The 144,179-nt window shown below is 47.4% G+C and overlaps 1 protein-coding gene across 1 annotated transcript; it reads right to left on the bottom strand.

Annotated features, from left to right (window-relative positions):
• Nucleotides 1-53,411: 53,411 nt before the first annotated feature.
• LOC147677733 (uncharacterized) lies at nucleotides 53,412-114,050 on the bottom strand. The gene is made up of 3 exons (XM_086945580.1): nucleotides 113,905-114,050; nucleotides 65,762-65,844; nucleotides 53,412-55,666 (listed from the first exon to the last, which is right to left on the bottom strand). Exons 1-3 carry the CDS (start codon nucleotides 114,048-114,050, stop codon nucleotides 53,412-53,414), a joined length of 2,484 nt encoding a protein of 827 aa, XP_086801706.1.
• Nucleotides 114,051-144,179: the final 30,129 nt, after the last annotated feature.

Genomic DNA, 144,179 nt, shown 5'->3' with positions numbered 1-144,179 from the left:
AAAGAACGATTCCATAGCTGTTAGACCCATATTATGAGTTATGGAAGTGTATAAAGACACTACATCAATAGTGGCTAGTTGATATCCTTCCACCCAGGCAATGTTCATCAAATTCCGTAAAAAGTCTCCTGTGTCCTTGATATATGACGTTAGAGTAGGGACTATCGGTGCCAAAAAGGAGTCCACATAGATTGAAAGATTCTCATATATTGAGCCACAACTGGCAATGATGGGTCTTCCGGGGGGTTTCTTTAGTGTCTTATGTACATTTGGCAGGAAGTACATGGTTGGCATAATAGGATCATCATTGGTTAAAAATTGTACTTCTTGATCTGTGAGTAATCCTTGATTATGCCATTTGGTGAGCTTGATATTCAGTTCAGCAATCAATTCATTGATCGGATTCTTTTTGAGTTTCTCATAATTTTTTGTGTCACCTAGTTGGCGCATAGCTTCCTGCATATAGTCGGTTTTCTCCATAATGACTATGTTCCCGCCTTTGTCAGCAGGCTTGATTTCTAATAAGTCATTTTTCATCAGAGCCTTTAGTGCTTTGCGTTCCGAGATTGACATATTTTCTCTTTTTCCTTTTTGTACATTTTTTTTCATTTTTTCAAGATCTCCATTCACTAGATAGATAGATAGATAGATAGAGTGAGTCCGATAGATAGATAATGTGAGGGTGACAGATAGATAGAGTGAGGGCGATAGAGTGAGGGCGATAGATACATAGAGTGAGGGCGATAGATAGATAATGTGAGGGTGACAGATAGAGGGCGATAGATAGATAGAGTGAGGGCGATAGATAGAGTGAGGGCGATAGATAGAGTGAGGGCAATAGATAGATAGAGTGAGGGAGCTAGATAGATAGATAGATAGATAGATAGATAGATAGATAGATAGATAGATAGATAGATAGATAGATAGATAGATAGATAGATAGAAAGATAGATAGATAGATAGATAGATAGATAGATAGATAGATAGATAGATAGATAGATAGAGAGAGAGAGAGAGAGAGAGAAAGATAGATAGATAGATAGATAGATAGATAGATAGATAGATAGATAGATAGATAGATAGATAGATAGATAGATAGAGTGAGTGAGGGTGATAGATAGATAGAGTGAGGGCGATAGATAGATAGAGTGAGGGCGATAGATAGAGTGAGGGCGATAGATAGGACATGGATAGGGATGCAAAACAGAAGGAGGGAGGGCATGTGGGAGGCAACACAGAGGGAGGGTGGATGGTATGCAACATAGTGTGAGGGAGGGCGGTCAGTAGGCACCTCGGAAGGAAGGCGAAGGCAGCACGGAGGGAGGGTAGACAGGATGCAATACAGAGGGAGGGCAGTCGAACGGCAACATGGATGTAGGAAGGGCGGTTGGGACGAAACACGTTTTGGCAACAGGGAAGGAGCGAGGGTGGATGGGAGGCAATAGGGAGGGATGGTGGGTGGGAGCCAACAGAGAGAGATAGGCATCAGTGATGGAGGGTGGGTGGTTAGACAACAGGGAGGCAACACAGAAGGTTGGAGGGTGGGTGAGTGGGATGCAACACAAAGGGTGGGTGGGTGTAATGCTACACAGAGGGTGGGTATGGCAACACGGCGGGTAGGCAACACGGAGGGTTAGGCAACACAGAGGGTTAGGCAACACAGAGGGTTAGGCAACACGGAGGGTTAGGCAACACGGAGGATGGGTAGGCCAGCGGTGAGCCCCACGGAGAGTGGGTGGTCGGTCTGCAACACTAAGGGTGGGAGGTAACACAGAGAATGGGTGGGCAGGCGGCAGGCAACACAGATGGTGGGTGTGGGTTTGGCAGGCAACACGGAGGGTGGGTGGGTGGTAGGTAACACAGAGGGTGGGTGGGTGGAAGGCAACACAGAGGGTGTGTGAGCGAGAGGCAACACAGAGTGGGTGGGTGGGCAATAGGCAACACATTGAGCGAGAGGTAACACATTGGGCAAGAGGCAACACAGTGGTTGGGCGAGAGGCAGCAGGGAGGGTGGGCGGGTGGCCGAGAGGCAGCATAGAGGGTGGGTGGGCGAGAGACAGCATGGAGGGTGGTTGGGCAGGCGAGAGGCAGCACGGAGGGTGGGTGGGTATCAGGGCGGGCGTGATGCAACACGGTTTAGGAGGGAGGCAGCACGTAGGGAGGGTGGGCGGGAGGCAGCACGTCTGGCAACACGGAAGGAGGGCAGTCGGGAGGCAACACAGAGAGGAAGGGGTGGGCAGTTTGAGGCAACACAGAGAGGGAGGGGGCAGGCAGTTCAGAAAGCAACACAGAGAGGCAGGAGACAGGCAGTTTAGAGACAGTAAGCAGGGAGTGCAGGAGAAAACATGGAGGGAGAGTTGAAGGCAACACAGAGGGTGGACGGAAAGCAACAGGGAGGAAGGGAGGGTGAACAGCAGGCAAAAAGGAGAGCGGGTGTGAGGCACCATGGATCGGGATGCAACACAGAAGGAGGGAGGGCATGTGGGAGGCAACACAGAGGGAGGGTGGATGGTAGGCAACACAGAGGGAGGGAGGGCAGTCAGTAGGCAACTCAGTAGGAGGGCGGAGGCAGCACGGAGAGAGTATAGACAGGATGCAATACAGAAGGAGGGCAGTCGAATGGCAACACGGATGTAGGAAGCGTGGTTGGGACGAAACACGTTTCGGCAACAGGGAAGGAGCGAGGGTGGATGGGAGGCAACAGGGAGGGATGGTGGGTGGGCGCCAAAAGTGAGATAGGCATCAGTGATGGAGGGTGAGTGGTTAGACAACAGGGGGGCAACACAGAAGGTTGGTAGGCGGGATGCAACACGGATTGTAACACAGTGCTGCAACACAGAGAGTGGGTGGCCAGGATGCCAACACGGAGGGTGGGCTGCAACACAGAGGGTGGGTGGGTGTAATGCTACACAGAGGGTGGGTATGGCAACACGGCGGGTAGGCAACACGGAGGGTTAGGCAACACGGAGGGTTAGGCAACACAAAGGGTTAGGCAACACAGAGGGTTAGGCAACACAGAGGGTTAGGCAACACGGAGGGTTAGGCAACACAGAGGGTTAGGAAACACAGAGGGTTAGGCAATACGGAGTGTTAGGCAACACGGAGGGTTAGGCAACACGGAGGATGGGTGGGCCGGCGGTGAGCCCCACGGAGGGTGGGTGGGCAGTCGGCAACACTAAGGGTGGGAGGTAACACGGAGAATGGGTGTGTGGGCCGTGGGCAGGCAACACAGACGTTGGGTGGGGGTTCAGAAGGCAACACGGAGGGTGTGGGTGGTAGGCAACACAGAGGATATGTGGGCGAGACGCAACACAGAGTGGGTGGGTGGGCAATAGGCAACACATTGAGCGAGAGGCAACACATTGGGCAAGAGGCAACCCGGAGGGTGGCTGAGCAAGAGGCAGCACAGAGGGTGGGTGGGCGAGGGGCAGCATGGTGGGTGGGTGGGTGAGAGGCAGCACGGGCGGTGGGTGGGCGAGAGGCAGCATGGAGGATGGGTGGGTGGCAAGAGGCAGCACGGAGGGTGGGTGGGTGAGAGGCAGTACAGAGGGTGGGTGGGCAGGCGAGAGGCAGCACGGAGGGTGGGTGGGTGTCAGGGCGGGCGTAAGGCAACACGGTTTAGGCGGGAGGCAACGCGGAGGGAGGGTGGGCGGTAGGCAACACAGAGGGAGGGAGGCAACACGGTTTAGGCAGGAGGCAAAACAGAGGGAGGGTGTGCGGGTGGGAGGCAACAAGGACAGCCAACGTGGAGGGAGGGTGGACATTCGGAATGTAACATGGAAGGATAGCAACACAGTTTGGGATGCAACACGGAGGGCGGGCGTGATGCAACACGGATATGCAACACAGAGGAAGGATGGGTGGGCAAAAGGCAACACGGATGGAGGGTGGGACGCACCATGGATCGCAGGAGACAAAGATGTGAGTTGTGGAGAGTTAGGCAACAGAGGGTTTGTGGGAGTGGCTGGGGGCAAGCAGACGGACAATGGAGGTTGGGACGGAGGGGCTGGGATATTCACATGGGCAACTGGGGTGAGAGGGGCTGGTGTAAGCCAACGGGCAAAAGTAAGTGGTTGGGAGGGGGCAGGGGATACCACACAGACAACTAAGGGTCAGTGGCAAGTACAAAATGATCGGCCTCCCAGCAGAATCTAATGAAGGGCACATGAGTCTCCCATATCTCAGATATTCATTGCCCTGGGGCTGAATGAGGCCCCCTGGAAAGGTTACGTTACACCCGTGCAGAGGGTGAGAGTAAGGGGGGGTCAAGCACACGGACAACAGAGTGTGGTCATTATGATCTGGGTGTCAGCAGATGGTCAACAGATGTTTGGGTGCGAGGGAGTGGGGCGGAACATAGAGACGGGAGAAGTACACAAGAGAGAAAGCTGTAAAATACGCTCTTTTGTGGAGTGGTCAAACAAAAGTAACAAGCGACGAGCAGAAGCACCAATGCAGGAAAGGTTTTTTTTTTAACTTTAACACTGACCGGGGTTTCCTTGAAGCGGGCGCTGCGCTCAGTGTTTAAGTTAAACAAGGGAAACAAGGACTGGGAGAGAAGGGAGGGGGGAATGCCAGCAGGGAAAGGGATCACTTTCGCGGCCGCTTTGATGTTCTCAGTGGCCCCCCGGTTCACTGAGAACATCAAAGCGCCCGCGAAAGTGATCACGCAGGTGGACAAATGGTGCGCGCGCCCGGCGCACATGCACTGTACCTGATCCACACTTTGGGAGCACTTTTGAAAGCCCCTACTTAATATCTTGCCAAAGCATCGCTAACGCGATGGCTTAGGCGAGACCTAAAAAGAAGGGGGGACAGGGGGCAACCCTGCCGCATCCCGCGGGTAAGAGGGAATGCCCTAGTCTGCGTGCCATTGAGGCGGATGCAGGCCGTCGGCTGGGTGTACAACAGTCTAATCACGAGTAAAAACCGTTCAGGGATCCCCAGGCTGCGCATGGTGGTATATAGGAACAGCCATTCCAGTGAATCGAATGCATTTTCGGCATCCAACCACACCGCTGCAGCCGGTAAAGTCGGTTCAAGCCTATTAAGAGTGGTGAACAGTGTGCATGTATTCAGGGCCGTGGATTTGTGTGGAATAAAACCCGACTGCGTCGGGGAGATGTGTTGCTCAATAATCAATGCAAGCCTAATGGCAATTGCTTTAGCAAAGATCTTATTGTCAAAGTTTAGTAGTGACAAGGGCCTGTATGAGGAGCATTTCAGATGGTGTTTACCGGGTTTGGGTAGTAAAATTATGACTGCTTCCCTAAGAATAGGTGGAAGTATCCTTTATCTACTGCCTCCTGGAAAACATCAATAAGATGAGGGACTAACAGATCTTTATACTTTTTAGAGAAACAGCCCGTAAAACCGTCCAACCCAGGCGCCTTAGCGCCATCCAGCGCGTCAATGGCGTCCGAAATCTCTACCTCCGTAAAGGGTGTAGCCAGGAACGCCTGATGCACCTTGCCCAACCAGGAGCAGGAAATCTCGTCCAGGTACTCCTGGCAGTCCTCCAGGGGCGAATCTGTCCTAGAGGTGTATAGTTCCATATAATATTTCAGCACCTTGCGCAACACTCCCACATTCTCTGTTATCCGCTCCCCGGAGTCCCCAATCAATGCAGCTATGTACGTAGGTTTACGAGCGTATCGCATCAGCCGTGCCAGTGTCCTGCCGGGCCGTTCTCCTTCCCCGTACCTACAAGCTACGTGCTAGAGTGAATGGCTGACCAACAGAAAGCAGGAAGCAAACAGACCGACAGGTGTAAGATCTTCAGGACTGAAACAGACGCTCCATTCTGAAAAAGTGGCATCATTGTCTGGATGTCTTGAAACCTCTGTGGAGGCGGGTAGGCACGACTTACAGTGTGTCCAGTACTGCCCCTATGAACAGATTGAGCTGAGAGGGCACCAGTTGATGCTTGGGTACATTTATAGAAAACCCCAAGCTGAACAACAGCTGTGTTGTTACCTACAAATGATGCAAAACTATCTCTGGTGATCTTGCTTTGAGCAGTCAGTTATCCAGATAGGGAAAGACAGGAACCCCCAACTTTTTGAGACGTGCTGCCACCACTGCCATTTCCTTTGTGAAGACTCGAGGTACGGATGTAAGGCCGAATGGAAGGACCGCAAATTGGTAATGTTGAGACCCCACTGTAAAACGAGGATACTTCCAATGTGGCTTCAGAATGGGAATGGGAAAATACAAGCGTTTTAACAAAAGCACAGTTTAACATATAAAAGTTGCACAATTATGGATGAGGCCGGGGGGCCACGCAAACCATATATTAAAAAAGTGGTATAAGAGATACCAATCGAACAGTGGTTAGGCCTAGGGCCTAGGGAACCGCTGGGAGCAGTTGGGACTAGCAATGCTGAAGTCGGGAAAAGCCCGCGGGATTCGGATGCAGCGCTTAAAGCACACACATGCACCAATGCAATGTCAATGGTGCGTAAAAGTTATAAAGTTACTGTTAAAGGAGACTTCCGCTTAACCTAGAAGGACGAAACTTTAGACACATACACTAGAGGTGTGTACCAGTGTAGGAACACCGGCGTTGCTGAGTTACCTCACCCACAGGAAGCGGGTGCACAGGTGCCAAGTAGTGTCGGGTTTCGTCACGCAGGTTGATGGTGCCTGAAGATGAAGATGCTGCCGGCGTCGTGAAGAGAAGTGTCCGGTGTGATCCAAGGGTGGATCGAAGATAAAGATGATCTGAAAGCAGAGGGGACAGAGTCTGGGTCACTCAGCAGTGACCAGGGTGGAACCAGGAAGGAACCAGGCAATATCGGGCGCTTTCAGGTCGATGTCGAGAAGCTTCTCTCCGCTGCCACGTGGACTCTGGGGCACAGAGGATGTCCAGGAGTGGATCACGAGCTGTCCCACAAAGGCTCTCGCTGTCGGCGGTGTCGGCTTCCGGATTGGAGCAAACAACCCTTGGCAAGCGCAACCCACGCAGGATTCGAAGATGGCTTAATACTCGGACCAGGAGGGTCAGAGCGGATGCTCCTTTTCAGGGAAGCGAGGGCAAGTCTGGAGCAACCAGACTCACAAGTTAGATTTCGAGGTTCGTCGGTACAGGGGCCACAAGCCAACGGGCAAGCGACCGGACCAACGCGTTGAGCCAAAAGATGCAGAAGGGCCCCACGCAGCACTCGGTGAGTGTAGAGGGGTGAGCTTCGGTGCAAGAGAGGCTCAGGGCTGGGGCTTCTCAAACCCCAATGCACAGCTTCAAAGGGGGCCTCGGATGCTGCACGGTCAGCGCCTCGTGGTCTTTCCAAGATGGCGGGCCCCACTCTTCAGGTAGCCTCCATGGGTCTCAGCTCTGCAGGGACTGTGGATCGGGCTGTTAGAAGGCAGGCACGCTGGGTCTTGTCGAACTCTGTCGCTCGAGTTCCGGCAGGAACTGCAACAAAGCAAACGTCGAGGTGCTGGATGGTGCTTGTTTGCACAGGGTGGTCACTCCTTGACCACAAGGGAGATTCTTCAGTCTTCTACGTCGAGTAGCATGTCGAAGGGTCCAGAGTTTCATTTCATAAGTTTCAGTCAGGATAATCTGAGTGCGTTGGCACTGCTACCATTCTTATACCAATCTAGGGGGCTGGATTACCTGCTAGGTCCCTCCTATGGGTGGGACCCAGGAAGGGGGTGGTTACAACCCTTTCCCTTTGTCCAGGGTCGCGCTGGGACTGGGGCTGGTGTGCCCAGAACCGGTTTGACCGGATTACGCAAGGGGAAGCCTTGTGCACCCCAGGCACTGTCTAGTTTCTTTCAGCCCTCCCTGCCCCAATACACTATCTCCTGTCTGGGGTGGTATAGCACCTCCCCGCGACAGGAAACCCTTTGTCCAGGCCTCCTCTGCCAGGTTTCGGTCAGCAGCAGGAGGTCAGACTTGTGTCGGTGGCAGCAGCATCCATTTTGTGATGCTGAGGCTCTGGTTAGGATTAACCGCGTTTCAGTAAAGTAACATGTCTTCTCCCTCTAGAAGGGTGGAATGCTATCCCCATTGACAGGACTGTCGAGGGGATAGTATTCCAAATCGTATGACACCTTACACGACATGTTTTGATAAAGCCAAACCAAAGTTAGCACTTAACCGCAATGGATTATAATGCACTTAAGAGTATATGGTATGGCATTATCCCGGAACAGCTTAGGGAGTTGTTCCCGACAGCTGCAGACAGGCTCAGCTCATGCTCGAGCACCATCTCACGTTAAACCAAGCACTCTGCCTCCAGGATTGATATGGCCTGCCATAGGAGTGACTTATAGGTGTATATGTGTCTAGATATAGGTTTAGATATAGGTATACTATATCTAAGCAAGAGGTGATTACACCAACTTGCGCCAGCTGAGTGATCAGCCAGTTGTTTCAATTTAAGAACCAGCCAGGGGTGCCAAAAGCTATGCTGCAGCCCCTGGTAGGCCTTGGATGCACCTATGCCCTTGGCACCTATGGTACACTGTATAGGGGCTGACAAGGGGTCCAGTACCAATTTGGTTATGCACCTAGGGTGCATGGAGTCCATTTTAAGGAGAGAGCAGATAGCCTGGGGCCCTGATTAGCAGGGAGCCAGGCCAACTAAGTCGAAAACCAGCTCAACACAAGGCAAAAAATCTGGGGTAACCATAGTCAGGAGTCCACCTTCCTACAACCCCCCCCCCCCCCCCCAAACGAAAGGAGATAAGGCTATCCTTGACCAGGTAAGACTATATTGCCTGAGTGGCCATATAAGGAAGTACCTGCACTAGCATGGTTACCCCCTGTCTCATGGTCCACTAAGCAATCCCTCACCCTTGGGGTATTAGAGGGTCTCCATCATAGGGAATCACTACCTTGGGTGTGTTTTGCAAAGTAAAAGGCTGGTGTTGATATGGAGTACTGAAGTGAGGCTCCACTAATTTAGGGCTCAGCTTCCTCCAATTATCTTCCACCATGTGTGCCTTTCTTTCATCAACTTATTTGCACTGTGCTCTCAGGGTCAATCTCTGGCTACCTAAAGCTGGGGGCTGGGTCCCTTTGGTTGGCTTACTGGAGGGACAGTTCAGGTTTGGGCCCTTTGGGTCCCAGGTTTGGCTGTGCCCAACAGAATCCATCTGTGGGAGGTCCCTAACTGCTTTTAAGGGGGATCCCTCAGGAGTTTTTACAGTTTTCACCTGGCTAGGGCTGCTAGCTTCGGTGCCCCTAATCTGTTGATGGGGGTGCTTTATTTGACAGGGGGCCCTCTGGGGCTCACTGTCCTTCTTGTCCTCTGCAGCCCTGGGCTGAGTAAGGCAAGGTAGAGAGGGGCAGGTTACCTGCTCCAGACTGCGTCCCACCTGAGAAGGGTCCACTGCCATCAGGGGCTCTGTCAGGCCAGGCCTAACAACCTCTGGGGCAGTTCCTTCATCAGGGGTAAGATCAGTTCCCTGAGGAGGCTGATCCTGTCCTAATGTCTGGTGGGAGGGAGATTTCTCTTCCTCCTCAATTCTCTCTATTTGTGTGGAGTGATCCATCATTTCAGGCTTCACAACACAGAAATCAGTTTGAGTTTGGGCTGTGGCCATCACAGCCCCACCAACCTTTTCAGGAGGAGACTCAGTATGGGTTTGGGCTGTTATCATAACAGCTCTGCTAACTTGTTCAGGAAGGGCTTCTTCTGAAGATGGGGCTGAGGTTTGCTCAGCCCTACCGACCTTTTCAGGGAGGACATCTTGGACTGGGGCTGTAGCCATCACAGCCCCACTAACCTTTCCATGGACATTTACCATTCTAGAATGGATTTCCTGTTCAACCTCAGCCCAGGCTGAGATTGCCAAATCATTACCAAGTAGGCAATCTACAGGCAAGTTTGCTGACACTGCCACTCTCTTTGGGCCAGTGACAGCTCCCCAGCTAAGATTGACTACTGCCATGGGATGATTGGTTTCTATTCCATCAATGTTTGCCACCTGGTATGTGGCACCAGGTAAAAGTTGCCTTGAGCGGACTAGACATTCAGCCACCATGGTGATGCTAGCCCCTGTGTCTCTAAAGGCCTCAACTTTCAAACCATTGATGAGGGGCTCCTGTCTGTACTTGCTCAAAATGTTTGGGCAAGCAGTGAAATTGCCAAACCCCATGCCATTCTCATAGACAAGATATTCTGCGGTAGGGGACCTGGATAGGCAAGAGTCCACCTGGGCTCCAAAAGTAAACCCACCCAAATTCTTGTGGGTGCTCCCACCACCTGGGGGACCACTGCTGACAGTGACATGAGGCGTTGGAGCTGTTTTTGGAGGAATATTTTCTTTATTGCCATTCTTTGGACAACAGCTATCTGATTTGGAATTGACCAGTCTGTTTACAGGCATGGCAGTATGGCTTTTTCTGAGTAGATGAAGTGTCTTGGGACCCACCCCCATCCTTGGAGTTTTTGGGCCCTGGGGAAGTCTTCTCTTTAGATTTATCCCTTACCCTTATCTTGAGGTATGGTAGACTCCTTCTTCTGGTCATTTCTCTGATTCTTAGGCCTAATCCTAGTTCTGACCCATTTATCTGCCCTCTTTCCCAATTCTTGGGGAGAGGTCAAATCTGAGTCCACCAGGTGCTGGTGTAAATGCTGGTTCTGACAATTACTGAGGATCTGCTCCCTCATAATCAAATTATACAATCCTGTAAAGTCATGTACTTTTCTGCCATGTAGCCAACCTTCCAGAGCCTTAGTAGCACAATCTACAAAATCAGTCCAGTCCTGTGTCTGTGTCTTCTGGGTATCTCTGAACTTCAACTGTATTGTTCAGTGGTTAGGCCAAACCCATCTATCAGAGCACTCTTCAGGGCATTGTAATTTTTAGCATCCATAGGTCTAACTGTGAGGAGCTTATCTCTCCCTTTCTCAGAAAAGGAGTACCATAAGATAGCTGCCCACTGTTCTTGAGGAACCTGCTGTACCATGCAGGCTCTATCCAGAGCAGTCATCCATTTGTGGATGTCATCCCCTTCCTTGTAGGGGGGTACAATCTTTGTCAGGTTTCTAGTATCATATGACCTGTCTTTCTCTCTAGGAATTATATTGCTGCCACCAGTGGCATCTAAGCCACTCAATTTCTGTTCCCTTGCCAAAGCAAGTTTAGCTTGGGCCAGGGCTACCTCTTCCCTCTCTATCTGGAGTTGGACAGCCCTCATTCTGGCCTTATGCTCTCTTCTCTGGGGGGAAGTCATTCCCCTTTGAGATTCCCTTGAGGCACTAGAAATGTGAGAGTCCCTGGAAGGTGATCTCAATCTTCTATTGCCTGGAACAATTCTGCTTTGTACTCTGGGGAGGTGCTGGCCCTCTCCATTTCCAAGTAGGTCCAAGTTGGTTTGGCTAAGCCTCCCCAAATGTACCTGGTTACTCCTCTGATCCTGATCAGACTCTTCCTCTTCTGATTCTTGGTCTACCTCCTCATCTTCTAAGTCTGGGGAGGTGTTCTCATTCTCTGGGGAGTTCACTCCAGCTCCTGACCCTAAGGGAGCTGTACTAGCTTTCTCAAGATCATCCTTCTCCAGGATGGCTATCAGGATGGGAATTGTAGGGTTGTGACCCTTTTCAGCCCCCTTGAAGTGCACAAGGCACTCAAGTCTCTGTGGCGGAGGTTGTCATAGCTGGAAGGTGCCTTGGTAAGGTCAACCTTCACAGGTAGAGAGCTAGAAGCTTCACCTGTGCCAGACATGACTGCTAGTGAGGTTGAAGTGGTGCACTTACCTACACTAAGTGTTTTCCTACTGTACCTTGCTAGTGAGTTGTAGGCAGGGTGTGCTAAGCCCTTTGATCTACAACTACTAAGTTCAGTAGAACTTAAATATGCTAAGCTTTGTTTATATGTACCTAAGGTACTTGATGTGATCTTTCAATTTGATAAAAGATTGCAATGGTAAAAACAACAGCAAGCTCAAATCCGCACCGCTGCTCACCAATGTGAGAAGTTGGCCTGATATATGATGTCTCCAATTCTGGGGGCACCTTGTATCAGTCCAAACAATCCCTTATGGTGATGGTTGTAAGTCAACCTTATAGACAAGCTATCATAAGGGTAGCATGGACTAAGCAGCCTTAAAGGCTTAACTCAAGAGGTCGTGTTAAGCAAGCTGTTTTACCAATCACAATCCTGTAATATCAAATGAAAGGACACCACACAAGTTATATATTATAAAAATATATATATTTATTACTAAAAAAAATCCTCTGTACTCTTTATGAGTGCAGAGGCACAAGCGTTTAAACAAAAGCACAGTTAAACATATAAAAGTTGCACAATTATGGATGAGGCCGGGGGGCCACGCAAACCATATATTAAAAAAGTGGTATAAGAGATACCAATCGAACAGTGGCTAGGCCTAGGGCCTAGGGAATCGCTTGGAGCAGTCGGGACTAGCAATGCTGAAGTCGGGAAAAGCCCGCGGGATTCAGGTGCAGCGCTTAAAGCACACACATGCACCAATGCAATGTCAATGGTGCGTAAAAGTTATAAAGTTACTGTTTAAGGAGACTTCCGCTTAACCTAGAAGGACGAAACTTTAGACACATACACTAGAGGTGTGTACCAGTGTAGGAACACCGGCGTTGCTGAGTTACCTCACCCACAGGAAGCGGGTGCACAGGTGCCAAGTAGTGTCGGGTTTCGTCACACAGGTTGATGGTGCCTGAAGATGAAGATGCTGCAGGCGTCGTGAAGAGAAGTGTCCTGTGTGATCCAAGGGTGGATCGAAGATAAAGATGATCTGAAAGCAGAGGGGACAGAGTCTGGGTCACTCAGCAGTGACCAGGGTGGAACCAGGAAGGAACCAGGCAATGTCGGGCGCTTTCAGGTCGATGTTGAGAATCTTCTCTCCGCTGCCACGTGGACTCTGGGGCACAGAGGATGTCCAGGAGTGGATCACGAGCTGTCCCACAAAGGCTCTCGCTGTCGGCGGTGTCGGCTTCCGGATTGGAGCAAACAACCCTTGGCAAGCACAACCCACGCAGGATTCGAAGATGGCTTAATACTCGGACCAGGAGGGTCAGAGCGGGTGTTCCTTTTCAGGGGAGCGAGGGCAAGTCTGGAGCAACCAGACTCACAAGTTAGATTTCGAGGTTCGTCGGTACAGGGGCCACAAGCCAACGGGCAAGCGACCGGACCAACGCGTTGAGCCAAAAGATGCAGAAGAGCCCCAAGCAGCACTCGGTGAGTGTAGAGGGGTGAGCTTCGGTGAAAGAGAGGCTCAGGGCTGGGGCTTCTCACACCCCAATGCACAGCTTCGAGGGGGCCTCGGATGCTGCACGGTCAGCGCCTCTTGGTCTTTCCAAGATGGCGGGTCCCACTCTTCAGGTAGCCTCCACGGGTCTCAGCTCTGTAGGGACTGTGGATCGGGCTGTTAGAAGGCAGGCACGCTGGGTCTTGTCGAACTCTGTTGCTCGAGTTCCGGCAGGAACTGCAACAAAGCAAACGTCGAGGTGCTGGATGGTGCTTGTTTGCACAGGGTGGTCACTCCTTGACCACAAGGGAGATTCTTCAGTCTTCTACGTCGAGTAGGATGTCGAAGGGTCCAGAGTTTCATTTCATAAATTTCAGTCAGGATAATCTGAGTGCGTTGGCACTGCTCCCATTCTTATACCAATCTAGGGGGCTGGAATACCTGCTAGGTCCCTCCTATGGGTGGGACCAAGGAAGGGGGTGGTTACACCCCTTTCCCTTTGTCCAGGGTCGCGCTGGGACTGGGGCTGGTGTGCCCCAGAACCGGTTTGACCGGATTACGCAAGGGGAAGCCTTGTGCGCCCCAGGCACTGTCTAGTTTCTTTCAGCCCTCCCTGCACCAATACACTATCTCCTGTCTGGGGTGGTGTAGCACCTCCCCGCGACAGGAAACCCTTTGTCCAGGCCTCCTCTGCCAAGTTTCGGTCAGCAGCAGGAGGTCAGAGTTGTGTCGGTGGCAGCAGCATCCATTTTGTGATGCTGAGGCTCTGGTTAGGATTAACCGCGTTTCAGTAAAGTAACATGTCTTCTCCCTCTAAAAGGGTGGAATGCTATCCCCATCGACAGGACTGTCGAGGGGATAGTATTCCAAATTGTATGACACCTTACACGACATGTTTTGATAAAGCCAAACCAAAGTTAGCACATAACCGCGATGGATTATAATGCACTTAAGAGTATATGGTATGGCATTATCCCGGAACAGCTTAGGGAGTTTTTCCCGACAGTTGCAGACAGGCTCAGCTCATGCTCGAGCACCATCTCACGTTAAACCAAGCACTCTGCCTCCAGGATTGATAAGGCCTGCCATAGGAGTGACTTATAGGTGTATATGTGTCTAGATATAGGTTTAGATATAGGTATACTATATCTAAGCAAGAGGTGATTACACCAACTTGCGCCAGCTGAGTGATCAGCCAGTTGTTTCAATTTAAGAACCAGCCAGGAGTGCCAAAAGCTATGCTGCAGCCCCTGGTAGGCCTTGGATGCACCTATGCCCTTGGCACCTATGGTACACTGTATAGGGGCTGACAAGGTGTCCAGTACCAATTTGGTTATGCACCTAGGGTGCATGGAGTCCATTTTAAGGAGAGAGCAGATAGCCTGGGGCCCTGATTAGCAGGGAGCCAGGCCAACTAAGTCGAAAACCAGCTCAACACAAGGCAAACAATCTGGGGTAACCATAGTCAGGAGTCCACCTTCCTTCACAACCCCCCCCCCCCGACCCCAAACAAAAAGGAGATAAGGCTATCCTTGACCAGGTAAGCCTATATTGCCTGAGTGGCCATATAAGGAAGTACCTGCACTAGCATGGTTACCCCCTGTCTCATGGTCCACTAAGCAATCCCTCACCCTTGGGGTATTAGAGGGTCTCCATCATAGGGAATCACTACCTTGGGTGTGTTTTTGCAAAGTAAAAGGCTGGTGTTGATATGGAGTACTGAAATGAGGCTCCACTAATTTAGGGCTCAGCTTCCTCCAATTATCTTCCACCATGTGTGCCTTTCTTTCATCAACTGAGTTGCACTGTGCTCTCAGGATCAATCTCTGGCTACCTAAAGCTGGAGGCTGGGTCCCTTTGGTTGGCTTACTGGAGGGACAGTTCAGGTTTGGGCCCTTTGGGTCTCAGGTTTGGCTGTGCCCAACAGAATCCATCTGTGGGAGGTCCCTAACTGCTTTTAAGGGGGATCCCTCAGGAGTTTTTACAGTTTTCACCTGGCTAGGGCTGCTAGCTTCGGTGCCCCTAATCTGTTGATGGGGGTGCTTTATTTGACAGGGGGCCCTCTGGGGCTCAATGTCCTTCTTGTCCTCTGCAGCCCTGGGCTGAGTAAGGCAAGGTAGAGAGGGGCAGGTTACCTGCTCCAGACTGCGTCCCACCTGAGAAGGGTCCACTGCCATCAGGGGCTCTGTCAGGCCAGGCCTAACAACCTCTGGGGCAGTTCCTTCATCAGGGGTAAGATCAGTTCCCTGAGGAGGCTGATCCTGTCCTAATGTCTGGTGGGAGGGAGATTTCTCTTCCTCCTCAATTCTCTCTGTTTGTGTGGAGTGATCCATCATTTCAGGCTTCACAACACAGGAATCAGTTTGAGTTTGGGCTGTGGCCATCACAGCCCCACCAACCTTTTCAGGAGGAGACTCAGTTTGGGTATGGGCTGTTATCATAACAGCTCTGCTAACTTGTTCAGGAAGGGCTTCTTCTGAAGATGGGGCTGAGGTTTGCTCAGCCCTACCAACCTTTTCAGGGAGGACATCTTGGATTGGGGCTGTAGCCATCACAGCCCCACTAACCTTTCCATGGACATTTACCATTCTAGAATGGATTTCCTGTTCAACCTCAGCCCAGGCTGAGATTGCCAAATCATTACCAAGTAGGCAATCTACAGGCAAGTTTGCTGACACTGCCACTCTCTTTGGGCCAGTGACACCTCCCCAGCTAAGATTGACTACTGCCATGGGATGATTGGTTTCCAATCTATCAATGTTTGCCACCTGGTATGTGGCACCAGGTAAAAGTTGCCTTGAGGGGACTAGACATTCAGCCACCATGGTGATGCTAGCCCCTGTGTCTCTAAAGGCCTCAACTTTCAAACCATTGATGAGGGGCTCCTGTCTGTACTTGCTCAAAATGTTTGGGCAAGCAGTGAAATTGGCAAACCCCATGCCATTCTCATAGACAAGATATTCTGCAGTAGGGGACCTGGATAGGCAAGAGTCCACCTGGGCCCCAAAAGTAAACCCACCCAAATTCTTGGGGGTGCTCCCACCACCTGGGGGACCACTACTGACAGTGACATGAGGTGTTGGAGCTGTTTTTGGAGGAATATTTTCTTTATTGCCATTCTTTGGACAACAGCTATCTGATTTCCAATGGCCATTCTGTTTATAGGCATGGCAGTATGGCTTTTTCTGAGTAAATGAAGTGTCTTGGGACCCACCCCCATCCTTGGAGTTTTTGGGCCCTGGGGAAGTCTTCTCTTTAGATGTATCCCTTACCCTTATCTTGAGGTATGGCAGACTCCTTCTTCTGGTCATTTCCCTGATTCTTAGGCCTAATCCTAGTTCTGACCCATTTATCTGCCCTCTTTCCCAATTCTTGGGGAGAGGTCAAATCTGAGTCCACCGGGTGCTGGTGTAAAAGCTGGTTCTGACAATTACTGAGGATCTGCTCCCTCATAATCAAATTATACAATCCTGTAAAGTCATGTACTTTTCTGCCATGTAGCCAACCTTCCAGAGCCTTAGTAGCACAATCTACAAAATCAGTCCAGTCCTATGTCTGTGTCTTCTGGGTATCTCTGAACTTCAACTGTATTGTTCAGTGGTTAGGCCAAACCAATCTATCAGAGCACTCCTCAGGACATTGTAATTTTTAGCATCCATAGGTCTAACTGTGAGGAGCTTATCTCTCCCTTTCTCAGAAAAGGAGTACAATAAGATAGCTGCCCACTGTTCTTGAGGAACCTGCTGTACCATGCAGGCTCTCTCCAGAGCAGTCATCCATTTGTGGATGTCATCCCCTTCCTTGTAGGGGGGCACAATCTTTGTCAGGTTTCTAGTATCATATGACCTGTCTTTCTCTCTAGGAATTATATTGCTGCCACCAGTGGCATCTAAGCCACTCAATTTCTGTTCCCTTGCCAAAGCAAGTTTAGCTTGGGCCAAGGCTACCTCTTCCTTCTCTATCTGGAGTTGGACAGCCCTCATTCTGGCCTTATGCTCTCTTCTCTGGGGGGAAGTCATTCCCCTTTGAGATTCCCTTGAGGCACTAGAAATGTGAGAGTCCCTGGAAGGTGATCTCAATCTTCTATTGCCTGGAACAATTCTGCTTTGTACTCTGGGGAGGTGCTGGCCCTCTCCATTTCCAAGTAGGTCCAAGTTGGTTTGGCTAAGCCTCCCCAAATGTACCTGGTTACTCCTCTGATCCTGATCAGACTCTTCCTCTTCTGATTCTTGGTCTACCTCCTCATCTTCTAAGTCCAGGGAGGTGTTTTCATTCTCTGGGGAGTTCACTCCATCTCCTGACCCTAAGGGAGCTGTACTAGCTTTCTCAAGATCATCCTTCTCCAGGATGGCTATCAGGATGGGAATTGTAGGGTTGTGACCCTTTTTCAGCCCCCCTGAAGTGCACAAGGCACTCAAGTCTCTGTGGCTGAGGTTGTCATAGCTGGAAGGTGCCTTGGTAAGGTCAACCTTCACAGGTAGAGAGCTGGAAGCTTCACCTGTGCCAGACATGACTGCTAATGAGGTTGAAGTGGTGCACTTACCTACACTAAGGCGTCGATTCCGATCCGGTAAAATGCGCTCCGAATCGTCGTACGGAGCAATTTTCCCCGTACGAATCGTACCCGTACACGTCCCCGTACGTACGACGAAGTACGATCCGTACCAGGAGCCAAAGACCGTACGAGTCGTACAGGACTCCGTACGACTAAAATATCCGTACGAGTCTCACTTGGAACCCGCTGTACGTGACATCGCTACGGTTCGCGGCTGGTTTTTACGACCCAGCAAGTACGATTCGTGTCGGGTACGCAACGTACGTCCCTTTTTTTTACGGGAGCTGGAAACAGCCGTAAACGCATGGTTCGCGCCGAAACAAGTACAGAACGCCCCCCCCCCCCGGGGATGCCGTGTACCCCCCATGATCGCCGGGGTACGCGGCGTACGGTGTGTATGTGATTGAGCGCTTTTCCGTACGAATCGCCCTTACCTGACGCGGACCGTACGAATAGCGTCCTGATCACCCGGTCCGGATCGTACTCGCCGGGTCGTACGGTGTGTTTACGAGACGTACGGAAACGGCTCCGGATACGAATCGTACGGACGGGGATTTTACCAGATCGGAATCGACGCCTAAGTGTTTTCCTACTGTACCTTGCTAGTGAGTTGTAGGCAGGGTGTGCTAAGCCCTTTGATCTACAACTACTAAGTTCAGTAGAACTTAAATATGCTAAGCTTTGTTTATATGTACCTAAAGTACTTGATGTGATCTTTCAATTTGATAAAAGATTGCAATGGTAAAAACAACAGCAAGCTCAAATCCGCACCGCTGCTCACCAATGTGAGAAGTTGGCCTGATATATGATGTCTCCAATTCTGGGGGCACCTTGTATCAGTCCAAACAATACCTTATGGTGATGGTTGTAAGTCAACCTTATAGACAAGCTATCATAAGGGTAGCATGGACTAAGCAGTCTTAAAGGCTTAACTCAAGAGGTCGTGTTAAGCAAGCTGTTTTACCAATCACAATCCTGTAATATCAAATGAAAGGACACCACACAAGTTATATATTATAAAAATATATATATTTATTACTAGAAAAATCCTCTGTACTCTTTATGAGTGCAGAGGCACAAGCGTTTAAACAAAAGCACAGTTAAACATATAAAAGTTGCACAATTATGGATGAGGCCGGGGGGCCACGCAAACCATATATTAAAAAAGTGGTATAAGAGATACCAATCGAACAGTGGTTAGGCCTAGGGCCTAGGGAATCGCTGGGAGCAGTCGGGACTAGCAATGCTGAAGTCGGGAAAAGCCAGCGGGATTCGGGTGCAGCGCTTAAAGCACACACATGCACCAATGCAATGTCAATGGTGCGTAAAAGTTATAAAGTTACTGTTAAAGGAGACTTCCGCTTAACCAAGAAGGACGAAACTTTAGACACATACACTAGAGGTGTGTACCAGTGTAGGAACACCGGCGTTGCTGAGTTACCTCACCCACAGGAAGCGGGTGCACAGGTGCTAAGTAGTGTCGGGTTTCGTCACACAGGTTGATGGTGCCTGAAGAAGAAGATGCTGCAGGCGTCGTGAAGAGAAGTGTGCGGTGTGATCCAAGGGTGGATCGAAGATAAAGATGATCTGAAAGCAGAGGGGACAGAGTCTGGGTCACTCAGCAGTGACCAGGGTGGAACCAGGAAGGAACCAGGCAATGTCGGGCGCTTTCAGGTCGATGTCGCGAAGCTTCTCTCCGCTGCCACGTGGATTCTGGGGCACCGAGGATGTCCAGGAGTGGATCACGAGCTGTCCCACGAAGGCTCTCGCTGTCGGCGGTGTCGGCTTCCGGATTGGAGCAAACAACCCTTGGCAAGCGCAACCCACGCAGGATTCGAAGATGGCTTAATACTCGGACCAGGAGGGTCAGAGCGGGTGCTCCTTTTCAGGGGAGCGAGGACAAGTCTGGAGCAACCAGACTCACAAGTTAGATTTCAATTTCGTTGGTACAGGGGCCACAAGCCAACGGGCAAGCGACTGGACCAACGTGTTGAGCCAAAAGATGCAGAAGGGCCCCACGCAGCACTCGGTGAGTGTAGAGGGATGAGCTTCGGTGCAAGAGAGGCTCAGGGCTGGGGCTTCTCAAACCCCAATGCACAGCTTCGAGGGGGCCTCAGATGCTGCACGGTCAGCGCCTCGTGGTGTTTCCAAGATGGCGGGCCCCACGCTTCAGGTCTCCTCCACGGGTCTCAGCTCTGCAGGGACTGTGGATCAGGCTGTTAGAAGGCAGGCACGCTGGGTCTTGTCGAACTCTGTCGCTCGAGTTCCGGCGGGAACTGCAACAAAGCAAACGTCGAGGTGCTGGATGGTGCATGTTTGCACAGGTTGGTCACTCCTTGACCACAAGGGAGATTCTTCAGTCTTCTACGTCGAGAAGGATGTCGAAGGGTCCAGAGTTTTGTTTCATAAGTTTCAGTCAGGATAATCTGAGTGCGTTGGCACTGCTCCCATTCTTATACCAATCTAGGGGGCTGGATTACCTGCTAGGTCCCTCCTATGGGTGGGACCTATGAATGGGGTGGTTACACCCCTTTCCCTTTGTCCAGGGTCGCGCTGGGACTGGGGCTGGTGTGCCCCAGAACCGGTTTGACCGGATTATACAAGGGGAAGCCTTGTGCGCCCCAGGCACTGTCTAGTTTCTTTCAGCCCTCCCTGCCCCAATACACTATCTCCTGTCTGGGGTGGTGTAGCACCTCCCCGCGACAGGAAACCCTTTGTCCAGGCCTCCTCTGCCAAGGTTCGGTCAGCAGCAGGAGGTCAGACTTGTGTCGGTGGCAGCAGCATCCATTTTGTGATGCTGAGGCTCTGGTTAGGATTAACCGCGTTTCAGTAAAGTAACATGTCTTCTCCCTCTAGAAGGGTGGAATACTATCCCCGTCGACAGGACTGTCGAGGGGATAGTTTTCCAAATCGTATGACACCTTACACGACATGTTTTGATAAAGCCAAACCAAAGTTAGCACATAACCGCGATGGATTATAATGCACTTAAGAGTATATGGTATGGCATTATTCCGGAACAGCTTAGGGAGTTGTTCCCGACAGCTGCAGACAGGCTCAGCTCATGCTCGAGCACCATCTCACGTTAAACCAAGATACTCTGACTCCAGGATTGATAAGGCCTGCCATAGGAGTGACTTATAGGTGTATATGTGTCCAGATATAGGTTTAGATATATGTATACTATATCTAAGCAAGAGGTGACTACACCAACTTGCCCCAGCTGAGTGATCAGCCAGTTGTGTCAATTTAAGAACCAGCCAGGGGTGGCAAAAGCTATGCTGCAGCCCCTGGTAGGCCTTGGATGCACCTATGCCCTTGGCACCTTTGGTACACTGTATAGGGGCTGACAAGGTGTCCAGTACCAATTTGGTTATGCACCTAGGGTGCATGGAGTCCATTTTAAGGAGAGAGCAGATAGCCTGGGGCCATGATTAGCAGGGAGCCAGGCCAACTAAATCGAAAACCAGCTCAACACAAGGCAATAAATCTGGGGTAACCATAGTCAGGAGTCCACCTTCCTACAATGGGCACCATCCAGTCTTCCTTATCCAGCATGAGAAAAACCTGTGCTAGGGTCAACAATTTGAACTTCTCCGGTTTGAGGTAAACATTCCAAATCCTGAGGTCGAGATTCGGTCATAAGTGACCATCATTTTTGGCAAACAGGAAGTACCAGGAGTAGCACCCCTGAACCCTTCCCTGCTCTGGATCTCAATTGCACCCTTTTGAAGCAATGACAGTACTTCCTGCTGGAGAAGCAGAAGATACTCTTCCAAGCAAAGGCCCTGATGGGGAGGGAAAGGAGGAGGAACCTCCCGGAAGGGTAGGGCACACCCATTTTCTATGATGTTTAAAACCCACCGATCTGTAGTGAAAGACCGCCAATGAGGTTAAAGCGTGGCAGCGCAGAGTAAGCTTTAGCACCAAATAAGCAGAACCATCAAAGAGCAAGTCTAGCAACGTAGCCTAACATCGGGTGAAAAGCCTGAACCCCTTAAACAGACATGCCTTCTCGTTGCCACAGGAGACCCAATTGCTCTGGCCAGAGTTTTCTGTGTCCAGTCCAGATTGAATCACTTGATGGGCAGCAGCCTGAGCATCCGTCAGTAGTTCAGAATAATGCCCGTGGACTTTTGTAGGAAATTTTGGATCAACCTCCTTAGCTGTATCCATGAGGGTGTGAATGTAACGTCCCAAAAGACATGTGTCATTCGTAGATTTAAACGCCATACTCCTCGACAAAAAAACCCTTTTTGGCCAACTGCTCCATTTGTTTTGAATCCCTATCAGCAGATGTGGATGGAAAAGACCCTGCTGATAACTTAGTACTGCAAGAAGCTTGGAACACTAGGCTTTCTGGTGAGGGATGGGAAGACAGAAAAGCATGATCCCCAGGAGCTACCTTGTACCTTCTAGCCACTATCCTGGAAACTACAGGGTATGACTTTGGCTTTTACCAGACATCTAAAATAGGCTCAGTTAAAGCCTCATTGAAGGGCAGCAATGGTTCTGATGTCGAAGTCAAAGAATGGAGAACCTCTGTGAGGATATTTGATTTCCGTTCAGCTGTAGGAAGCGGTAACTTCAAAAGGTCCGCACCTTTACAAATAACAGCATGATATGAAGTCACCTTTGGAGGTGGTAAATCCTTAAGTGACAACCACTCTCACTCAGGGGAGGTATCCAGACCACTTGCCTCTTGTAAACCATCAAACATGGGGTCAAGGTCCCCGATTTCTCCTTCTTTAGCCCCTTCATGCTCCTCTTGATATTCGATTTTCTCCAAAAGCCTTTGAGCCTCTCTCCAAGATCTCATTTTCAGTATCGGCGGAACTGGCGCCGTGGGAGCATCCAAAGGAACAGGGTTCGAAGTTGATTGAGGTCAAAATGGCGCCGGTTCAGATCCAGATAGCACCGGATAAAAGTCATTCAAAGGGGTAACGGAGTCGGCAACCTAGCCCCTGGTGGAGGCCAACTTCTGGAGTCACAGGCATAAAGGGCATTAACTACGTCTGTGGAAAATGAGGGGGGAACCCTCCAAGAAAGTATGTTAGTGGACCCATAGGTCCAGCAGGTGCACCAGATGGATTTGCAGCCCTTGCAAAAATGCTAAACATAGTATTTAAAAAATGTGACGGATCAGACCCCGAAGTCAGGAATGCAGGATATGATGGATCTGGAACTAAGGGCTCTGGAGCTGTATGTGGAAGCGCCAAATTTGGCTCTGGCTGTGGAGTCGGTGTTCTCAGTGGAGTAGCAGACCTTGGCATCAGAGGAGGAGTAACATTCCTCGGAGTTGGAGGAGTAACAGCCCTTGATGCCAAAGAAGGAGTAGGAGACACCCCTGGTGATGGAGAAATCTCAACTTTGTGATGACGCCTAGTACTCAGAGACACAGACTTGAGAGTCTTGTCCCTGGAAGAACGACACTGAGAACCATGGTGCCGCTTCTTCTTATGCTTTTTGGAGGATCTTGAATTATGAGGCAACGGAAACTTTGACCGGGTCCGAGATCTCCTGCGACCCTTCTTCTGTCTTTTGACTTTGGCCATGAACAACTTGGCCTCCCTCTCCTCAGGGCCTTTGAATTCATCCGCTTACATGAAGTGCACCACAAACAATCCTCATGCGGGTCAGTGATGGACATCTGGCCCCACATTCCTTGAATCGCTTGATTCCTGACTTAACAGTATCAAAGAAAACTCCCAGAAATAGAGGGCCTGGGAAGAAACCGTTACGCGTCAATGGCGAGGAAAAAGGGAACCGACGTCAGCATGCCGACAACGTCTTCTTATGGCTCTGATGACGTCACGCAGAGTCGCATGCAGAGCCGTTCCATTGTGACATCCTCATAGACGTGGGAGAATGGAGGAGTAACGTTTCAGTGGAATGCTGCGCACTGAGGTAATTCAAAAGGTGAGGAATCCACAGGCAGATGTATCCATCAGAAACATCGGTATCATAACCTGAACATCCTGGACTCGTTGCTTGGGAGGAAAAGCCAGAAACTGCACTCTGTCCAGAACAGCTTTGATGAAAGAGAGCATCTGGGAAGGAGTCAGGTGTGACTTTGGCATGTTTATAGAGAACCCCAGCGAATGCAGGAGGTCCGCCATAGTCTGGAGATGGATGACAACAGCCTGGGACGATGACGCCTTCAACAGACAGTCGTCGAGGTAGGGAAATACTGAAATCCCTAACCTGCGCAGGTGAGCTGCAATCACTGCCATCACCTTGGTAAGGCCAAAAGGTAGCACGTAGAACTGAAAGTGCTTGTGGCCTACCTAGTACTGCAGGTAACGTCTATGGCCCGGCCGGATGGGGATGTGAAAATTTGCATCCTGCAACAATGCTACCAGCCAGTCCCTTGGTCTAGGGAAGACAACACTTGAGTCAACGTGAGCATCTTGAACTTCTCCTATTTGAGGAAGAGATTGACGGTCCGAAGAACTAAAATGGGCCCTAACTCTTTGTTCTTCTTCAGAATCTGACAGTAGTGGGAATAGCATTCCCTGCCTATTTCTGAAACAGGTGCAAAAACAACAGTTGATGGACAGAATGCAGAACAATGTCATACATTCACCCCAGTACAGAGATTTGGGCCTAAATCCATCGTTTGTTTGCTCACCATGCCATTCCAGTTTGAACCCAGCTATATTCAAATCAGTCTTGACCCTGTGCCCCATGGGAACAGTCCAGCCCGAACTGCCAAGCAGGTCCTCCCTGGACTGGAAACAAGCATTTGGTCCGGGTTTGGGTTTTCAGCCCTCATCAGTCAGGATAGCCTGATTCCAGTGCCATGGAGAGCACGAAACCGGGACCCTCTCTATAGCCCCCTTTGCAAGGAGAGCTGTAAGTTCATCTTGGAGTAAAGAAAAATGATCCTCTGCCAGCCATTTTTGAAGTGATGGAATAGGAGGAAGACAAGAAATGAAAGACAGAGAATAGCCCTCCTGAATTATCTGCAAGACCCACTTGTCCTATGTTATTGACTGCCAATGGGGGACATGATGATGGATTCCCCCTCCAACTGGAGTAGTGTGATCTTGCAGTCAGACTAGGAGTGCTTGGAGGCTGTGGCTGTCGAGAGCTGGGAAGCCAATGACTCCAGGCTTCCGGTCCGAGGTCGGAATGAACCACACCCACATCCTCACACAACTTGGGCAGTCTGCACAGGACTGTGGTGTGGCTGGAAACCAATTCTGCTGCCATGAAAGGGGTGAAAGCTAGACTGACCACATGGTGTTACTGAGAGGCCCAAGGATATGACAAAAGCACGAGAATCAAGGGAGTGTTCCAAGGCCGAATCCACCTTCTCTCCAAAGAGATGAGATCCATCAAAAGGAATGTCCATCAAATTAGCCTGGACATCTCCCGAGAAGCCAAACGTTCTCAACCAGGTGTGGTCCCCTAAGGCCACTGTCAATGAAACTGCCCAGCCTAGCGAGTCATTTGTGTCAATGCCACACCTAATTGTGGATTTTGCTGCATTTCTCCTGTTTGTCACTGTCTTGGAGAGTACGGCCCAGGCCTCCTCTGGGAACTGTGGGAACACTTGCACAACCATCTCCAAAGAGAGACCTAATAAGCATGTAGTATTCACGTACCGCAATGCCAGACTGGTGGAAGAAAACATTTTCTTCCCAAGTGTTTCCAGTCTCTTGGATTCCCTGTCCGGAGGGGCGGAAGGGATATTCCAAGTGAAGTAGAAGCCTGCACTACCAAGCTTTCAGAGGTGAATGTTAGCTGAGGAACTTTGGGTCACCCAGAGTCGGGCAATGGTGGTAAGCAATTGTCCTATTCATAGGAGCTCTTGTGCTAGGCTTGACATGTGGCTACTAGGACATCAGTAAGTGCCTCATTGAAGGGTAATTGGGGTTTAGAGGTGGAAGCCCCAGGTTGAAACACTTCGGTCAGGAGATTAATCCTGACCTGTACAGAGGGTATCTCCAGTCCAAGGACCTCAGCTGCCCTCCTTACTGTAAGACTGAAAATGCGTCCAGTCGACTCCTTCCAGCATTGTGCGAGTTCGGTTAGCATTTGCGGCACCATTTTGTATTCAGCCACCATATTGTACCATGATCAAAATCAAGCTTGTTTCATACTGCCTACCTCAGCAGAAAACAGCCTAGATTGTTTCTCTTTATTATTCAAGGTTGAGCTTCGCTGCACTAATGAATAGTGAGACGGGCACGGGTAGAGTAACCTTGAACCTAAGATAGCATGTATCCGGTCTCAGGATGGTAGCTCGTCCTTCTGTACCTCCTTTGTTCATCAGCTCCCAGACTGGAAAATTCCAGTCTGGGTGGGTCTTTAGGGGTGCTGGAATTATATATCTTGTAGTACCAGGTTGCCGGGGGGTCAGTCCCTCTGCGGCAATCCAAGAAGGCTGGTCATACTGGACTCCGCTGGAGTGTGTGACTAATAAATAACTTTGGTTTGTATTGTCTACTGTCTGACCGACTCTTCATTTGTATGGAAGGCTGAGAGGTGGTTGCGAGTGACCCGGTGGCCTTCCTTCAGCTGGCGCCTGAACAGGAACCCCATTGGGTGAGTGACCCTTCCTTGCCTGCGGACAGGTGCGTTGTAAGGGGCCACGTCGGGTCGGATGGGAGGGCTGGGGATCTCGCAGCTGCCCCGTATGTCTGACCGGGCGGTGCCTCAGCCAGTGGTCATCATGGCTGGGGTCCTGAACGGCAAAACCCTTGGATTTGACTGTTTCGTCCGAAGAGTCGGCAGTGGAGAATACATACGTTTCACCTGTGTGCACCAGGTGGGTTTGCTTTAGTTTTGTTTTTGTGACTAAGGCACCATTTTGGTTTGTGTTTGGTACGGTCTGAAGATCGTTTTTGGACAAGCCTTGAATTTGTATGAGTTCTTTGTGAACATGGTACCACTTTGGTTTGGATTTGGTGAGGTCTGAGGTCCAACTTTGGTAAGATATTTGCAAATACCTGCTCAGCATAAATAGTAAACATGTTTTCATTTGAAAAATGCCCTGTTTTACTAAGTTCTGCTGTGTGAGTTATCGTTGTTGTTTTACTGATGCTCGATTGGAAGAGAGTCAGCCTGCGCCTCCGGAAGGCACTCCAAATTTTGAAATGTATGTCAAGCCTGGCCTTGGCCCTATTATGTTTAGTACATTATGACACAAATATACGAGGGACAATGCCGAGTTGCAGTGGTCATTGACAGGCACTTTTGATTAGCAAAAGCATAAATTTCAGCAGGATAAATTGTTAGCGAAAAGAAGTAGGCAGTCAATGTTTGTTTCCCTTAGAACATGACAGAAGAAAGCTAAACAGAGACGAATGAAAGCAGAAAAGGAGGCCCGAAAGGGAAGGAGGCAGGCAGTGACTCAGAAAGCTGTTTCCTATGATAAAGAGAAGACCTAGAAGGGGATAGAGTTTGTTAATATGAATGTTTCGATTGCAATGTGAAAAGTCTTATGTGGTTCGAGAAGAAAATGAATAATTTGTGGAGGAATTGTTAGACACCCAACCTCCACCTCCATAAGCCCCGCAGAGAATATATGCTGCCATCCCGCAGCCTCAGACATCTGTCTGTTGTGCCCCTGCTGTCTCTGTTTCTTCTGTTGTTGATCCAGCTTCTTTGGCCACCACACCTCCTGTCATGTCTGTGGCTTCACCTTCTGCACCTGCGATAACTGCTAGTCTCCCTGCAACGCCTATTGTGTCGACGACTCTCCTCTCACCAGCCCTAACACCCACAACTCAGCTATTAACGACATTGGTGCCTTCTCATTCTAGTATTACTCTTTCCCTTTTACTTCATTCCTCAACAGTACTGAGTAGCGGAATGCCTGTAAGTGGATCAGGGGACGGGGACTGGTCATCTGCTAGGGAGCGACTGGTGCGGATATTGATACGATCTGATGTGGGAGAGGAAGAGAAAAGGGTATTAGCTAATCAGGACACTCAGTGGGCTCGTCATCCCATCTATGTGCGGAAGATGTGTGGAGTGTGATGAAAGATTATGAGCCATTTGTGCAGCAGCATACCCTTAAGCATGTTGGCTATACTCATTGGATTGTGGGAACAGTGCTTCAACGATGTAGCACCCCAGATTATTTATATCAGGGACAATGTATATGCTGCTGGTATGGCGCCTGGGGTGGTTTTCGGTAATGTTGCAACGTTGGTAGTGTATCGAAGTAGGCTGTTTGAGAAGACCCGAAGACAGTATCCCAGTTTGCGATGAGGGAAGTCCATCCCATATATCGTCCTGAATTACCGGAGCTCAGAGAGCAGCATAATGCTGTTGCTAGACCTAGGGTAGAGGCCCGTTTTCAAGAACAGTGGGTCTATACCCCATGGAAGAGGAGTGAGGTATTGTCCCTTAAGACTCAGTTGTCGACCCTAGGAAAAATCGTACTGCATATTATAAGGAATTGACCGCAGATATTGAAATGTTCTTTGGTTTACTGGTACATTTGGAAGCAGGTACACACACAGGACAACGGTGCTGAATTGGGTGGTACCTGGCATCAAATTAGAGCATGGGATTAAGAGGGGAACCCAGGTGACAAGGCTAGGGCCAAAATACTAGCTTTGCCTGGCCAAATTATCTCTTATATGCACTCTCTTATTCCACTTTGAAGGGTAGATTGGAACAAGTTAACGGCATATCGTCAGAAGAAAGATCTTTTTATTCGGTTTGAAGAAGTGTCCTTGGATTTTAGCGGACAGGATTTGTCACTGGAAGGGGGTGTCCGATTATTCGTTAATAGATTAGTTACGAATCTTCTCCCAGAGATTGCGGCTCGCTTGCAGGCTTCGGAGAGTACGTGGACGACATCCTCCCCTTCTGTTATACTGAGTATGGCACAGTATTATGAACATAGGGAGAATGAGGAGAAGGTGTTGAAGGTCTTGGGGAAATGAAAGGGGGCGTGGAGCTGGTCCGGCCAGGCAGCTTTCCCGTACTAGCAGGAGCACTGCACCTGTAGGGCCGAATCAGTGTGCATACTGCAAGGAGGAGGGGCACTGGCAAAGCGAGTGTCTGGTGTTATTACAGAAACTTGCAACCCCTAGAGGACAGGGTTCTCGTGGCAGGGTCGTGAAGCAGTAGCGGCTGGTGACATTTGAAAGCAGTGGGACGTACATTTTTTTGCCGTACTGCACTATGGCAAGGGAAGGTTTTTAGGTACTAAGCTAGAGCTGAAAGTGTACATGCCAGTAGCATCATTTTACCATGGGCTTTAGGATGGTGAGTTCTGACCTATTTTTATCAAAATATTATATCCAGTGTTGGGCAGACCACACTTCTGTTTTTTCAAGCAGTGTCAGTAAGAGGGGTTAGGGTCTCTCCATTGAAATCCGCCCAATCCATAAACCTCAGAAGAGCCGAAGCCCTAGCCATATCTTGATGGGATGTGAAAGAGTGCCTCGGCGATCACAACAGCTGTCTGTGGCTTCCATTTAACCCCCTAAATCTTTAGCCAGATTTAAAGGCGAGCAGCCACATATTGTTTGAGCATGAGTAAGATGGAGTATGTGTGAGTACGGCTGTGTGTGTACATAACATGCAGAACACAAAGCATGTGTACAATAAGCACATGGAGGGTCAAAGAGTAGAAAACATGGGCATGCTCAGGGAAAGGTCAAAGAAGCGGACAAGAAAATACATGGCAGATACAGTTCTCATCCACAAAGGAACTACCTGTGTCTGCCCTGTAAGAATGAGTCCAGTTTTCACAGGATATGTGCGTTAGATTGATTTAACTATGTGAAATGATGCATTCAAACGCTTAACTTCACAATAGTCCTAAACTTTTTTATGCTTTAAGGGCATATTTTCGCACATGCCACGCGACACGTCAACCATACATTTAAAGGCCCCGATCATGGCACACTCGTGCTTATTAACTAAAAGGGAATGCTTGTGAAAAAACAATACATAGTAAATTACACACGTGTAAGTGTAACACATACAAAGCTATTGCCTCAGCTAATCTGCCGCGTGTCAGCTTTCCCCACCTGCCCTTCATGCACCGTTCGATCACCTTTGCCCCCACCCCCATTGCAAGAATTCTGTTATTGTATTGCTGTCTTCCATTGCTTCTTGCTGCCATTGCCAAGTTCATGGCGACCCGCTACTCAAGCAAATCGTCAATTGTATTAGTTTGTACTTTAGTCATAATATCTCCACCCTCTATGTTGGGCCCCTCCACTTAGTGCCTAGTCAGTGATTGAGCATTTGAGGACGTCTTTTTCAGGGCACTCAGTCAAGACTACTTTCTGAGACACCAGCAGGATACAAAATACCATTGAATATTTTTTCTATAACGTTGCAATGATCTGCAAACTTAACTTACCTTCCTTCCCGCCTTCAAGTTCAACTTCCGACTCCCCGACTCCCGTCGTCCTGTTCTTGAATTGATTCCCATGGTGCTCGTCATCGTCACGCTCACGCAGGAAGGCTGCAGGCAGCCTCCCTCCCCTCCCACAGCACAGCGCTGTGATTGGTTCGGCCGGCTGCCCGAACACCACGTAATTTCTGTGTATGCTGCAGCATACAGAAAACAGGGAGAGTGGGAGGGGTTACTCGAGGGCAGGGGGGAGCGGCTTGCCCGCTGTTATTAATACAGTTAATACTGTCTGTTTGGACAACCTCTCCGGCTGCCCAAACAGACAGTATTAACAACAGTGGGAAAGCCACTCTCCACTGCCCTCGAGTAACGCCGCCCACTCTTTCAACCAGGAACTTCTGCTTTCTCGCCGTGCGAGAAGGCAGAAACAAATGGTAGTTATTCTACTATTTGCTTCTGCCTTCTCGCACGGCGAGAAAGCAGTGGGGCGGTGCCCTAATGCCCCCATGGAGGATCCGCCACTGTCGTGAAGCAAGTGATCAAGATAGTGGTTGGGAAGATAGGACATTGCAGAGACACTCAGACCAGAACTATTTTGATGACCCTTGAGGGAGACAGTATTATCACGATGATTATGATCTGGACGAGGTGACAGGGATGTCACTCAGCTAGGATAGCCAGGGGCAGGTTGAGGGACCAGTCCAGATACCTGTAGATCAGTGCGGTCCTTATGTCACAGCAGATTTCCAAGGCTCAGTTAAGAAATTCTTAGTGGATACAGGTGCAATGAATAGCTCTGTCTCTCGTTCGCTGGTCCCCGGGGCAGCTCTGTCTGGCCAAAATAATGTTTTGGTAGGCTTTTCTGGTGTGCCGGTTGTGAGCCCCATTTCCAAACCTCTTGACTTGACTGTCGCTCCTTTTACTGTGGATTCGCCATTTATGTTGACGTCTAATTGTGGAGAAAATTTGATGGGATCGGATTTATTAAAGAAGCTACATGCTACAATATTTTGTTCACCGGAAGGTGTTTACATGACAATGGGCCCGAACGTAGGTAGCACTAAGCAATGTCTGTCAAAAGATGCACCCCTCTCTGCTGAATTTAAAGATGTGCCGCACACTTTATAGGCCACTGGTGATACAGACGTGGGACTCTTGCAAATTCTCCCAATTAAAGTTAAAGACAATGCCATTTTGCCTCGTATTCTCCAGTACAAAATTCCACAAGCGGGGGAGCAAGCTTTGTTGCGAATTATACAAGATCTGATTGAGTCGGTAGTGGTTGAAGAGATAGCGGCAAATGTGTGTAATAGCCCTATTCTTCCTATTCTAAAGAAAGTATCTTCAGATTCCCCTGATGACTATCCAGATGTTTATCATTTTGTGATTGATTTGCACGCAGTTAATGAAATAGTGGTCTCTAAGTTACAGTGGTCCCTGACATTACTGCTCTTCTGACAATGATTCCTTCCTTTGCTAAATTCTTCTTGAAAAATGCGTTCTTTAGTATCCCGATCCATCCTGACAGCCGACATTTGTTCGGTTTTACCCTAGCTGGCAGAAGCTTTAGATTCTGTCTCCCTCAGGGCTATACTGAGAGCCCTAGTGTCATATAGCTAATTATTTTCTATATACTGTGTTAAGTTAGCATGAGCTTATTAAATGTTTAAACGCCATTTTTCCTTTTTGCTTCATTTTGCACACAACACATAATTGTTGTTTTAGCTTTCAACCCAGAAGAGCTTTGTGATTTACTTGAGAAATAATATGTTATTGCTCTGATATCAGTTTTGCTCGGTACACTGTCTGCACAGTGAGTGCTGAAGGCTCCAAGGATAACTCGACACAGTGTTGTGAGGTCTGATCTTCGCACCTCCATAGACATAACACACATGCTGCTGCCAAAATCTGGCTCTGGGGGGTTTTATATTGTTGTGCTGAACACACACGTAACACACTTGATGGTGCTTCGCATGCAGAGAGCTGGTGGAAGATGATGTGATCCTCTGCCACTGAGATTTTGAGGTATGGGTCCGCCCTGCTAAAACCCAAATGAGACCTTCATAGATATAAAATATTATGCTAAATAGGGAGGGTGAGAATTAGGTGTTGTTAATTCCTATTCATTTCAGCATCTTAGTATGCTGTCACCATTCGCCTTTTATGGACTAGTAACTATGCTGATAACTTTGTTGCTTATAATATGTTTGCTAGTATTGTATAAGATACTGCGTTTGAGAACCCTGCAATAGTAAATAAATATTTCAAATATGCACGTGACCTCATTTACTCCACGTTCTGGTTTGAAATGATTATATAGCGAAAGAGTGTTCATGTGTTCCACGATACCTGAGGTAATCTAAGTTCATGTTCTGGTTTGTCTAAACATTAGGAGTTTGTTATGACCAATGAGACACTGTAGCTAGCTCGGTAAGGGGATTTTGGGTACTGAGGTGAGTTTTGGGCCATCCTAATTCACTGAGGTTCCGGGTCTCTATGCACAGTTCTGTAGGAGAACGGAATTCCCGCTACATGGCGTCCATACGTTGTTGGCTTTATATCATGACACTCGAGTAGTATATCATTCAATCCTTAACCCCTTAACTGTCATTTCCGGAAATCGGTGGTGTCGGAACAAACCTACCTATTTTTGAAATAGGTCTTTTCAAGCTTGAATCTTACCTAAAACGTTTCCTTGAATTACTACCCAGTTGTGCTACAAAGTTTCCTTTGTTTTTCAACATTCCTGTGCTGTCATGGCCCAAGCCGTGGACATACCGCAGCATAGTCGCATTGCGGTGCGAGATCATTTGCGGAATTACAATGTCCCTTTGGAAGGCTTGGCTGTGATAATGGTGGTGAGTGCGGATGCTGCTTACCCTTACGAACTGTTTTATTCGTGGTGACATTTCCGGAGGTGGACGCTAATACTCGTGTGTTCCACACATACACTCCCACAGCTGTACCTAATGAGTATACTCCGTACAGGGCACAGGAAGTTCCTATTGACGTTTGGCAGCATCGAGTTTGGTTTGGTGGCGCCCTACCCCATACTTTGAACGCTCCGAGGTTAGGTCCTTTGTCCATTCCAGGTGCTAGTTGGCCAGTTTTGGCTGGATTTATTCCTCATCCTCTACACGGCAATTGTAACGTGGCTGAACTTCGACGACTACATGTAGTCGCAATTGCTGTGATTAGAGCCTTAGTGCATCACATGGGCCGTAATCTTCCGGGTGGAGCCCCGGGGGGTGCGGCGCTTCCGGCCGGACAGGGTGGTTTGAAACTCAGTCCCGTCATGGTCAATGCCGTAATGGGCAAGAAGCCCCAGGATAAGAATGATTTTTCTTTCTGGCTTGCCGAGAAATTTGACTAGCTGGAAGCGGTATTTCCTAATACGACTCCTGGAGAAAAACACCGGATTCTTACGCTTAGTTTGCCGAAAGATTTGGCCCCTGAGCTCGTTGACTGTGAGACCTGGGGTAAGACTTTTGCAGCGGTATATGCAAGGTGCTACGGTACCCCGTCTATGTCAGTGCTGTCTACGGTCCTCAATTGTGTTCAGGATGATCCCGGACCGGAGTTTGCGGTTGAGTTGGGCATGCGCCTGTGTGGCACCTTTGATGTGGTTTGCGATCTCATCCTTGCTAGTGTCAAGGGGGATGCAGTGAACTTTCAGGTTGCTAACGCTTTGGCGGGGCTTCCCGATGCCGAGAAACCCCGTCAGTTAGCGAAAATTATTGTGGCGGCTTATAAAACTGTAGGTCGCAATAGTAAGGGTCTTAAGCCTTTTTCTGTTAAGGAGAAAAAGCAGCCCCAGGGACAAGCTTCGGACACGGAAGTTCAGCCCAAGTCCAAAAAATAAAATTGGCCTAAAAAACAGAAACAGGGAAAGCAACAGCAACAACAACAAACACAGGTTTCTCGTCCTGCATCTCCGTTGCCTGCGCAGTCGGAACGTGTTTATGACTTGCGCGATCGCGCAATGATTAAATCTCCTGATCGATTTCAGGCTTCTGACCAACGCTCTCCTCGTTCCTTTCAGGACTCATCGGCCCGACTACCGGTGGTGGAGGGGGCTGCAGGGGTCGGGGTGGCCAGCAAGGACGTGACCAGCCCCGCCCAAAAAACGGTGCAGAAAGGCAGGAAGGCTCGACACCGAAGAGACCGCAGTTTGCCAAGAAGAAAGTCACAGCCTTAACAGCGCATTGATATGCCACAGATTGTGAGAACACGGCTTCGGAATCTGACGTGGGCTCTGACCTTGCTGGACAGCGCGGCGGAGATTACCATAGTGAGAGAGGCCCTGCGTCCACTACTGAAGGTGACAGCGACTGATACTTATGTTGTGATCGAAACAGCTGATACAAGAGTTGCTCCCCTTGATAGACATTTTGAAATTGTCCTGTTAATCGAGGGTGACATACAGCGAACCATTAAAGGGGTATTTTGGTAAAATCTTTCGTCTACATATGACATTTTGCTTTCGGAGGCTGACTGCCCCCACCTTTTGTTCTCGCAGCTCCACGAGGGGAGGAGGTAATACTCCCCAGTTTCGCGAACACAGTCTCGAAAGAGGATGCACTGCATTTTGCAGAAGAGTGGGCTCTGGCTCTAGCGCTGGCTGTGTACCGCAATCAATGTGGCTGGGATAAATTGTCCCCATGCCACGAGATTCCTTTACGGTATCAGTCACAACCTCAACCTCAATACCCTATACGGCGTGAAGCAAAGGCTTCCGTCGCGGCTATCCTTGAACAATTGGAATATCAAGGTGTAATTGAAACATGTGTGTCACCAATGAATAACCCTCTTTTTACTGTGAACAAGCCAGGCGGTTCATATCGTTTGGTATTGGATTACCGGCATTTAAACTTGCATTGCCGTAACTGTGCAGTACAGAATACTCACGGCTCTGCCCTAGTGAATAGTCTTGTGTGTAAGCGGTTTAAAACCACGCTTGACATTTCCAATGGTTTTTATGCCCATCGATTGGATGGTCTAAGTTCCCAATGGACCTCCTTTACTTGCGGCAGTGTCAAAAAACAATTTCGGCGTTTGCCTATGGGCTATAAGAATAGTCCTGGGATTTTTACTGCCCGCATAGTCTCTCTTTTGGAGAGAATCGACCCGGATGCTTGTTCGCTGTGGATGACATATATCTCACAGACGACGAACTTTGGGAGCATCTGTGTCGAGTAAACGGGATTATTTGTACCTTTGCAAACTTGGGGTACAAATTCAACGTTGCAAAATCGCACATTGCAGAGTACACAGTGTTGTTTCTGGGCTACGAGCTCAACAATGAGGGAAAAGGATTGGCTCCTCACTTCCTGGAGAAATGCGCACAACTGCGCGCTCCAACAACACTGAAAAAATTACAATCTTTACTGGGCTTCTTGAATTTTGGGAGAACATACATTCCGGAATATGCCCAGAGTATCAAGCCTTTGTATGCTTTGATACAACCATCTTTTTCCAAATCATGCTGGCTGCCTGAGCATTCAGCTATTCTGCAATCCTTGCAAGCTGATCTGCTCGCTTCTAATTTCTTACTGACTCGTGATAACCAGACCAACCTGGTGATAAGAATTATCCCTGGGACGGCGGGTTTCATGTACCTGACTTTTAATGAAGGAGACACAGTACCTATTGCTTACAAGTCACACTTGTACACTTCGGCTGAATTGCGCTTTTCCACTGTCGAGAAAGTTTTGACGGCTGTGCAGATGGCAATTCTTAAGGAACGTGCCCTGTCACAGGGAAAGCGCATGTTGGTTGTTACCCCTGTCCTGCCTTGGAGGCAGTCACGAAAGCCAGTGTACCAAATTCCAAAGCTTTGCACCCTCGGTGGATACAATGGGCTGCATCCTTGACATCCCAGGATGTCACGTTTATTTTTGACGCCTCATTACGGTCGCAGGAGTACTTACAGTATGAATTCGTTCATCCGGCTCCTTTAGCAATGCGCCCTTGGAGGATTTCGATTGCATCATTTACACTGATGGTTCGGCGCAGGTTGCGCATGGCTCTAAACATGCCTGCGTTTCCGCTTGCGCCATTGTGGTCGGTGCCATGGTGAACGATGAATTCAAGTCCAGTGTCGTGCACACCCATTAGCATGGGCGAATTTTGCGAATCTGGCGTTCGCGAATTTTGCGAATTTGCGAACTCGCAATCCGCAAAATCCGCGAATTCTCGCGAATTTGCTGATTTTTTTTGTGTTCGCAAGGATTTCTGCCAGTTCGCAAGGATTTCTGACAGTTCGCGAGGGTTTTGTACCAGTTCGCAATTGCGAACTTACATGTCGGCTCGCAACGGTCACAATTATGTTGTTTCTACGTCTGGTTCATCATCACAGGTTCCCAGCACCCTCTGTTTCACCCCTGCCACCCTCTGTTTCACCCATGCCACCCTCTGGTACATCAATGCCACCCTCTGGTTTATCATCACTGTAGATTATGGGGGGAAAAAGCAAGCACACCTGCCTGCTTCAACTGACATGAATTAATTTGGGGTTGATTTATTAATGTGCCACTGTTTTAAAATTCCAGTCTGGCACCTGCTTCCTTATCTGTAATTTGCTTTCTGTTGCAGTGCAATTTTTTTTCCAGGACCTTTGTGGCCTACTTGTAGCTATTCTATGAGCCTGCTGTGAGGGTCAGAGCAGGGTCATACAATTGTTGCAACTAGCAACTGAACTCTGGAGGGGCCCTTGTCAGGAAGCACTACAGGGAATGGTTACTAATGATGAGTTTGAACTTTTGAACCTGCTTTCACTTTTGCAAAACTCGTTTTTCTGCAGAACAGCATTACAACAACTGTAATGCCCCAAACAAGCTTATATGAGAAAGTTGATTTCTAATCCAAAAGTTATCCAAAGAAAATCAAAAGGCCTCAAATCCAAAAAAGTGCAGGCAAATATCAACCTGAGGAGTTATTCTGATAAAAATCATCATTTTCAGAAGGTCTATGCTGCTTGCTAGTAGATTTCTTGTGCAGAATTGCAATTTTTGTAATTTTGCGAGTGCGAGATTGTTGCACCTACATGTTCGCAATTGCGAACTTACACCGCACGCCGCAAAATTGTATCACCAAGAAAAAAAAATCCGCTGCTTGCGAATTTGCGGATTTTCGGTAAATTCGCGAGCGTTCGCGGATTGCGAATTTACCGAAAATCCACAAAATCCGCGAGCGGAACGGATTTTCCGCCCATGCTTAACCCAGACATTAGGAGACTGCACCGCAAAATTAGCAGAACTTCATGCTCTGATGCTTGCATTGGAGTAAGCTGATCCTAGTGTGACGACTCTGATCGTAAGTGATTCTTACTACTGTGTCCAGTCTTACAATGAGAACTTATTCTTTTGGATTTAGAATGACTTTCGTGATTCCAAGGGTAGCACAATAAAACATAAAATGATCTGGGTCCGAGTGGCTGAGCTTAAAGAGCTTTTGCCACTTGTGTTTGTGATTCATACTCTCGGCCATCAGCGTGTTGGAGTTTACGCTGTCGGTAACTCGCTTGCTGATGAAGCGGTGAAATCTACAGTATCAAAATATTTAGTTGCAGCAGTTACATGGTCCAAAAGTAAAATAGATGATGACATCTTAGGGGCTGTAGCTGCCACTGAGAAGGGAGGTAAATATCCTGCGGGGTTCCCTTCGAAGTACACATACCACTTAAGTCCCGATAAGGTTCCTTATGTGAAAATTCCTGATGTTGGAGAACGATTGATTCCCAACTTGGATCGCAGGGCTACATTAATTACAGCGGCGCATGAAGGTGTGGCGTCTGCGCATGCGGGCGTCTCAGCCACTGTAACTCAGCTACAACAACAGTTCTGGTGGCGGGGACTGTAGAAACAGACGCGCGATTATGTCCTTCAATGTGACATTTGCCAGCAGATTAAGCCTTCATCTGCTGCGCGTCCGCCACAGACACAGTTGTACATATCTAATAAACCACTGGGTTGCGTTTATTTAGATTACTGCGGTCCTTTTTCTTCTGATACTGCGTATAAGTACATCTTAGTAGCAGTTGATTCATGCACACGCTTTGTGTGGGTATGGCCCCATTGCAGCGCTGATTCACGGACTGTCATAAGAGATTTGCGTGTCTTTGTAGGGATTTTTGCCTGTGGTACCTTCCATTCGGATCAGGGTCCGGCTTTCGCCTCTAAGGCATATAAGGATGCTATGATTTCGTTGGGGGTCCAAGTCAAGTTTTCGTCTCCGTACAGACCTGAGGGTAATAGTGTAGTGGAGCGAATGAATCGTGACTTAAATCAATATTTGACAGCACGAGTTATAGGCACTGGCAGAAACTGGTTGGCCCATCTCAATGGCGTGCAGCGTGCTCTAAATAATCTCCCTAGAAGGTCTCTGGGTGGGCGGACCCCTTACAAAATGCTCTTTGGTATCAAGATGTATGTCCCTGACCTCGACGGTCTAGACTGCGTGGCCCAAGCCACGGCCTTTGACGTAGATGAACATTGCAATGTTTTACAGGATCTACAAAAGACCAGAGACAGTCTTGCAAAGGAACATTTGCCTTCCACATCGGATGATGCGTTGCAGATCCCGGTAGTTGGCTGGCTACCCAAAGTTGGAGAACTGGTTCGAGAGAAGATCGATAACAAGAAAGAATTTGGTCTTTCCTATCGAGCACCGGTTCCCGTTCTTGGAGTGAAGGGCACAAGAACAGTCATTTTACCACCACTTCCAGGTCGTTAGGAAAACAGGTTTATCTCTATTGACAACGTCAAGATACACAGGGTGGCCGATTCTTCATAGTATAACACCGGCAGTCTCCTGTCCTTCGATTGTGAGAAATTCTGTTTTGGTCACTACTTCTAATGCTGAGCCAGGAGTGGCCCTCGAGATGCCTGCTGTTTCCAATCCTTTATTGAATACTTATCCCGTTAAAAACATTGATGACCTAGATTATGCCTATCCTGCTGATTTGTCGATGCCTGATTTACAAACACGTTTGGCCACAGAATCCAGATTCTCCTTTGACTCTGTTTCAGTGACTTCGGAAAAACCCTTACGTTGTGCAATTTATGCCTCTTTATTTAAAAAACATTTTTTGATTCCCCCTTGGACATATATTTGGCTGGTACTTTTTCAATTTACCTTTTTATGTCAATTGGTTTTGTGTTTTATTTTTTCCGTCTCATCGATGGACACTGTGTCGAGGAGAGAACATGCATTCGACATCTTAATGGAACTTTGGCCCCCTTTTCCTCATCACATTCAGCACACAGACTGAAAAGAGACTTGAATTTTGTTAACATCACTGCTTGGCCGGTTCTTGATGGGATTGTGTGGGATGCAGTTAAATTTCAAATCCATGGCCCTACTGAAGTGGTTAATGTCCCTAATGTACTCAGAGTAAACATGGGGGATGTGGTGAAACAAAACATACGTTTTGATGATTGGGACGTTCAGGCCGTAGAATCATTATTCTCTGATTTGAAATATTATGCTGCCTTTGATGCTGAAGATTTGTATTTAGAATCTGCTAATTATGGTGATTTATTTTGCTTTCAACATTTTGGTAACCATTTTCTGCATAAAACGAGTTCCAGAAGGGGTACTGTTAATTACACACAGTGGGAACATTGCACAGCACCATTACAAGGCAGCTTCAGTACATTTCTGAAAAAGTACACTTATTTTACCGACTTTAATCAATCAAGTCCTAAGTCCTTTTATTTTAAAATGACACAGAAGTCCATGTCCAAAGTTAGACTTACCGATACTAAATGTTGTATTCTAAGTCCTTTCTAGACAAATTAGCTGTTGAGGGCTACGAGCTATGGGAGGAAACCATTGACCTTAAATCGGTTTGGGGTTCTAAAAGTTGGCAGGTACAAGGCACTGAGGCTTTGTATCGTGCATGTCTCATCCCAAATCATATGTTGTTTTTAAATTCTACTATTTTCCAGACAACATGCTTTGGATTGGCTACTTCAAAAAAATTGAATACCCCTACTATTCCTGATTTGGAAGAATTCTCCGGTTGGAATAATTTCACACCGTTTTCCATTCGAGAATTGCAAACATTATTGCACAATTCATCCTTTATGTATCCGGCTTGGATCCGAAGGGTTGGCTGATGTGGCACAGAAGTTCTGATTCTTGCCAACGTCGCTTTTTGGGTTTAACTGAAGGTTTTACACAAGTCAGGCCTGATCCCCGTTTTGATACTGATCATACTGTCACCACTTACTCAGTGGGCAAATTATGTCAGAATTGGCTACAACATTCTACATTAACTGCAGTTAAACTACATCTATCCCAGTTAAATGATAATGTCGATTTAAATGATTTCATAAAGGGCCCGGCTAGTGGTAGATCTAAACGGTGGATTTATGCAGTTTACAATGAAATCTGGAAACTTTCACAAATTGAGGCTGCTAAGCGCCTAAGAGCTATTGATCAAGCTAATTTGGAATAGGTGCTTGCAGTTGTCGATAACAGTATTAACATGCTTTCTTCCCGCATCTACACGTTGAATAATGTTGTATCCTCCGTGGTTGATATTGTAAATGATGAAGTGTCTGTGTTATACCATGGTCAAAATCAATTGCGTTCTGTAATGCAATTTGCGTGGACCCTGCAGACACTTAAAGCAGGTAGAGTGCCCTGGAATTACATGGACGTGTCCTCCCTCTTTGCCCCATTTAATTTGACTGACAAACAGCGCATGCTTTCTATGCGTGACGCATCCTTTTCCATGTTACACATTGAGAGGTTGGAATCTTTACCGTTCTCTGTAGCTGAGGCCACTGCTGCTGCGTGGCTTATCCACGGATTAATAACATTACCATTTGCCTTATACAAGTTTACTAATTGTATGCGATATATTGCGATAGGGAGATATGAACCATTAGGGAGCTCATTCCTCCACGAGGCTTGGTCTCTTCCGTTCACATATAGGTGCCTGAAAGATGAGAAAGAAGTGTATCTTAATGGGGAAGAATGCACAGTCTCCTGACCATTCATTGATATGCAGGCACATCCAGTTACATGGTTCCTGTAATCAGGACAGGCCTAATTTAGCATGTGTTTTGAAAGGCACTCCGGTTCCCGCTATCGTTCCCACTTTAACATTACTGGCGAACTGAAGTTATTTACTGTTGAATAACGAAGAGTGTTGTGGGTTAATTAAAGGTATCGCTTATGTGAGTAACTGTATCAGAGCGTGTTGTCTGTTGCAAAAATGTTCTGTATCCCCCTACGCATGGGAATTCAGATGTTTCCATCTGGCCGCGCATCCCAACCTTGAAAGCAGAGTTCAATGGTATGAGTAGAATAAGAGCCCTTTTGTCTCAAACAGAGGTGGCCCTGAGTTCGGCCCGAGAAATATTCGTCCTTCACATAGCGAACACACGCACAGAGGTGCAGGCGCTTTTAAATACTGATTTGCTGTTACATTTCAGCGAGCTGGTTCATCAAATCTTTAATGCCTCCTCCACTTCTGGCCTTGCTCACTTTTTAAAAATAGTTAGCAGTGGTCTCGTGACTTAATTCGAGAAAATATTTGGAGTCATCCCTGCCTTCTTTCATTCTATATATTCAAGTTTGTTTGGTGGCTTCCCTGTTTTGCGAGCATTAGCTGCGGGCGTTTTGGTGATATTTTGTTTTATTAAACATGGATGCCCGTCCTGCGTTAGAAGCCACAGAGCCCCTCCTGCCACTGTTTCGCAACCGGATGCTTGATTACTATGGCACCCTGCCGCTGGCGACTTTAAGCACGGCGTTTGGATTATCGTTTCGATTTTCCTATTTCACGTGTGTCCAGCCTGTGTTTCATTGCCTGAGCTGCGATTTCGACTGGGCCCTTGATTTGTGTCTCTGCTTGACTGTGTCTCCTGACGTCGATTTTAATCATCTGATGAGCCCCGTAGTTGCTCACGAGTTGGTTTGTACTGGCGAAAGGATTATGTCCTTGGCAGCGATGCATGGACTAATGGGTCATTGGGACATACTCGCAGCGGCGCATGAGTTCTTGGCACAGAGCTTTCTTGAGAACCCACCGAGTTGTCCTCTGATGATGCTAGAGGATCCAGTGCTGGAGGAGCACGTATGTTCTTTGCCACTACTTAATTGGATGGCTGAACTGTTTTCGGATGATGACAGTGATTTCATTTTGGAGGCTGTTGCTGCATATTTTGCATATTCAGTCCTATCCTGAGATGCCTTGGAGACTTTTATTATTTAGGCACGTACCTGTTTGTATTTTTGGAAGGTGCCTTTTTCTTACAAACAATTCTTTTTATACGCCCCAGGCCTATTGACTTAAACAAAAGGGGCCTTGTATTGAAAAGTTTAGAGCATTTCATTTGGCCACTGTAGGCCATCATATATGCTTTTGAAAATTAGCTTAGCTCATTATTATTGAACTCTGCTTTCATGTTATGCCCCTGTTCTTGTCTTACCTTACCTTGATTTTTGACCGTGCTCGGATCATTGGGGGGGGTGTCATATAGCTAATTCTTTTCTATATACTGCGTTAAGTTAGCATGAGCTTATTAAATGTTTAAACGCCATTTTTCCTTTTTGCTTCATTTTGCACACGACACATAATTGTTGTTTTAGCTTTCAACCCAGAAGAGCTTCGTGATTTACTTGAGAAATAATATGTTATTGCTCTGATATCAGTTTTGCTCGGTACACTGTCTGCACAGTGAGTGCTGAAGGCTCCAAGGATAACTCGACACAGTGTTGTTGTGAGGTCTGATCTTCGCACCTCCATAGACATAACACACATGCTGCTGCCAAAATCTGGCTCTAGGCGGGTTTTATATTGTTGTGCTGACCACACACGTAACACACTTGATGGTGCTTCGCATGCAGAGAGCTGGTGGAAGATGATGTGATCCTCTGCCACTGAGATTTTGAGGTATGGGCCCGCCCTGCTAAAACCCAAATGAGACCTTCATAGATATAACATTTTATGCTAAATAGGGAGGGTGAGAATTAGGTGTTGTTAATTTCTATTCATTTCAGCATCTTAGTATGCTGTCACCATTCGCCTTTTTTGAACTAGTAACTATGTTGATAACTTTGTTGCTTATAATATGCTTGCTAGTATTGTATAAGATACTGCGTTTGAGAACCCTGCATTAGTAAATAAATATTTCAAATATGCATGTGTCCTCATTTACTCCACGTTCTGGTTTTAAATGATTATATAGCGAAAGAGTGTTCATGTGATCCACGATACCTGAGGTAATCTAAGTTCTTGTTCTGGCTTGTCTAAACATTGGGAGTTTGTTATGACCAATGAGACACTGTAGCTAGCTCGGTAAGGGGATTTTGGGTACTGAGGTGAGTTTTGGGCCATCCTAATTCACCAAGGTTCCAGGTCTCTATGCACAGTTCTGTAGGAGAACGGAATTCCCACTACACTAGTATATGTAGTCAAGCCTTGAAAGTCCAATTGGACTCCCTCTCGCTTTACCCAGGTAATGTATTGCTTCAATATGTGGATGACATACTAATAGCTTCTGACACTGGACAGGGATGCTAAAACAGTACGGTTAAGTTGTTGCTAAATTTGGCTCACCATGGACATAAAGTGTCCCTTTCTAAATGTCAATACTGTTGATAGGAGGTCACCTATTTAGTTCACCTACTGTCAAAGGAGGGTAGGAGATTGACCTCTGAGCGCATCAGCGCCATTGTTAAAATGGCTATCCCTAAAACTCAGAGGGATGTGCGCGCTTTTATTGGCATCACTTCCTACTGTCGCCTTTGGATCCCTAATTATTCATTACTAATAAAACCCTTGCTTGCGCTAACCACTAAAGATGTGCATGAACCCTTGCCTTGGATGTTTCAATGTCAGCAGTCTTTTAAGCAATTAAAAGCTGCGCTTTGCTCTGCACCTGTGCTTGGTACACCTGATTACCTTTAGCCGTATGCACATGAGACGTCAGCTGTGCGCTCTTTGTCTTAACACAGGCTTTGGAGGTAAGCAATGGCAGTGTGCTTATTTTTCTGATTTGCTTGATCCAGTCACCAGAGCCCTCCCGATCTGTATAAGAGCGGTTGCAGCTGTGGCCGTCTCCATAAGGCAATCGGGCTCGTACTTGATACTGACCTCCCAGTCATGGTCCCCCATGTTGTGGACACCCTTTTGAATAAACCAAGACGCAGCACCTAACTATTGCAATGTCTGACTGGTTATGAGCTAACTCTCTTTGCCCTGCATATCACGATAAAAAGATGTGCCACTTTGAACCCAGCCACATTACTACCCCTCCCTTCTGAGAGTGAGGGAATTTACATACATGATTGTATTTTTCGGACAGATGAAGAGACAAAGGAATGGGTAGACCTGCCTGATGTTCCTTTATCTGACACCCAAGGGGAGCTATATATCGATGGCTCTTGTTTCAAATTACCGGATGGCACCACCACTGCAGCCTATGCACTTACTACACTGCATTCAGTAGTTGAGAAATCACAAGTTCCCTATCAGTCCGCTCAGGCAGCTGAACTAGTCACCCTTATTAGAGCTTGGGAATTGAGCAAGGGACAGGCTGTTACGGATGTATGACGGTACGATGCGGGCTATTACCACGAATACCGTTACAACGCGTGTTTTACAACGCAAGTCGTTACCACGACTTGCGCTGTAGGGTGCGGACTTAGGAATAGTTTAATTTACTATTCCAACACCAGTCCCCGTGGATAGTAGGGAAGGTATTGGAATAGTAAATTAACTATTCCTTGTCCTTGAGCGCCCTCCAGCGTAAGTCGTGGTTACGAATTGCGTTGTAAGAGACGCGTCGTAATGGTAGCGCGGGGTAACATCCGCGTCGTAAAGGATGTTCCCCGGCTGTTACTATTTATACTGACAGCCAGTACGCCTTCGGGGTCACCCATAATTTTGGGTGGCACTTGGCGGAGAGAGGGTTCTTTACTTCCCATGGGACATGCATCCAGCATGGCCCTCTTATACATAGGCTTCTGTCCGCAAAGACACTTCCTAAGAAACTGGCTATAGTAAAGTGCAGCACCCACAAGGCAATTACTGATGATGTGGGAAGGGGGAATGCATTTGTAGACCAAACAGCTAAGGAGACAGCTCAAACAAAGATGAAAAAGAGGTTTGTAGCAGGTCCCGCTAGGTGGGTGCCCGAGGTCACTAAGTTTGAGGATACGCTGGACAATGTGAAGGAGATCCAAAGTGAGGCATCGATTGAGGAGTTAGCAGTATGGCCGGAAAGCACAGCACGCTTAGATGAGGATGGGTGTTGGACGGATAAGTCAGGAAAATAGAGATGGATGTTACCAGATGCGTATGTCCTCCCTGTGGTCACTATGGTGCACGGGCCAGTCCACATCAGTGCAAGGGATATTTGTAGACTGTTAGAACCTATATGGCAGAAATACAACATTCCCAACGTTGCTGCTCATCTGGTTAAATACTGTATGGTATGAATGATGTATAATCCTGGAAAAGGCACCCCTGACCCCCTGGTAATTTTGCACCCATTCCTTCCCGTTTGAGGTCCTTCAGATAGATTTTATCGAAATGGACCGAGTCAACAATCTGAAATATGAGTTAGTGGTTGTTTGTGCATTCAGTAAATGGGTTGAGGCTTACCCCACTAAAGAGAACACAGCCATGGCGAAGGCACTCCTAAAGGAGTTCTTACCTCGATTTGATTTGCCCCGTTTGATTTGGAGTGACAACAGAAGCCACTTAAATTCAAAGGTTATCCAGTTGGTGTGTGATGGTCTGCACATCAAAAAAATGTCATGCTGCAAACCACCCCCAGTTAGCAGGTCTGGTTGAGAAGTACAATGGTACTCTCAAACAGAAAGTGGCAAAGATTAAGGAGAGCACAGGATTGCAGTGGTGAGATGCTTTACCATTAGCTATTTTGTCTACAAGAGCTATGGCTCACACTAGAACAGGGTTGTCACCGTAGAAGGTCGTGTTCAGATGTTCGACAAATGTATGGGCCCTCCTGCGACCTCGACGGTTTTCGGAAATTGAATACCCTTTGCTAGTGGATTATCTGTATGAGTTGACTGAAAGCATGTGTTCTATTCACCAACAGATCCACAAAGCCTTACCACCAGCACCCGAGGAGCCAGGACACGATATTTGGCAGGGAGATTTCGTATTGACCAGACACTTCCAGAGGAAAGGCAGTTTGTAGCTGCGGTGGAAGGGGCAGGCGCAGGTGCTCCACGCCACCCGCACCGCCATGAAGGTGGCCGGCCGGAAGAACTGGATACATTGCCAACACTGCTGCAAGGTGCTCCTCCCTTTACCCTACGACCAATGGGTGCTTGATGGAGTTGGTGACTCTGAAATTGAGCAGGTGCCCCGCTTCGTTCCTTTCTCAGATGCCCGGCTGACGTGGGCACAAATGGAGGAAGTAAAGGATGCAGTGTTGAACGAGGCAGTGCCTCCTAAGATCAGGGCAATCCAATAGCCCCAGTCCATTGGCCCCTCTGTGTCTGAGCCCCTTTTTGCTGACCCCTCTGTCTCTGGAATAGCTAGGTATAATCTGTGCCCCCGACGGTGGAACAGTGCACCAAAGGAAAAGTCAATTTAGCAGGGATGGACTTGATAAGTCAGGCAACAGTAGCATAGGGAGGGATGAGATTGGTGCATTGTTCAGACATTGGACAGGATTGATTGAACGTGCTCCCCTGGAAAGGCGGGTGCCTTATCCTGAGTGACGTGGGATTCTTCAAGAGCTGGTCCGACAGTTCCACCGCCAGTGCTCAACAGTGCCAAAATTGATGAACAATACGAGTCTACCAGTGAAGCTCTGAAGGACACTGGGAACATTTGACCCTTGTCTTCTTGTCATTGGCTCCCTTGCATGTCCTTTCCTCTGGTTAAAATGTATCCATTTGGTCGCCCCATTATGGAGGAGGAACAGCCCTTTGCAGCCCCACGTTTCGGGCAGAATGAGTCTGGTTGGTCCAGTTGGTCTACAAAGAGTAAAATAGTTTTCATAGTAATTGTTCTGATTTCCCTGATAACAGTACTTGGAATAGTATGATCCCTTGAGGAGAAATATCCTGTGCACTCTTTGAGTGGTACAAGGCATGTTCCCCCTGAACACGTGTTTGTACTTTGGCCCCCCATAAAGGTGAACACCGAAAAATATACGTAGATAATGTGTTTTTGCAAACGCTGCACAAACCCATGATACATCTAATGTCACAAACTGTTGGATATGTGGAGTGCTCCCTTTGGTTACCCATAAGAATGATAGCCTGTTATCGCTGCCTATGTCTTACTTAGGCAGTTCCGAAGGATGGTTTGAATTGTTTTCTATGGTATACATTCATTATCATTCATGTACTATGAATATGACATCTGCTGATTATCACACAGTTAGAATATATACGTGTCCACCAATAATTTACCCCGGGAGAACAAGGGACCCCTGAATCATTATCCCCAACAGCCTGTATGAATGTATTTGAAAGAGAAAAATGTAACATGGCTTCAAACTGAAATGTTGGATTTCCAAGGATTTAATGTCACTGAATACTTCTTTCATTCCAGATGCGCAATATAACTCAGGATGACAATACCGGTGCCAGTAGTCAACACAAAAGCTGGATTTTGTGTTTGAGGGTTTGGGAAGGTGAAAGTGGGTGAGAGTAATTGCAACTATACATATACATTAAGCACAAGTAATAGCCCACCTTTGCTCCCACCCTATAATATCTACTTTGTTTGTGGATCTCAAGCTTATGTTTGGCTTCCTAGGGGTTGGTCAGGTGTATGTTACCTCTCTTTCCACCTTCCCCCAGTGTATATAGCACCATCCAATTATCATAAGGACCATCAATTGCAGCGTAGGAGTTCCCATCTGTCCCAAATTAGAAGGGTTATTAACACAGAAGACATAGGCCAGACAGACACCACTCAGCAGTTCACAGATGCTATGAAGTGTATTTTACCCTTTTGGGGCCCTATGTCCAATAGTCTTAACATTCGTTGATTCACCAGAGTTGTGGAAGGGGTCAATAATACCACAGCAGGGATTTTGACAAATATTACAGCTGAGCTCCAGGCTACGAGGCTTGTTGCTCCTCAGAACAGGATGGTGTTAGACGTCCTCCTTGCTGATCTGGGAGGGGCCTGTCGCATCATTGGCAGCAGTTGTTGTGTGTGCATACCGGACCAGGCCCCTAATATATACGCTGCTATACAGAAGTTACATAGGCTCGCACCTGACATCCACCAAGAAAATGGTACCTGGACTGTTTCTGGTTGGTTCGGTATTTTAATAGCATCCTGGGGGTGAAAGATTCTTATCCTTCTGATAGTAATTGCAGGTGTAATTTCCGCATGTTGCATATGCATACATTGCCTTCCTGCTTGTTTGCACTAACTGTGTTGGAAAATTGACACCCACACCGAAGGCCCCAATACGTGATGTCTGTGGCCATGATGATACAGGCTGTCCACGACCTCATGTCAATAGACAAAGGTATTTTTTAATTTTGATAATAAGTATATTACCATGTAATAGTGTTCTTCTAAATTTGCGTGCAGTTATTGGTTTCCTAGCACTAAAATTGTTAGCAAATGCTAAAAGGAGGGCCTGTTAGACTGAAAATGCGTCCAGTCGATTCCTTCTAGCATTGTGCGAGTTAAGTTAGCATTTGCGGCACCATTTTGTACCATGATCGAAATTAAGCTTCTGTTTCATGCTGCCTGCCTCAACAGAAAACAGCCTCAATTGTTTCTCTTTATTATTTAATGTGGAGCTTTGCTGCACTAATAAATAGATCCTTCTGTCACAGCATGCCTTTCCCTGTAGGTAGGCCTGCACCCACTCTCAGAGAGACAGCAGGGGCATAGTAACCTTGAAAATAAGATAGCATGTACCCGGTCTCAGGATGGTAGCTCGTCCTTCTGTACCTCTTTTGTTCATCAGCTCCCAGACTGGAAAATTCCAGTCTGGGCGGATCTTTAGAGGAGCTGGAAATGTATATCTTGCATTACCATGTTGGCGGGAGTCAGTCCCTCTGCAGCAATCCAAGCAGGCTGGTCAGACTGGACTTAGCTCCAGTGTATGACTAATAAATAACTTTGGTTTGTATTCTCTACTGTCTGACCAACTCTTCATTTGTATGGAAGGCTGAGGGGTGATCGCGAGTGACCCGGGTGGCCCTAATCGGGTAACTTCCTTCATTAAGCCCATGGTATAAGAAGACCCCTCTGCCATAGCCAAAGTAGGAGAATAAAGCATGTCAGTATCTGGGGATGTGTCCAGTCCACTCCCCAAGTTCCTCATACCGGTCCATCTGTTCCACAGACACATCATGGTGTCGCAAAGAGTCCATAGAATGATCCAAATCCTCCTTCATGCCAGAAGTCTTGAAAATGACTAGGTGATAACATAGAACCTCTGGGTTCTACCAGCGCCGGAGTCGGCGTCGAGTGACGCCGATCCAAATCATCTGGGATAAGAGTGTGGCTGGCAGTGGTTGCTGGCAGCACAGACTTCATGTCCCTTGCCACTGAAAGTCACGTTGGCACAACTGGCGTTGTCTCAGATCCAGAATCAGAACCCTAAGGTCCCAGCAGTGCAGTGGCTGGAGCCGACGGCATTGAACTTCATAGGGTCCCCTCTAACCCGCAGGGCCCAAAGGCTCACCAGATGTGTCAACCTGCTCAAATACATGGCGCATGGCCTTGTAAAACTCTTTGATTTTAGCGGGTGTCACTCTGTCTCCTGGAAACAGGGGGAGGCACAAAGTCGACTCTGGTTCCGGCTCCGCAAAACCGTACCTACAGCGTTGGTGCTCCTTACCTCGTTCGTCGATGGACAACAGTTGAGGCACAGATGAAGTCCGCTCTTCCCAGAGTGTCCTGAAGATCTAGAGTGGGACGAAGAGGACTTGGGACTCCAGGAGCGGTCCCGCAACCACCTCTTCTTAAATCGGTACCGGGATCTCCATGGAGTCTCTGTGGCTGGAATCGACTGATGGGCCACAAAGAGCTTCATAGCACACTCCTGCAAGGCCTTCGGAGCCTGGCCCAACAGTCCAAGCACAACTTTGAGTCGTGGTCATGCTTGAGAAACCAGAGGCAGATGAGGTGGAGGTCGATGACCGACATAGTGCGGTGACAAGCGCCACGTGGTTTCTAGAATACATACTCAACACAATTCAAGAAAAAAGAAGTCAACAAAAACCTGTCATAAAGCAAAAGAGGGGGAGATCTTCCCAAATCGTCACTTAACTGGAGCAGTAGGAAAAGAACTGACGTTGGCACACCTGGGTGGCGCATATATAGGTGACTGTGAGGTCATAACCACTGCTAAAACCGCTACCGACGTCATGCAGACCCAAAGGGAGCCACCTGAGGGTGCGAGCGAGGGACACTACTCATGCAAAAATTTCTGGAACCAGCCTGCGGAATTCAAAGGTAACAAATCTGCAGCTAGAATTCTCTACCAGATATGGTGGGTTTCTGAGGACAAATAAGGTTTAAGACTTGTGGTGGTATGTGTAAAACTAGAAAAAAAAATTTGGAGTGTGGGTTAATGCCTCTTCAGAACTGGAAGAGCAGCTCCGGTCTCCAAACAGAAGTGTGGGATTACAGCAGTTGGTGCAAGACAAGCTGGATCAGAAAATGATCCAGGTCAGATTCAAGTCATAACATATTTGCTGGTGGAGCATCATTACTAGGCTGTAGCTTAGAGGAAGAATTCCTGCTGGAGATTCTGGAAGGAACCGTCAAACATTCTGGAGGTTTTTGTCTAGAAACTCACATCACTGAAGGGAATGCATTGGTTTCTATATTAGGGACAGATGATGTATGGATAACCCATTTAGTTATTAGCGTACTTCCACCCAAATGGGTCCTGTATACTGCAGTTCAGTATATTCTGCAGGTGAAGCCTACCCTTCAAAAGGCATTGAACTAGGTCAAAGAAATCCCAAATCTTTTGCTTAAGTGCAGGTGGTGTTTTTAAACGCAAATAAGCAGTGGGACATTTTGAAATTCTTGCATGTGAACCCCTAAATTTGGATTTGAAATGAAAGCCTTTCCAAGTTTCCATGAGACGCATTAGAATGGCATGTAACTAAATCTGGATCTCCCATTATCAAAAAAACAAGCCATGACGCCAGTTCTCACACGCCTCAGTTTTTCATCAACTATTGAAAAAGCACGGTTTCAGATAAAAACAGGTTTCGGGATTGAATCATGTTCTTGTGAACAGAGATCAGTTGGGGTATATGTCGTATCATTAAACCTTGCAGTATGCTGTTCTTCACTTATTTGTCTCTTTGTATAGTGTTAACGCTGTCTCAGATGCTTTAGGACAATACATATTCTTGCAAACAATGACATTAGAGTTAAAGTGAACAGATGGTAGTTCAATCTTGTATGCTTATTCTAGTTATGATTATCATAGTTTCTGGAGTTTGGGGGATAGGAAGCTCTTTGTGCCATTCTGCAGCACACATTGAACGAGGAAATCATTTGAATTGATAGATTTTGTGCAGGAAGGTATCCCATCCTCCACAAAATCAATCAGCCCTGCAATGCAGGCACCCTTGCACCATGCATGGTGCAAGGGTGCCTGCATTGGCGCATGGCAGACCATTGTGGGCTGGGGAAAAGGACAGGAAGGTATTGTATCACATTCCTGCCCTTTTGTTTTGATGTACGGCAGCTCTGCAAGATTCCTTGCGGCGCTGCCCTATGCCAAAACATCATAAATGAGGCCCAACGTTGGCTGGTAAGGGTCTTGGTTTAAGGTTAAGTTGAAACGTCAATATGTATCAGATACTGAGGATGTTTTCTTGTCAGTAAGGTGCACGTGTCAGTGTATATCCTGAAAAAGGGTTGTGTGAATGGATTTGGGTAGTTGATAGTCCTGGTTTGAAAGCAGTAACCTTCACATTGTGCAGACTTTGTCATCTCCAGATCCGAGCCCTTACTTATAACTGCTTTCGGTACTGTGCAAAGAAGTCAGCTGAAGTCTGTGGTACCAGTCCTATACATTATTATTATTATTATTATTATTATGTTCTTATATAGCGCCTGATTCGACCCCCGAAGGGGTATCTCCGCTCTTGCCTTGGGAACCCGTCCTGGCTTTTCCCTGTGAGATAGTCCCTACAGGGCATCCCCAAGGTGAAAGCCAGGCATCCCGCCGTGGGAGGGCGTTGTGGAGATTAAGCAAGCTTAATGCCCAGAGTTGCAGAGTGTGAACCCATGATTAGGTCAGGCACCGAAGCGAGAATTATCGAGTCCATGGACATTTGAGCTCAAGACCCTGCCGCGTCGGGAATTGAACCCTGGTCCCGGGTCTGACCTCTGCTTCAGGGTCTGCCTGCTCTAACCAGTGAGCCACACTTCTCCACATTTACCTTGAAGCGGGTATATTTAAGGGTCCTCAATGTAACTGCACCACAGAATGGGAAGAAAGCAGGTGAATGGGTTTCCCCCAGCAAGTGGTGCAGGCTACATGAATCACAATATTTGACGCAAAGTTTAGAGAAGGCACTAACAAAGTAGATGGGAGCGAAAAATGGGTCTTAAGAGTTCTGAAGCTAAGTAGTTGGCAGGAGAGGTAGATTCAAAACTGTAAAAAAAAAGAAATATCACTAAAATGCCGCTGACAAAAGGTGTCGGTGAAAGATAGAACTGAGGAGATAGTATGCACCATCTCACTGAAATTTCAGAGCAACACCATTTTCTAAATAGGACTGTCAAATCGACATTCTGTGCATTAGAATACTGTAACCAGTGGTAAAGGAGAAAGCATGGACAACAGGGTTTCATTCACTTTATTAGCAGACCTATGGTGCAGGTATAAAAGGACCAATGTGTCAATGTTCACCACTTAGCCGGAGACAAACAGTCTTTAAAGGTACATAAAATCATTGAAAACTGAGAATATGCATAATTATTCAAATATTTCGATGTATAAACAATTATCCTAAGACTGCCACTTTAGTGCAACAAATGTATGACCTTCACTGATATATGCTGCACGTGGAATGAATGAATTGCCATGAACAGAACACTGAAACAGGTAATCCCAAAACACCATATACAAAAAACATGGAAGTAAAACATTGTCAGATTAATTTTTAATGTCTGAATGCAGAATATTGCAACATTACTTTCCAATCAGAAAAAAGTAGATACCCTGGTGCATTTATATTTTGAAGTGTTTTCAACAAATACAATAGTTGAGTATGTTTGATCGGTTATAAGGTTTACCCCTTCTATAATTCACTGAGGCAAGCAGGGGGGAGGGATCAGTAATGGTATGCTTCTTTCTAGTTTGGTGACTTCAGCTGTGGTATTTTCATAAATCTCTATTTTTCGATTCACTCACTTCTGTTCTGAATGTTTTATTAATTGTTGAGTCAATGTGCGTCACTGTATCAAAATCGGATGTAGGTATGAGGGTGGGCAGACTTCCAACGTTACTGGAAGAATTGGTTTCTTGACTATGAGTATCTGTTGGTAAGTCTGTGATCTTCATCACAAGGTCAATTATTAGATCATGCAGAAGAAGTGGCTGTACATCATCTTGCTTGTTTTCAGATGTGTTTGTGAAAGAGCTGTGCAGCACTTTAGAGAATGTTCTTAACTCAAGATTGTCCACTCTTGTCAATGTTGGCTCAAGGGAAGTCTGGTTAAAAACAACATTCTCACTGTTGATCGATATATTTGTGTGTTGATCTGAGAAGGTCACTTGTGTTTCTGAATAGTTAGTCATGGAATTATCAAATTTTGTTGGTGATATCAAAGGAATTCTTACCTCTGATAGAGCATCAATAATTGTTCCTGTCGTCTTCTCTGTAGAATTTGTTGTCTGCTCTTTTTGAGTATTTGGGAAAGTGTCCAATGATCTGGTCATCGATACTGGGGTGAATGTTACCCCTGTAGTTGTTACTAATGGTATTTCAGTTGTTTCTACTGCATTATTCATGTATTCCTCATTTTTAAATGGGTTGGTCTCCTTGACAGTAATGGGTAAATGATCTTTCCGTAAGAATACTGGTAGCTTTCTGATCTTTGAGAAAGTTCGTAATTGCTTTTTATTTCTTCTGACTTTAAGTCCCCCTCTATTCTTTTTTATTTCAATAGTTTCAATTCCATTTTTAACCAGCTCTTCTTGCTTATGTGAGTCATTGCTTTTGAAGCCTCTGGATAAATTAAAGTTCTCTAATGATATTGATGCTCTTCCACCAAACAAAAAATTTAACAGATTTGTTCTTCCTCCGATCGTACTTCTCATGTCGTTATTTATCAGTTGTTTTCTTTCTTTCTTTAGAGAGGTGCTAACTGCTTTACTAAATCCATAATGTTTTTTCACTGATATTGGTGGCAGTGTTCTGCTCAATGAAAAAGTATTCAATTGCTTTTTTCTTCTTCTGGACAGATTTTCCCTTCCATTATTCTTTATCTGTTCTTCTTGTTTATTTTGATGGATGTCTGTGACTCCAAGTGAGAAGTTATAGTTACGTGGAGAAACCAACATGTGTCTTCCACTTGATACAAAAGCCATTATTCGCTTCGTTGATTCAGCTTGTTTTTTTAGAAATGGCACCGTTTTGTCGGAGATTACGTAATGAGTCACCACCGGTACCGTTGAAATTGTGATTTCGGAGAAAGACGTTGTTTGTTTTATTATTGGTGCAAACATTTCAATGGCATTCATCCACTGTACCTGTTCCTCGTCTTTGCTTTGCTCGGTCCTTCTGGCATCTACAATAAAATCATTCCTTTTTAATGACTGCTCGGGACTGCCATCCTCTAGAAAATTAACCATTTCGAATTCTATTTTCTCTTTGAAACGTTTTATTGGATGTTTTACTTTGCCATCTGAGACAGTAATTCTCGACTCAGTTTTAATGAAAGAGTTCCGGTCTAGGATGATCTTTGCTTTCACATTCTCACTGTAACCATCACTCAACATCACCTTGAAATTTGGGACCGGTAGCAATGGCACATTCATTTTTGACTTTTCGACTGTACTCTTTGAATGCGTTTGAGAGGTTTCACTAGATACTATCAGCTGTCCAAGTATTTCTGTGGATGAACTCACAGTGCTGAAGGTCAGTTTCACAGATGTTGAACTTCTCAGAATTTCCTTGATTTTTATATTGATCACAGCAACTTCTCCAAAAAATCCACGTGAGGCATGTTTTTTATTCTTTAATAAGCCTTTTAAAAACTCAGTATTTAAATTTGCATATCCCTGTTTTCTATTTATACTTGTTAGTAACTTTCTGGTTTCATTCCGACGTCCTTTCTTTGGTAATAAAGCCAAATCATTTTGATCTGAAGTTTCTGAAGAAACCAATGAGAGCATCCTTGTTGCATTCTGGCCATGCACAAAGTATAAATATTTGCCAGTAGGCTCTGCATTAAGTAGCTCATCTGCAGGAAGCATCCTTTTTTTCACTGGTTTCCTTGATGAGAAGGTACAATGACTTGTTTGATTTTTGTTTTCTTTCCAAACTATGCTTACTTTATCATATTTTTCTTGGAGTCCCTCAGACAAACCTGATTCAAAGCCTGGTATTCCACGAACTAAACTTCTTGTAGATTCTAAAGTTGACACAAAAAGTAATGATAAAATTTTTTTCACATAGTGTATATTTATTGAAGGATATATCATCTGCACATTTGTTTTATTGCAAACTTATTTTATTGCACTATTAATAAGTAATAGATTAAACAATCTCGTGGTATGCATGTTTAAATGTCATGGCGTAACAGACTTCCTAAAGTGCTGTAACCAGCGGCATTAAAGCTCTAGTTCTAATGTAGATTTCCGTTTTATCAACATGTACTTATGCCTTTATATTGCAGAAGGCTACAATTTTGATGTCAGATCAGGTACAGAACTAAAACCTTTAATCGTTTGTCCTTAGGACTATTTAAAAAACAAATCAGCAAGAAGATTTGTTTGTATATTAAACTATCATTTTTAAATTCAGGAACAAATAAGGAAATTACAGTAGCTTCAGGTTTCCATCATTGGATACTTGATCATCATCAGGCTCGGAATCGCCAAACATAGCCATAAACAATATTAACATACTCACAGGCAAAAACAGTGTGTACTTAGTGGCACATATTGCTCATTAGAAACAGCCTATACCTTAGCCCATAAGGTAAATGTGCTAAACACTTCACTTCCCCTAGGGGACACTATAGCTCAGATTTCATAGCACAAGCGTAAAGGGATAAACCAAAGTTAGCTTCTTAGTTAAAAAGAGAAATGACTGCATGCGTTGTATCGTAATTGCATTTACATAGCTCTTACTACCCCCGAGGAGGTGTCAAATTGCTTTTTCAGCGAGTAGCGAGTAGCACGCTACTCCGGAACCCATAAAGGATTAGTGTTGAGTTAGTATAGTGAAATATGAAAGTAATTTGAGTGTGACTCTATTAAAGATATAAGAACTAGAGAACTGTAGTTATAGGTAAGTTGTCATTTTTGTTTCAGCATTTGATCTTTCATAGATTCACAAGCTTGGCTCAGAGTAACATGTCAGATTAAACTTTAAGTTCACCATGCAAATATGTTAATAAGAACTGCTTGGCACATAGAAGAAAACGTTACTGCATTCTGATCCGGGCAATAGTGGTTTTGGTGAATGCGCTACTGTTCTCACATTGGGTGGCTCGGTAGATGTCATGTAGAGGCACACCTGCACACATATGTTGTTGAGAATGCATCCCTTATGGAGTAAGAAGTCGCTTTTCAAGTGAACAGATGATTTGCCTTTCGGCTGAGAAAGGTAATGTTATCAGAGATCTACTTTTCTGTGCCCTGCTTTGTAAGGGATAAGACCATAGCCACTATATCCACATGAGAGAGAGAGTAGGTCTGAAGATTCTATGTGTCTGATTTTGTCTCTGTCAGGCGGCCCACCATCTGTTAAGGTGGAGAAAATCTCCCCTCTGCAACCCTGGCTGGATATTTCCACCATAATAAAGAGATTTTGCTCACCTGACAGAGGCCAGTGAAGGCACTAAATGTTTGGTGAGCAACCACCGTATTTCAGGCAGCTGTTAACCCAACTCTTATGTTTTCCAAAAGCAAACTCCCAATCTGGGATTTTGTTTTGGAAAAGCAAGAAATAAATGAGTTTTCTCCCAAGCTGTGGCGGAATACACTGTTAGCTTAAACTCTAAATGAGGTGCTATATCTTTGGTCTTGTAACTGTAAAATGTTAAGCACCTGAGGGCATTCGTAAACCAATCACAAAGTACTTTCAGCGTTGTTCTATATGTCTTTGTCTTTGTAGTGGAAGAAGTGTGACACAGTGCCAAAACCGGTCTGTGGCACAATGGAAAGTCCGGATTGCAGAGCTTTACTTGAACGGGGGAGGCCAATTGACACTGATGCTCCAGTTCCGCTAGTGATGCTGCCCTAGCTTGTCTCACACATCACCTTAATCCTGGACAGCTGGAGAGCACCATTAACACCTAGTGGGAGCATTCATAGCTAGCAGAAAGGAATTAAAGATATGCAGTATCACATTAAACCTAAAGGTGCAGAAGCACTATCACGATTGCAAAAGTCTCCTGCCACTGACAGAAATTTTGTAATGCATTCTTGTGAAGGGAATGCTCTCAAACACAGCTAATCTAAAGCAGAAAATTCGTCTTTTCTGCATGGTCACTTCAGATTTGTCACCTGGACTTTTTGTTGACTTTAAAACACTGTAAACACTGTGCACTTTGCACCTGCTAACCAGTAATAAAGGGCCTGTGCTCCCCCTTTTAATTTAGTTGAATATGCCTGATCCTAATTGGTATATTTAACTTGCCTATAAGTCCCTATTATAAGGTGTAGAAAGTGTACACAGTCCATGGACGTTAAGTGCCACTAGTGGACTGCAGCACCTATTAGGCCATCCACTACACTGGCAAAGCAAACATGGCTTTATGCCTGCCCTGTGTAGCCTGAGGGCTGCAAAGTAACCTATTAAAATAACCTTTATAGACAATTAAAAATCCCTTTTAAATATTAGTAAGTCACCCCTATGTAGATCTAGCAGTCAACAAGGATGGTGCATGGTATTTAAAAGCAGGACATGTAGAAAATGAATGTGCCTACTGTGACAAGGCCCAGAAAGATATTTTCCCCGTGGAATGCCTAGCTGTCCAATGTGAAAAATCAGAGTTCAGATTAAAATACTAGTAATGATGAGCCATGAAAGGGAACAGCTACAAAGAAAATGAAACCTCTATTTGTCATAGATATTAATAATCCAATCTACGGGTTAAGGCAGATTTGTAAGAAATCAAGAAAAAGTAACTTCTAGAAAGTTACTCATCATAGAAAGCACCCCTTTTTGCATGGTTACCCCCACTTTTTGTCTGACATCTAATGCAACTTGGCTTGATGTCCCCTGGGTCTGTGCCAATCAGGTTCCCAGGGCCGGTGTTCTTTCCCAAGACTACCTTTGTACCCACAATTGGCACATTTCTGGCCACAGATAAGCCACTTGTAAAAGGTACCATGGGTACCAAGGGCACTGTGACTAAGGAAGGCCTCTAAGGGCTGCAGCACCTATTGTGCCATCCTTAGATGTCCTGCACCTTAACTCACACACACTACCACTACAGGCTGCGTGTTTGGTGCAGAGAAAAGTGAAGAGTTGACATGGCTCACATCCCTGTGTGTCATGCCTGCAATCTACTGCCTAAGGCCTAGGTAAGATACCCTTCTAGCAGGGTGCACTAGCACCAAGGTGAGGGTACAGAGGCATGAGCCCTGCACCCTTACAGTGTCTAAGTCCATTCTTAGACATTGTAAGTGCAGTAAAGCCATAAAGAGTATATGGTCTGGGAGTTGGTCACTATGAACACAGCTCCATAATGGCTTTACTAAAAACTGGGAAGTTTGATAGCAAGCTTCTCAGCACATTAAACCCACACTGATGCCAGTGTGGGATTTAATATAAAATGCACTCAGAGGGCATCTTAGAGATGCCCCTGAAAATCGTCCAGCCCTGATGTGGTTCCTGAATGGCAGCGTGTCATTTGCCACCACCAGACAGGTTGGACTCATTGGTACGTCCCTCCGCTCTCTGGGTCAAAAAACAAAGCCCATCCTGGGAAGAGGTGTCATGCCTCCTACCCCAGGATGGGCTGGGTCCAGGAAATGGGAAGCTTCAAAGACCTGCCCCCTCTAGACGCTGTCCCAACCTTTTGCTGCCCCCAGCAACTGGCTCCCACCGGTTCTGACCCCAATTTTGGGCATGAAAATCGCCAGGAAATCCAAGCTAAGAAGAGAGGTGTGCTCACTTTTGCCATCCCCTCCCCTCAGGTGGGGGAGGCGAGGTGAAGCACACCTCAGTCCCCTCCATCTTGAAGATGGGGTTCAGAGCCAATTAGGAAGAGGCTTGAGGGTGGCATAATAGGGGGTGCACCAACCCCAAGTAAGGGACCATAGGTCCCGGCCTGCACACCTCTTTAACACCCCTCAATTTTGTATTTAGGGGCGACCCTGAACCTTGCCTCCTCAGATTCAAGGAAGAAAGAAGAAGGACTGATAAGCCTTGCTAACCCAGGAAGAGTAGAGGACACCAATTGCCTTGGTCCCACTACTACAGGCCTGACCCGCCTATGATCTGGCTACAGCAAGAACCCAGGTGAGTCCAGCAGCCAGTAACACCCAGAGCCCGGAGGACCTTCCCTGCACCCTTCCCACAGACTATCTCACATGAGCACCGGATTTGTTCAACCGGACTCACCTCCAGAATCCGGATTTCAGTAAATCCGCAATTCTGCACCACTCTACACCCGATACCCACAGCCCGAATTTGAGCGGCCCAACACTCCAAGGAGGTCTTCCTGCGATCCTGACCTAGGATATGGTGATCCCTGTCCTCCCTCAAGTCTCAAGCAGACGCCTGCAGCTTCAACCAGAAGGGCCCCCCAACGGCGACGGGAGCTGATAAGAAAACCTGATGCCAGAAGACACCCCTGCATCCAATGCCCGACGGACTTAGGTGGCCCAACCGATGGTGTCCAGGCATCCCCAAGATCCCATCTTATATCTCCACCTGGTGGTTGCCTGCAGGATACCTCCCTGCCCGAGCCTGCAGCATCTTTATGAGACCAAAGGTCTTCATTGGGAAACACAGAGCCCCAGACGCCTGTTTTGCGCCCTGCACCCAGCTGCCCCAGTACCGCTGGCAGTACAGTTCCTGTGCTGGTCGTTGGCCCCTGCAGTGCTGACCTTAACTCTAGGAGCTTTGCTCCCACACTAGAGTGGCCTGCTCCTCAGCAGTCCCTAAGCATAGGCCCCCTTAGCCCCACTGACTTTTTCTGCTTCTGCTTTTTTTTGTAAGAGCGCCCCATGCCGTGGTTTTACTTTAATAGCAGCTGTGGACCTTTCTTTAGACACGGCTCGCCAAAGAAAGGGGCATGCCTCTATTAACGTGAAGGCGCTGCATGAGGCGCTTGAAAAAAACAACCAAAAAGAGAATTCATAGAAAATAAAAAAACTTGCTGCCACATTTGGCGCCGCAAATAAACCAAAGGCACGCCCGCCATTGTGGCCTGCCGTTCTATAAAAAATAAATAATAATACATTTCTAATAATGTAAAATCTTGAGCCATGCTGCGATGTCATGGGTCGAATAGGGGTTAGATCATTAAAGAAAGTAGTACTCACGGTTTAGATAAAGCAGACTGTGTAACAAAAGTAAAACGTCCAGTCCTTATGGGAGGTTACAAATGCCAATAAGGCAGTACCAAGGAGGGACTACTAAGCCTATTCACAAATGAAAAGCAACAATTTTGCAAGGTCAGTAACAAGAGCCAATTGAAAAGATGGACGGGAAATGGGCAGAGCTTGTATGCCGTACCTCAATACAGCCAGCCTCGCAGAGCAGCGCATGAGCTGCCCATGCTCGACCTAAATATTGATGTGTTTCAACATGAACAACTTCAAGATGCTGGGGGTAAAAAGCCTATTAACAAACAGGTCAAAGAGCATTAAAGTGTCCAATGGTCAACAAATAGTCTGTACACACCAAAGAAGGACTCATTAAGGGAAAAAAGTAAACAAAAAGTTTTCCACACAGTATAAGGGAGTAATTTGATAGTGATGCATGTCATTATTTTGAGTGCATTCATAAAATGTTGTGAGGTAGTTGTAAAAATAAATTTTGGTACATTATGCACTTGCATTAACAGATCTTCTGCCGAAGAAGCACGATGCACAAAATGCAGTGAGAATCTTCCAACACGCAGATGGGTCTGATCCCATTATGTTAACAAAATGTTAAAAAAAAACACAGGGGAAACCGAATTGCTTATGTACATAAAAAAGGTGAATCATGATTAAACATTGGAAAATATGATTTAAATGAATCTGTATATTGAAAACTGCAGAAAATAACAGATTGCCGAATTCAGCAACTGAGGAATGTGGAAAACAGTATCCGAAAAAGGCTCGGGTCTTGAAGGGCAGTCAATGAATGCTGTGGTGTATCAGCACAACATTTGCTCCTGTATCCGAAATATTAAAATGAAACATTAAAAACAAGTTTTGAATTAACCATAAGAAAAAGGGAGCCCTGTGAGGGACGGTCTGGTGAACTTCAATTCAGCTATTTTGGGCATATCAGCATAATATGAATGCCATTTGTGCAAGCTCAACATAGCTATGTAGATCCCTGTATTTTTGCAATCAAAGGAATATGCCAATAATTGACTGTGAACACTGGGAATTATACAAAACTGTGAATGGGGTATCTATGCATATGTACACTGGACTTTTCACAAACCGTCAGACTCCAAACGCTCATGAACAGAAGGAAAGCAAAAAAAAAGTAAAAGCAACATAGATGACTTGATGCGTAACTGGGCAGGCCTGGCATTCCTCTCCCTGGCAGTCAGGTTAATGAGGTCAGTGAGTGGCATCAGAATAATTTTAGGTGGTGCAAGACCCAACGCTCTTATACAAGGCAGCCTGCAGAAGTAGCAGTGGCTCAATGGCAGCACTTGCTGCATTTGGAGGTGGAAGTAGCACTGTGACACAGCCATCATCATGGCGTTGACCAGGTAATGTTCGCGCTAAAGAAAATAGCATTAAATAAATAAATAAATGCAGACCTGCAGGATACGTGGGTGGTCACTAGGGGACTTGATCTGCTGCTACATAATACTTTTACATCTTAGCCTGTTTTACTTCCTCTTGAAAGTGGAACTGAAGATGGCTTAATGCAGCTTTTAAGACAATAGAAAAGGAGAAGCAGACTTTCGACATTTCTAAATACCAAAAGACGATGTCCACCCTATTTTTAAGGATGCTGCTTCTCAACATACCTATTTTATCAGAATCAGCAAGAAGTCCTCAATTTACTCATGAAGCAAACATGAGTACTGACTATCATTAAACCTGTATGGAAAAATCAACAGTGTAAAACTTATGAAAAATTAGACGTTCTCCTGTTTGGGTCTTGCTACAGACAGCTGTCCGGGAAATAATATTTATCATGCTCCACAGAGCATGCCTGCTCAGGATTGGAGGCTTTCATGTCAATCTTACTTGCCTAGCTACTTTTTTATGCTTTCTTCTTTTCGTGTTTTTGACCCGCCCGCAGGCGCTTTTAGTTTCGCTGCCTATTGATTTATGATTTGTCCTGCTCTGACCGAAGCATTCCAAACAGAGCCACATTTAAATAATAGTTTGTTGCCTTTCAGTGCCACCTAGTGGGCTACAACAACATCGATCTCGAAAAACATTGAAGACAACTTTAAACAATTGGCAATGCTATCAGTCTAGGTTGTATGTCAAGTTAGGAACGATTGAAATTGCCAATGATTGTTCTGTATGAAGTCCATAAAGATCCACTGTGACTCTGAACTAAAAACACTGTTCCCTGTGGCACCATCCATTTCCCGTTGCAATTAATATCACTGAGGTGGCTTCTAAAGTGCTGTCCCGGGTGTTTCAAATAAGAGGCTATTCAACTTGGTGCATATGGTGATCCAGCGCATGGTCGTCCGCAGAAATTTTTCCAGGGGGGGGGGGGGCAAAATATTAACGTCATCACCATCCTCCGACATGATGTGTGCCAGGTGGGGCACACGAAACACTGGGGCGCAGAACTAGGATAGACTCAATTAAATGCCAGGAATCCAGGACATGTGACTGACCCTGCCATGGGCCAACAAACACCACCTGTAGGGAAAACGCTAAACTTTCTGACAAGGTGCTTTATCTCTGTCTGCTAAGTGTGCAGACTTCTGGGTCCTCGATCCAACACCAATCAAGGCTGTTTTCAGCACGATTCGGTTTTTATCAGAATACTTTAAAACAGCCTATGATTAAAGCACCAGATTATAATACTGTATGCACAGACACAGTGTATGTTAGGGATTATTTGTAGCACACATATTTACCAATATTGGCTTCTTGGTGCTAGAATTCATAATAACGTTTATCCAAAGTTAAAGCACAACGTCAAAGTTAGTGATAAATAATGCCGCAATCACAAACGCTAGTGATTTGACAGTTGGTGCTCCCTTTACTAGAATTCCCCGGGCATTGCTACATTTTACACACATTCAATTAATTTATACAAAATAAAATGTATAGGTCCAAATGTTAGCTATATTTTTGAAAAGAAACTTAGAGTCCCTCTACGTCTAGTCAATGTCAAACTGACATCTTGCGCACATTTAGGGATACAATAATGGCCAGCTCCCTTATGCTGAAGCCCGGCACCGTAGATGTGTGGCACATGCGGCGCCCGCAGCTGCACCTCATCACAGGTTCAGGGATGCTGAGTCTTACACAGTGGTCGAAGTGGGGGGAAAAAAGTAGTGGAACAGTGGACGGAGACTCAGAGGGCGGGAATAACCCAAGGATTGGATCCGTGGGTGGAGCCAGAGGTGTGGCTAGAATGCACAGGCATGCCAATTTTTAGTATTTGTTTGGCATTTCACTGCCCAGTTTAATCAACCAATGGATACACATGATTATTTAAGGTTATAATGAGTTATTGACATTAAAATATATTCACAAAGTGGGATATGCTTCTAATCACAGAATGTACCAAATATGATAAAATGTGGAAACACAAGCACTTTGTCTCCGAGCCATGGAGTTTCTGTCATCAGCACTTCACCCTTTTCTCAACAACAGCAGTTCAAACATGAATGACAAAATATCCTAGTTTGCAAATGTTTTCTCTAAAATTATGGCTCTGCCATATTTGCCTCATAATTAAAGATCTGCTGCATGATCTGACCATTTAAACTAATAAATTGTTTGTAGCTCAAACATATCAAAAGTTAATATAAAATGTGACTTGTGTTGCTGCGGAGTGGATGGCCTATTGTAAAGGTTAACTGGTCACCCTTCTCACTGCTGCATTTGTATGTTACACTGGTACTAATAAGGCAAAATCCTTCCAGAAACTGTTAGGATTAGTTACTTACCTGTAATCCTAGTTCTCTTCCAGGGGTATCCTCATCAAAGTCATAAGCATTAGAATATTTCCGCCCATGTGCGGGACCCCGGAAACACTATATTATATGTGCCCCACATATATATACATATATATAAATAAATCCTACTATTCTCAATGTGATGCCCTTCTACCATCTATGGAATGTTCATAAGTGCAGCTGTCAGAATGTTGGTGTTCTGCCTAGGTAGTGACAGTTGGATGGGCTGAGCACCTAGATAGATGCTCCAGGTGGGGTCTCCCTTGGGTTCCCCTTAGGTCTCCCCTAGGCCTCTCTATGGTCTCCAATTGAGCTTGTACTTCCCATAACCTTAATGCTCAATAAATCTACTTGAGAACTACCTACAAGTGTGGACCCAATTACTACATTATTTTGGCGACGATACTGAAAGAACCTATTTCTGTCATCTCTAAATGGACTACAAGCAAGTTAATGACACAAGATTTTCTGAAACGTAATCAAGGCACCCCAACTGGCATCGTGACCCCACCAGTGACCTGCCATCAGTCGCCCTCAGCAGTCTGCCAGTTGTTCAAGCGTCTGGTGAGTCAATTCTCTGACTGTAGCCTTTCTCGCAACAAGCTGGAGCCACTGAATTGCTTTGTAATTACAAGCCTTGCCTCATCCTGTGCTGTGTCAAGCCTCTACACACTGCCTGGGTAATAGTGTGTTTTTCTTATGAAGTCCTGTCAACTGTCAAGAAGCAAGGTACACACCTTTCTGTAGCGACAGTTAAGCTGACCGCACTTTGTCTGACTATTTTAAAGATGAGACTACAAGGATTTAAACATAGCTTGTCTTAATACTTCAGCCTATTTCTGCTTAAGTCGTTTATTTGTAAAATAGCAGTCGAGTGACTCACTAATGAGCAGTTAAGTGTTGTTGAACTGCCAACGTTTTGTCTGCTCCTGCAACACTTCTTCAATCTCTGTGTGCTGATTCACTGCCTTCATATTCATGCTACGATCTTCACAAGCAGTTTTGTTATCGTGAGCACTGTGTCACTGCCATCTACTGGAAGTTATTTTATGGCAGCAGGAATTACAGAAGCTAGCACGCAAATGTTTTGTTTTGTCTTCAGCTCTAACACGGAAGGTACGGATTTAAATTTACATTGACAGTGAGTTTTTGAATATTTTATTTTAACGTTTTACACCGTCTACGACAGTTAACTGTAACGTGACTCACGCTCACCTGCCTGCTGTGTCTTGGTCTCTGGCGCATGATGATCCTCGAGAGAAGTCTGTTGCTCTGGGAGCTCTTCATCGTGCTGGCTCCTAATGATTATGATGACGCAATGGAACACTCAAGGGGAGTTGGTGATTGTACTGCATGCGTCATTGAGGTGTCAGTTGGTGATTCTTCCTGGTCCCCTTAGCACTTCATCTTCGTGCGTCCGGAAAACGTCGGGATCAGGGGTCAAGTTTCTGTTCGTCACACTTGAACACTGCCTGTCTGGAGCTGACTGGGGAACAGTTATCTTTGCGCTTTGTCTCCCACTTTGCTTGCTGTACAGAATTCTTGTCTGTGACCTTGGAAGCATGGGCTTAAGGAAGATAACAATTCTTTGTCCCTGCCCAGTCCGGAGATTTATATCACTCAAGTGTGGCATTTTAAACACAACTGAAGAGTGGGAAAACGACGAGTCCAGTCCTCTCATCTTGTGGGAACATTCGGTGATGACCGTGCACAGCTTAGTACGAAGACCCCGGGTGAGAGATCGCTCACCGGAGCTAATGTTTTTTTTATTTATTTATTTGTGTTGCAGTTATGTTACAGACCTGTCTTAGTTTTGGTGTGCACAATGAATAGTTGCCATTTGACAGCATTTTAGCTTTCATTTATTATCTTTCTGGTTGGTGATGTGCCTGTTATAACGTTCACTGCCATTAGCTGCCTGTGTTTGTGGTATTTAGGCGAGTTGTTGTATTTTGGTGTTGTTTGGGCACGTTTAGTGGTGTGTGGGAGCTGGTCTTCTTATCCTAGTTTATCCTCAGTGTTGGGTGGTGTGCACACTCTTTCACTGGTTCCTCTGTTTATGTGCCTGGTCTTTGTTGTCTATGTTTTTCACAGTGTGGCTTTTATTCTTCTAGGCAGTTGTTTTGTTGTTGCAGTGACTTAATCTTCATTGCACTTTAATTAGTGTAACTTGAGTTGGTATCCAACCTTTGTTTAAAAATACAGCTGTGTTCTTTACTACTTTGGCTGTACTTGTAATACGACATGTCATTTTTCTGTGTTGGGTAGGGTTTTAGTCGTCTTTAGTTTTCTGTAGTGCACGTCTGTTGTCCATACACAGATTTCACTGGTTTTAGTTTGTCTGTAGTTTGTATAGGGTTATACTCCCTTTAGTTTATAACTGTGCACATCTAGTGTCTATACACAGATCACTCCAATTTTTGTTTATCTGTGTTTTGCTGAGGATTATAGTCCTTTTAGTTTCTAACAGCACTACATTAGTCCACACATGGACCCCACATAAATTTTGTAGGTGCGAATTTTTGATGGAATTTATTGAAAAGTTTAAAGTCTTTTACTTTTCTTGTCTTAAGTTCTACTTATATCTGCTGTGTACCTTCACAGTTTTGTATCTTGATACTTGCAACACTTGTAAGTTCTGTTCTTAGTCTCATGCACTGTGCAAATGAGATTTGGTTTTATTATCATATTTAGTTTGAGTTTGGTTTTAAGTGCTTTCATGCATTTATAGCTAAATATGTTCTGTTTTATCGTATCTTGATTAATTTTTCTCGCACTATTACCTTTGCATTACTGATTTGTATTTTGTTTAAGGTTAATGGTGTTTTGATGAGGTTTCTCCCTAATAATTCCTCATCTTCTTTTCTGTTTTAATCTTCCTATTCTGCTTTTCTTTTGGGATCTATATTTTCTTTTCAATCTCCATTCATTCCTGTTCTGGCCAGTAGGTGTGCGTTGGAGTTGTTTTTCGTATTTTCTTCTATTCTTTTCTGCTGTGTAAGAAGGGAGGATGGCTTGTATGTTTGGTTCCATTCTTCTATTCCTATTTCTTGATTTCTCTTTGGTTTCTTTGTTTAATTTCTATTTCTTGCGTGTTTCTCTATTTCTCTTGTTGCTTTGCTTTTGTTGCTTTGCTTCTGACTGGTGTTCCCCTTTCGCTGTTTCTTTTCTTCTTTTACTTACTTTTCTTGTTTTCATTTCTCTGTTTCTTATATGCTGTTTCTAACTTTTGTTTTCTGTATAAGAAAAGGGGATATGTAGTATCCTGCTATTCTCAATGTGATGCCCTTCTACCATCTATGGAATGTTCATAAGTGCAGCTGTCAGAATGTTGGTGTTCTGCCTAGGTAGTGACAGTTGGATGGGCTGAGCACCTAGATGGATGCTCCTGGTGGGGTCTCCCTTGGGTTCCCCTTAGGTCTCCCCTAGGCCTCTCTATGGTCTCCAATTGAGCTTGTACTTCCCATAACCTTACTGCTCAATAAATCTACTTGAGAACTACCTACAAGCGTGGACCCAATTACTACACATATATATATAAAAAACATGCAATAGCAGCCAAATAACATCAGAGCTGAAATATGCTGTGAATAATTTCCACCATACATGTAATAATAAGCATTAGAAACATGAGAAACAACACCAAAGATTGGTTAGAAACTGTTTTAATGCTTAGAAAGCAGTAGAAATTCTCATAACTCACTGGAAGCATAGGAAGCTCCCAGGCTGCATTGCAAACACACAGTCTAAAAAGACTGAAAAGCTAACCTGTAGCTGAATAGCAATAAACTGACACCGTGCCTTTAAGGCACCCATGACCCCCTGTATCCCATCATGCCCCAGGGGTGACAGTTAGGTCAGTTGTTCTTTTCGGAGACTGAAAAACAAACCCAATAACAAATAGGTTAACAATATCTCCTTATTAAAGAGTATCCTTTGCCCGGGGAGGCGGGAGGGTTGCTTATGACTTTGATGAGGATACCCCTGGAAGAGAACTAGGATTACAGGTAAGTAACTAATCCTTCTCTTCCAGGGGATCCTCATCAATAGTCATAACCATTAGAATAGAATAGCGAGCCTCTCCTCTTCCCTGCGGGCAAAGGAATGATAAGACAGTAATCTCATCACAAATCTGAGTAGACTATAGACTACCCAAACAGATTCCTCAAGGAGGCTTGCCCTACTTGAGTATCGGCCCTGGAATCAGACTTGAGGCAGTAATGCCTCGTAAAGGTATGAACCGATTTCCAGGTTGCAGCCTTGCATATTTCTGACATTGGAATGTCATGCAAGAAAGCTACTGTAGCAGCCTTCCCTCTAGTGGAATGCGCTTTTGGAGACATCAACAAAGGCTTGCCTGCAAGCTGATAGGCTAATTTAATGCAAGAGACAATCCATCTGGAGATGGACCTCTTGGCCGCTGGAAAACCTGTTCTCATAGAACCATAGTTCACAAACAGTTGGTCCGTTTTCCTAATCCCTTTAGTCTTTGCCAAATAAAACTTTAGCACTCTCTTAAGATCTAAGGAGTGAAGTGACCGCTCGGCTGGGGTCGTAGGATTTGGAAAAAAAGAAGGGAGGGAAATAGACTGATTTATATGAAAATCAGAGATGACCTTAAGCAAGAAAGATAGATGAGCCCTTAGGACTACTCTGTTGTGGTGGAAAACAGTATATGGTTCCTTCGCACAGAGCGCTTGTATCTCACTTACTCTGCGCGCAGAGGTAATCGCCACCAAAAAGGCTGCCTTCCAAGAGAGATGTTGCAAGGAGGCCTTGTGGATGGGCTCGAAAGGAGGTGACACTAACCCGGATAGAACCAGGTTTAATTCCCAAGGAGGAGAAGGATTTCGCACAGGGGGATACACTTTCTTCAACCTCTGGAGGAAGTCCTTAACCACTGGAACCTGAAAGAAAGACATCTGATCAGGTGACTTTCTGTATGCTACAATGGCTGACAAATGCACTCTAATAGAAGTGTACCTTAAAACAGCAGTTGCCAGGGAAAGGAGGTATGGTAAGACGATGTCCTCCTGCCCTTTAGTCTGATCTAAGTGATGATCCCTACACCACAAGTAAAACCTTTTCCACTTTAACACATAGGACGCTCTCGTGGAAGGTCTCTTAGCCTCTTTTAAGATGTTCATGCATTCGGGAGGCAAGTTCAAATGTCCATATTGCAGGACTGTAGGAGAGTAGGGTCTGCAATCCTATGATCACCCAGATTTTTTGCTTTTGTTTCACTGGTTTACGACTTTCTCTGGCTGTGGGCCTGCCAATCAGACCCACAGCCTGGCTGTTCTCTCTCTAAATTACAACGTGTACCCTAGGTGCATTTACCAATTGGTACTGGGCCACCTTATCAGACCCTGTAACTCAGGGCATAGGTGTACCCAGGGCCTACCAGGGGCTGAAGCATGTATTATGCCACCCCTGGCTGGCCTCCTAAATTTGACACAACTGGCTGCATGACAGCTGGGGCAAAGTCGTGTAATCACCCTTTGCTGTAGATATAGTATACCTATATCTAAACCTAAAAATGGACACACAGATTCCTATCAGTCACTCCTATGGCAGGCCTTGACAATCCTGAAGGCAGAGTGCTTGGAATCGTGTGAGATGGTGCTCTGGCATGAGCTGAACCTGTCTGCAGCTTGCGGAACCAAGTCCTAATAGCTGTTCCATGATAACGCATACCATATACTCTTAAGTGCATTATAATCCTCGCGGTTAAATGCTATCTTTGGTATTGCTTTATCAAAACATGTCGAGTAAGGTGTCATACGAATTGGAATACTAACCCCTCGCCAATTCTGGCGACGGGGTTAGCATTCCACCCTTCTAGAGGGACACGACATGTATGTAACTGTGAACCCCGGTTAAAGTTAAACGAAGCCTCAGCTCCACAAAATGGATGCTGCCACCACAGACACAAGTCTGACCCCCTGCAGCTGGGAGTCCTTCCAGCGAAAGGAGCCTGGACAAAGGGTTTCCTGTCCGGGGCGGTGCTAGCACCATCCCAGACATGGTTTTGTGTATCCTGGGTGGGCAGGGCTTTACAGGAAGGTGACTGCTGAGTGGCACCCCGGTGCTCACTACGCATAGGCCGGTCAGAACCAGTTCCAGGGGCACACCAGCCCCTGGCCTGGGGAAAGTCCGGCATGGGAGAGGGGTGTAACCACCCCCCTCCTAGTCCCACCCATAGGCAGGACCTAGTCACCGGGTCAGCCCCTTTTCTTAGTATAAAGATAGGAGCGGGCCCCCTGTTCAAATTAGATCATCTTTGGAATCAAGACACGACTTTCTGCGAAAGGACTTCAAGATTTCTTCTTCAAGATTCTCCCTTGTGGCTAAGGAGTAGTCACCCTGCATCCGCAGGCAACATCAAGAACACTGCGGTCTGCTGCAAGTCCTTCCTCAGGAATCCGACGACACAGCTCAACGAGACCCGGCTTCCCTGGCACCTCTGACCTCTACTCACCTCTACAGCCAAGCTGAGAACCGTGAGTGCGACGAGACCTCGAGGGACCGACGATCGCCAAGACTGCACGACTTCTTCACTACAAGCCCACCGAGTGTCCCTCTGGTGAGTGCTTTGGGGTCCGAGAAGCCCCGACCCTGAGCAGCTCCAGCACCGAAGATCAGCCCTCCAGCATCTCCACGATCTGCGTGGGGCCCTTCTGCTTTTTGCTGCTCACCGCGTTGTTTGGCTACTAGCCCGCTGGCTTGTGGCCTTCTTAACGACGCCCGACGACATCACTGCTGCTGGTCTGGTTGCTCCAGACTGGCCCTTGCTCCCTTCCAAGAGAGGAGCAACCCGGACCCTCCTGGTCCACTCCAGACGCCATTTTGAGTCCACCGCGTGGGCTTGAATTTGCCAAGGCTTTGTTGCCCAATCCTGGGTCCAGCGACGCCGACAGCTTCATCCATCGTGGGACAGCTCGCTCCTCCATCCTGGTCGCCGACAACGCCTCCTGGTCCGTGAGATCTGCAGAGCACAGCGTCACCCACTCACCTAGTCGAGGCGACTACCATCCGGTGCCCTCCTGGTGCCACCTGACTACTGGCTAGTAGTCACGAACTTGGTCCCCTCTGCTTTCAGGTGTCATCTATCTTCAAGATCCAGGCTTGGATCACTTCGAACTCTCTTCACTGGTCGCCTGCCAGTATCTTTCTTCCAGGCTCCTGGTCCGTCTACGAGGTTTCCCGACGTCTTTTGAGACCTATGCAGCTGCAGCCCCTGGGCTAGGTAAACTCAGCATTTCGGTGCCCCAGCATAGCCTCACTATCCAAGGGTCAGAATCCACTTTCGTTTTCCTCCTACCAGGTCAGGTTCGCCCGAGAACACTAACTTTGCATTTACTAGCTACCATAGACTTTGTCCCGCATCACGCGTGAGAGTGCACACTCTGCACCCGAGTCCCCTGGGTCTCCTAGAAGTAATCTCACGATTCTATAGTCAAGTCCTAGCGATTCCAAAGCCTATTAGTACTGTACTTACCTGCTAGTAATTTCGCATTCCACTTTCAGAGTATATGGTTTTCCGTGCCCTTCGGGCATTTGTATATACTGTGCTAACTTAAGTATTTTCGTAAGAGTTTTGTTTTGTGCTGAGTACCCTGTCCTCATAAAGAGTACAGGGCTGTTGTGATTCTTAATAAATATACTGTTTATTTTCATAACACTTGTGTGGTGTCCTTTCACTTGGTGTTCAAGGGGTATATGTGTGGTATAACAGCTGGCTTAACACGCCCTCTCGAGTCTTTAGCCTTAGACTGCTCGTATCCACGCTACTAGGATAGCTGGTCTATAAGGTTGACTTACAACCAATCATCAATAAGGGTTGCTGGACTGATACATAGTGTTCACTAGAATAGTGAGCACTGCATATCAGGCAACCTTCTCACATTGGTGGCAGCGGTGGGATTTGAGCTTGCTGTTGTTTTACCACACGTATCCTAAGAATATCTTGTTGAAAGATCACATAAGTACTTCAGGTACATATAACTTAGCTTAGAATACTCTGAGTTCTACTGAACCAGCTGTTGCAGCTCCTCAAGGCTTAGCACACCTTGGCTGCAACTCTTAGCAAGGGATCAGTAGGCAAACACATAGTGTAGGTAGGTGCATCACTTACACCACACTAGAAGCATGTCTAACCTCAGAGAGTCTACTGAGACTCCTCTGGTGGTTGAGGACCCTCCACAGGCCTCTTCTAGATATGCAGCCCTTAGCTTCCAGGAGATGAGACAAGTGTGTACCTCCAGGAAGCTAAAACAGGGGTCTAACCCCACAATCCCATTTCTGATTGGTCTCTTAGAGACTTATGATGCCAGAAAGGCTGAGAAACTTCTTAGCTCTTCTCATCCAGAAGGGGACATGCCAGCCCTAGAAGGAACCAGGGGTGACCCAGATCTCATCCATCTCTCAGGTGAGGAGGATGATGATCAGGAGACATCTGGGGATGAGGCAGACAAAGGTCCAGAAGTAGTTAGTCAGCTAACTAGGGACAACTTAAGCAGGCATGAGAATGGTACTAGGAGAACCCTGGGACCCCTCTCAGGCCAGCTTAACATTGGGAGTGGACGAGTTAGGTCTCTATCAAGAGGCTCTGGCAGATCCATTCAAACCAATGGCTCTCAGAACTCTGCTCTGAGGAGGATGACCTTCTATTTACAATATGCCGACGATATTGTATTATTGAGCAAGACACCTATTGGCTTACAAACAGCTATTAATAAATTAACTCTGTACCTAGAACGGGAAGGCCTAGCACTTAACAAAGAGAAAACTAAAGTGGTCCGCCTAGTTGACCGGCAAAACCTAAAGTACAAATGGATGGCCCAAGGGGCACCAGTGAAAGAACAAGAACATTATAAGTACTTGGGCATTACAATAACAAAAGGAGCAAATTATAAGGACCACAAAATAGCACTCAAAGCAAAAGTACAATCTTTAATCTTCGCGTATCGCTCTCTAAAGGAAAAAATGGACTGCCCCAACTACAATCATTTATTAAAAACAATGGCTGCACAGATTATGCCCACTTTATCTTATGGCTTAGTCACGTGGTGCGGTAAGGAGGTGGACCTTTTGAATGAACTACAAATTAAAATTTATAAAGCGGTCTTCAATCTTCCCAAATCTGCTTCAGCCGCACAAGTCAGGCTCGAATTTGGACTGCAAAATCAGAAGTTCCGGAGCATGAGCGGCTTCGTGAACTTCTGCCACAAACTTAGATCTGCAGATCCAGACTCCTTGGACTGGCTAAGCTGGGAGGAAATTAAAAAACGAGGGGAAACTGAATCCATGAACAATTGGGGAAAGTATTTGACATTCTGCGTGGAAAAGTTAGAGCTAGCAGTCGCTTGGAAATCAGGGACAGATAAAGTAAGTCTAAAAAAATCAGCCAATACGGCAGCAAAATGGAAATCTTTTTTTGAGGACAAAGAGTTATTGGCAAAACGGCGGCATGCCTGGACCATCCTGAACAGCTTCACAACCCCAAAAACACACACATATCTAACATCCCACTTCAGTGGTCACCTAAAAAAGTATTTTACAGCCTATCGGATGGGGATGCATGTCACAAAGGATTTACTACCGTCCTGGAAATCATCACACCAGACGAATCAATGTCGCCTTTGTGGGTACAACACCGAAACACTTGTCCACCTTTTCTGCTTATGTCCGGCCCTGATAAGTCAGAGACGACTCTTATTGCAACCCATCTTTAATGCTCTCAACATTCGATCCTGCAGACACGCAGTCACAAGCTGGCTCGGTGGTTCCAACATAATCCTAGTATGCCGTGGAGTCAAATTCTTGGCAGAAGCAAGAAAACTTTTAGACCTAATAGAATATGAGGACCATCCAGTTCGTGGGCAAACAGGGCCAGCTCAACCCTAGGACCTCACAAGCCCCGCCCCCAAACAAAACAATAGCCGAGAGACAACAATTTTAGTAATTTTTTTAAATAAATTTTGTATCGTTATTTTATTATGCGAATTTTGTAATAATTTTAACTAATTATGCAAATAAAAAACCTTTGAACCTACTAGAGTGGAGGATGCTAACAATTACCAAGTCCTGAAGAATACACTGATTGATGGGTTTGGCCTAACCACTGAGCAGTACAGGTTGCTGTTCAGGGATACCCAGAAAACTCAGTCTCAGGATTGGTCTGACTTTGTAGATTGTGCCACTAAGGCTTTGGAGGGCTGGTTGCTGGGCAGTAAGGTTACTGATTACACAGGATTGTATAATTTGATCATGAGAGAACAAATTTTAAACAATTGTCAGAACCAGTTGTTGCATCAGCATCTTGTTGACTCAGATCTGACCTCTCCCCAAGAATTGGGAAAGAAGGCAGACAGATGGGTCAGAACAAGAGTTAAGCAGAACCAGGGCCAGAATCAAGGTGGTCAGAAGAAAGCAGACCAGAAAGGTAAAGATTCTAAGGGGGAACAAAATGACCAGAAGTCTTCGACAGGTCCCCAACAACCCAAAGAGGGTGGGGGTCAGGCTCCCCAGAAAAAGAAGAATCAAGAAGGCCAATCTAAAAGGTGGTGCCAATACTGCAAAAGTAAAACTCACTGGTTTAGTGAGTGCACCAAGAAAGGAGGAGGGCAGACTCCTGCCACTGCAGCCCCCAAGGCACCTGTGCCCCCTAGTACAGTCAGCAGTGGTAGTGCACCTCCCAAGGGTTTAGTTGGGTTAACCTTGGGTTCTGAGGGGTATGACAACTTAGTTGGCACACTCACTCAGGCTGTCCTTGTCTGTACAGGGGATGTGGATACAACCCCTGATATAAGTCCCAATACTTTGGGCAAATACAGGAAGACACCTTTGATAAATGGAAAAATGGCTCAGGACTATAGGGACACTAGTGCCAGTGTCACAATGGTGACACCTAACTTTGTGGACCCTGGACAGATCATGCCAGGTACAGATTTCCTGGTGACCAATGCAAGCAATGTCACTACCAGTCATAGTATGGCAATTGTTGCTTTCTCCTGGGGAGGGGTAAATGGCCAAAAGAAGGTTGTTGTTAGCTCAGACCTCCCAGTAGATTGTTTGTTGGGCAATGATTTGGGGTCATCACAATGGTCAGAAGTGGAGCAGAGGACTCACATGGAGATGTTAGGCTTGCCAGCACATGTGTTTGCTGTGACTAGGTCACAGGCCAGAAGATGCCCCACTGAACAGGTGCTGGATCCTGGAACAATGGACCAGACACCTTCCAAGAAGAAGAGCAGTAGGGTTAAGGCATTGCCTTCCCCCTTGCCCCAGGTTGTGGATCAAGTCTCAGAGGAGGCTGACCTACAGGAATTGAGGGAAACTGAGCCTAAAGAGTTCGAACTTGATCAAGTTGAATTTCTGGGTTCAGGTGGCCCCTCAAGGGAAGACCTGGGGAAGGACCAGTTAGACTGCCCTTCCCTTGAACCCCTCAGACAACAGGCTGCTGCTGAGGCTGCTGGGAACGCCACAGGTACCCACAAGGTATACTGGGAAGATGGACTCCTGTACACTGAGGCAAGAGACCCCAAGTCTGGCATGGCCAGGAGGCTGGTTATCCCCTTGTCTCAGAAAGGTTTCCTCCTTACCTTGGCCCATGAGATTCCCTTAGCAGGTCACTTAGGCCAGACAAAGACTTGGGACAGGCTTGTCTCACACTTTCACTGGCCTCACATGAATGAGGATACCAAGGAGTTTTGTCGCTCCTGTGTCACTTGCCAAGCCAGTGGTAAGTCAGGTGGCACAACAAAGGCCCCCCTTATACCAATGCCTGTGGTGGGGGTACCATTTGAAAGAGTGGGGATTGACATTGTTGGTCCAATGGAAACCCAGACAGCATCAGGGCACAAGTTTATACTGGTGGTAGTGGACCATGCCACCAGGTATCCTGAAGCTATTCCACTTAGGACCACTACAGCACCTGTAGTGGCAAGGGCCCTAGTTGGAGTGTTCTCCAGAGTGGGCTTCCCTAAGGAGATTGTCTCTGACAGAGGTGCAAACTTCATGTCAAGCTACTTAACTGCTATGTGGAAGGAATGTGGTGTCAACTACAAGTTCACCACACCCTATCACCCACAATGCAATGGGCTTGTTGAAAGGTTCAACAGGACCCTAAAAGGGATGATTCATGGACTACCTGAAAAGCTCAGGCGTAGATGGGATGTCCTGATTCCCTGCCTTCTGTTTGCTTACAGAGAGGTCCCACAGAAGGGGGTTGGCTACAGCCCTTTTGAACTTTTGTATGGGCATCCTGTAAGAGGACCCCTGTGCTTGGTGAAGGAAGGATGGGAGAGACCTCTCAAAAAGCCTGCAACCAACATAGTGGACTATGTAATTGGTCTCCGCTCCAGGATGGCTGAGTATATGGAGAAGGCATCTGAAAACCTTAAGGCCAGTCAAGAACTACAAAAAGCTTGGCATGACCAAAAGGCTGTCATGACTGTTTACCAGCCTGGACAGAAGGTGTGGGTGTTGGAGCCAGTGGCCCCAGCAGCACTCAAAGACAAATGGTCTGGGCCCCACACAATTCTTGAGCAAAAGGGAGAGGTCACCTACCTGGTGGACCTTGGAACTCCCAGGAGCCCCCACAGGGTGCTCCATGTCAACAGGCTCAAAGCATATGTCGACAGGAAGGACATGAGCTTGCTCATGGCCATAGATGAGGGACAGGAGGAAGAGAGTGACCCTCTCCCAGACCTGCTCACTCAGAATCCTGATGATGGGTCAGTCGATGGTGTTGTCTTTTGTGGCAGCCTCTCTGAACATCAACAGAAAGACTGTAAACAGGTTCTTCAGTCTTTCAGACATATGTTCTCTCTGACACCCACTCAGACCAATTGGTGCACCCATGAGGTTGACACTGGTGACAGCCTGCCAGTCAAGAGTAAAATCTACAGGCAGCCTGATCATGTTAGAGACTGCATCAAAACTGAAGTGCAGAAAATGTTGGAGTTGGGAGTCATTGAACCCTCAGATAGCCCTTGGGCTAGTCCAGTAGTTCTAGTGCCAAAACCTCACACCCAGGGTCTTAAGAAAGAGATGAGGTTCTGCGTAGACTACAGGGGTCTCAATGCAGTCACTAAGACTGATGCCCACCCAATACCAAGGGCAGATGAGCTTATAGATAGATTGGCTTCTGCCAACTACTTAAGCACATTTGACCTGACAGCTGGGTATTGGCAAATCAGGTTAGCTGAGGATGCCAAGCCCAAGACAGCATTTTCAACCCCTGGTGGGCATTATCAATTTGTGGTAATTCCCTTTGGTCTGAAAAATGCACCTGCCACCTTCCAAAGGTTGGTGAATCATGTTCTCACTGGGCTGGATGACTTCTGTGCAGCATATCTTGATGATATTGCTGTCTTTAGCTCCACCTGGGAGGATCACCTGGTCCACCTGAGGAAAGTGTTAGAGGCTCTGCAAGCAGCAGGCCTCACTATCAAGGCCACCAAGTGCCAGATAGGGCAGACACAGGTTGTATACCTGGGCCACCTTGTGGGTGGAGGCCAGGTTCAGCCACTGGAGAGCAAAATACAGTCAATCAGGGACTGGGCTCCTCCAACCACCCAGACTCAGGTTCGAGCTTTCTTGGGCCTGACTGGTTACTACAGAAAGTTTGTCAGGAACTATGGATCAATTGTGACTCCATTAAATGAACTGACAAGTAAGAAAATGCCAAAAAAGGTTCAGTGGACAGCAGGCTGTCAAAATGCATTCGATGACCTAAAGCAGGCCATGTGCACAGCACCTATCCTCAAGAGTCCAGACTACTCCAAACCATTCATTGTCCAAACAGATGCTTCTGAGTTGGGTGTGGGAGCTGTTCTATCTCAACTGAATTTTGATGGTCAAGACCAGCCCATTGCTTTTATAAGCAGAAGGCTGACCCCCAGAGAGAAGCATTGGTCAGCTATTGAGAGGGAGGCCTTTGCCTTGGTGTGGGCCCTGAAGAAGCTGAGGTCATACTTGTTTGGCACTCACTTCAAGATTCAGACCGACCACAAGCCCCTCTTATGGCTAAATCAGATGAAGGGTGAAAACCCCAAACTGCTTAGGTGGTCCATTTCCCTACAGGGGATGGACTTTACAGTGGAACATAGACCTGGTACTGATCATGGCAATGCCGATGGGCTCTCCAGATATTTCCACTTAGAACAAGAAGACTCACCTGGTCAAGGTTAGCTTATTGTCCCAAAGTTTGGGGGGGGGGTCATGTAGGAGAGTATGGTCTGCAATCCTATGATCACCCAGATTTTTTGCTTTTGTTTCACTGGTTTACGACTTTCTCTGGCTGTGGGCCTGCCAATCAGACCCACAGCCTGGCTGTTCTCTCTCTAAATTACAACGTGTACCCTAGGTGCATTTACCAATTGGTACTGGGCCACCTTATCAGACCCTGTAACTCAGGGCATAGGTGTACCTAGGGCCTACCAGGGGCTGAAGCATGTATTATGCCACCCCTGGCTGGCCTCCTAAATTTGACAAAACTGGCTGCATGACAGCTGGGGCAAAGTCGTGTAATCACCCTTTGCTGTAGATATAGTATACCTATATCTAAACCTAAAAATGGACACACAGATTCCTATCAGTCACTCCTATGGCAGGCCTTGACAATCCTGAAGGCAGAGTGCTTGGAATCGTGTGAGATGGTGCTCTGGCATGAGCTGAGCCTGTCTGCAGCTTGCGGAACCAAGTCCTAATAGCTGTTCCATGATAACGCATACCATATACTCTTAAGTGCATTATAATCCTTGCGGTTAAATGCTATCTTTGGTATTGCTTTATCAAAACATGTCGAGTAAGGTGTCATACGAATTGGAATACTAACCCCTCGCCAATTCTGGCGACGGGGTTAGCATTCCACCCTTCTAGAGGGACACGACATGTATGTAACTGTGAACCCCGGTTAAAGTTAAACGAAGCCTCAGCTCCACAAAATGGATGCTGCCACCACAGACACGAGTCTGACCCCCAAAAGCTGGTAGTCCTTCCAGCTAGGGGAGCCTGGACAAAGGGTTTCCTGTCCGGGGCGGTGCTAGCACCATCCCAGACATGGTTTTGTGTATCCTGGGTAGGCAGGGCTTTACAGGAAGGTGACTGCTGAGTGGCACCCCGGTGCTCACTACGCATAGGCCGGTCAGAACCAGTTCCAGGGGCACACCAGCCCCTGGCCTGGGGAAAGTCCGGCATGGGAGAGGGGTGTAACCACCCCCCTCCTAGTCCCACCCATAGGCAGGACCTAGTCACCGGGTCAGCCCCTTTTCTTAGTATAAAGATAGGAGCGGGCCCCCTGTTCAAATTAGATCATCTTTGGAATCAAGACACGACTTTCTGCGAAAGGACTTCAAGATTTCTTCTTCAAGATTCTCCCTTGTGGCTAAGGAGTAGTCACCCTGCATCCGCAGGCAACATCAAGAACACTGCGGTCTGCTGCAAGTCCTTCCTCAGGAATCCGACGACACAGCTCGACGAGACCCGGCTTCCCTGGCACCTCTGACCTCTACTCACCTCTACAGCCAAGCTGAGAACCGTGAGTGCGACGAGACCTCGAGGGACCGACGATCGCCAAGACTGCACGACTTCTTCACTACAAGCCCACCGAGTGTCCCTCTGGTGAGTGCTTTGGGGTCCGAGAAGCCCCGACCCTGAGCAGCTCCAGCACCGAAGATCAGCCCTCCAGCATCTCCACGATCTGCGTGGGGCCCTTCTGCTTTTTGCTGCTCACCGCGTTGTTTGGCTACTAGCCCGCTGGCTTGTGGCCTTCTTAACGACGCCCGACGACATCACTGCTGCTGGTCTGGTTGCTCCAGACTGGCCCTTGCTCCCTTCCAAGAGAGGAGCACCCCGGACCCTCCTGGTCCACTCCAGACGCCATTTTGAGTCCACCGCGTGGGCTTGAATTTGCCAAGGCTTTGTTGCCCAATCCTGGGTCCAGCGACGCCGACAGCTTCATCCATCGTGGGACAGCTCGCTCCTCCATCCTGGTCGCCGACAACGCCTCCTGGTCCGTGAGATCTGCAGAGCACAGCGTCACCCACTCACCTAGTCGAGGCGACTACCATCCGGTGCCCTCCTGGTGCCACCTGACTACTGGCTAGTAGTCACGAACTTGGTCCCCTCTGCTTTCAGGTGTCATCTATCTTCAAGATCCAGGCTTGGATCACTTCGAACTCTCTTCACTGGTCGCCTGCCAGTATCTTTCTTCCAGGCTCCTGGTCCGTCTACGAGGTTTCCCGACGTCTTTTGAGACCTATGCAGCTGCAGCCCCTGGGCTAGGTAAACTCAGCATTTCGGTGCCCCAGCATAGCCTCACTATCCAAGGGTCAGAATCCACTTTCGTTTTCCTCCTACCAGGTCGGGTTCGCCCGAGAACACTAACTTTGCATTTACTAGCTACCATAGACTTTGTCTCGCATCACGCGTGAGAGTGCACACTCTGCACCCGAGTCCCCTGGGTCTCCTAGAAGTAATCTCACGATTCTATAGTCAAGTCCTAGCGATTCCAAAGCCTATTAGTACTGTACTTACCTGCTAGTAATTTCGCATTCCACTTTCAGAGTATATGGTTTTCCGTGCCCCTCGGGCATTTGTATATACTGTGCTAACTTAAGTATTTTCGTAAGAGTTTTGTTTTGTGCTGAGTACCCTGTCCTCATAAAGAGTACAGGGCTGTTGTGATTCTTAATAAATATACTGTTTATTTTCATAACACTTGTGTGGTGTCCTTTCACTTGGTGTTCAAGGGGTATATGTGTGGTATAACAGCTGGCTTAACACGCCCTCTCGAGTCTTTAGCCTTAGACTGCTCGTATCCACGCTACTAGGATAGCTGGTCTATAAGGTTGACTTACAACCAATCATCAATAAGGGTTGCTGGACTGATACATAGTGTTCACTAGAATAGTGAGCACTGCATATCAGGCAACCTTCTCACATTGGTGGCAGCGGTGGGATTTGAGCTTGCTGTTGTTTTACCACACGTATCCTAAGAATATCTTGTTGAAAGATCACATAAGTACTTCAGGTACATATAACTTAGCTTAGAATACTCTGAGTTCTACTGAACCAGCTGTTGCAGCTCCTCAAGGCTTAGCACACCTTGGCTGCAACTCTTAGCAAGGGATCAGTAGGCAAACACATAGTGTAGGTAGGTGCATCACTTACACCACACTAGAAGCATGTCTAACCTCAGAGAGTCTACCGAGACTCCTCTGGTGGTTGAGGACCCTCCACAGGCCTCTTCTAGATATGCAGCCCTTAGCTTCCAGGAGATGAGACAAGTGTGTACCTCCAGGAAGCTAAAACAGGGGTCTAACCCCACAATCCCATTTCTGATTGGTCTCTTAGAGACTTATGATGCCAGAAAGGCTGAGAAACTTCTTAGCTCTTCTCATCCAGAAGGGGACATGCCAGCCCTAGAAGGAACCAGGGGTGACCCAGATCTCATCCATCTCTCAGGTGAGGAGGATGATGATCAGGAGACATCTGGGGATGAGGCAGACAAAGGTCCAGAAGTAGTTAGTCAGCTAACTAGGGACAACTTAAGCAGGCATGAGAATGGTACTAGGAGAACCCTGGGACCCCTCTCAGGCCAGCTTAACATTGGGAGTGGACGAGTTAGGTCTCTATCAAGAGGCTCTGGCAGATCCATTCAAACCAATGGCTCTCAGAACTCTGCTCTGAGGAGGATGACCTCCCCTCAGAGGAGAATCTATGAAGCTAAGGAAAGGGAAGTCAATCTGAGGATTGAAAGGGAAGAACTTGCCCTGGCCAAAGAAAGACTTGCCTTTGCTAGAGAGCAAGAATTGAGTGGGTCAAAACCCACTGGTGGCAGCATTGTACCTAGCAATAGGGAAAGGAGTTTTGATACAAAGCACCTGAATAAGATAGTGCCCCCCTTTAAACAAGGGGATGACATCCACAAATGGATTACTGCTTTGGAGAGGGCTTGCACTGTACAGTGTGTCCCCCAGAGTCAGTGGGCAGCTATCTTGTGGCTCTCCTTTGAAGGTAAAGGTAGAGATAAGCTCCTCACTACTAGAGTGGAGGATGCTAACAATTACCAAGTCCTGAAGAATACACTGATTGATGGGTTTGGCCTAACCACTGAGCAGTACAGGTTGCTGTTCAGGGATACCCAGAAAACTCAGTCTCATGATTGGTCTGACTTTGTAGATTGTGCCACTAAGGCTTTGGAGGGCTGGTTGCTGGGCAGTAAGGTTACTGATTACACAGGATTGTATAATTTGATCATGAGAGAACAAATTTTAAACAATTGTCAGAACCAGTTGTTGCATCAGCATCTTGTTGACTCAGATCTGACCTCTCCCCAAGAATTGGGAAAGAAGGCAGACAGATGGGTCAGAACAAGAGTTAAGCAGAACCAGGGCCAGAATCAAGGTGGTCAGAAGAAAGCAGACCAGAAAGGTAAAGATTCTAAGGGGGAACAAAATGACCAGAAGTCTTCGACAGGTCCCCAACAACCCAAAGAGGGTGGGGGTCAGGCTCCCCAGAAAAAGAAGAATCAAGAAGGCCAATCTAAAAGGTGGTGCCAATACTGCAAAAGTAAAACTCACTGGTTTAGTGAGTGCACTAAGAAAGGAGGAGGGCAGACTCCTGCCACTGCAGCCCCCAAGGCACCTGTGCCCCCTAGTACAGTCAGCAGTGGTAGTGCACCTCCCAAGGGTTTAGTTGGGTTAACCTTGGGTTCTGAGGGGTATGACAACTTAGTTGGCACACTCACTCAGGCTGTCCTTGTCTGTACAGGGGATGTGGATACAACCCCTGATATAAGTCCCAATACTTTGGGCAAATACAGGAAGACACCTTTGATAAATGGAAAAATGGCTCAGGACTATAGGGACACTAGTGCCAGTGTCACAATGGTGACACCTAACTTTGTGGACCCTGGACAGATCATGCCAGGTACAGATTTCCTGGTGACCAATGCAAGCAATGTCACTACCAGTCATAGTATGGCAATTGTTGCTTTCTCCTGGGGAGGGGTAAATGGCCAAAAGAAGGTTGTTGTTAGCTCAGACCTCCCAGTAGATTGTTTGTTGGGCAATGATTTGGGGTCATCACAATGGTCAGAAGTGGAGCAGAGGACTCACATGGAGATGTTAGGCTTGCCAGCACATGTGTTTGCTGTGACTAGGTCACAGGCCAGAAGATGCCCCACTGAACAGGTGCTGGATCCTGGAACAATGGACCAGACACCTTCCAAGAAGAAGAGCAGTAGGGTTAAGGCATTGCCTTCCCCCTTGCCCCAGGTTGTGGATCAAGTCTCAGAGGAGGCTGACCTACAGGAATTGAGGGAAACTGAGCCTAAAGAGTTCGAACTTGATCAAGTTGAATTTCTGGGTTCAGGTGGCCCCTCAAGGGAAGACCTGGGGAAGGACCAGTTAGACTGCCCTTCCCTTGAACCCCTCAGACAGCAGGCTGCTGCTGAGGCTGCTGGGAACGCCACAGGTACCCACAAGGTATACTGGGAAGATGGACTCCTGTACACTGAGGCAAGAGACCCCAAGTCTGGCATGGCCAGGAGGCTGGTTATCCCCTTGTCTCAGAGAGGTTTCCTCCTTACCTTGGCCCATGAGATTCCCTTAGCAGGTCACTTAGGCCAGACAAAGACTTGGGACAGGCTTGTCTCACACTTTCACTGGCCTCACATGAATGAGGATACCAAGGAGTTTTGTCGCTCCTGTGTCACTTGCCAAGCCAGTGGTAAGTCAGGTGGCACAACAAAGGCCCCCCTTATACCAATGCCTGTGGTGGGGGTACCATTTGAAAGAGTGGGGATTGACATTGTTGGTCCAATGGAACCCCAGACAGCATCAGGGCACAAGTTTATACTGGTGGTAGTGGACCATGCCACCAGGTATCCTGAAGCTATTCCACTTAGGACCACTACAGCACCTGTAGTGGCAAGGGCCCTAGTTGGAGTGTTCTCCAGAGTGGGCTTCCCTAAGGAGATTGTCTCTGACAGAGGTGCAAACTTCATGTCAAGCTACTTAACTGCTATGTGGAAGGAATGTGGTGTCAACTACAAGTTCACCACACCCTATCACCCACAATGCAATGGGCTTGTTGAAAGGTTCAACAGGACCCTAAAAGGGATGATTCATGGACTACCTGAAAAGCTCAGGCGTAGATGGGATGTCCTGATTCCCTGCCTTCTGTTTGCTTACAGAGAGGTCCCACAGAAGGGGGTTGGCTACAGCCCTTTTGAACTTTTGTATGGGCATCCTGTAAGAGGACCCCTGTGCTTGGTGAAGGAAGGATGGGAGAGACCTCTCAAAAAGCCTGCAACCAACATAGTGGACTATGTAATTGGTCTCCGCTCCAGGATGGCTGAGTATATGGAGAAGGCATCTGAAAACCTTAAGGCCAGTCAAGAACTACAAAAAGCTTGGCATGACCAAAAGGCTGTCATGACTGTTTACCAGCCTGGACAGAAGGTGTGGGTGTTGGAGCCAGTGGCCCCAGCAGCACTCAAAGACAAATGGTCTGGGCCCCACACAATTCTTGAGCAAAAGGGAGAGGTCACCTACCTGGTGGACCTTGGAACTCCCAGGAGCCCCCACAGGGTGCTCCATGTCAACAGGCTCAAAGCATATGTCGACAGGAAGGACATGAGCTTGCTCATGGCCATAGATGAGGGACAGGAGGAAGAGAGTGACCCTCTCCCAGACCTGCTCACTCAGAATCCTGATGATGGGTCAGTCGATGGTGTTGTCTTTTGTGGCAGCCTCTCTGAACATCAACAGAAAGACTGTAAACAGGTTCTTCAGTCTTTCAGACATATGTTCTCTCTGACACCCACTCAGACCAATTGGTGCACCCATGAGGTTGACACTGGTGACAGCCTGCCAGTCAAGAGTAAAATCTACAGGCAGCCTGATCATGTTAGAGACTGCATCAAAACTGAAGTGCAGAAAATGTTGGAGTTGGGAGTCATTGAACCCTCAGATAGCCCTTGGGCTAGTCCAGTAGTTCTAGTGCCAAAACCTCATACCCAGGGTGGTAAGAAAGAGATGAGGTTCTGCGTAGACTACAGGGGTCTCAATGCAGTCACTAAGACTGATGCCCACCCAATACCAAGGGCAGATGAGCTCATAGATAGATTGGCTTCTGCCAACTACTTAAGCACATTTGACCTGACAGCTGGGTATTGGCAAATCAGGTTAGCTGAGGATGCCAAGCCCAAGACAGCATTTTCAACCCCTGGTGGGCATTATCAATTTGTGGTAATTCCCTTTGGTCTGCAAAATGCACCTGCCACCTTCCAAAGGTTGGTGAATCATGTTCTCACTTGGCTGGATGACTTCTGTGCAGCATATCTTGATGATATTGCTGTCTTTAGCTCCACCTGGGAGGATCACCTGGTCCACCTGAGGAAAGTGTTAGAGGCTCTGCAAGCAGCAGGCCTCACTATCAAGGCCACCAAGTGCCAGATAGGGCAGACACAGGTTGTATACCTGGGCCACCTTGTGGGTGGAGGCCAGGTTCAGCCACTGGAGAGCAAAATACAGTCAATCAGGGACTGGGCTCCTCCAACCACCCAGACTCAGGTTCGAGCTTTCTTGGGCCTGACTGGTTACTACAGAAAGTTTGTCAGGAACTATGGATCAATTGTGACTCCATTAAATGAACTGACAAGTAAGAAAATGCCAAAAAAGGTTCAGTGGACAGCAGGCTGTCAAAATGCATTCGATGACCTAAAGCAGGCCATGCGCACAGCACCTATCCTCAAGAGTCCAGACTACTCCAAACCATTCATTGTCCAAACAGATGCTTCTGAGTTGGGTGTGGGAGCTGTTCTATCTCAACTGAATTTTGATGGTCAAGACCAGCCCATTGCTTTTATAAGCAGAAGGCTGACCCCCAGAGAGAAGAATTGGTCAGCTATTGAGAGGGAGGCCTTTGCTGTGGTGTGGGCCCTGAAGAAGCTGAGGCCATACTTGTTTGGCACTCACTTCAAGATTCAGACCGACCACAAGCCCCTCTTATGGCTAAATCAGATGAAGGGTGAAAACCCCAAACTGCTTAGGTGGTCCATTTCCCTACAGGGGATGGACTTTACAGTGGAACATAGACCTGGTACTGATCATGGCAATGCCGATGGGCTCTCCAGATATTTCCACTTAGAACAAGAAGACTCACCTGGTCAAGGTTAGCTTATTGTCCCAAAGTTTGGGGGGGGGGGGTCATGTAGGAGAGTATGGTCTGCAATCCTATGATCACCCAGATTTTTTGCTTTTGTTTCACTGGTTTACGACTTTCTCTGGCTGTGGGCCTGCCAATCAGACCCACAGCCTGGCTGTTCTCTCTCTAAATTACAACGTGTACCCTAGGTGCATTTACCAATTGGTACTGGGCCACCTTATCAGACCCTGTAACTCAGGGCATAGGTGTACCTAGGGCCTACCAGTGAGGTTCCGTGACAATTGTAAGTGGTGTTTTCGACTCGCACGAATATGGTCGAGTCTGGTATCTACGAACCGCAAATGGCGAGTTTAGTAAGTGTGCGCAGTTTCGCTGTGCTAACTTAAACCGTTCGTTTGTTACGTGGGTTTTTCATCTGTACCCACGGGTTCCATCTTAGATACGGCATCCATTTTGTCTCTTGCCCTCAAGTAGCCAGCGAACGGACGTTGTCCGCTTCGCGACCCTGGGACTCCCAAGATATTTGCGGAAGACACATGTCCTTTGTAAGTGTCTTTATGATGAGGGGGATGATACTGTAAGGCAGATGGCCCCGCTCGAGGCTCATCTCGCCGTGCCGGGTTTATTGTCTCAGCCGTGCATCTCATTAGGCACGTCCCTTTGATGCCTGTAGTTCGTGTTTCCCGATACCTCCCCTTTTACACCCTTTTCCAATCTCCCCACTGTTTCCATCTTCCTCTGCACCTGTCCTTGTTCCTTCTTCGATCTGTTTTATTGCTGATTGGAATGTACTAATGATGGAAAGATGGGTTTTTACAGTTGGGAACTGCTAAATGTTTCCACACTTATGTTCCGGACCTTATGAGTATCAAAGTGACCAAAGCGACCCCTCTCGGGGATAATTGTGGGAACTGGGTTGTAAACCTTTGTGTGCTATGTAAACCTATGGGAGAATTCTGTATAAAAGGAGCGATCCACAGAACCAATTTGAAGCAGTCTCCCCGAACTACACTCGTTGTACTTCCTGTGACTTCTGTGTTTCCCTGCAGTAAATAAACTTGAATCTTTGACGCCGAAGGAAGTGTCCCGTGTCTCTGTGATTCGTACGCCGGAGCAGGTTACCCACGAAGGTTTCAGGTGTTGTCCCCTGGCACCGCTGGGTCTTAAAAAACCCAGTCCTTCAGTTGGCGCCCAATGTGGGGCTGCATCAGTGGTACCGGTCCAAGCCCGACGATCGTGAGGAACTTCGTGTGAAATCTCCGAGGGAAGGTGCACTCCGCTTCATCGATCCTGTTGTCGAAACAAGTGGCCCGAAGACTTTTCCCGCGAAGATTCCCGCCTCCTGGCGGCTGCGACGGACTGCTGCCCTGACTGTAGACCTGTTTTGGCGCCAGGCGTAGACCCTGGTAGAGCGAGACGACTGACGGGCCTTCCTGGTGACGCCATCGATCTTTGAGTTAAGTATTTGTGGGTTGCTCCCAGAGTTCTTGGTTGTGGTTGCTTAGTGGTTGCATGGTTGCATTGCATTTGTGGTTCTTGGTACTTCGTTGTGTTGTTTGACGACTGCAGCCGCCAAAAACCGAGGGTTTTTGCTTTTTGCTGGGACTTGGTAAATCCCGCAACCCTTGACGTTTGTGAAACTCGGCTAGTGTGCAAGATGCATGTCAGCAGTACTTTGTTTAGTTGTTTCAGACATTGTGGTGCGGATTCCCGACTGGAGGACTCGTGTCCGATACCTCCGGTTGGAACTCCGACTTATGAACTGTACAGCAAACATGGGCTAGGCCCGATTACTTTTAATGATTATTGGATTCGCTATACTAAGAAGGACGGTGTCCTTAGTTGGCCACCTCATGGTAGCTTTGAGACCCCGATCTTAGATAACCTAGAGGCTAAATTGTTCGAGAAAAAGTCAAGGCCGGCCATGTTTGATGCCTTTCGGTTGTGGCGTAAAGAAGCCCGACAGAAAGAAATCAGACAGACTAAACGAAATCAGAGAGATGGTGTTGCTACCATTGTAAAGAAAGCAGAGCAATTTCAGCGTGATAAGGAGGTTAAGGAAAAGGAAGTGTTTGATAGACTACAGCGTATGACTATAGATAAATGTTATCCTGCTTTGCCTACGGAGTCGGAAAAGAAGGAAGAAGCAGTTGAGGATCCTTTAATGTCCTATCTTATGAAGTCGCCACCTCCGTATGTACAGGGTACCGCAGCTCCTGTGGTTCCTCCTGTACCTATTCTTCCACCTATTCTTCCTCCACCTGTTCCTCAACCTGCACCCGTTCTTCCGACTGTTCCTGCTCCTCTGCCTGTTGCTATCCCCTACTGCCCCTCCGCTTCCACATACTCCTGCTCCCGCTACTGCTCCTGCTCTGTTAACTCCTGCTGTTGCTTCTGTCTCTACTCCTTCGCTTGTTAGTCCTGTGTCCTATACTTCTCCCTCTACTCGTAGTCGTACTTCTCCTCTTGCGGCTAGCTTCTTTCATTCTCTCGGACCTGTTCTTGGGTCTGCTGGTTTAGATGGTCCTCAGAGACGTAGTCAGCTTCCTGGTAACAGGGAACGCGCTTCGCTATATAATATGGCGATGGGTTGGATGACACATCCTCTTAGAAATCCACCACGTGTCGTACTCGATACGTTTTGTCAATTCAGTATACCAACTCAAAGATTCGTGTTCGAAGAAATGTGTAAGGTTCTTCGTGATCAGATATTGGCCGATGCACCTGACGAGGTGCTGACCGCTTTGTCTGACCTACAGCTTCAGTTCTCGACTGGACTGATAGTGGATACCAATGTTCGACGTGCTGTTGAACGGTTGCTATCTTTCCGTCCCACTCCTATACCTCAAGCCCTCTTTGTTGAAGATGTTGAAAGACAGCCAGATGAGTCTGGTCAGTTTCCTATGCGAGAAGTTCCACCAGTGTGGATGCCAGGTAATTCTGGGGCAAACCCCCCGATCTTGCCGTTCTTTCAGAGGGTATGGATACATCTCCCATGGAAACGCTCTGAAGTGCTACAGGTGAAGCAATCTCTGCCTGACCCTCGCAAAAATCCTGCTGGGTATTATAAAGAATTATCGCAGCTCGTAGATGCTACGGTAATGAATCTTGCTGATATTGACATGCTGTTTGGCAATGTTGTACCGCAACCGTTATGGGCTAGGATTCGTCAGGAAAATCACGCAAACAAATTAGGTGGTGATTGGGCTGCCATTGTAGCGGCGGATGGTCGACAAACTGGTGGTGCTAAACCCGAGCAGTTGATTGCTGCTCTTCCCCAGAGAATAATCACGCTAATGAAAACTCTAATGCCAGCTATGAGGGTGAATTGGGACAAATTGTCAGCTTGTAGACAGAAGAAGGACGAGAGTGTCTCCGACTTCTTTACGAGGTTCGAGGAGGCATTCATCGACCATAGTGGTCAGGATATGAGCAGTGAGGGTGGTCAACGGTTGTTTGTGGATAAATTTGTTTCGAACTTATTGCCCGATTTGAGCAATAAATTGAAAAATTCTGAGAGTGCGTGGGCCGTTTCTACCTCAGCTCAGATATTGGCCACAGCACAATCTTATGAGAATAGAGAGAAAGAGGAGAACGACCGTGCTGATAAAAAGACGAAAGAACTCAAAACTAAAGTGTTGTTACAGCAGGCCTATCCTCCGCGTTCGAATCAGAATGCTGTGCAGCAAAATAGATCGCAGCCACAATCGAATCGATCACAATCTCGAAATGACTCCTCTTCCCAAAGATCTTCGTTAGGGTACAATCAATGTGCCTATTGTAGACAGGAGGGTCATATCAAATTCAATTGTCCTGTTCTAAACGATCGTAATAGCGGTAATTCATCCAGAGGAGGTCGTGGTGGTTCACAGCAGACATCACGCGGTAGGGGTCGTGGTGCTCAGAATGACCGTTCAGGTAACTCATCAAATTCCGATAATTGTTTTGATCAACGTGGATCATCGCAAGGGCGATCTGCGCAGTACAATGTAGACGATTATTACGTCGATCAGGGAACTGACGACAGTAATTACTAGGACAGCCATAGACAAGGAGAGGGAGTGGTATCAGTTCCGGTTGATCAGAGAGGGCCTTACGTCGCAGTTGCTACATCGGGCGTCGTTGAGCCTTTTCTGTTGGACACTGGTGCAGCGAAAAGTTCCATAAAACATTCGAAACTCCCTGGCGCACCTTTGTCTGGCTTAACAAATGTTTCCGTTGGATTCTCTGGCGCCCCCGTTAGCAATCCAGTTTCGCGCCCTCTGCCCCTTACAATTGGGCCTCGTGAGCTAGAAGCTCCGTTGATTTTGACCACGGGTTGCGGTGAAAATCTTTTGGGTCTGGATTTGCTTAAACGTTTGTATGCAACTCTGCATTGTTCTCCTGCGGGTGTAAAGCTTACTTTAGGAGAGAGGGTTGTCTCTCCTATGTACTTGTCTCTCGATAAGCTTCCACCGGAATTGAGTTCTCTTCCTGCATCTTTGTGGGCAACGGGTCCCAATGACGTGTGCCTGCTTGACATCTCCCCTTATGTTGTTCAGTTGAAATCTAGTGTGCGGTTGCCACGTATTCCCCAGTATCGTATCTCTCTTGATGGTGAACGAGCATTGTTAGCGATCATCTATGATTTGATCGAGAAAGACCTTATTGAGGAAACGCGGGGAAACGTGTGCAACAGTCCTGTACTGCCCATTCTTAAACGTACTGATCCTTCGAAACCGCCTGTTTATCGTTTTGTTATCGACTTACGGGAGGTGAATAAAATTGTAATTCCTCAGTTCCCCGTTGTGCCTGACATCACGGCACTACTGACTCTGATTCCAGCTTCTGCATCTTGGTTTTCGGTGATTGATTTGAAGAATGCGTTCTTCAGCATTCCTATTGCAGAAGAGAGCAGAGACCTTTTCGGTTTCTCTCTTGGTGGACGCAGCTTCCGGTTCAAACGCGCTCCTCAGGGCTACTGTGAGAGTCCATCGATTTACAGTCAAGCCTTGAAGGGTCAACTGGATGCGTTTTCATTGCCGGCTGGTGCGGCCTTAATCCAATATGTCGACGACTTATTGGTAGCTGCAGATACTCAGGACATTTGCAAAATTGCTACGGTGTCGCTGCTGCAACATCTCTGCGAGTTAAATCACAAGGTGTCACCTTCTAAACTCCAGTATTGTTGTCAAGAAGTAACCTATCTAGGTCACTTATTGTCAAAGGAGGGAAGGCGGTTGACCCCAGAGAGAATTGCAGCAATTGAGCGAATGGCTGTGCCAACAACCCAAAGAGATGTGCGTGCCTTTCTAGGTATCACGTCGTATTGCAGGCAATGGATTCCAAATTTTTCATTGCTAGCGAAACCATTGGTAGCTCTCACGTGCAAGGATGTTTCAACTCCTTTACCATGGACGGAAGAATGTCAGAAAAGTTTTTCTGAACTACGTGATTCATTATGTTCGGCTCCTGTGTTAGGTACTCCTGACTACAGTAAGCCGTTTACATTATATGTTCACGAGAGGGAAGGTTGTGCGTTGAGTGTCTTAACGCAACCTTTTGGTGGTAAGCAACGTCCATGTGCATATTTTTCCTCGACCTTGGACCCGGTAGCTAGAGCATTGCCGAGTTGTTTGAGAGCAACAGCGGCAGCTGCGGTGTCCATCCGACAATCAGCAGGATTGGTCATGGATAATATGCTTACGGTGATGGTTCCGCATGCAGTCGACACTCTTTTAAATCGTACGAAAACCCAGCACTTGACGAGTGCGAGATTGTCTGGGTACGAGCTGACGCTGCTGGCAAGTCATATTCAGATAAAACGTTGCAATGTTCTGAACCCGGCGACTTTGTTACCAGTTAGCTCAGAGTCAGATGAAATAACAGAACACGACTGTTATTTGAGGACAGAGGAAGAAACAAAAGGTCGAGTGGACCTTAAAAACACTCCTTTGGAAGACCCAGATGGAACGCTGTATGTGGATGGTTCATGTTTTAAATTACCGAATGGTGATGTGACTACTGCATATGCTGTTGTAACGTTGAATACTGTTGTTGAGACTGCACGATTAAACCAGAATTCTGCCCAAGCTGCAGAACTGATCGCTCTCACCAGAGCGTGTGTGTTAGCGAAAGGGAAACGTGTGAATGTGTTTACCGACAGCCAATACGCTTTTGGCGTCGCCCATAGCTTTGGACGGTTGTGGAGAGAGAGAGGTTTTCTGACATCGCATGGTACGAAGATTCAGCATGGTCAGCTTGTGAATGATCTTTTGGATGCACTTACGTTGCCTAAGCAGGTGGCGATTGTTAAATGTAGTGCGCATCGTAAGGTGACGGATGATGTTGGTCGTGGTAATGCGTTTGCGGATGAGACTGCTAAGGAGACCGCCCGGAACCTTAGCACTCGAATGTATGTGACGAGTTCGGTTAGGTGGCCTACAGAATCGAGTATGTGTGAGGACACTATCGAGAGTGTGAAAGCAATTCGGAATGAGGCCACCGAGACTGAAAAGACGAAGTGGAAAGAAAGTACGGGGAAGTTGGATGTAAATGGTTGTTGTATTGATTTATCGGACCAGAAAAGATGGATGTTGCCTGATGCGTATGTGCTGGCTGTTGTGACAATGGCACATGGGTTAGCACATATTAGCGCGAAAGGTATTTGCAAGTTGCTGTCTCCTGTGTGGAAGAACGATGGTATCACGAAGTGTGCTGAACGCTTGGTTAAGAATTGTATGGTATGTATGTTGTACAATCCTGGTAAGGGAACTCCAACTCCTCCTGGTAGTTTTGCTCCCCCTTCATGTCCCTTTGAGGTGATCCAATTAGACTTCATCCATATGGAGCGATGCAATAACCTGAAATACGTTTTAGTTGTGGTTTGCGCGTTCTCCCGATGGATTGAAGCCTACCCTCTTAAGGACAACACTGCTTTGTCAACTGCGAAAATCCTACTGAAGGAATACTTTCCTCGGTATGGAATGCCTCGGATTGTATGGTCGGATAACGGAAGTGAGTTTGTGGGGAGTGTGATGAAGAGTGTGTGTAAGGGCCTTGGAATTAATCAAAAATTCCATAGCGCCAATCATCCCCAGGCAGCTGGTTTGGTCGAAGGGTATAACGGCACCCTTAAACTAAAGCTAGCGAAGATTCAGGCTACGACTGGTCTCTCGTGGCCTGATGCTTTACCCTTAGCACTACTGTCAACAAGGGCAACCGTACACTCCCGAGTAGGGCTCAGCCCCTATGAAATAGTGTTCGGTCGTCCTGCAAATGTTTGGGGGGTCCCTAGACCGGGTGTGTTCTGTGATCTTGAGTATCCAATGTTGATCGATTATCTCCATGACTTGACTGCTAAACTGAGGTTAATTCACCAACAGGTTTACGAAGCATTGCCGACGCAGACGGAGGGTCCAGGCCACCAGCTCCAGCCCGGAGACTGGGTGGTGACGCGAAATTTCGCGCGCAAGAAGAATTTGGAGCCCAGATTCACTGGACCCTTCCAGGTCCTCCTTGCCACGAGAACTGCTGTTTGTCTAGAGGGTCGGAAAAACTGGGTGCATGCCACCCATACCAAAAAGGTCCCTATTCCGTTGCCGGCAGACTCGTGGGTGAGGAGAGGCATTGCATCAACTGAAACCGAAGGATTGCCGGCGTTTGTACCTTTCAGCGACGCACAACCTGTCGGAGAATCCTCAGTGCAGCAGAAAGACTCTGTTGAACATTTGTCATCAAAAGACTCAAGACCAAAACATTCAACTGATCAACAGAACGCTGTCTCTTCAACGGATCCTTTGTTTGACGAGCAGACACGTATTGGGAAAACCCGATACTTTTTGCGATCCAGCACTAAAGACTAATAAAAGATCCTGTTTTGTCCCTTGACAATTGCATTATCCCGTTTTCCACGATCAGTTTGAACACTCGTATCATTGTAATTATTCTTGTATATATACACATTGAGTTTCGTTCCTCATATTTTTGCTTCCACAGCTGAGAGACACTTTGCATACACATAATTGTGAATAAAGGCCGTAGGGCCGCGCGTGTACTTCCTTCTGGTTAGTAGGTCTTGACGCTAGGTTAAAGACCGTCGGTTCCTGGGAACTCCTAGGGATTGGCTACTGCTACACAGAACGAAGTGCGTCAAGAAACGTTGCGGACGGTCGTAGGGGATGGCATTTTCGAAGCTGATGGACTTGGAAGAAGCTCAGGTGCAAAGGTTCAAGTTGCAACAACTTAGTCGTACCAAATGTTTTATGTTCCAAATATTCGTATTGCTTTTGACTGTTTCTGCATTATTGGCGGGTGGGGTGTATTACATGTCTTGTTTCTTATCTCCTGCCGTACCTACTCCTACCCCTAATCCTCAACCTACCACTGTTGCATCTCCCCATTCTTTTCACTTCTTACCCGAACACGAGCAGGCTAGAAGTGCAGAATTCCGCAACAATTCCTTTATTCAGCTCCTTCACCAGCATCAGTTAGTGGTTAACACTACTAATTGTTGGGTGTGTGGGTTGATGCCACATACCACGGATAAGGGAATTCCATATCTGGTGTTACCGTATAGTTCCCAAGGGTCTGCTCGAGCATTTCAAACAATGTTTCGAAGCGCATTAGATTCTCACCCCAATCGAGAGCCACGTTCTCCCTACCTTGGCCCTGTCTCATACTATAAGCCTTTGTCCATAGCGATAGAAGACTTAGATAGAGATATTTATGAGCTGTCGCTCATTCCAGTGGAAGAGGTACAAGCCTATAGGGTCCTGAGTAAGGTCGAGTACAGTGCGCTCACGAGTGATAAACAGCTTAAAAGCTCGCCTCCGATATGGGTCGTACCCCACATTGGTAATTTTTGTCTAATGGGTCGTGGCCGAAGATCGAAAGCCCGACTTGGAGAGAGTGCTTGCACTGAAAATTATATGCTGCCGATGATCTCGTCCCCTGTGTTTCTGGCTGCCAAGGGTACCTACTTTGTCTGTCATGATCGTGCGTATGCATGGTTGCCCTCTGACTTCATGGGCTCATGTTTTATCGCAAACTTGTTGCCTCCGACGTTCACTGTAGATGCAGATTATCACAAGACTAGAGTTGTGAGAGGCGTAATTGGCGAAGAGGATACTGCCGGTCAAGAGGCAGGAGACTTTTTCAAGGGTTTCCTCCCGTTTTGGGGACCTATGGTTAATAGTAGGAACCTGAGACAATTGACTCGAGTGGTAGAATCGACAGCTAATATTACTGCCAGTGCCCTTGGTAATATCACCACAGAACTTCAGGCGGATAGACTTATGACGTTACAAAACCGTATGGTTTTAGACGTGATCTTAGCAGATCGAGGTGGGGTATGTAAGGTGATCCATTCGAGCTGCTGTATTTTCATTCCTGATAACGCTCCGACTGTCTATCAAGCCATCTCAAAGTTGCATAAAATCTCTGAATCCATACACGTGGATGTAGGGGATTGGACGCTACTTGGGTGGTTTTGGGGCCTGATGTCGACTTGGGGTTGGAAGATTCTGATGATCATCGGAGTCGTTGTGGCGTTTGTAGGAGAGTAGGGTCTGCAATCCTATGATCACCCAGATTTTTTTGCTTTTGTTTCACTGGTTTACGACTTTCTCTGGCTGTGGGCCTGCCAATCAGACCCACAGCCTGGCTGTTCTCTTTCTAAATTACCTCATGTACCCTAGGTGCATCTACCAATTGGTACTGGGCCACCTTATCAGACCCTGTAACTCAGGGCATAGGTGTACCCAGGGCTGCCAGGGGCTGCAGCACGTATTGTGCCACCCCTGGCTGGCCTCCTAAATTTGACACAACTGGCTGCATGACAGCTGGGGCAAAGTCGTGTAATCACCCTTTGCTGTAGGTGTAGTATACCTATACCTAACCCTAAAATGGACACACAGATTCCTATCAGTCACTCCTATGGCAGGCCTTGACAATCCTGAAGGCAGAGTGCTTGGAATCGTGTGAGATGGTGCTCTGGCATGAGCTGAGCCTGTCTGCAGCTTGCGGAATCAAGTCCTAATAGCTGTTCCATGATATCGCATACCATATACTCTTAAGTGCATTATAATCCTCGCGGTTAAATGCTATCTTTGGTATTGCTTTATCAAAACATGTCGAGTAAGGTGTCATACGAATTGGAATACTAACCCCTCGCCAATTCTGGCGACGGGGTTAGCATTCCACCCTTCTAGAGGGACACGACATGTATGTAACTGTGAACCCCGGTTAAAGTTAACTGAAGCCTCAGCTCCACAAAATGGATGCTGCCACCACAGACACGAGTCTGACCCCCTGCAGCTGGGAGTCCTTCCAGCGAGGGGAGCCTGGACAAAGGGTTTCCTGTCAGGGGCGGTGCTAGCACCGTCCCAGACATGGTTTTGTGTATCCTGGGTAGGCAGGGCTTTACAGGAAGGTGACTGCTGAGTGGCACCCCGGTGCTCACTACGCATAGGCCGGTCTGAACCAGTTCCAGGGGCACACCAGCCCCTGGCCTGGGGAAGTCCGGCATGGCTGAGGGGTGTAACCACCCCCCACCTAGTCCCACCCATAGGCAGGACCTAGTCACCGGGTCAGCCCCCTTTTTTAGTATAAAGATGGGAGCGGGCCCCCTGTTAAAATTAGATCATCTTTGGAATCAAGATACCACTTTCTTCGAAAGGACTTCACGATTTCTTCTTCAAGATTCTCCCTTGTGGCTAAGGAGTAGTCACCCTGCATCCGCAGGCACCATCCTAAAGAACACTGCGGTCTGCTGCAAGTCCTTCATCACGAATCCGACGACCCAGCTCGACGAGACCCGGCTTCCCTGGCCCCTCTGACCTCTACTCACCTCTACAGCCCAGCTGAGAACCGTGAGTGCGACGAGACCTCAAGGGACCGACGATCGCCAAGACTGCACGACATCTTTACTGCAAGCCCACCGTGTCCTCCACTGGTGAGTGCTTTGGGGTCCGAGAAGCCCCGACCCTGCGCAGCTCCAGCACCCAAGATCAGCCCCCCTGCATCTCCACGATCTGCGTGGGGCCCTTCTGCTGTTTGCTGTGCACCGCGTTGTTTGGCTACTAGCCGGCTGGCTTGTGGCCCTCTGAACGACGCCCAACGACTTCACGACTGCTGGTCTGGTTGCTCCAGGCTGGCCTTTGCTTCCTTCTTCAAGAGAGGCACCCCGGACCCTCCTGGTCCACTCCAGACGCCATTTTAGGTCCACCGCGTGGGCTTGAATTTGCCAAGGCTTTGTTGCCCAATCCTGGGTCCAGCGACGCCGACAGCTTCTATCTTCGTGGGACAGCTCGATCCTCCATCCTGGTCGCCGACAACGCCTCCTGGTCCGTGAGATCTTCGAGTCAAGCGTCACCCACTCACCTAGTCGAGGTGGCTACCATCCGGTGCCCTCCTGGTGCCCACTGACTACTGGCTAGTAGTCTCGAACTTGGTCCCCTCTGCTTTCAGGTGTCATCTATCTTCAAGATCCAGGCTTGGATCCGACTGAACTTTCTTCACTGGTCACCGGCCAGCATCTTTTCTTCCGGCTCCTGGTCCGTCTACGAGGATTCCCGACGTCTTTTCAGACCTATGCAGCTGCAGCCCCTGGGCTAGGTAACTTCGGCATTTCGGTGCCCCAGCATAGCCTCACTATCCAAGGGTCAGAATCTACTTTCGTTTTCTCCCTACCAGGTCGGGTTCGCCCGAGAACACTAACTTTCTAATTCCTAGCTACCATAGACTTTTGTCCCGCATCTCGCGTGAGAGTGCACACACTGCACCCGAGTCCCCTAGGCCTCCTAGACATAATCTAACGATTCCCTAGTCAAGTCCTAGCGATTCCAAAAGCTATTAGTACTGTACTTACCTGCTAGGAATTTCGCATTCCACTTTCAGAGTATATGGTTTTCCGTGCCCCTCGGGCATTTGTATATACTGTGCTAACTTAAGTATTTTTGTAAGAGTTTTGGTTTGTGCTTAGTACCCTGTCCTCATAAAGAGTACAGGGCTGTTGTGATCTTTAAATAAATAACTGTTTATTTTCATAACACTTGTGTGGTGTCCTTTCACTTGGTATTCAAGGGGTATATGTGTGGTAAACAGCGGGCTTAACGCGCCCTCTCGAGTCTTTAGCCTTAGACTGCTCGTATCCACGCTACTAGGATAGCTGGTCTATAAGGTTGACTTACAACCAATCATCAATAAGGGTTGCTGGACTGATACATAGTGTTCACTAGAATAGTGAGCACTGCATATCAGGCCACCTTCTCACATTGGTGAGCAGCGGTTGGGATTTGAGCTTGCTGTTGTTTTACCACACGTATCCTAAGAATATCTTGTTGAAAGATCACATAAGTACTGTTAGGTACACATAACTAAAGCTTAGAATACTCTGAGTTCTACTGAACCAGCTGTTGTAGCTCCTCAAGGCTTAGCACACCTTGGCTGCAACTCTTAGCAAGGGATCAGTAGGTAAACACATAGTGTAGGTAGGTGCATCACTTACACCACACTAGAAACAGTATGTCGGACAAAGGAGGAAACACTGAGGTTCCCCTTGTGTCAGTTGACCCTCCACAGGTCATCCCTTCAAGATATACTGCGCTTAGCTTCCATGAGTTACGACAAGTGTGTACCTCTAGGAAGATTAAGCAGGGGTCTAACCCCACAACTGCCTTTCTGATTGGTCTCTTAGAGACTCATGATGCAAGGAGGGCTGGTAACCCAGACCCTTCTAATTCAGATGGCAACATGCCCTCCTTACAGGGTCCCTTTGATGCCCAGGACCATCCTCTTCAGGAAGCAGATGATGCTGATGATGAGGATGATGATTTGGTATCAGGGGATGAGGCAGAAAAGGAACAGGTAGAAGTCAGCAGACTAACCAGGTCCAACTTAAGCAGACATGAGATGGGCACTAGGGGACCCTTGGGGCCACTCTCAGGTCAGCTTAACATTGGGAATGGACGAGATAGATCTCTATCAAGAGGCTCTATCAGATCCCTTCATACCAATGGCTCTCAACGTTCCTCTCAAAGGGGAATGACATCTCCCCAGAGGAGAATGTATGAAGCTAAGGAAAAGGCAGCCAATCTGAGGATTGAAAGGGAAGAACTTGCCCTGGCCAAAGAGAGGCTTGCCTTTGCTAGAGAGCAACAATTGAGTGGGACAGTCCCCACTGGTGGCAGCATTGTACCTAGCAATAGGGAAAGGAGTTTTGATACAAAACACCTTGGTAAGATAGTGCCCCCCTTTAAACAAGGGGATGACATCCACAAATGGATTACTGCTTTGGAGAGGGCCTGCACTGTGCAAGGTGTTCCCCCAAGTCAGTGGGCAGCTATCTTGTGGCTCTCCTTTGAGGGTAAAGGAAGAGACAAGCTCCTCACCACAAGGGTGGAGGATGCTAATGATTACCAAGTCTTGAAAAATGCACTGGTTGATGGGTTTGGCCTAACCACTGAGCAGTACAGGGTGCTGTTCAGGGATACCCAGAAAACTCAGTCTCAAGATTGGGCTGACTTTGTAGATTGTGCCACTAAGGCTTTTGAGGGCTGGTTGCTGGGCAGTAAGGTTACTGATTATAAAGGATTGTACAATTTGATGATGAGAGAGCAAATTTTAAACAATTGTCAGAACCAGTTGTTGCATCAGCATCTTGTTGACTCAGATCTGACCTCTCCCCAAGAATTGGGAAAGAAGGCAGACAGATGGGTTAGAACAAGAGTTAAACAGAACCAGGGCCAGAATCAAGGTGGTCAGAAGAAAGCAGACCAGAAGGGTAAGGATTCGAAAGGGGAACAAAATGACCAGAAGTCTTCGACAGGTCCCCAACAACCCAAAGAGGGTGGGGGTCAGGCTCCCCAAAAGAAGAAAGAAGGCCAATCTAAAAGGTGGTGCCAATACTGCAAAAGTAAAACTCACTGGTTTAGTGAGTGCACCAAGAAAGGAGGAGGGCAGACTCCTGCCACTGCAGCCCCTAAGGCACCTGTGCCCCCTAGTACAGCCAGCAGTGGTAGTGCACCTCCCAAGGGTTTAGTAGGGTTAACCCTGGGTTCTGAGGGGAGTGACAACTTAGTTGGCACCCTCACTCAGGCTGTCCTTGTCAGTACAGGGGATATGGATATGTCCCCTGACATAAGTCCCAATACTTTGGGCAAATACAGACAGACACCTTTTATTAATGGAAAAATGGCTCAGGCCTATAGGGACACTTGTGCCAGTGTCACAATGGTGACACCTAGCTTTGTGGACCCTGGACAGATCATGCCAGGTACAGAATTCCTGGTGACCAATGCAAGCAATGTCACTACCAATCATAGTATGGCAATTGTAGCTTTCTCCTGGGGAGGGGTAACTGGCCAAAAGAAGGTTGTAGTTAGTTCAGACCTCCCAGTGGATTGTTTGTTGGGCAATGATTTGGAGTCATCACAATGGTCAGAAGTGGAGCAGAGGACTCATCTGGAAATGTTAGGTTTGCCAGCACATGTGTTTGCTGTGACTAGGTCACAGGCCAGAAGATGCCCCACTGAACAGGTGCTGGATCCTGGAACAATGGACCAGACACCTTCCAAGAAAAAGAGCAGTAGGGTTAAGGCTGTGCCTTCCCCCTTGCCCCAGGTTGTGGATCAAGTCTCAGAGGAGGCTGACCTGCAGGAATTGAGGGAAACTGAGCCTAGAGAGTTTGAACTTGATCAAGTTGAATTCTTGGGTTCAGGGGGACCCTCAAGGGAAGACCTGGGGAAGGACCAGTTAGGCTGCCCTTCTCTTGAACCCCTCAGACAGCAGGCTGCTGCTGAGGCTGCTGGGAACGCCACAGGTACCCACAAGGTATACTGGGAAGATGGACTCCTGTACACTGAGTCAAGAGACCCCAAGCCTGGCATGACCAGGAGGCTGGTTGTACCCTTGTCTCAGAGAGGTTTCCTACTTACCTTGGCCCATGAGATTCCCTTAGCAGGACACTTAGGCCAGACAAAGACTTGGGACAGGCTTGTCTCACACTTTCACTGGCCTCACATGAATGAGGATACCAAGGAGTTTTGTCGCTCCTGTGTCACTTGCCAAGCCAGTGGTAAGTCAGGTGGCACAACAAAGGCCCCCCTTATACCAATGCCTGTGGTGGGGGTGCCCTTTGAAAGAGTGGGGATTGACATTGTTGGTCCAATGGAACCCCAGACAGCATCAGGGCACAAGTTTATACTGGTGGTAGTGGATCATGCCACCAGGTATCCTGAAGCTATTCCACTTAGGACCACCACAGCCCCTGTGGTGGCAAGGGCCCTAGTTGGAGTGTTCTCCAGAGTGGGCTTCCCTAAGGAGGTTGTCTCTGACAGAGGTGCAAACTTCATGTCAAGCTATTTAACTGCTATGTGGAAGGAGTGTGGTGTCAATTACAAATTCACTACACCCTATCACCCACAATGCAATGGGCTTGTTGAAAGGTTCAACAGGACCCTAAAAGGGATGATTCATGGACTACCTGAAACACTCAGGCGTAGATGGGATGTCCTGATGCCCTGCCTTCTGTTTGCTTACAGAGAGGTCCCACAAAAGGGGGTTGGCTACAGCCCTTTTGAACTTTTGTATGGGCATCCTGTGAGAGGCCCCTTGTGTTTGGTGAAGGAAGGATGGGAGAGACCTCTCAAAAAGCCTGCAACCAACATAATGGACTATGTACTTGGTCTCCGCTCCAGGATGGCTGAGTATATGGAGAAGGCATCAGAAAACCTTAAGGCCAGTCAAGAACTTCAAAAAGCTTGGCATGACCAAAAGGCTGTCCTGACTGTTTATCAGCCTGGACAGAAGGTGTGGGTGCTGGAGCCAGTGGCCCCAGCAGCACTCAAAGACAAATGGTCTGGGCCCCACACAATCCTTGAGCAAAAGGGAGAGGTCACCTACCTGGTGGACCTTGGAACTCCCAGGAGTCCCCATAGGGTACTCCATGTCAACAGGCTCAAAGCATATGTCGACAGGAAGGACATGAGCTTGCTCATGGCCATAGATGAGGGACAGGAGGAAGAGAGTGACCCTCTCCCAGACCTGCTCACTCAGAATCCTGATGATGGGTCAGTAGATGGTGTTGTCTTTTGTGGCAGCCTCTCTGAACATCAGCAGAAAGACTGTAAACAGGTTCTTCAGTCTTTCAGACGTATGTTCTCTCTGACACCCAGTCAGACCAATTGGTGCACCCATGAGGTTGACACTGGTGACAGCCTGCCAGTCAAGAGTAAAATCTACAGGCAGCCTGATCATGTTAGAGACTGCATAAAAACTGAAGTGCAGAAAATGTTGGAATTGGGAGTCATTGAACCCTCAGATAGCCCTTGGGCTAGTCCAGTAGTTCTAGTGCCAAAGCCTCACACCCAAGATGGTAAGAGAGAGATGAGGTTTTGCGTAGACTACAGGGGTCTCAATGCAGTCACTAAGACTGATGCCCATCCAATACCAAGGGCAGATGAACTTATAGATAGATTGGCTTCTGCCAACTACTTAAGTACATTTGACTTAACAGCTGGGTATTGGCAAATCAGGTTAGCTGAGGATGCCAAACCCAAAACAGCATTTTCAACCCCTGGTGGGCATTATCAATTTGTGGTAATGCCCTTTGGTCTGAAAAATGCACCTGCCACCTTCCAAAGGTTGGTGAATCAAGTCCTTACTGGGCTGGATGACTTCTGTGCAGCATATCTAGATGATATTGCTGTCTTTAGCTCCACCTGGGAGGATCACCTGGTCCACCTGAGGAAAGTGTTAGAGGCTCTGCAAGCAGCAGGCCTCACTATCAAGGCCACCAAGTGCCAGATAGGGCAGACACAGGTTGTATACCTGGGCCACCTTGTAGGTGGAGGCCAGGTTCAGCCACTGGAGAGCAAAATACAGTCAATCAGGGACTGGGCTCCTCCAACCACCCAGACTCAGGTTCGAGCTTTCTTGGGCCTGACTGGATACTACAGAAAATTTGTCAGGAACTATGGTTCCATTGTGACACCATTAAATGAACTGACAAGTAAAAAAATGCCAAAAAAGGTTCAGTGGACAGCAGGCTGTCAAAAAGCATTCGATGACCTAAAGCAGGCCATGTGCACAGCACCTATCCTTAAGAGTCCAGACTACTCCAAACCATTCATTGTCCAAACAGATGCTTCTGAGTTGGGTGTGGGAGCTGTTCTTTCTCAACTGAATTTTGATGGTCAGGATCAGCCCATTGCTTTTATAAGCAGAAGGCTGACCCCCAGAGAGAAGAATTGGTCAGCTATTGAGAGGGAGGCCTTTGCTGTGGTTTGGGCCCTGAAGAAGCTGAGGCCATACTTGTTTGGCACTCACTTCAAGATTCAGACCGACCATAAGCCCCTCTTGTGGCTAAATCAGATGAAGGGTGAAAACCCCAAACTGCTTAGGTGGTCCATTTCCCTACAGGGGATGGACTTTACAGTGGAACATAGACCTGGTACTGATCATGGCAATGCCGATGGGCTCTCCAGATATTTCCACTTAGAACAAGAAGACTCACCTGGTCAAGGTTAGCTTATTGTCCCAAAGTTTGGGGGGGGGTCATGTAGGAGAGTAGGGTCTGCAATCCTATGATCACCCAGATTTTTTTGCTTTTGTTTCACTGGTTTACGACTTTCTCTGGCTGTGGGCCTGCCAATCAGACCCACAGCCTGGCTGTTCTCTTTCTAAATTACCTCATGTACCCTAGGTGCATCTACCAATTGGTACTGGGCCACCTTATCAGACCCTGTAACTCAGGGCATAGGTGTACCCAGGGCTGCCAGGGGCTGCAGCACGTATTGTGCCACCCCTGGCTGGCCTCCTAAATTTGACACAACTGGCTGCATGACAGCTGGGGCAAAGTCGTGTAATCACCCTTTGCTGTAGGTGTAGTATACCTATACCTAACCCTAAAATGGACACACAGATTCCTATCAGTCACTCCTATGGCAGGCCTTGACAATCCTGAAGGCAGAGTGCTTGGAATCGTGTGAGATGGTGCTCTGGCATGAGCTGAGCCTGTCTGCAGCTTGCGGAATCAAGTCCTAATAGCTGTTCCATGATATCGCATACCATATACTCTTAAGTGCATTATAATCCTCGCGGTTAAATGCTATCTTTGGTATTGCTTTATCAAAACATGTCGAGTAAGGTGTCATACGAATTGGAATACTAACCCCTCGCCAATTCTGGCGACGGGGTTAGCATTCCACCCTTCTAGAGGGACACGACATGTATGTAACTGTGAACCCCGGTTAAAGTTAACTGAAGCCTCAGCTCCACAAAATGGATGCTGCCACCACAGACACGAGTCTGACCCCCTGCAGCTGGGAGTCCTTCCAGCGAGGGGAGCCTGGACAAAGGGTTTCCTGTCAGGGGCGGTGCTAGCACCGTCCCAGACATGGTTTTGTGTATCCTGGGTAGGCAGGGCTTTACAGGAAGGTGACTGCTGAGTGGCACCCCGGTGCTCACTACGCATAGGCCGGTCTGAACCAGTTCCAGGGGCACACCAGCCCCTGGCCTGGGGAAGTCCGGCATGGCTGAGGGGTGTAACCACCCCCCACCTAGTCCCACCCATAGGCAGGACCTAGTCACCGGGTCAGCCCCCTTTTTTAGTATAAAGATGGGAGCGGGCCCCCTGTTAAAATTAGATCATCTTTGGAATCAAGATACCACTTTCTTCGAAAGGACTTCACGATTTCTTCTTCAAGATTCTCCCTTGTGGCTAAGGAGTAGTCACCCTGCATCCGCAGGCACCATCCTAAAGAACACTGCGGTCTGCTGCAAGTCCTTCATCACGAATCCGACGACCCAGCTCGACGAGACCCGGCTTCCCTGGCCCCTCTGACCTCTACTCACCTCTACAGCCCAGCTGAGAACCGTGAGTGCGACGAGACCTCAAGGGACCGACGATCGCCAAGACTGCACGACATCTTTACTGCAAGCCCACCGTGTCCTCCACTGGTGAGTGCTTTGGGGTCCGAGAAGCCCCGACCCTGCGCAGCTCCAGCACCCAAGATCAGCCCCCCTGCATCTCCACGATCTGCGTGGGGCCCTTCTGCTGTTTGCTGTGCACCGCGTTGTTTGGCTACTAGCCGGCTGGCTTGTGGCCCTCTGAACGACGCCCAACGACTTCACGACTGCTGGTCTGGTTGCTCCAGGCTGGCCTTTGCTTCCTTCTTCAAGAGAGGCACCCCGGACCCTCCTGGTCCACTCCAGACGCCATTTTAGGTCCACCGCGTGGGCTTGAATTTGCCAAGGCTTTGTTGCCCAATCCTGGGTCCAGCGACGCCGACAGCTTCTATCTTCGTGGGACAGCTCGATCCTCCATCCTGGTCGCCGACAACGCCTCCTGGTCCGTGAGATCTTCGAGTCAAGCGTCACCCACTCACCTAGTCGAGGTGGCTACCATCCGGTGCCCTCCTGGTGCCCACTGACTACTGGCTAGTAGTCTCGAACTTGGTCCCCTCTGCTTTCAGGTGTCATCTATCTTCAAGATCCAGGCTTGGATCCGACTGAACTTTCTTCACTGGTCACCGGCCAGCATCTTTTCTTCCGGCTCCTGGTCCGTCTACGAGGATTCCCGACGTCTTTTCAGACCTATGCAGCTGCAGCCCCTGGGCTAGGTAACTTCGGCATTTCGGTGCCCCAGCATAGCCTCACTATCCAAGGGTCAGAATCTACTTTCGTTTTCTCCCTACCAGGTCGGGTTCGCCCGAGAACACTAACTTTCTAATTCCTAGCTACCATAGACTTTTGTCCCGCATCTCGCGTGAGAGTGCACACACTGCACCCGAGTCCCCTAGGCCTCCTAGACATAATCTAACGATTCCCTAGTCAAGTCCTAGCGATTCCAAAAGCTATTAGTACTGTACTTACCTGCTAGGAATTTCGCATTCCACTTTCAGAGTATATGGTTTTCCGTGCCCCTCGGGCATTTGTATATACTGTGCTAACTTAAGTATTTTTGTAAGAGTTTTGGTTTGTGCTTAGTACCCTGTCCTCATAAAGAGTACAGGGCTGTTGTGATCTTTAAATAAATAACTGTTTATTTTCATAACACTTGTGTGGTGTCCTTTCACTTGGTATTCAAGGGGTATATGTGTGGTAAACAGCGGGCTTAACGCGCCCTCTCGAGTCTTTAGCCTTAGACTGCTCGTATCCACGCTACTAGGATAGCTGGTCTATAAGGTTGACTTACAACCAATCATCAATAAGGGTTGCTGGACTGATACATAGTGTTCACTAGAATAGTGAGCACTGCATATCAGGCCACCTTCTCACAGCGTTCCTGTTCACGTGTTGCCTTTGTGTGCAGTGCGGTCCTGCCTTATGTGGCCTCTGCGCTACAACGTGTATGAGACAGCCGCCTGTTGCCAATGGAACTCGGTTGGACAGAGCTATGCTACAGCAACATCTAGATGGTCTGATGGATATCGAGTATGATTCCGACTAGTGCTTGCCTACATGAGGGCAAAAGGAGCGTCTGAGGTTCCGTGACAATTGTAAGTGGTGTTTTCGACTCGCACGAATATGGTCGAGTCTGGTATCTACGAACCGCAAATGGCGAGTTTAGTAAGTGTGCGCAGTTTCGCTGTGCTAACTTAAACCGTTCGTTTGTTACGTGGGTTTTTCATCTGTACCCACGGGTTCCATCTTAGATACGGCATCCATTTTGTCTCTTGCCCTCAAGTAGCCAGCGAACGGACGTTGTCCGCTTCGCGACCCTGGGACTCCCAAGATATTTGCGGAAGACACATGTCCTTTGTAAGTGTCTTTATGATGAGGGGGATGATACTGTAAGGCAGATGGCCCCGCTCGAGGCTCATCTCGCCGTGCCGGGTTTATTGTCTCAGCCGTGCATCTCATTAGGCACGTCCCTTTGATAGCTGTAGTTCGTGTTTCCCGATACCTCCCCTTTTACACCCTTTTCCAATCTCCCCACTGTTTCCATCTTCCTCTGCACCTGTCCTTGTTCCTTCTTCGATCTGTTTTATTGCTGATTGGAATGTACTAATGATGGGAAGATGGGTTTTTACAGTTGGGAACTGCTAAATGTTTCCACACTTATGTTCCGGACCTTATGAGTATCAAAGTGACCAAAGCGAGCCCTCTCGGGGATAATTGTGGGAACTGGGTTGTAAACCTTTGTGTGCTATGTAAACCTATGGGAGAATTCTGTATAAAAGGAGCGATCCACAGAACCAATTTGAAGCAGTCTCCCCGAACTACACTTGTTGTACTTCCTGTGACTTCTGTGTTTCCCTGCAGTAAATAAACTTGAATCTTTGACGCCGAAGGAAGTGTCCCATGTCTCTGTGATTCGTACGTCGGAGCAGGTTACCCACGAAGGTTTCAGGTGTTGTCCCCTGGCACCGCTGGGTCTTAAAAAACCCAGTCCTTCACCAGGGGCTGAAGCATGTATTATGCCACCCCTGGCTGGCCTCCTAAATTTGACACAACTGGCTGCATGACAGCTGGGGCAAAGTCATGTAATCACCCTTTGCTGTAGATATAGTATACCTATATCTAAACCTAAAAATGGACACACAGATTCCTATCAGTCACTCCTATGGCAGGCCTTGACAATCCTGAAGGCAGAGTGCTTGGAATCGTGTGAGATGGTGCTCTGGCATGAGCTGAGCCTGTCTGCAGCTTGCGGAACCAAGTCCTAATAGCTGTTCCATGATAACGCATACCATATACTCTTAAGTGCATTATAATCCTTGCGGTTAAATGCTATCTTTGGTATTGCTTTATCAAAACATGTCGAGTAAGGTGTCATACGAATTGGAATACTAACCCCTCGCCAATTCTGGCGACGGGGTTAGCATTCCACCCTTCTAGAGGGACACGACATGTATGTAACTGTGAACCCCGGTTAAAGTTAAACGAAGCCTCAGCTCCACAAAATGGATGCTGCCACCACAGACACGAGTCTGACCCCCTGAAGCTGGGAGTCCTTCCAGCGAGGGGAGCCTGGACAAAGGGTTTCCTGTCCGGGGCGGTGCTAGCACCATCCCAGACAGGGTTTTGTGTATCCTGGGTAGGCAGGGCTTTACAGGAAGGTGACTGCTGAGTGGCACCCCGGTGCTCACTACGCATAGGCCGGTCAGAACCAGTTCCAGGGGCACACCAGCCCCTGGCCTGGGGAAAGTCCGGCATGGGAGAGGGGTGTAACCACCCCCCTCGTAGTCCCACCCATAGGCAGGACCTAGTCACCGGGTCAGCCCCTTTTCTTAGTATAAAGATAGGAGCGGGCCCCCTGTTCAAATTAGATCATCTTTGGAATCAAGACACGACTTTCTGCGAAAGGACTTCAAGATTTCTTCTTCAAGATACTCCCTTGTGGCTAAGGAGTAGTCACCCTGCATCCGCAGGCACCATCAAGAACACTGCGGTCTGCTGCAAGTCCTTCCTCAGGAATCCGACGACACAGCTCGACGAGACCCGGCTTCCCTGGCACCTCTGACCTCTACTCACCTCTACAGCCAAGCTGAGAACCGTGAGTGCGACGAGACCTCGAGGGACCGACGATCGCCAAGACTGCACGACTTCTTCACTACAAGCCCACCGAGTGTCCCTCTGGTGAGTGCTTTGGGGTCCGAGAAGCCCCGACCCTGAGCAGCTCCAGCACCGAAGATCAGCCCTCCAGCATCTCCACGATCTGCGTGGGGCCCTTCTGATTTTTGCTGCTCACCGCGTTGTTTGGCTACTAGCCCGCTGGCTTGTGGCCTTCTTAACGACGCCCGACGACATCACTGCTGCTGGTCTGGTTGCTCCAGACTGGCCCTTGCTCCCTTCCAAGAGAGGAGCACCCCGGACCCTCCTGGTCCACTCCAGACGCCATTTTGAGTCCACCGCGTGGGCTTGAATTTGCCAAGGCTTTGTTGCCCAATCCTGGGTCCAGCGACGCCGACAGCTTCATCCATCGTGGGACAGCTCGCTCCTCCATCCTGGTCGCCGACAACGCCTCCTGGTCCGTGAGATCTGCAGAGCACAGCGTCACCCACTCACCTAGTCGAGGCGACTACCATCCGGTGCCCTCCTGGTGCCACCTGACTACTGGCTAGTAGTCACGAACTTGGTCCCCTCTGCTTTCAGGTGTCATCTATCTTCAAGATCCAGGCTTGGATCACTTCGAACTCTCTTCACTGGTCGCCTGCCAGCATCTTTCTTCCAGGCTCCTGGTCAGTCTACGAGGATTCCCGACGTCTTTTGAGACCTATGCAGCTGCAGCCCCTGGGCTAGGTAAACTCGGCATTTCGGTGCCCCAGCATAGCCTCACTATCCAAGGGTCAGAATCCACTTTCGTTTTCCTCCTACGAGGTCGGGTTTGCCCGAGAACACTAACTTTGCATTTACTAGCTACCATAGACTTTGTCCCGCATCACGCGTGAGAGTGCACACTCTGCACCCGAGTCCCCTGGGTCTCCTAGAAGTAATCTCATGATTCTATAGTCAAGTCCTAGCGATTCCAAAGCCTATTAGTACTGTACTTACCTGCTAGTAATTTCGCATTCCACTTTCAGAGTATATGGTTTTCCGTGCCCCTCGGGCATTTGTATATACTGTGCTAACTTAAGTATTTTCGTAAGAGTTCTGTTTTGTGCTGAGTACCCTGTCCTCATAAAGAGTACAGGGCTGTTGTGATTCTTAATAAATATACTGTTTATTTTCATAACACTTGTGTGGTGTCCTTTCACTTGGTGTTCAAGGGGTATATGTGTGGTATAAAAGCTGGCTTAACACGCCCTCTCGAGTCTTTAGCCTTAGACTGCTCGTATCCACGCTACTAGGATAGCTGGTCTATAAGGTTGACTTACAACCAATCATCAATAAGGGTTGCTGGACTGATACATAGTGTTCACTAGAATAGTGAGCACTGCATATCAGGCCACCTTCTCACAAGGACCTCAGGAGCCATGCTGTTAGGTTCAATGATGGAAGGTTGGGAGGCATTATCCTCCTGTTCATCTTGCTCAACAGGTCCGGCCTGCAAGGGAGCTGTTTGTGTGGACACACAGACAGATGTAGAAGGTCCGGGTACCACCACTGCTGCGGCCAATCCGGAGCAATCAGGATCATTTCCATGTTCGACCTGAGGAGCTTAGAAACTACTCTCGGAATCAGAGCCAGGGGAGGAAATGCGTATGCGAACGTCCCTGACCAATCCATCAGTAGAGCATTCCCCTGCGTTCCTGGCCGGGGGAACCTGGACGTGAAGGCGTGGCATTTGGCGTTTTCGTCATCTGCAAACAAGTCTACGGATGGACGACCCCAGCAACGAAAAAGCTCTTCTACTACTTCGTCGTGTAGCACCCAGTCTGGCTGATCTTCGAAGTGCCTGCTGAGTGCGTCTGCTTTTACGTTCAACTCGCCCGAAAGGTGCACTGCCACTACTGTGAGGCCTCGAGAGAGAAGCCAATGCCAGATTGACTGAGCCTCTCGAGAGAGTGGGCGAGATCTTGTGCCTCCTTGTTTGTTCAGATAGAACATGGTGGTCGTATTGTCCGTCTGAACTAGGACTGAGTTGGATTCGATCGCTGGTAAGAAAGCTTTGAGAGCCAGGAATACCGCTCTGAGTTCCAGCATGTTGATGTGGTATGTCTGCTCCTGTGCAGACCACTGTTCTTGAATTTGAAGCGGACCCATGTGTGCTCCCCAGCCTTGCAGGGTGGCATCCGTCACTATAGACTGGGAAGGAACAGGTTGGTGAAACGGAACCACCACCAGCACATTCTTTCTCCGAGTCCACCATTTGATGGCATCTTTCGTTGCCTGGGAAAGAGTGATACGGTCTTCCCAGCGTCCTGTCGCTTGGTCCCACTGATCCTCCAGAGCCTGTTGTAGAGGACGCATTCTCAGCCAGGCGTTTGGGATGAGAAAAATGCAGGACGCCATGGAACCCAGCAGGGATACTACTTGTCGGGCTGCTGGAAGCCGAGACTCCAGCAGAACCCCACATTTCTGACTCATGGAAAAAAGTCTCTCCTCCGAAGGAAACGCTTTTCCCAAGCTTGTGTCCAGAACGGAGCCTAGGTAGTGGATGGACTGTGTAGGCCGCTGGACTGACTTCTCCAGGTTCACATGGAGGCCGAGCCTGTGTAGCTGGTGCAGGCACAGTTGTAGATCGTGCGTTACCTGTACCGGAGATGGGCCTTTTAGGAGCCAGTCGTCCAGGTACGGGTAGATGAAGAGTCCCTTTTTGTGAAGAAAAGCCGCCACCACTGCCATGCATTTGGTGAAGCCTCGTGGTGCGGATTCGAGACCGAAGGGTAGCACCTTGTACTGGTAGTGTTTGTTCCCTACGACAAACCTCAAGTACTTGCGATGTTGTTGAGCAATTGGGATGTGAAAGTACGCATCTTGCAGATCCACCGAACACATCCAATCTCCGGCTTGAAGATGTGGACATATTTGGTGAAGCGCTAACATGCGGAACTTTTCTTTGACGATGACTTTGTTTAATAGTCGTAGGTTGAGTATTGGTCTGAACTTGTCCTCCTGATCTTTTTTGGGGACAAGGAAGTATCTGGAGTAAACTCCCTTTCCTCTTAGAGCGGGAGGAACCTCCTCTATCGCCCTTTTTTGCAGTAGGACTTTCACCTCCCTTCGGAGCAAGCTTAGCTGGTGAGGGCAAGAGCTCTTTGGAGGTATGCTCTTCGGAGGAGCACGGAAACGTAACTTGTATCCATTGCGCAGTATATTCAGCACCCACTGATCTTTTGTGATGCTGACCCACTCTGCCAGGTGTTGTGAAGCACTTCCTCCCACTGGAGTGGGTAACGGCGCCAGAGGAAGCCACTGTTCAGGCCTTTCCTCCTCTTGTGGTGTTGGAGGATTGTTGGTGACCTCCTCTACCTCTGCTGGGCTTGCCTCGAAACTGGGGTTTCCCTTGGTTCTTATTTTGGGACCACTGAGGGGTTTGAACCCTCTGTTGAGCCCCTCTCCCCCTGTTGGTCTTGAAGCGGCGCTTGAATTCTTTATTCTTCTCCAAGCCCACCGCCTTCACCGTATCCAGTTCCGTCTTCATTCGGGTCATCTCTTCGTCCGCATGCTCCCCGAAGAGTGCGGAACCCGAAAAGGGGAGTTTAAGGATGCGATGCTGAGCCTCCGGCTTCAGACCTGTAAGGGGTAACCAGGCCGATCTTCTGGCACAAAACCCATATGAATAGGAATGAGCCGAAAGCACTGCACCATCCGCAGCCGTGCCTATCATCTGATTCGCCACCAGACACCCCTCTGTAACAGTCTCCTCAAAGTCCTGCTGGTCTTCTTTTGGCAGTTTGGCTTTGAATCATTCAATAGAGTCCCATAAGGCTCGGTCGTATCGACCCAGAAGCGCAGCCGCACTAGAAACCTTAAGAGTGGAAGCAGATGAGTTGCAAACCTTTCGACCCCAGGAGTCTTGAGCTTTGCTGTCCTTATCTGGTGGGACTGAAGAGGAACCAGCAACAGCGTGCGTCTTCCTCGCCGCTGCCACAATTACAGAGTCTGCTGGAGGATCAGATTTTACAAACACCGGGTCAGAAGATGCCGGTTTGTACTTCTTCTGAATGCGGGCTGGTACCGCTCTGATCACCGCTGGAGTTAGGAAAACCTCCTTGACAGGGTCCATAATCCCCGGGACTAAAGGTAGCAGAGGCCGGGAGATGGCTTTCTTGTGTAAAGTCTCAAAAATGACTGTCGTTACTTGAGGGACAGACATTTCAATGTTCAGTTTCAGTGCTCCTCTTTGCAGTACATCCAGATACGTGCCAATGTCATCCACTGGGGAGGACCTGGACATAGAACTGTCCGTCAACGTAGGGGAGTAGTCCCTCTTGGACGACCTGGTAGAAGAGGTAGATGACGTAGACGGAGTACGTCGACGTCTACGGTGAGCACTGTGTCTCCGCTCCCGCGAATTTTTTGAACGCTCCTCTCGTCTAGGAGAGCAAGACCTGATCCGATCTTCCGACCGAGGTCTTCTGGGAGATCGGGATCTTCTGGGAGGCCTGGTTGATGGTATCACAGGTGATTTGGATCTTCTGGGAGACCTGGTTGATGGTCTCACAGGTGATTTGCGCCTGGGAGGGCTTCGCTTGTCCATCTCCTCCACCAGACTCTGAAGAGGAGACCTGTGATGTGGACTGGCATATTCCTGCATACCCTTGGTGGGTCAAGCATCTCTCCAATGGTCCAAAGACCTATACCATCTAGGTGATAGTCTGACTTGGCCAGCTGAAGGATTTGGCTGACGCTCTGAAGATCTGTGTACAGGACTTCTGGACCTTAAAGGTTCAGTTGAGGAGCCAGAGGACCGTGAAGATGAATGACGGGAAGCAGACTCCGTCACCATGACCGCATCTGAATGCCTCGACGTCGAGCGTTCTTCCCTCACCGTCGAACGCCTTCGAGGAGTCGGAGGGTCAAACAATCTCGACCTCGAATGTCCATGAGAGGGTCTGTGGTCTCTCGACGTCGAGCGGCGATGAGCAGCCGTCGACGGAGTCCTCTGTCTCGACGTCGAACGGCGATGACCGGCCGTCGACGGAGCTCTCTGCCTCGACGTCGAACGGCGATAACCGGCCATCGACGGAGCCCTCTCTCTCGACGTCGAACGACGATGTCCAGTCGCCGACGGAGGCTTCTCTCTCGACGTCGAAAGACAATGACTTGTCGTCGACGAAGCTCTCTGCCTCGACGTCGAACGGTGATGACCGGCCGTCGACGAAGTTCTCGGTCTCGACGTCGAGTGCCATTGCGACGACGGCGGAGGGGTATTGGGCACCCTCGATGCCGAGCGCCGACGAGGCACTGACGGAGACTGCGTCCTCGACGCCGATCGACGAGCTACTGTCGACGGCGGTGGGGTATTGATCCTCGACGCCGAACGCCTCCTCTTGGACGACGGCGGAGGTGTCACACTTCTCGACGCCGGTCGGCGCCTGGATGACGACGGCGGAGAAGTAACCTCCCTCGACGCCGGTCGGCGCCTGGATGACGACGGCGGAGAAGTAACCTCCCTCGACGCCGGTCGTCGCCTGGTTGACGACGGCGGAGGGGTTATGGATCTCGACGCCGGTCGTCGCCTGGATGACGACGGCGGTGGAGTCGCCTTCCTCGACGCCGATCGTCGCCCGGTTGATGCCGGCGGAGGAGATTTGGACGACGGAGCTGGATCCTTCGACGTTGTCGACGTACCTGGTCTTCTCTTCGACGGCGAGCCCGCCGTCGACGGTAGTTTAAAAGAGAAAAACTCCACCGGTGGTTCTTTTCTCAGCGCCGAGCCCGACGCTGAAGTTGAAGGGTGTGAAGACTTCTTTTTTGAAGATGTATGAACCTTCTTGGAGCCCTTCTTCACCGGTGATCTTCCTCTTGAAGCTCTGTGAGCCAGGCCATAAATGCGAATCCTCTCCCTGTCTTTGAGAGACAGGTGCTCACAATGAGGACAGGTGCCTGGATCATGATCTTCAGGCAGACACAGGATGCAGACGTCGTGGTTGTCTGATTTTGCCTTCTTGTTGCCACAAGAAGGACATTTGTCAAAGAGTGAAGGCATTCTCAGAAGAAAAAAGTTCACTCAACTGCTGAAAAAAGCAGTATCTTACTTGACTAGATATTAACTGTCCAAGTAAGAGTAAAAGTTGTCAAAAGTGAAGTATTTTTCTGTCAAAAACCAGAAAAATAGTGGAGCTGTGTAACCAGGGTCCTTCTCTGAAGGAGCCGGAAAGAACAACTGACCTAACTGTCACCCCTGGGGCATGATGGGATACAGGGGGTCATGAGTGCCTTAAAGGCACGGTGTCAGTTTATTGCTATTCAGCTACAGGTCAGCTTTTCAGTCTTTTTAGACTGTGTTTTTGCAATGCAGCCTGGGTGCTTCCTATGCTTCCAGTGAGTTATGAGAATTTCTACTGCTTTCTATTCATTAAAACAGTTTCTAACCAATCTTTGGTGTTGTTTCTCATGTTTCTAATGCTTAATATTACATGTATGGTGGAAATTCTTCACAGCATATTTCAGCTCTGATGTTATTTGGCTGCTATTGCATGTTTTTTATATATATATGATTTATATATATATATATATATATATATATGTATATATATGTGGGGCACATATAATATAGTGTTTCTGGGGTCCCGCACATGGGCGGAAATATTCTAATGCTTATGACTTTGATGAGGATCCCCTGGAAGAGAAGCATGTGTACACACGTCAAAATAATAAAATATCTGAAAATATACTGCATTACGCGGCAGCCTTTTTTTTATGCATAATTTAGTCAACACTACAGCATAATGTTGTCATCCTTTGCTGCATAATTAATTCCAATAGCCCCACAGCAGGCAGCACATGTTAAAAGTGCTTGTGAATGAAGCAGGGAGACTGTGAAGTTTGCGAACTTAGTTTGGTGTGTGAAAATCCTGCATTGCCATTCCCTGGTGAATAGCAGCTACTGCTGCTGAAACAAGGCCAATGGAGGTACCTTTGGGTGAGGAAGACTGGCCTAAAGGGGAGGGCCAGCCATAGCACTGGTGGTGTCCTGTGCATTAATGTTTGTTAGTGCCCCCCAAAGACCACCTCTGCCCAAGCATTCCCTCACTACCACCCTTAACTGTGCCCCCCAAGTCTCCATAACCACTCTCTCTCAGATGGATTTAATTTGATTTACGGCGCCACTCATACCATTGTAGGGTGTCAGAGCACTTAACATCACACACATTACACAAAGACAATCAATATGTGTGTAAATTACTGTATAGAAAATGATACATGAGACTAAGGACTACAAGGTGTAGGAGTCACATGACAACCATACTAGTAGCCCGTATAGTTTTATAGTGATTGGTCTGGAGAAACACAATACCCGTAATTTAAAACGTAATACTATTGGTGGGGGTTCTCCTTAATAATCAGAATTGATTTCTGTCCAAAAGAACACTTTTTGGGACATTAGGATAATCAAAGACTGGGGGACGGGGGAACATAACACTCAAATTTATACCTTGCAGTTTGTATGCAGCTCTTAGATGACAGTTAATAGCTCACTGTTCTAAGTTAGGATTTTAACTTATAAACTGCAAGTAACAAAAGGATCTCTGACAAAAGCAGTAGCCCACTGACCTATTTACATTATGTGAACTTCGTGATCTGCATGGCGCATGTTCTTTCAGCCGGTACATTAACCATCTGAGCTACCTTTCCATGAGTCAAAACTTCCACTAGACAAAATTCTGATCTCTCTCTAGGAAGAACATTAATCACCAGAGTCTTCATGATATTTTTAATGTTGCAGAAAATTGCTGGAAGCCAGGAAGGAGGCAGCAAGCGTTTTAAAACCATAATATACTTGCAAACATGATGCCTTCACCTAAAGTCAGCACCCGGTGCGGTCACACTGGTTGCACCGCCCTAGAGCTGGCCCTTCTCAAGGGTCCTGTGACCTCAGTGACTGTTGTTCTAGGATGTGCTGCTTCATAGGCCTGCCCGCAAGACTGGAGGTGAACTTCAGTATGGATAGTGGTGGACAAGCATTGAAGGTTAACCTACACTTGTCATGCTAGGATCCACCTGCTAGTGCGAAGACACCAGGACTTCTAAGGTGTTGCGAAGCCTTCTAAGGTCTAGCATGTGATTGTGCTCTCGCAGGAGAGTGGTCTGGTGGGCTGGCTATTAAGGCTGAACCTGGTTCCCAGTTCCAAATTCAGCAGCTCTGACCATAGTGCCACATCCTCTCCCCCACTGAACACCGTACTGCCCCACTGAGAAAAACTCCCACTGTTTCCAACTAAAATCCAATTGTTGTCAGCTATAAACACCTGGATGCGCAATTTAAATTAGACACTAGACAAAATCAATATGCGGTCTATAAAAAAAAGGAACATCATCCTGGAAGTAGCAAACACTTATAGGGAATGCAACATTTAGTAAACCATGGCAAATGTAAGCAGGAACAACATGGTTACCTTAATGCTTTTACACTCACTATTCAGAAATCAGTGAGTGCTTTTGCCTGAAAAGTTAAGGACACAACTACAGGGCCCTGAATGGACCCATTTCAATGGCCATTGCTTATATCCTTACAAAACGTAAGCAGTATGGTAAAAAGACCACATCCCTGGACGCAGAGCCATAGCACACATTTTGTTTTCCAATCCACACATTTTGGTACCTCCAGAATTGGTGCACTAGTTCCAAGTCCAGGGAAAACAAAGACAAGAAAACAAAAATAGCGCTTCACTGGCAAACTCTGTAAAAGTGGCGCTAATGTGTTTAGGTGTGAATAAAACCAGTTTGGCCAGTTTGCTACCACTCTGTCTTACTTTATTTAGTTATGTATCTATTTTTCATATTTTTAGCCTTTTATTCTCAATGCTGCACTTTGGAATTAAAATGTCAGAAAAATACTACATTTCCAGCAAAAGTGTCTTTCTTTTTGGATCCATTTCACAGGGAAGCAAATAAAAGAAAGGAGAGGAAAGAGAGTGAGAACCCGTCTTGAAGTCACGGTTTTCATGGGCGTCCGCAGAGGGGGCAAGGAGGGTCGCTCCGGGGGGGGGAAAGACCCCTCCTTGCCCCCCCTGCGGACGCCCATGACAGCGGGTTACCAACCTCAGGTACTCAAACAATATATACTCACCTGGGCCCATAAACACACACGTACACATAGGCTAGGAAATATCACTGGGGGTCTATTTTTATAAAGGCCTCTTTTATAAGATTAGTTTACCTGATTATCTTAACTAATCTTTTACTGATCAAAAAGTTCTTTCCTCGGGTCAATGGACCTATTAGTTGGAACTAGTTGATGGTTAAATGACACAGAATGATATTTTTTATTATTCAGAATGACCACAGACTCTGGGAAAGTTTTATATGTTTTATCTAGTTATATTCATGTGAGCCAAAACAAATTACAGTATGCATTCCGTTTTCTCCAAAGAAGGAAGAATCAATTATTTCGTTAATCAGTCACCTAAATTAGAATGAGTTTTCACGACGACGGTACTCAGAAAAGAGAGGATAGAGAGAGCAGTACAATGACATACTACACAGGAGTAGTTTCTGTTCTGTAACTCCAGTTCTGTAGTAGGGGTATCTCTGTTATAGTCATAATCCAGTGAATAAGCCCGCCCATGTGCGTGGGCCCCGGAACAATAAAAAATAATCTCTTATGGTGTCGAAAAATGCAGAACTGCACAGACACTTCAGAGAGAATTAAAGACAGATAATGCAGACTATATAACCAGGCTACACTGTCCAGTACTTCAACTAGATATTCCACCAAAAATCCACAAACAGCAAAGTCTGTCCAGATTTCCCTTGCTTTAGCAGTAAAAACCCTCTGGAATGATATAGGAAGAAATGGACAGACAAGCCTGAGGGCTGCCATGATGTGGCTCAGAACAGGATACTGTGCCTTTAAGAGGACTTTCCAGAACTTCACAGTATCCCAGAATGCACTGCAGGTACCTTTTACTTTCAGTTCTTTTTGAAGGCGTAACACGCCAGACCTGTAGCATTCCTTACATGAATATCTCTCTCCACCGGGAAGGAGGGCGGGCGCTTATGACTATAACAGAGATACCCCTACTACAGAACTGAAGTTACAGGACAGAAACTACTCCTTCTGTAGTAGGGGATCTCTGTGTATAGTCATAATCTAGTGAATAGAATGGCAAGCCCATCCCCACATCAAAGCGGCAATGGAGAAACGAGAAATAACACCACTATTGTGCGAACAGATTCCGCAGCGAAGCCTGCCCAACCTGAGCGTCTGCCCTGGCATCAGTGTCCAGGCAGTAATGCTTAGCAAAGGTATGGACCGGCTTCCAAGTGGCCGCCTTGCAGATTTCTGCAATTGGAACATTACGGAGCAAAGCCGTTGTGGCAGCTTTGCCCCTGGTGGAATGAGCCTTAGGTCTACCCCCTAAGGTCTTATTAGCTTTTTGGTAACACAGTTGTATGCAGGACACAATCCACCTAGAGATGGACTGTTTAGCGGTAGCAAGACCCGTCCTGACTGATCCATAATTGATAAACAATTGGTCTGACCTACGAATATCCTTGGATTTATCCAGATAAAATTTCAACACCCTCCTCTCATCCAGGGATTGCAGAGACCTTTCCGCTGGAGATTAAGGATTCTGAAAAAAACGTAGGTAAAGTTATGATCCGGTTTACATGGAAATCAGAGATAACCTTTGGAAGAAATTTAGGGTGAGTAAGCATAACAACCGTAGCAGCATGAAATACAGTATAAGGTTCTTGGCAACACGACGCCTGAATTTCATTCACCCTGCGGGCCGATGTGATGGCCTCGAGGAACGCCGCCTTCCAGGACAGGTGCTGCAACGAAGCCTTATGAATAGGTTCAAAAGGCTCCTTCATCAATCTGGACAGCACCACATTCAATTCCCATGAAGGCGAAGGAAGCCGGACAGGAGGGAACACTTTCTTCAAGCCTTCCAAAAAATCTTTGATCACAGGGATCTGAAAGAAGGAAGTCTGTGAAGGGCATTTCCTGTAGGCAGTCAGCGCAGCAAGCTGAACCTTAATGGAATGGATATTAAGACCAGACTGCGCCAGATGCAGAAGATACGGAAGGATGACATCTTCCTTACACGTCGTCGGGTCATAATTCTTGGACTTGCACCAGATGCAAAACCTCTTCCACTTGTAAGCATAGGAAGTCCGAGTGGAAGGTCGCTTAGCCTCCTTCAGTATGTCCATGCAATCTTCAGTGGAATAATACTAGTGACTGTCGTCATTAGACCCTGTCCGCACTACAATTGGCTGAAATCCATCTGCCTTTATCATCCAATAAGTAAACTTTGTTTATATTTTGCAAATCAAGTTTATTCTTTTGGTTTTTCCAAATTTTCTCAAAACTCATTCATTGCAGTTTTTCCTAAATGATACTTGTTTGTTCAATTACTGTTGAACATCAAATCTTTGATCTGATTTTCATAACACGTTCATAAATCATATGAAATAATATTTTTTCTCTCCCAATGCATTTCGGGATAATATCCCTTCGTCAGGGGCACATATTGTGGATATTCAAGGTTCCTGAGGGAAAGCCGCTTCAATGATTTCAACAACTGTGGCAAAATCTCAAACTGAGTGAAGGATCTAGAGACTTTTAGATAATGGCGTCCTTCTAAATGTGTTGAGATGGATGAGGACTAGTGCGATATATCTCTTCAATACACTCGACACGTCGTAGCTTGTTTGGTGGGCACTATATAACTATGTGTCCCTCTTCTTCGATGCTGACAACTGAATATAAAAGCGGCAATCAGTAAGCTGGGGTTCCTATATACTATGCTGCTTTGCGTAGATCGATTCCAGGTAGGGTGTATAAAGGCCCGGTCTTTTATGACGATTAGTTATTAGATACCACGAGAACCGTTTGAATTTGACAACCGTAGCTGCTATGTGTTGTTAATAAAGTTTTCAGGTTTCTGAATTTTCAGCGATTCTCTTAAAAGCGGTGTGTTCTTAGCTTGCACGGGTGCCTTTTAAATATAACAACTGCTACCAACTACTTCTGTCGAAGCTCGTCTGAGTAAACGGTATGTGCTAGACTGTCTCTAGTGCCGAGTTGATGTGGCCATCGTTGCCGACTGCTTCTGGTTTTGAAGCTTGTCAAAACTCTGTTCGCTACGTGCTCGCTTCTTCAAACATCGTCTTCCAAAACCGCGATCTTCAGGCCATATTGGTCAGGAGCCAATGCCATCAAACTCAAAGACGAGAGGTTGGGGTGCAACATCTGCCCCCCGAACTTCGTGAGAAGGTCCGGCCTGCACGGCAGCCGTATGTGAGGAAGGAGAGACCGGTGAAGCAGGTCCGTGAACCACCACTGCCTGGGGCATTTCGGGGCAATCAGGATCATCCCCGCCCTGGACTGGGACAGCTTGATGAGCACCTTCGGAATCAGGGGAATGGGTGGAAAAGCGTACAGAAAGCTGTTCGACCAGTTGATCCATAACGCATTCCCCAGCGTCTCCTGCTGGTAGTACCTGGAGGCGAAGTCTCTGCATTTTCTGTTTTCGGCGGTGGCGAACAGATCTACGTCTGGAGTTCCCCACCTTGCGAAGACTTCTCCTAGTACTTCGTCGTTTATGACCCATTCGTGGTTTTACTGAATCAGTCTGCTCAGTGTGTCCGCCTGAACATTCTGCACACCTGGTAGATGGGTAGCCGTTATCGTCAATCCTCTGGCTAGAAGCTATCACCAGATCGCCTGCGCCTCCTGCGACAGAGTGCGTGATCTCGAGCCCCCCTGCTTGTTGAGGTAATACATCGTGGTCGTATTGTTCGTCTGTACAAGCAGAGAGTTGGTCTGGAAGGACGGATGAAAGGCCTTCAGTGCCAAGTGAACAGCTCTGAGTTCCAGGAAATTGATGTGATGCGTGGACTCCGTCGGGGACCACGTTCCTTGAATCTGTAAGTCTCCGGAGTACGCCCCCCAGCCGCGGAGAGAAGCATCCGTCACGATAGTCTGAGTGGGAATGTCCTTGTGGAAGGGAACCCCTCTGAGGAGATTCTCCGCTGAACACCACCACTTCAGAGACTGAAGAGCATGCAGAGACAGTCGTATCTTGTCGTCCCAAGACCCTTTCCTCTAATCCCACTGATCCTCCAAGCACTCTTGCAATGGTCTCATGTGCAGTCGTGTGTGAGGCGTTAGGAAGATACAAGAGGCCATCGATCCCAGTAGAGAAGACACCGTCCTCACTGTTGTAGATGGAGTGGTCATAAGCGCCTGAGCCTTCCGAAGGAGTGATAATTGTCGCTCCTCTGAAGGAGACACGCTTGATGACAGCGTATTGATGGTGGCTCCCAAGTACTGAATGCACTGGACCGGAGTCGGGACAGACTTGGACATGTTGATGTGCAACCCCAGCTTGTTCAAGAGAACGCATGTCTTCTGGAAGTGTGCTTGAGCTTCCGAGAAGGAGGAGGCCTTGATCAACCAATCGTCCCGGTACGGGTAGACAAACACCTTGTTCTTCCTTAGGTGTGCTGTTACCACTGCCATGCACTTCGAGAATGTTCTGGGAGCAGACTTCAGTCCGAATGGCAGTACTGTGTACTGATAATGAATGATGCCGACTTGGAATCGCAGGAACTTCCTGTGTTTGTGTGCAATGGGCACATGGAAGTATGCATCTTGTAGGTTTATAGCACATAGCCAGTCTCCCTGTTGCAACTGAGGATAAATCTGATGCACGGAAAGCATGCAAAACTTCTCTCTGCGAATCCACTTGTTTGCCTGTCGCAAATCCAGAATGGGCCTGAACTCGTTCTTGTCCTTCTTGCGAACCAGGAAGAACCGGGAGTACAGACCTCTTCCTCTTTGAGACCGAGGTACGTCTTCTATCGCCCTCTTCCGTAACAGGATATCAGCCTCCGCATGGAGCTCGCGCAGCTGAAACTGCGAGCTGACCGGAGGAATCGATGGAGGCGGGCTGGTGAACCGAAGTCTGTATCCTTTGCAAACAATATTCAGCACCCACTTGTCCTGATTAATTTTTCTCCACTCTGCCAGAAAAAATTGAACGCTCCCCCCCACCGGATCAGGTAACGGATGTAGAGGAAGTTACCGCTCAGGGTCGAGACCCGGCCGGGCCTTTGTTCGCTGTGAAGGACTGCTGGCCCCCTCTACCCTTCTGGCGCTTCTGGAAGGGTCTCCGGAACTGCTGCTGTTGTTGCTGCTGTCCCGAAGTCTGTCCTCGCCCCCTGCCCTGTGCACCGAACCGTCACTGGAACGGGCGGTAGGCCTTCTTTTCTTTGGGCTTCTCCAAGCCCACAGCCGCCAGGGTCTCGGCCTCCGCTTTCATGCGTGCCATCTCATCGTCAGCATGCTTGCCGAACAGGGTTTCCCCAGAGAAGGGCAGATTAGCCACCTGCTGCTGGGCCTCCGGTTTGAGTGATGCGAGCCTGAGCCAAGCATGGCGCCGCTGGTTGATCCCATGACAATACTCATGGGCCGCCAAAAGAGAGACATCCGCAGCCGCGCTGATGACCTGGTTCGAAACCAGCATCCCCTCCTTGAGGATCTCCTGGAAGTCCTCCCTCTTATCTCTTGGTAGGAGTTCCGTGAACTGCTGATGGGATTCCCACAGGGCACGGTCATACCGCCCTAGCAGAGCCGCATCACTAGAGGCCTTCATGGCTGTGGATGCCATCCCACAAGCCTTCCTGCCAGCTGAGTCGATCCATCGGCTTTCCTTATCAGGCGGTACGGTTGAAGACGGGGAGGTAGAATGTAGCTTCCTGGCCGCCGTCACTATAACAGAGTCCGGAGCCGGGTCTATCCGCAGAAAAGCCGGGTCAGAATCCGGGGCCCTGTACTTCCTTAGAAGCCGGGAGGGAGCGGCTTTCGTCACTGCTGGCGTGAGGAACAGCTCCTCCGCGGGCTCTACCAACCCAGGTACTAGCGGTAGTAAAGGTCGAGACAAATGCTTCTTGTGAAGCGTCTCAAATATCACGGACGTCGTTGGTGTTGGAGCCGTCACCGTGATTCCCAATTTCGCTGCCCCCCTCAGGAGAACATCCAGGAACGTGCTGATGTCGTCCACTGGAGACACCCTTGTCCCCGGGGATTCCGACGAATAGGTCCTGGTCCTGGAGGAGTCCGTGCGGGACCGTGATCCGCGCCTCCTATGGCGCCGTCTTGACCTGGTGGAGGATCTATGCCGACTCCTCGATCTCCCCCTCCGTTCGGAGCGTGATCGTGACCTCCTTGGCTTTGGTCAATCCGCCGGTTCCACAGGGGCGGGCGACCTCGGTTTGGCTGGGGCCCTCGGCTGAGGGGTCCCCTTGGGAGGAGTCGGATATCGGGGCAGTGAGACCGACCTCGGAGGGATCGGAGGCGGCTTGTCTGCTGGCAGCTGAGGTTGAGGTAGAGATTGAGGACGCGGTGGAAGTGGTGGGAGCGGAGGAGGCGTAGGGGCCCGCGGAGGGAGCCCCCTTGGTAATGGAGGCGGGGGTGTAACCGGCCTCTGCGGCGGGTATACACCATGGAGTACACCGAACCCGGTAATCCGCCTTTCTTTTCAGCCTGGGACGTTGGCGAACCTCCCATAGTTATTTGGCGCCTGCTAGACTGACTCCTGGTGCCAGACCTCCTTCCTCGTCTCTTCGGCGTTGAAGAACGGCGACCGGGCGGCGAGCGGCGGTCCCTCGACGGCGAGCGTCTTTTCCTCAATGTCGACGGTCTCTCCCTCGACGGCGAATGCCTTCGCCTCGACGGCAACCTCCTTCGCCTCGATGGCGACCTCCTTCGCCTCGACGGCGAACTCCTTCCCCTCGATGGCGATCTTCGCCTCGACGACGATCTTCGCCTCGATGGCGATCTTCTCTTCGACTCCAAGGATCCCCTTGACGACGACCTTCTCCTTTTCGCCGACGGCGAACGGCGGCATCGCCTCGACGGCGAGCATCGACGCCGGGCCTCTCGACATCGATTACTCAACGACGACGACTCCGACGAAATCGTTACAGGAGATCTTGACTGAGGTCTATTCAGTTCCCTCGACGTCAACGTTGCTTCGACCCAGAGCCCTGGGGAGACGGGGAACAGACTGTAGTCATCCCTCTCAACGCCGTAGTAGGTGCAATCGACCCAGAGGGAGAATGGGGACGCTTGCTGGCCTTCCTGCCCCTGGGGAGCCCCCCAGAGGCGTCAGCATGGGCAGAGGAAGCACCTCCAGACCCACCTTGCGCCTTCAGCCTTCTTTCCTCAAGGCCCTGAAGCCTGATCGTCTTTCTATCCTTCAGGGTCCTGCCAGAAAAGCCCTGACAAATGACACACTCCTCTGGGACATGGGAAGAGGGAAGACAGAGGATACACACCTCATGTGGATCCGATTTGGCTTTCTTCCTGGAGCAATCTGGACATTTGTCAAATAATGCAGGCATATTGACAATTAAAGAGTGCACCAAAGGATTACCAAGAAGAAAGGCACCAAAGACTTGAACAAAAGTGAAAAATCACCAATAAACCCTTGAAAAGGGAGAGCTCAATGCTCCAGGGTTCTGCTTGCAGGAGCCGGAAAAAGAACTGAAAGTAAAAGGGACCTGCAGTGCATTCTGGGATACTGTGAAGTTCTGGAAATTTCTCTTAAAGGCACAGTATCCTGTTCTGAGACACATAATGGCAGCCTATGGGGCTTGTCTGTCCATGTCTTCCTCTCTATCATTCCAGAGGGTTTTTACTGCTAAAGCAAGGGAAATCTGGACAGACTTTGCTGTTTGTGGATTTTTGGTGGAATTTCTAGTTGAAGTACTGGACAGTGTAGCCTGGTTATATAGGCTGCATTATCTGTCTTTAATTCTCTCTGAAGTGTCTGTGCAGTTCTGCATTTTTCGACACCTTAAGAGATTATTTTTGATTGCTCCAGGGTCCACGCACATGGGCGGGACTATTCAATAGATTATGACTATACACAGAGATACCCTACTACAGAAATATATATACCTAGAATGGTGTGGACACCAACCCCTTGGCCAATGAACTAGAAGGGTCCCCTGAGATAGATCAGGTGACAAAGACTTCAGGAAAGGTTTCAGGACAGGATTTTGGATAGGATAGGTGACCTCTTCTAGATCCGACGCCTGCGTCGCACCCCTCTCTGACACTATCTTCCTCCTCGATTCTTCCGCGATCGTCTTCTAATCAATTACCTTCTCGATTCTTCTGCGATCTTCTTCTAAATATTCGGCTTTAAATTGATTCTTCTTCAGCATTCGCTCAGCTCTCTGACAGCATCCCGCTCTCTCAGCATTCTGGTCTTGCTGCCAATATTGCTCTCACTAAACTACCTCAATTATACCCTTCTAATGAATGTACCACTCATTAATGTTTCAATTTTATGAAACTCTAATTCTGATTGGACAGGCAAAGGGATGATCCTCACACCATGCTAAGTTTTAATAATTTTCTTTGGTTCTTTGTTTAATGTTCCCGCCCCTTACTTCTTATTCCCAAGCTTTATTTCCCACCTGTATTCACATCTCTATCAAACAAAAATATACATGTGATATTCATTTCCATTCAGGATGCCCAGCAGGTTCACAGGACATGTAGCAAAGTTGGCCTTGGCCTGGATTCAAAACAACATCATGGCTTCCCGTCTTGTTATTAGTGCGCCTGCATGAGGTCTCAAGTGTAGTACAGACTTTAGCATCGCTCGGAGGTCCAAATAGAACTAGTGGAGAAGACAAAAGAAACTTATTAATTTCAAAATAAAATGATTCCACTGTATATCACCTATTTCTACTCTAATCCGATTTACTTATAAAAGCTCTCCCAGTATTAGCAATTAGTAAATAGCTTGTTTTCGTTTCAGCAAAGCAGATGCTTAGCATGTGAGCTTTCAAGCGCCATTTTTAGTGCGAGTGTGCAGATGCAGAAATTTCCCTCCAAGCGAAAGAGCGTCATTCTACGTAGATGCAGTTGACGCATGCACAATACAGTTTTCCACGTTTAGCAGCCATTAGTGTGTTCCACTTAGGTTACTTGGTAGTAAAACACATAGGCAAACTTCATCTTGCTAGAATATGGAATGTGGTGCATATTAGTTTACACAAATACATTATTAATGCAGCATTACAGCTTATGTGTGAGGATTGCATCCGAGCAAGTCTCTTTTATACGAGTCCTTGCTCCATAAGTCGTTTGGATGCTATAATTTCATAATGTATCATATTGTTAGGGTCTGAGGGGTGCTCCAATTGTGTCACAACAGACTCAGGGCTAAATGTACAAAGTTTTTAGCGGTCGTACACCTTAGCGATTCTCTAAATCACAAAGTTTGCAAATAATCTACCTCTTTTTGGAATGAAGTTAACACATTTTATAATTCAGTAACAAGTAACAAGTTACCAAATCCCAAATATAAAGAATCGCTATTTCAAAAGGGCGTATTTAGGGCATCCCTTACAAATAGTGATTTGTTGTGACAAGTATCAATTATCTGTGACCAAAATATGGATGTAACATATGGGTGGAAGACCATTAGCAAAAAAGGAAAGGGGTTTTGTAAGGCAAACGGATGACATTTCAAAAACAAGAATTATAAATTCAATAGGTGTAGCATTTTTTTGAGTTAGAGCTATTGGAGTTGTAAATGGCAATGTCTACCAGCTATGGCTGACTCCTAGAGACATCTGCTATGAATCCTAAAAGGCACAAGAGAGCATATTGAAAAAGATGCTTGGGCTATGTAATTGATTACAGGGACCAAATCAGACCAAAAGGTCTGTATGGGCGGACAGTGCCTGGCCTGTAAAGTCTTTAGGATCCATGATGCAACAAGGGCATCCTGAAGTTTAAGAGATGTCAGTTGGAGTTGCTTGGAGGTATAATAGGCCTTGGTGAGAAACTTATAACGAATGAACCTATGTTTTTAAAGGAGTGCAACTAGGCCGGTCTGCTCACAACCATATCACTAGGCTTTGATGAGTATTCACTTGTCCAGATACTTTTGCCACCTCTCCCTGAGTCTCTGATCTATTGGGGCATTCCTATTTTTAAGAGTGACAGTTTTGTGAGATTACTGGTCATCAACAGGATTTTAAGCATAGACATGGTTTCTGTACTTATTGTCAAGATTTCTGTACATGCAAAGTCAGCATGGGGGAACAACCCTGCACACTTGGGTCATACAGCAAAGTAATTATTGTTCTCTGATTTCTAGTCTCCATCTTCAGGTTTATTTACTGGTTGATTTGGAGGCAACACCGCACCTGGCAAGTAGTTATACCATTGAGTGCATTAGTTCCTAGATACATCATTACCTCCAATTTTAATTTCCATGTGAAGAATCGGGGATAATGTGGATGTTTTCTACCTTCAGGGTTTCAAAACTCTAAAAGTACACTTTTCCCAGAATTACATTCACAGGTTTTTACCCAGCAAAATGGTGAGAGATACAGAGTGGTATGAGAAGTTGTGATCCCAATGTGTGCACATACTCCTGTTTTAATGAAATAGGGATAACCAGCTCAATGGCAATGAGGTGACTGTGCATTCAAAATATAAAGGTATAGAATGGAAATCCACATTTCGATTCAGTTGTGAACTATAGTTCCTGAAATTAAGCAATGCTCTGGCGACAATGTAGATTTTCCACAGCCTTGATGGGCTGAAAATCTGGATTTTATTAAAAACACGGAGGCTAATATTATGCAATATTTCTATTATTGCCACCACTCAGCAGCATATTCAAAGCTTCTAGACTTAAAAACTTAGAGCATTCAAAACATTCCAAATAGCATAAAACCCCCCAGCAACCAGTCCACTTCCTTCTTTTTGAACTCTGAACACAGAAGTATAAGAAATTGTTAAATGAATACAATTTCCTTCAACTGATGCAAAAACTTCGTCTTTCCCAAAAAATCCAGAGAAAAAGAACATTTCTCAAAGAAATCCGTGACCTCTTAGAGTTGACCAGCTTTGAAAAGATAAAACAACATCATGGTCAGGTTAAAAAAAACTTGTGGGTGGGATAATATTAGCATCCATGTCTTTAATAAAATCCAGATTTTCAGCCCATCAAGCCTGTGGAAAATCTAAATTTTATGTCATGACCCGGAGGCTAATATTATGCAAGTTTCAAGCTTACTAATCAAACAGGTAGCTGCATTATCAATTGGCTTAAATTAAAAACCCCTGAACACGGTATCAGAAGACCAATCAGCACAGCGTAAAATGTCCTGCAGGCTACCCACAACCATGCAAGCTTTAGAAGCAGCAGCACCTCTCACAGAATGTGCTCCAAGCATACTCACATTCACTCCACACTTCAACAAATTCCCTTCACCCATCTAGCTAAAGTGGGAAAAGAGACTGCTTTATGTGGATCTCTGAAAGAGATCAACAACTGATCAACACCAGAGAATCTAGCAAGTAATGTTCTTTTTTAATATTCCTTAATACAGCGAACCACACACAACTTCCATCATCGAAATAAGGATAAAAAATTGTAGACAAATTAGTCTTAGTCCTCTGTCTAATTTGGAAACAAATCCCCTCCGGAGTATATGATCTAAAAGACACCTCCAGTGCCTTAACATCAGAAACCCTGCAGAAAGAAACCGGACACAGCAACGTGGTGAATTTAATCGATAAGTCTCTAACACTCAAATCACAATTATCATTCCATGAGACCATAAATAACAACACTATCGAAACATTCCAAACAACAGAATACTTAGTCCCAGGGGGTTTAGCAATTTCAATGCTTCTCAACAACCTTCTAACCAAAATGTCCAAACCCAACAATTCTAGCAGTCTCACAGCCAGATTTGTGTTGTAAATCAAATCTGACTTGTTCTGATCCATAATCAAGTTGTTGTCTAGATAAATAATCAGACGAACGCCCCTCTGTCTCAAATCGGCAGCCACAGGGTGAAGAACCTTTGTAAAACACAATGGTGCGGAGGATAGACCGAAAAGTAGACACGCAAACTTCCACAAGCACTCCTTCCACTGGAATCTCAAAAACGTCTGATGTTCCTACCAACTAGGACTTGTCAGATATGCATCCTTCAAATCCAAACAAGTCATCCAGTCTCCCTTCTGCAACACATCCTTCAACAAATGCATCCCTTCTATTTTGAAGTGATGGTACACCACCCACTCGTTCAGATCTCTCAAATTTATCACAGGACAGATTACCTTGACTTTTTTGGCGACCAGAAAAATATTGCTCACCCAATCTTCTGCTAAGTCCAACTGTCTCACCACTACCCCTTTTCCAATCAACTCTTGAATCTCTAAATCTATCAACTTTTCTAGATCCCTTTGAAAGGCTAGCCTCCTTAGCAAACAAGATTGCACTGGATTTCCAACAAACTCTATTTCGAAAACCCCAAACAGTCTCCAACACCCAAGGAACCCTTGTAATCTCCAACCAATTTTGATGAAATTGGGCAAGTCTGCCGTCCAACTTTAAGGGGATAACAGAAAGGGCCTTGACTTACCAGCTGAGCCTCTGCCTTTCCTTTCCGCATGAATGTATCTTCCACAAGATTAATTCCTCTGCGGGAAGAATCCAACTCTATGATTGGTTTGTTGACCTTGAAAACCTCGGAGTCCTTGTGAAAAGGAGCCTCTGGTGATGCCCTGACCACAGCCGGTGAACTGACTCCTCGATTGCCCGGACGAACCAAAAACACGCTCCTGAAACAATTTTGACATTTCTTTCTGGGATTTTTGCAGGGAACTAAAAGCACCAACATAACTGAAGAGATCTTTAATAAAAGAACCCCCAAATAAAAGACCTTCAGCCATAGGCCCGTCTTCATTCCCTGCCAATTCGGCCGATGTTTATTCAAAAGCCTTCCCTTCTCTAAATAGATAAAGCTGTTTTTTTATTGCCCAGAAAACATATAACCTTTGAATCCATTGGCGAATCTCCCCTACGTCAAAATTTTTCTTATGGACATAGGCCTCCTCTGCCAAATCAAAAAACGTACTTAAACAACATTCAAAAGCCTATCTTGGCAAGATCTCAACCCTTTATCCAGACCCTTCCTTAAGTTGCTTCCCTCTTTAGCAATAAACGCTATAATCTATGTGTTCGATTCTGGAGCTGCAACCACCTTTTTGTCAACAGAGGGTCTTGGGCATTCAGATCTCAATCTGACCCGGACCTCCTTTGGTACTTCCCTTCTGATCCAATATTCGATATACTGTGTGACATGATCAGAGGGGGACCAGTCGGGTGACAAAGAATGCTTAATCAGGAGAGGGACAAAGATAGAATGCCCAAAAGGATCCAAAATAGATCAATCATCTTAACCTAATTTTCCTTCTTTTGCCAAACCCACATCAGAAAAAACCTCTTCATCTGAATCAAAATCCAAGGAGCAACTGATTTCCACCTCCGCACTACCGGAGGACAGGCGCAATTCACAAACTTTTTTTTTATTAAACTTTTTATTGTATTTTCCGACCAACCAAAAACCGGTACATACAGAATAGAGTCACAACAAGAAAAAAAAACCTCCAATACATGCATATATTTGTCATAGTGCCATTCACCTTTAGTCAAAACGGGAGTCCCCACTAAGAAGTACTCATTGTATGTTGCTAGGCAGTGAGGAGAGACCAAATATCACATCCAGTGGCGGTTCTTACATGGGGGCGTTTGGGCGCCGCCCCCCCTGCTTTCTCGCCCTGCGAGAAGGCAGAACAAATGCTAGTTATCATATTATATAAGTTATATAATATGATAACTAGCATTTGTTTGTGCCTTCTCGCACGGCGAGAAAGCAGAACAGTTTCCGTGTTTACAGTGGGAGTGTTACTCGAGGGCAGGGGGAGTGGCTTGGGGGAGTGGCTTGCCCACTATTGTTAATACTGACTGTTTGGACAGCCTGAGGCCGGTGCCCAAACAGACAGTATTAACTACAGTGGGAAAGCCACTCCCCCAAGCCACCCCCCCCTGGCCTCAACTCTCCCTGTTCTCTGTATGCTGCAGCAGCAGCATACGACAGAAAACTACGTCACCTGGGGCAGCCGGCCGCACCAATCAATCTGCGGCAGTGGAGAGGGAGGCTGCCTGTCGCGCCGCCTTCCTGATGACGTGCTGCAGCAGGACAGGACTTCAAAACGAGGACGGCGGGAATCGGGACGGAGTCTCTGGTAAGTTTATTATACGATTTTATTTAAAATATATTGGTTGTCCCTCATTTCCAATCCCCCCAACCCCCACCCCGTAATGCCGGCGAATTAGAGCCCGCCATTAAAGGCTGTTCACCCAGGTTAAGACTAGAAACGGAGTTTTGAGTGATTCGGGAATCGGCCGCATTTTCTTTTCAATCCTGCATGCTCGCAGCAGTATATTTATAGATAGATTTCTGGCACGGAACCGCTTTTCTCCCTCATCTGATGGCAATATCCGAGGCCCTGGTGCCTCGGGCTCTGTAGTGTGGCCGGCAGGTTGGAGCAGCCAAGTGGAAGCATCGTCTGCAGAGTTGCAGATGGTAAAAGATTTTATGACAGGCCCAAGCATGAGGTCAAGCCAGCTTCCTTTCCAGCTAGAGAAATTCTTCATAAAACAGAATGTTGCCAGGGTGACGGAGCGACGTGCCATGCTGGGACATGAACATAAAGGACTGCAGGTGTTGGTAGTTCAGCGGGATAACACACCCGCTGCAGAGAGATCTGCGTGTTACTAAAAATCACTAGTAGGAAAGAGGTTCACTCGGATTGTCATCGTCTGAGGTTAGTTAAACGTTTATAGCTGCAATCGGCACGTTATTTATATTAAGCTACAGGTCCGAGTAACACATACATCCTGTGCTTGAAATGGAAAAATAGAAGTGCAGGTACTCTGTACCAGAGTACCTGCTAGTTTTTGAATAGTGCCAGCACTCTTCAATTAAAAGCATTACGTGTCTCTGGGGATTGCCTGTACTCTCCCATTGAAAGTATTACATCTGCCTTGATACACACGTATTAACCTCTTTCTACACATCTGCAAAGGGCTTCTAGTAACACAGCACACCCAGAGAGGAGAGAGAAAGTTGGAGGGGGGAGAGGGCGAGTCAGGGGAACAGGTTCTTCTTTGATGGAATACCAGATGAAAATAAAGCGCATTTAGATTTTAGCCCATTACTACCTTTTGGAGACAAGTTCATGGGGAGCCAGGAAACTTATTTGTCGATGTTTGTTTTGGTTTACCTGGCTCTAACAGATCGTGGTTGAATGATGTCAGTCTTCGGGGCGCAAACACGGCTGGGGGCAATTGCTGAACGTCTTCGCATGCAGTGACTAACAGCCTACAACTACAATAACGCCAGTGTCTGTGGGGAGGTTGCTTGCATTCTCGGGTCTGTGCTAAGCACCCCCACCTGCTCAGAGGCCCCAGCAGACGTGGTATTATCTACTGTAGTCTGTCACCAGGCAATGCCAGGCCTAGACAGGCTGTAATAAAGGAAACCTATTGAGTGCAGTGCAGTGAAGGGTGAGTGATGTCTGTGTGAGTGCAGGGTGAGTGATGTGTGTGTGAGTGCTGGGTGAGCAGTGTGCCTGTGTGAGTCCAGGGTGAGTGATGCCTGTGTGAGTGCAGGGTGAGTGATGTCTGTGTGAGTGCAGGGTGAGCAGTGTGCCTGTGTGAGTCCAGGGTGAGTGATGCCTGTGTGAGTCCAGGGTGAGTGATGCCTGTGTGAGTCCAGGGTGAGTGATGTCTTTGTGAGTGCAGGGTGAGTGATGTCTGTGTGAGTGCAGGGTGAGCAGTGTGCCTGTGTGAGTGCAAGGTGAGTGATGTCTGTGTGAGTGCAGGGTGAGCAGTGTGCCTGTGTGAATCCAGGGTGAGTGATGTCTGTGTGAGTGCAGGGTGAGCAGTGTACCTGTGTGAGCCCAGAGTGAGTGATGTGGATGGGTGATTGCTGGCTTAGTAATGTGTCAGGGAAGGGTGAGTAATGGGTCTATGAGTGCAGGGTGACTGTGCCTATGTGAATGCAGGGAGAGAGATGTATCTGTGCAAAGAGACTTGTCTGGCTACTCCCAGAGATGTATTCGCCAAGCCACCTCTTTCTCAAATGTGCTTGAGAATACACCATTTGCCCACCCTTTTTTCAAAATGTTCTCGTGGGAGAACCCCCGAACCCCCCATAGGTGGTTCGGCCTTGCTTGCTGCACTCGCTCGCCACAGTGCAGTATTTACGCCCCACCACTTTCAAATGTCACCAGCCGCCACTGATCACATCAGATGTGGACAGGTTGCAACTGGGGGCGTGGGATGGAGAGATATAAAACGTCACTCCTAAGGGGGAGAAGCCAGCACCTCTGCCGTCAATTAGGCTTTCAGTGCCTGTCTGTCCCTCTGGAGTTCCACTGTTGGGGAGATACAGATGACCCTACTGTATCTATTCCATTTCCCCCACTTCTGGTCCCATTTTGCAGGGCAACCTCGACCTTTAAATACTGACTTCTCAGCCACCATGGATGTGTCCATGGCCGTTGCTTAGTCAACCATACCTGGAACTGTAGCCACCCCCCCAGTGTCAGGCAATATTTTGCTCTGCTATAACAAAGCCCATTGAGGCCAACGTCTGTTCAGCCTGTGTGAGATTGGATGACTCCCCGGATGTTAAGTAGGCATAGGTGGGAGGATAGCTCGCGCGATATACCTCCCGCCCTATTAAGTTGGCTGGCGATTTTCGCCCAGTAGTCCTGAATATGTGGTCAGTCCCATAAAATGTGAAAAAAGGCTCCCTCCTGAGCAATTCCCAAACTTGTGCTTATGACCCTTTAATTTTTACCAGTTATACTTTGTGGGTCTTCATTTCCCCCATGATGGATGCCCTCAGCATCTTCCATATCACTGTCTCTACAGCAGAGGTCTTCAAACTTTTTGATGCCGAAAACCCCTGTCAAAAAATGTTAGGCGTAAGGACCCCCTCCGACAAAAAATTCTAGAACTTGGTACTCATCATCATAGACAACCAAAAGCGCCCCCAATTATTACTGCCCTTATGTGTTTGTTATGTGCAGAGAAGGATGCTTCAGATTTATTTGGCTGGGGGAACAGGGTCATGCTAATTCACCTGATATTTTTTGGGGTTTTGTTATTTGTTTCAGTTTTTGGTATCATTTTGACCAAGTGAACAGTAACTTCTGAAGGCCACGAGAAAATGCTAAAAGGCTGGCTGCCCTGGTGTTCAGTAACCTGGGCTATAATTATGTTCATGTGGTGAAAGGACGACCATGGGGTCTCATGAGAAGATACTTATGCATTGAAACTGTAGTTGTATCTACATGGTTGACTAAATGTTCTAGCCTATTCTTATGTTTTGCTGTATTACCGCAAATAGTACTTCCATTGTTCGTCATTTATAGAAGCTTTCTTAATACATTTGAACTACACAATTTAAAATACTCCATGTCTTGGAATCTTGTTTCTTTGCAAAACACTTGAATAAACATAATTTTGTAATTACAAATATTGTCATTTTTTTATGTTTATAGCACCAATAGCTTTCTTTGCCGGACATAACTATCTGCTTCTAACCACAGCTGAAATTCAGAAGGCTATTTAGGTTTTCATGAGCCCATATTCACCAATCTATTTAGAACTTTTTGACAAAAAATGATGTCCTCAGATGAACTCTCCCCAGACAGGTTTTAAATGATTCCTCCGCGTGAAAAATATTTTTGTACTATAAGAACCACCACATCAAGTAAGGTGCAATCATGGATGCTTTACACATGAACAAATAACCATTGCTTTTTTCTGGAAAGTGTGGCAACTGTAGTTGGACAAAGGCATCATATTAATCAGCTGCGTCACGAATAAAAACGGAAAGAACATGGAAAATAAACATTTCAATGTCCCAAAAATGAATATGAAACTGCCGAAACAAAAACAGAAAGTACACCGAAAATAAACACCATTCCAAAGTCATAAAATTTGACCAGAGCATTTTTCCTGCCCCCCCCCCCCCCACACTTGGCTCAAACAAGGAAACAGATAAGAATCTGCGTGTGTCTTTGCGTCTTTCAGTGTATTTCGTCTGCAGCTGAAAAGCCCGGGCATGTAGGATGAGGAGGAGCAGGGCACAAGTCCTAAAAAAAGAAGTGGGGGGATGCTGTCACCGGAAGTGACGTCACGACGGGAAGTGACGTCACGAAAGGTGGCTTGCACCATTGGGATAATTGCCTTCCCTCGCTTTCCCCTTAGATGTGATTGCATCTTAGAAGCCAGCTCTGGGAGTGTTAGACGGGTTTGGCTTTAAACTTACACGTCATGCGTCAGTGGGGATTTTCTTACACATGCAGGGCGCAATCTCGTCCCAGAGAGGCCAAAGAGAGAAGTCCAGCTGTTTGGCAGAGGGGAACGGCGTCCCCCTGGTAAAATAAGTGGGGGGACGCCGTCCACCCGCGTGGTACGCCGACTCGAGCCCTGAGGGGTCTAACCTAATTATTCCTGGAAGCTTCGGGTTGCTTTGGAAACCGGCCTGGAAGGAGATCCTAATGCAGAGGCAGCACTGAGCTGTGAAGATGAGTTGGAACAAGCATTTACAATGCAACGGTCTCGCCTTCGGAAAAGTTAGAGCTATTGGCATTGTAAATGATAAACTTTTTATTTATGTGTTGGTTTTGAAAACAGAGAAATAAATGGCATTGTCATTTACAATACCAATAGCTTAATCTCTCCAAATACGAGACCTACTGCATTTATACCACACCCACAAACAGAGAGCCACACACACACACACACAGAGCCACACCCACACACACAAACACAGCCACACACAGAGCCACACACACAGCCACACACACAGCCACACACACACACACAGAGCAACACACATACAGAGCCACACACACACACACACACACACACAGAGCGACACACACACACACACACAGAGACACACACACACACAGAGACACACACACACACACACACAGAGCCACACACACACACAGAGACACCCACACACACGGAGACACACACACACAGAGCCACACACACACACACCGAGTTCTCAGATAGGAGCGCTCAGTCAGTAGTTATCTTGAAAATCTGCTATGGATCAGCCTTGTGTAAAAACACGAGTTCTAAGTGTGATGAAGCGACATGGTTTACACCTATGGGAGTGGGTTTGGTTACACATTAACGTTCTTGAATAAGCAACTGTAATAATTCAAGGCCCTCTAGGAAGCGAGTCGCGTTGTTGGTGCAAGGTTGCCTTGCCTTTGAAGTTTGTGCGGGAACAGCGACCTAGTACTCAATGACCGAAGAATGGAAAATCTAAGGTTCAAAATCACACGAGCAGACCTCGCTGATAACACAGTTAAAGTAAAAACGTTATAATGTAGGGGGGGGGGGGGGGGTCGATTTTGATACTAGGAGCAAATGTGCAGTTTTTCCGTGTTTTTTTTTCCCCATGGGGGTGTTGGACCTCTCCTCATACCACCGCCCTCTAGGCCCACGCTGCACTCACCGCTGCTGTAGCTTCGGCTCCTGTGCATCCCCCAGGCGGCGGCAGGCAGCCCCTGCTCCCCCCCCACCCCTCTGGGCCTGGGACCCAGAGGCTCCGGAGCAGCCTGCGCGGAAGGAAGAGAGCCATGGTCAGCCTCGCTTCCTGTCTGCCCCAGTAACCCTCCGCTGACCTCTCTGGAGAGAGGAAAGCAGTGTGTGCAGCACAGGCTGGGGGAGGGGCCGCACGCAGCCCTCACACCGGCAGAAAGGGAGCAGGTGGAAGACCATGGCGGGGAGCGGATTCCCTTCAAGTCTTTGCGGCTCGATGCTGTTTGGGAGTTGGGAGGGAAGTAGGAGAGGGGGGGGAGTGATAGGGATGAAAGCGCTAGCGGCCGCATGCTGGCAAAGGGTGACCTGCAGAGCGTGTGAATGGAAAGAGCGGCCGTGGTCGCTTTGACAACAGGAGGGGGGCGGGAGCAAAGGAAATGCGAACACCGGGCGGGGGCCGGAAGCAAAGTAAAACACAACAGGAAATTAAAAAACAAGAGCTCGAGCTCTCGCCATTTGTGTATAAGCCCCGTCCTTTTCAGATTGGGGGGTGGGGGTGTTTTCTAGGATGTGAACAACAAGCAAAAACACGCACCTCAGTCTGAAAGGGACTGGCTTAAAAAGTAGAACATTTACCTTGATTAAATGGATAAAATGTACTGTCTGCTGTTTCAGTGAGTAAAGTTAAATCTGTTAAATGACAAGCCCACTACAAGGCAGCCATCAAATAATGGATTGCTTAATAGGATAGACTGGAAGGTAAATGGGGATCAGCCCAATTCCTGCACTCCCGTTGTCAGACAGCACCGCCACAGCCTGCTCCACCACCTTTCCGCTGAACTTTGTCCCACATGGACACTTTTTTCCCTGTTAAACTCATACAACCTCCGCCGCTTTTTCCGAGTTCCTCATGGCTCCAGAGAGAAGCTCGCATTTCCGTCCCTTGCACACCCCCCAGCCCGCCCTCCACACGAGTTTGTGTCATTTACAAAGGGATGGCGAGCCGAACTTACCGCATGCAGCCTGCACCTGAGCGCTAGCGCATGGGGCGTGACGGACGGGCGGCCCCTCACGCCTCGGGCAGCAGCAGCTCTATGGGACTCGGGGGCTGCTGCCCGCCAGTTGCCGCTCAAGCCTCCCTGGCGCCCCTGGGCAGGGCTGCGCTCAGCATCGTACAATGGAGGAGGAGAGCGAGGAGGCGGAGCGGGAGGCTCGAAGGCCTGCGGCGAGCAGCGCCCCCCGCACTTGCCATGAACAGAATGACGCACCTCCGCTCTGCCCCTGGGCGCCCCGCGTCAAAGGCCCTCCATGTTTCGCCTCGCCTTCAGCATCAGACAGCCGGCCAGTGTGAAGATCTTCTGGGAGAAGGACACGGGCAGGATGCTACCTCAGACGGCCACCCACCAGACAGGGCACCACCGTGGCCAGAGCAGGGGACTCTCATTGTGCCGTCTAAGGGAAATGGAGGGGGGTAGGCTTCCACTGCACGCTGCCCCATGTCCCTGAGTGATAATACACACCTGCTATAAGGGGGAACGGAGGCTGCACGCAGCCAGCAACATAAAAGTAAAAAAAACACACAGCAGCCGCTCCGCCTCGGACACTCGTGATGGCTTCTCTACTCACTTAATTTATTGTGGGCTGAGCAGACCGCAGTACCTTCTGTATCGCGCTATTCGGCAAAGAAAAAAGTCATGGTGATAGAGCGAGGCACAGTCGCCGGTGCCCGAGGATTTCCCTTTAAACAGAAGTTTCCCAGAAGCGGACTAACTCAAGAGGCAGTAAGCCCTGTCCTTTTCAGACTGGGGGCGTGTTTTTGTTGATTGACTGAGGACGTCACAGAGAGAAAGAAACGAAAAAACACACCCCCCAATCCGAAAAAGACGGGGCTTAAATTGAAAGGCAAACCTCTTCTCCAATGGCTGGCCGTCGTTTGGGAAGCCAGCCAATGGAGAAGAGGGGCGGGTTTAAGCCCCACTACTAGAAACATAAAATATCGCCAGCGAGACTGCGGAAGCGCAGCCTACGCTAGCCGAGACCTAAAAAGGAACACGAGGTGAAAGCAGCGAGGGTCAAGAAATACAACTGGATCCAGTGGAAGGCAGCAGTGACAGCACCGAATATTACAGAAATCCGTGCAAATACAGCCTGCATTATGAAGGTGCTGGTCCATCTTTATGGACAAAGTTTGGGGGCATTTCCTGGTGTGCATGCTGCAGTCTCTCTGATTGGAGGACAGGCATTAATAACGTAGCCACATTATGATTGGCTTAATTTTCCCTGTCCTCCAATGAGAGTGGCTCCTTAGATGTAATTATTTTGAATCCAAAACTAAATGTAAACGTTTTGGATTCGAGGCAGCAGGGAGGCAGGTGAATGTGCGGCACCCTTCCAATGACTCCACCCCCCCTCCACATGCCCCATAGATTGAAGACGAATGCTCTACAGCAAACATGTTCTACCTTGGTAGACTTCATTCTCTTTGACAAGCCATCACTGCTTCAGACAGGCTTCCTTTTACATGAAGCCTTTATTGCTGTTCTTTTGGCTACCTCAGCCTCAGTAGCCGACAGGAACTGTTCCTCATCAGGAACACTCGTTTTTTGGCGAGTAACTCCAACTTACTCTCCATTCTTTGAGAAACCTCATATGTAATCTTTTCAATTGGTCTGTTAAGTTTCTCTTCCAAAAAACATTCCACAGAGCCCTATCCCTGTTCCATTATCAAATTCTACTCAAATCACCAAAATAAAATCTATTTTATTTCCCAAAATTAAACCAGCACAAATAGCCAAAACCATCCGCTCACCAAATAACAGAAGTAGAATTAAGATACACCAGTTTACATTGTCTGATTGGAGCGCACAACAAAACGGATCCTATTTCCCCGAGTGAAGAAAGTGACCCGACAATGCCCTCAGATGCGAACGTTCTGAAGAGAGCGTCTGCTACGGCAACACTAGAAGGTCAAAATTGCTCACAGGCGTAGAACGTGCACAAGGCTAGCAAGAGGCGTCCAATGCACGAGTCTGTACGCTTCACACTGTCACAATGTCCAGCGCTGAAAGCAGGATTCACAAAAGAGTCCAGCGCAGGAAGCTGGCACGTCACAGAGGATTTCGCTTTGGATAAAGGTGAGCGTGCCAGCGCATCCCCATGGTAACGTCTCAGTGAGCCTCACCGTTTAAAATATCAGTTATGGCTTGCGAAGACGAAACCCACATGCGCCGGTCAAAAGGAACTCTAATTGGACTATTCCCACCTAGTAACAAGCGCGAAGCCAGACAAACAACAAAGACACAAAGAGGCAAGCGAGAAGGCATGCCATAGAATTAAAAAGTTGCCAAAACTGCCAAAATTCCACACAGAGTGAAACACGCAAGCAGATACCCAAACAACCCCTGCCATTCACAAAACAGTACGCTCCCAAAAAGGTACATCTCAATCATCACCATACGAAATAATTTAGGTAATCAATTAAATGTACTTATCTCAGTGAGCAGCAGCAATAAAAGAAGGACGTGCACTGGTTACTGGGGGTTTTTATGCTATTTGGAATGTTCCCGCAACAAACTCTCCATCTTCCACCTTCTGCTGCTCCATTGGTCTTAGTTCTGGCAAATGCCCACCCCCTTCATGACAACCAGAGCGAATCCACTAGACAATTAATGGAGAAAAAAAATCCATTGGTTATTATGTAATGTTAAAGTGTCTGAGGGGGAGGTGACATCTGACTCACGAAATCATTATGGCTAGGAGAGTAGGTTGGGTGGGGGGTCAAAGGAGATCGCTTGGTGGTGACTGTGCAGTAATTAATTTTAACAACGTGCATGCAAGTGCTTCCCTTTTAGCTAGTCTTCATAGTCCCGCCCTAAGGAACATCTAGATTACACCTTTACCTTTGGAGTTTCTTTAAATTGACTAGGGTGTTTTTCATGGGATGGCTAAACGGTTAGAAATCTGAACCCATGTAACAATCTGAAGGAGGGCCCTATTTTAAATCCTGAGATTAGATTACAGAACAGATTTGCAGCTCTGTCGAACTTGGAGATGTCCACCTTCCCCAACACCTACCAGGCCTATCAGGCCAATTGCCACAGCTCCCGTAAACCGTGGCTCACCGGTGTTCCCACTCATTATATCACCTTCTGAGGCTGCTACTGAAGTTGTAATCTAGCCCAGAAAGTTCAGGGACATGGGCAGACTCTATCACTTACGATGAGTAATAATGAGGGAATTAGGGCGAACATGGTATCCTGGAATATGGCAGGTGTAGCCGCCAAGATGCATGACTTAAATTGGCTAAACTAGTGGCAATCTACGGCAATAGTACTCTTTCCTGAAAACCTGGTTAAAAGATCCTCCCTTCTTTGCTGGCTTTCACACTTTCCACTCCCCAGTGATACCCTCAGTTTCTGGAAGGGCGAAGGGGGGCCTACTTGCCTCAATTTCAAATACGACCACACTCCAAGTTAGGCAAGTTGGCCCCTCATATACTCAATTCCAAATCTTTGAGCTTGGGACTAGGGACCAGGCCACTTGTATATTAATTAACTTTTATAATAATGAGTTTGGGAAGAACTCAAGGGAAGTGGTAGATTCCTTAGCAATGAAGATTGTGAAATTGCACAAAGGGAAAAAAGGGATAAAATGAGCATAATCTGGGCGGGGGATTTTAACAATCACCTTTTCAAACTCAATGGGACTGGGGTATGCGGAATAGAAGACGTTTATGGCAATCCCCTCTCGCATTTCTCACATAAAAAGTATGGGGAGACCCTGAACACTTTGTTATTACAGTGGAATTTATATATATTTTGGATATTGGATGTGATGAACAAGAGGGGGCAGGGGACTACCACCTTTAGAAGGGGCACCAAAGAGTCCGCTATTGACTTTGTGTTAGTGTCCGGACATTTATTTCAGAGTGGCCCTTATGAACATAAGATTTTCACCCCGTAGTGACCATGCCTTACTATTGACCCATTTAAATATTTTATCTAAACCCAAAGAACATAATCAGGTTGTAAAGGATGTATACCTCTCCAGGAAAAACGGTTACCAACTGAAATAGCTTCAGTTACAAAAACTGAATCTGGCCCCTGAAATTCTAGCAGTGGCAAAGGATGATATAATAGCATGTTTGGGCGAAAAGTTACTGCCCACAGACTTGGTTATCAGGATCACTGACCTGCTAGTAAAAATAAAAACTGCACTTACGCAGGTTAGGTCCTCAAATGGATTTGCCAATAAGTGGTGGTTTGACTCGGCCTGTTCAAAAGCCAAAACAACCCTTGTAAGTGCCCTAAAAACCTTTCCTAGAGATTATCCCAAGATTCGCCTACTGCGGAATGATTACAAAGTAGCCAGGAGGGAGAGAGAGAAAGATCTTAGGGCACAGGCATGGGAAGATCTTCAGCACGCAGCTATCTCTGGCAGCAGCAATGATTTCTGAGAAATTGCGAATGCCCCTCATTTTAAAGATACTAATGACCTTGCACTCGATGTGCATGTAGATGAAGAGGCATGGGTGAGACATTTGGAAGGCATATTCGGGATATCAACTTCCTCACTCATCCCAATATGCTGCTCAGTTCCTTTGTCTCACGGAGGGTTAATCTTCTCTGTATCGAAGGTTCAAAAGGCACTAGAATCCTGTATCCCCGGCAAGGCCCCGGGACCAGACAGAGCGCCAATTGACCTCTTTCAACAGAACTACGACTTGTGGGCCGCTTTACTCGCAAATGTTTTTAATGGCATCCAGATAGTGGGCCCACCTCCTTCATGGAATAAAAGTGTCATTGTGCCGATTTATAAAAAAGGGGACAGGGGCTCTCCAAAGAATTACCGCCCTATATCCCTCCTCAATATCACTGCCAAATTAATGGGCCACGTTCTCCTGGCCAGACTGGAGTAATGGGCAGAATCGCACAGTATAATCATGAATGCACAATATGGGTTTTGCAGAGGAATGGGGGTGGTTGATCGGTGCCTAAACCTTTCTCTAACTATAGGGAAGTACTCGAAAGCCAAAAGTGGGAAATTATATATGGCCTTCATGGACCTAACATCAGCCTTTGACTGTGTGTCACACTCTAGGCTGTGGTCCATGATGGAGGGCATGGGCATTGACCCACAGGTTATTGGATTAATTCGCTAGTTGTATGCCAATGCCACTGCCTGTGTAAGGTATGAAAGGAAGGGGGAGTGCACTTGCCATTTTAAAATCGAAAAGGGAGTAAGACAGGGGTGTGTCCTCGACCCGTTCCTTTTTTCTATCTATATGAACGGGGGTGAGTCCTCCCTGTCTGCCCTTTCACTGGACGTGCCCAAATTTGATCAAACCCCCCTTCCGATCTTGGCATATGCCGATGATGCGGCATTAATGGCAAGATCGGGGTTAGCCCTACAAAAATAAGTTAAAGCATATTCCATCTTTATGGCCTCCCTTGACTTAAAAGTTAATGCATCCAAGTCAT

The sequence above is a fragment of the Lissotriton vulgaris genome, chromosome 12 (assembly GCF_964263255.1).
Source record: "Lissotriton vulgaris chromosome 12, aLisVul1.2, whole genome shotgun sequence".
Lineage (NCBI taxonomy): Eukaryota > Metazoa > Chordata > Amphibia > Caudata > Salamandridae > Lissotriton > Lissotriton vulgaris.
Note: the sequence above shows the minus strand (reverse complement) of the source record. Positions and strands in the feature narration are given on the sequence as shown.

Excerpts from the sequence above, each read along its gene's own strand:
- LOC147677733 (XM_086945580.1), bottom strand. The coding sequence starts at position 114,050 with ATGGTGACGGAGTCTGCTTCCCGTCATTCATCTTCACGGTCCTCTGGC. Across the intron at positions 65,845-113,904 it reads GTCAGACTATCACCTAGATG|GAGCCAGCACGATGAAGAGC; the intron begins GTATAGGTCTTT and ends CATAATCATTAG. Across the intron at positions 55,667-65,761 it reads GACCAAGACACAGCAGGCAG|AATCTACAAGAAGTTTAGTT; the intron begins GTGAGCGTGAGT and ends TGTCAACTTTAG.